Source organism: Chiloscyllium punctatum, chromosome 20 (genome assembly GCF_047496795.1).
Source record: "Chiloscyllium punctatum isolate Juve2018m chromosome 20, sChiPun1.3, whole genome shotgun sequence".
Taxonomy (NCBI): Eukaryota; Metazoa; Chordata; class Chondrichthyes; order Orectolobiformes; family Hemiscylliidae; genus Chiloscyllium; species Chiloscyllium punctatum.
This window is the reverse complement of record NC_092758.1, coordinates 71,407,234-71,548,614: the sequence shown is the minus strand read 5'-3', so window position 1 is coordinate 71,548,614 and position 141,381 is coordinate 71,407,234. Positions and strand designations below refer to the sequence as shown.

Here is a 141,381-nt window from a genome sequence, read left to right as displayed (position 1 = left end):
CCCCACCCCCCGCCCCACACCCTCCCCTCCTCCCGCCCCACACCCTCCCCTCCTCCCGCCCCACCCCCCACCTCACACCTTCCCCTCCTCCCGCCCCACACCCTCCCCTCCTCCCACCCCACCCCCCGCCCCACACCCTCCCCTCCTCCCGCCCCACCCCCCGCCCACACCCTCCCCTCCTCCTGCCCCACACCCTCCCCTCCTCCCGCCCCACCACACACTCTCCCCTCCTTCCGCCCCACCCCCCACTCTCCCCTCCTTCCCCCCCACCCCACACTCTCCCCTCCTTCCCCCCCCTCACCCCACACTCTCCCCTCCTTCCCCCCCACACCCCACACTCTCCCCTCCTTCCCCCCCACCCCACACTCTCCCCTCCTTCCCCCCCCACCCCACACTCTCCCCTCCTTCCCCCCCCACCCCACACTCTCCCCTCCTTCCACCCCCAACCCCACACTCTCCCCTCATTCCCCCCCACCCCACACTCTCCCCTCCTTCCCCCCCACCCCACACTCTCCCCTCCTTGCCCCCCCACAGTCTCCCCTCCTCCCGCCCCACCCACACTCTCCCCTCCTTCCGCCCCACCCCCCACTCTCCCCTCCTCGTGCCCCACCCCCCACTCTCCCCTCCTCGTGCCCGACCCCCCCACTCTCCCCTCCTCCCGCCCCACCCCCCACTCTCCCCTCCTCCCGCCCCACCCCCCACTCACCCCTCCTCCCGCTCCACCCCCCACTCTCCCCTCCTCCTACCCCACCCCCCGCCCCACACCCTCCACTCCTCCCGCCCCACACCCTCCCCTCCTCCCGCCCCACCCCCCACCCCACACCTTCCCCTCCTCCCGCCCCACCCCCCGCCCCACACCCTCCCCTCCTCCCGCCCCACCCCTTCCCCTCCTCCTGCCCCACCACCCGCCCCACACCCTCCCCTCCTCCCGCCCCACTCCCCGCCCCACACCCTCCCCTCCTCCCGCCCCACACCCTCCCCTCCTCCCGCCCCACCCCCCTCCCCTCCTCCCGCCCCACCCCCCGCCCCACACCCTCCCCTCCTCCAGCCCCATACCCTCCCCTCCTCCCGCCCCACCCCCCGCCCACACCCTCCCCTCCTCCCGCCCCACACCCTCCCCTCCTCCCGCCCCACCACACACTCTCCCCTCCTTCCGCCCCACCCCCCACTCTCCCCTCCTTCCCCCCCCCCACCCCACACTCTCCCCTCCTTCCCCCCCCCCCACCCCACACTCCCCTCCTTCCCCCCCACCCCACACTCTCCCCTCCTTCCCCCCCACCCCACACTCTCCCCTCCTTCCCCCCCACCCCACACTCTCCCCTCCTTCCCCCCCACCCCACACTCTCCCCTCCTTCCCCCCCACCCCACACTCTCCCCTCCCTTCCCCCCCCCACCCCACACTCTCCCCTCCTTCCCCCCCCACCCCACACTCTCCCCTCCTTCCACCCCCAACCCCACACTCTCCCCTCATTCCCCCCCCACCCCACACTCTCCCCTCCTTCCCCCCCACCCCACACTCTCCCCTCCTTCCCCCCCCACCCCACACTCTCCCCTCCTTCCCCCCCACCCCACACTCTCCCCTCCTTCCCCCCCCACCCCACACTCTCCCCTCCTTCCCCCCACACCCCACACTCTCCCCTCCTTCCCCCCCCACCCCACTCTCTCCCCTCCTTCCCCCCCCACCCCACACTCTCCCCTCCTTCCCCCCACCCCACACTCTCCCCTCCTTCCCCCCCCACCCCACATTCTCCCCTCCTTCCCCCCACCCCACACTCTCCTTTTCTTTCCCCCCTACACTCTCCCAGCTTCCCCCCTACACTCTCCCCGCCTTTCCCCCCACACTCTCCCCTCCTTCCCCTCACCCTCCCCTCCTTCCCCACACTCTCCCCTCCTTCCCCGCCACCCACACTCTCCCCTCCTTCCCCACACTCTCCCCTCCTTCCCCTCTCCCCTCCTTCCCCCTCTCCCTCCCCTCCTTCCCCCCACACTCTCCCCTCCTTTCCCCCCACCCCACACTCTCCCCTCCTTCCCACCCCACCCCACACTCTTCCCTCCATCCGCCCCACCCGCCGCCACACTCTCCCCTCCTTCCGCCCTACCCCCCACCACACACACTCCTTCCCCCCCACCCACACTATCCCCTCACCCCTGCCCACACTCTCCCCTCACCCCCGCCCACACTCTCCCCTCACCCCCGACTCTCGCCTCACCCCGCATTCTCTCCTTCCCCCCCACACCCTCCCCTCCTTCCCCCCTCACACACTCGTCCCTCCTTCCCACCTCACACCCTCGTCCCTCCTTCCCCCCTCACACACTCGCCCTTCATTCCCCCAACACACTCTCCCCTCCTTCCCCCAACGCACTCTCCCCTCCTTCCCCCCAACACACTCTCCCCTCCTTCCCCCAACGCACTCTCCCCTCCTCCCCCCCAACACACTCTCCCCTCCTCCCCTCCAACACACTCTACCCCCCTTACCCCACCACACATTCTCCCCTTCTCCGCACTCAGCCCCCACCACACACCCTCCCCTCCTCCGCCCTCAACCCCCACCACACACCCTCCCCTCCTCCGCCTCAACCCCCATCACACACCCTCCCCTCCTCCGCCCTCAACCCCCATCACACACCCTCCCCTCCTCCGCCCTCACCCCCACACACATCTCCCCTCCTTCCCCGATCCCCCACACTCTCCCCTCCTTTCCCCCCCCACCCCACACTCTCCCCTCCTTCCGCCCCACCCACCACACACTCTCCCCTCCTTCCGCCCCACCCCCCACCACACACTCTCCCCTCCTTCCGCCCAACCCCCCCACCACACACTCTCCCCTCCTTCCGCCCCACCCCACACCACACACACTCCCCTCCTTCCGCCCCACCCCCCCACCCCACACTCTCCCCTCCTTCACCCCCACCCCACACTCTCCCCTCCCCTCCCACCCTACACTCTCCCCTCCTTCCCCCCCCCACCCCACACCCTCCCCTCCTTCCACTCACCCCACACTCTCCCTTTCTTTCCCCCTACACTCTCCCCAGCTTCCCCCCCTACACTCTCCCCACCTTTCCCCCCACACTCTCCCCACCTTTCCCCCCACACTCTCCCCTCCTTCCCCACACTCTCCCCTCCTTCCCCCTCACCCTCCCCTCCTCCCCCCCACCCACACTCTCCCCTCCTTCCCCCTCACCCTCCCCTCCTTCCCCCAACCCACACCCTCCCTCCCTCCCTCCCTCCCCCCACCCACACTCTTCCCTCCCCCTCACCCACACTCTCCCCTCACCCCCGACTCTCGTCTCCCCCCCACACTCTCGCCTCACCCCGCTTTCACTCCTTCCGCCCCACACTCTCCCCTCCTTCCCCCCTCACACACACTCGTCCCTCCTTCCCCCGCTCACACACTCGCCCTTCCTTCCCCCAACACACTCTCCCCTCCTTCCCCCCAACAGACTCTCCCCTCCTTCCCCCCAACACACTCTCCTCTCCTCCCCCCCAACGTACTCTACCCCCCTTACCCTGCCACACATTCTCCCCTCCTCAGCACTCACCCCCCACCACACTCACCCCCCACCACACACTCTCCCCTCCTTCCCCCCACACCCCACACTCTCCCTCCTTCCCCCCACATCCCACACTCTCCCCTCCTTCACCCCCCACCCCACACTCTCCCCTCCTTCACCCCCCCCACCCCACACTCTCCCCTCCTTCACCCCCCCACCCCACACTCTCCCCTCCTTCACCCCCCCACCCCACACTCTCCCCTCCTTCACCCCCCACCCCACACTCTCCCCTCCTTCACCCCCCCACCCCACACTCTCCCCTCCTTCACCCCCCCACCCCACACTCTCCCCTCCTTCACCCCCCCACCCCACACTCTCCCCTCCTTCACCCCCCCCCCACCCCACACTCTCCCCTCCTTCCCCACCCACCCCACACTCTCCCCTCCTTCCCCCCCACCCCACACTCTCCCCTCCTTCCCCCCCCACCCCACATTCTCCCCTCCTTCCCCCCCACCCCACACTCTCACCTCCTTCCCCCCCCACCCCACATTCTCCCCTCCTTCCCCCCCACCCCACACTCTCCTTTTCTTTCCCCCCTACACTCTCCCCCAGCTTCCCCCCTACACTCTCCCCTCCTTCCCCCTCACTCTCCCCTCCTTCCCCACACTCTCCCCTCCTTCCCCCCCACCCACACTCTCCCCTCCTTCCCCACACTCTCCCCTCCTTCCCCCTCTCCCTCCCCTCCTTCCCCCCCACACTCTCCCCTCCTTTCCCCCCACCCCACACTCTCCCCTCCTTCCCACCCCACCCCACTCTTCCCTCCATCCGCCCCACCCGCCGCCACACTCTCCCCTCCCTCCGTTCTACCCCCACCACACACACACTCCTTCCCCCCCTCCCACACTATCCCCTCACCCCTGCCCACACTCTCCCCTCACCCCCGCCCACACTCTCCCCTCACCCCCGACTCTCGCCTCACCCCGCATTCTCTCCTTCCCCCCCACACCCTCCCCTCCTTCCCCCCTCACACACTCGTCCCTCCTTCCCACCTCACACCCTCGTCCCTCCTTCCCCCTCACACACTCGCCCTTCATTCCCCCAACACTCTCCCCTCCTTCCCCCCAACACACTCTCCCCTCCTTCCCCCCAACACACTCTCCCCTCCCTTCCCCCAACGCACTCTCCCCTCCTCCCCCCCAACACACTCTCCCCTCCTCCCCCCCAACACACTCTATCCCCCTTACCCCACCACATATTCTCCCCTCCTCCGCACTCAGCCCCCACCACACACCCTCCCCTCCTCCGCCCTCAACCCCCACCACACACCCTCCCCTCCTCCGCCTCAACCCCCACCACACACCCTCCCCTCCTCCGCCTCAACCCCCACCACACACCCTCCCCCTCCTCCGCCCTCAACCCCCACCACACACCCTCCCCTCCTCCGCCCTCAACCCCCACCACACACCCTCCCCTCCTCCGCCCTCAACCCCCACCACACACCCTCCCCTCCTCCGCCTCAACCCCCACCACACACCCTCCCCTCCTCCGCCCTCACCCCCACACACATCTCCCCTCCTTCCCCGATCCCCCACACTCTCCCCTCCTTTCCCCCCCCACTACACACTCTCCCCTCCTTCCGCCCCACCCCCCACCATACACTCTCCCCTCCTTCCGCCCCACACCCACCACACACTCTCCCCTCCTTCCGCCCCACCCCCCACCATACACTCTCCCCTCTTTCCGCCCCCACCCCCCACCACACACTCTCCCCTCCTTCCGCCCCACCCCCCCACCCACACTCTCCCCTCCCCTCCCACCCTACACTCTCCCCTCCTTCCCCCCCCACCCCACACCCTCCCCTCCTTCCCCTCACCCCACACTCTCCCTTTCTTTCCCCCCTACACTCTCCCCAGCTTCCCCCCCTACACTCTCCCCGCCTTTCCCCCCACACTCTCCCCTGCTTTCCCCCACACTCTCCCCTCCTTCCCCACACTCTCCCCTCCTTCCCCCCTCACCCTCCCCTCCTCCCCCCCACCCACACTCTCCCCTCCTTCCCCCTCACCCTCCCCTCCTTCCCCCAACCCACACCCTCCCTCCCTCCCTCCCCCCACCCACACTCTGCCCTCCCCCTCACCCACACTCTCCCCTCAACCCCGACTCTCGTCTCCCCCCCACACTCTCGCCTCACCCCGCTTTCACTCCTTCCCCCCCCACACTCTCCCCCTCCTTCCCCCCTCACACACTCGTCCCTCCTTCACCCCCCACCCCACACTCTCCCCTCCTTCACCCCCCCACCCCACACTCTCCCCTCCTTCACCCCCCCGCCCCACACTCTCCCCTCCTTCACCCCCCCCGCCCCACACTCTCCCCTCCTTCACACCCCCCGCCCCACACTCTCCCCTCCTTCACCCCCCCGCCCCACACTCTCCCCTCCTTCACCCCCCCCACCCCACACTCTCCCCTCCTTCACCCCCCCACCCCCACACTCACCCCTCCTTCACCCCCCCACCCCACACTCTCCCCTCCTCACCCCCCCACCCCACACTCTCCCCTCCCACACCCCGCACCCCCACACTATCCCCTCCCACCCCCCCACCCACACTCTCCCCTCCCTCCCCCCCACCCCACACTCTCCCCTCCTTCACCCCCACCCTCACTCTCCCCTCACCCCCACCCTCACTCTCCCCTCCCCTCCACACCCACACCCACACCTCCCCCTCCACCCCACACCCACACTCTCCCCTCCACCCCACACCCACACTCTCCCCTCCACCCCACACCCACACTCTCCCCTCCACCCAACACTCTCCCCTCCTTCCCCCCGACACTCTCCCCTCCTTCCCCCCCATCCCACACTCTCCCCTCCTTCCCCCCCACCCCACACTCTCCCCTCCTTCCCCCCCCAACCCCACACTCTCCCCTCCTTCCCCCCCCACCCCACACTCTCCCCCTCCCACCCCCCGCACCCCACACTATCCCCTCCCACCCCCCCACCCCACACTCTCCCCTCCCTCCCCCCCACCCCACACTCTCCCCCTCCCTCCCCCCCACCCCACACTCTCCCCCTCCCTCCCCCCCCACCCCACACTCTCCCCTCCTTCACCCCTACCCTCACTCTCCCCTCACCCCCACCCTCACTCTCCCCTCCCCTCCACCCCACACCCACACTCTCCCCTCCACCCCACACCCACACTCTCCCCTCCACCCCACACCCACACTCTCCCCTCCACCCCACACCCACACTCTCCCCTCCACCCCACACCCACACTCTCCCCTCCACACAACACTCTCCCCTCCACCCAACACGCTCCCCTCCTTCCCCCCCGACACTCTCCCCTCCTTCCCCCCCATCCCACACTCTCCCCTCCTTCCCCCCCACCCCATACTCTCCCCTCCTTCCCCCCCCACCCCACACTCTCCCCTCCTCCCCCCCCACCCCACACTCTCCCCTCCTTCCCCCCCCCACCCCACACTCTCCCCTCCTTCCCCCCCCCACCCCACACTCTCCCCTCCTTCCCCCCACCACACACTCTCCCCTCCTTCCCCACACTCTCCCCTCTTTCACCCCTTCCCCACACTCTCCCCTCCTTCACCCCCCCACCCCACACTCTCCCCTCCCACCCCCCCGCACCCCACACAATCCCCTCCCACCCCCCACCCCACACTCTCCCCTCCTCCCACCCACCCCACACTCTCCCCTCCTTCACCCCCACCCTCACTCTCCCCTCACCCCCACCCTCACTCTCCCCTCCCCTCCACCCCACACCCCACACTCTCCCCTCCACCCCACACCCACACTCTCCCCTCCACCCCACACCCACACTCTCCCCCTCCACCCCACACCCACACTCTCCCCTCCACCCAACACTCTCCCCTCCACCCAACACGCTCCCCTCCTTCACCCCCGACACTCTCCCCTCCTTCCCCCCCATCCCACACTCTCCCCTCCTTCCCCCCCACCCTACACTCTCCCCTCCTTCCCCCCCCACCCCACACTCTCCCCTCCTTCCCCCCCCCACCCCACACTCTCCCCTCCTTCCCCCCCCACCCCACACTCTCCCCTCCTTCCCCCCCCACCCCACACTCTCCCCTCCTTCCCCCCCCCCCCCCCCCCCCCCACCCCACACTCTCCCCTCCTTCCCCCCCCCACCCCACACTCTCCCTCCTTCCCCCCCCCCACTCCACACTCTCCCCTCCTTCCCCCCACCCCACACTCTCCCCTCCTTCCCCACACTCTCCCCTCCTTCACCCCTTCCCCACACTCTCCCCTCCTTCACCCAACCCCACACTCTCCCCTCTCCCCCCCCCCACCCACACTCTTCCCTCTCACCCACCCACACTCTTCCCTCTCCCCCATTCTTCCCTCTCCCCCACCCACACTCTTCCCTCTCCCCCACCCACTCTCCCCTCCCCCAACATTCTCTCTGTCCCCCCCCACACTCTCCCCTCCTTCCCCCCACCCCACACTCTCCCCTCCTCTGCCCTCAACCCCCACCACACACTCTCCCCTCCTTAGCCTCACCCCCCCGCACACACACTCTCCCCTCCTTAGCCTCACCCCCACCACACACTCCCCACTCCTTCCGTCCCCCACCCCCACCACACACTCTCCCCTCCTTCCGCCCCCACCCCCACACTCTCCCCTCCTCCGCCCTCACCCCCACACACTCTCCCCTCCTTCCCCCTCCCCCACACTCTCCCCTCCTTCCCCGCCCCCACACTCTCCCCTCCTTCCCCCGCCCCCACACTCTCCCCTCCTTCCCCCCCACCCCACACTCTCCCCTCCTTCCCCTGCCACACATTCTCCCCTCCTTCGCACTCAGCCCCCACCACACTCTCCCCTCCTTCCGCCCCCACCCCCACCACACACTCTCACCTCCTCTGCCCTCAACCCCCAACATACACACTCCCCTCCTTAGCCTCACCCCCCCCGCACCACACACTCTCCCCGCCTTCCGCCCCCACCCCCACCACACACTGTCCCCTCCTCTGCCCTCAACCCCCACCACACACTCTCCCCTCCTTAGCCTCACCCCCCCGCACCACACACTCTCCCCTCCTTCCGCCCCCACCCCCACCACACACTCTCCCCTCCTTCCGCTCCCACCCCCACCACACACTCTCCCCTCCTTCCTCTGCCACACATTCTCCCCTCCTTCGCACTCAGCCCCCACCACACTTACCCCCCACCACGCACTCTCCCCTCCTCCGCCATCAACCCCCCACCACGCACTCTCCCCTCCTCCGCCCTCAACCCCCACCACGCACTCTCCCCTCCTCCGCCCTCAACACCCACCACACACTCTCCCCTCCTTCCGCTCCCACCCCCACCACACACTCTCCCCTCCTCCGCCCTCAACCCCCACCACACACTCTCCCCTCCTCCGCCCTCAAACCCCACCACACACTCTCCCCTCCTTGGCCTCACCCTCCCCCCACCACACACTCTCCCCATCTTCCGCCCCACACCCCCACCACACACTCTCCCCATCTTCCGCCCCACCCCCACCACACACTCTCACCTCCTTCCGCCCCACACTCTCCCCTCCTTCCCCCCCACCCACACACTCTCCCCTCCTTTCCCCCCCACACCCCACACTCTCCCCTCCTTCCCCCCACACCCCACACTCCCCTCCTTCACTCCCCCACACCACACTCTCCCCCTCCCACCCCACACTCTCCCCTCCTTCCCCCCCACCCCACACTCTCCCCCCCTTTCCCCCCCACCCCACACTCTCCCCTCCTTCCCCCCCACCCCACACTCTCCCCTCCTTCCCCCCCCACCCCACACTCTCCCCTCCTTCCCCCCCCCCACCCCACACTCTCCCCTCCTTCCCCCCCACCCCACACTCTCCCCTCCTTCCCCCCCCACCCACACTCTCCCCTCCTTCCCTCCCACCCCACACTCTCCCCTCCTTCCCTCCCACCCCACACTCTCCCCTCCTTCCCCCCCCACCCCACACTCTCCCCTCCTTCCCCCCCCCACCCCACACTCTCCCCTCCTTCCCCCCCCACCCACACTCTCCCCTCCTTCCCCCCCACCCCACACTCTCCCCTCCTTCCCCCCCACCCCACACTCTCCCCTCCTTCCCCCCCCACCCCACACTCTCCCCTCCTTCCCCCCCACCCCACACTCTCCCCTCCTTCCCCCCCACCCCACACTCTCCCCTCCTTCCCCCCCCACCCCACACTCTCCCCTCCTTCCCCCCCACCCCACACTCTCCCCTCCTTCCCCCCCACCCCACACTCTCCCCTCCTTCCCCCCCCACCCCACACTCCTCCCCTCCTTCCCCCCCCACCCCACACTCTCCCCTCCTTCCCCCCCACCCCACACTCTCCCCTCCTTCCCCCCCACCCCACACTCTCCCCTCCTTCCCCCCCACCCCACACTCTCCCCTCCTTCCCCCCACCCCACACTCTCCCCTCCCACCCCCCCACCCCACACTCTCCCCCCCCACCCCCACTCTCCCTCACCCCACACCCACACTCTTCCCCTCCACCCCACACCCACACTCTCCCCTCCACCCCACACCCTCCCTTCCACCCCACACCCACACTCTCCCCCTCCACCCCACACCTACACTCTCCCCTCCACCCCAAACCCACACTCTCCCCTCCACCCAACACTCTCCCCTCCACCCCACACGCTCCCCTCCTTCCCCCCCGACACTCTCCCCTCCTTCCCCCCCCATCCCACACTCTCCCCTCCTTCCCCCCCACCCCACACTCTCCCCTCCTTCCCCACACTCTCCCCTCCTTCACCCCAACCCCACACTCTCCCCTCCCCCCCACCCACACTCTTCCCTCTCCCCCACCCACACTTTCCCCCCCCCCCACACTCTCCCCTCCCTCCCAACTCTCGCCTCCCCCACACACTATCGCCTCCCCCAACATTCTCTCTGTCCCCCCCCACACTTTCCCCTCCTTCCCCCCTCACACACACGCCCTTCCTTCCCCCCAACACACTCTCCTGTCCTCCCCCCCACTTACTCTACCCCCTTACCCCGCCACACATTCTCCCCTCCTTCGCACTCAGCCCCCACCACACTCACCCCCCACCACACACTCTCCCCACCTTAGCCTCACCCCCCCGCACCACACACTCTCCCCTCCTTCCGCCCCCACCCCCACCACACACTCTCCCCTCCTTCCGCCCCCACCCCCACCACACACACTCTCCCCTCCTTCCGCCCCCACCCCCACCCCACACTCTCCCCTCCTCCGCCCTCAACCCCCACCACACACTCTCCGCTCCTCCGCCCCCACCCCCACCACACACTCTCCCCTCCTCCGCCCTCCCCCCACACTCTCCCCTCCTCCGCCCCCACCCCACACACTCCCCTCCTTCCCCTGCCACACATTCTCCCCTCCTTCACACTCAGCCCCCACCACACTTACCCCCCACCACGCACCTCTCCCCTCCTCCGCCCTCAACCCCCGCCACGCACTCTCCCCTCCTCCGCCCTCAACCCCCGCCACGCACTCTCCCCTCCTCCGCCCTCAGCCCCCGCCACGCTCTCTCCCCTCCTCCGCCCTCAGCCCCCGCCACGCACCCTCCCCCCCCAAACTCTCCCCTCCTTCCCCGCCCCCACACTCTCCCCTCCTTCCCCCCACCCCACACTCTCCCCTCCTTCCCCCCCAGACTCTTCCCTCCTTTGCCCCCACCCCACACTCTCCCCTCCTTTGCCCCCACCCCACACTCTCCCCTCCTTCCCCCCCCACACTCTCCCCTCCTTCCCCCCCCCACCCCACACTCTCCCCTCCTTACCCCCCCCACCCCACACTCTCCCCTCCTTCCCCCCCCAGACTCTCCCCTCCTTTACCCCCTCCCCACTCTCTCCCCTCCTTCCCCACTCTCTCCCCTCCTTCCTCCCTACCCTCCCCTCCTTCACCCCAACCCCACACTCTCCCATCCCCCCCACCCACACTCTCCCCTCCCCACCCACACTCTCCCCTCCCTCCCACCCACATTCTCCCCCTCCCCCCCCACCCACATTCTCCCCTCCCCCCCAATTATCGCCTCCCCCCACACTCTCCCCTCCACACTCTTCCCCTCCTTCCCCCCTCACACACTCGCCCCTCCTTCCCCCTCACACACTCGCCCCTCCTTCCCCCCTCACACACTCACCCCTCCTTCCCCCTCACACACTCACCCCTCCTTCCCCCCTCACACACTCGCCCCTCCTTCCCCCCTCACACACTCGCCCCTCCTTCCCCCCTCACACACTCGCCCCTCCTTCCCCCCTCACACACTCGCCCCTCCTTCCCCCCTCACACACTCGCCCCTCCTTCCCCCTTCACACACTCGCCCCTCCTTCCCCCCTCACACACTCGCCCCTCCTTCCCCCCCTCACACACTCGCCCCTCCTTCCCCCCTCACACACTCGCCCCCTCCTTCCCCCCCTCACACTCGCCCCCTCCTTCCCCCCACACACTCGCCCCCTCCTTCCCAACACACTCTCCCCCTCCTCCCCCCCAACTTACTCTACCCCCTTACCCTGCCACACATTCTCCCCTCCTCTGCCCTCACCCCCACCACACACTCTCCCCTCCTTCCACCCCACCCCCCACCACACACACTTCCCTCTTTCCTCCCCACCCCCCCACCACACACACTCCCCTCCTTCCTCCCCAACCCCCACCATACACACTCCCCTCCTTCCGCCCCACCCCCCAACACACACTCTCCCCTCCTTCCGCTCCACCCCCACCACACACTCTCCCCTCCTCCGCCCTCAACCCCCACCACACACTCTTCCCTCCTCCGCCCTCACCCCCACACACTCTCCCCTCTTTCCCCGCCTCACACACCCTCCCCTCCTTCCCCCCACCAGTCTCCCGTCCTTCCTCTCTACCTCTTTCACTCGCACACATGCACACACTCTCTCCTTCTCTGTCATTCTCACACCAGCTTGCGTGCACTCACTCTGTCTCTCACACAATTGAGTGTGCACTCTCTCAGACTGTCACATAAATGTCCCCGCACACTCTTTGTCTTCCTGTCACACACACGTGTGGATACACTCTCTCCCTCTGTATGTCACACACACACTCTCACGTACTCTCTCTCTGTGTTATGACACAGGGTAAACCTCCCAGCTAATTTAAACCAGCCAAACAGAAAAGATTCAGCCCGAGCTGTAATCTGTTAAAATTCGAGAAGCAAAGAACTATCCCAAAAGTCACTATTTAAAGTACAACAAAGTTAAGAACTTTATTCTTTAAGTCTAACAGAGAACATTAACTAACAACTACAACTCCTTTCTCTTAAACCTACCTTTTACAATATTGGTCTGTTCAAAATCCCGATTACAACTGACAGAAAAAAATCACGTTTCAAGTCCAGTCAGCTTTACTGAATGTCCTCTGTAGATTCTCTCTCCAAGTTGGTTTCGATAGTTTTTTCTCTGCAAACTCCTTCTCCAGACAGGTACCTCTCAGAGAGTTCTTAGTAGCAGCCAACATCTGTTGGTCCATTGGCAGTTCTCTTTATCGCTCTGGCTAACTGTTCAAAATGTCTGATATTTATACCCCAAAACATTGGATTGTTTCATTGGCTTTAATATTATCAAAATACTAAATTCATACTTGATTGCAGTTTGGTATCGTGCGGCATAATTTAATCTGATTGGCCAAATTTGAATTTGTTTTTATCTCATGGCAACCCATTTACTCTAGCTGTTTCAACCAAATGTTATATTGTTACCTTGTTCCGGACTCTCTGTGCCGCTCTAAGTCCTTTCTAGCTTTTCAACTATCTTAAACATACAGTACGCCTACATCTTCGTAACTCTATGTCACACACAGGCACGCGCACACCCTCTCCCTCTCTATGTTACACACAGGTGTGGGCATACATTCTGTCTATGTTACACACAGGTGTGTGTGCACTCTTTCCCTCTCTATGTCACACACGCGCATGTACACAATCTCCCTCTATGTCACACACAGGTGCGTGCATACTCTTTCCCGCTCTGTCACACAAGCATGCGCACTCTTTCCCTCTCTGCCCCATACACACACAAATGCACTCTCTCCCTCTCCTTGTCACACACACACGTGTGTGCACACTCCCTCTCTGACATTCTCACAGTCACACCTGCACTCCCTCCCTTTGTTACACACATGCATGTATTTTCTTCCTCTCTTTGTCGGTCATAAACGGGAGTCTGTCACATATGCACGTGTACACCCGCTCCCTTTCTCTATCATCTCACATTTGCGCAAGCACTCTCTCCCTACATGAAACACACATGAGTGTGCCAACTGGCCCTCTCTCTCTCACACACATGAACACGCACTCTCTCCCTTTCTGTCACAGAAGCACACACTCACTCCCTCTCTGTCACATACATGCATGCACACTCTGCCTCTCTGCGCACATTCTGTCACACATACATGGGCACAATCTCTCCCTCTCTGTCACTCTCACACGTGAGCACTCTCCTTTTCTCGGTCATTCTCACACAAATGCGTGCATTCTCTCCCGGTCACATGTGCATGTGCACTCTCTCCCTCTCTCTGTCACACACGCTTGTGCATTCTCTCTCTCTCTCTGTCATACACATGCATGTGCACACTTTCCATCTCTCTGTTACACACATGCATGCGCACCCTCTTCCTCATTTTTACATTCATGCCCACATTCTCTCCCTCTCTCTGTCACACAAATGTGTGCATACTCTCGCCCCCTCTGTCAATCTCTCACACGTGCTCACACTCTCCCTCTGTCAGATATGTGCACACACTCTCTGACTCTCTTTCACATACGTGCACATACCCTCTCACTGTCACAGATATGTGCACACACACTTTTCCTCTCTGTAACACACAAGCGGGCACACGGTCTTCCTCTCTCTATAACTCTCACATGCGTGTGCACGGTCTCTCGCTGTGCCACACACAGGCATGTACACTCTCTCCTTCTCTGTGTCACAAATGCTCATGCATTCTGTGAGCATAAAAGGTATAGTAAGTTTGCTGATGACACCAAAATTGGAGGTGTAGTGGACAGTGAAGAAGGTTACCTCAGATTAAAACGGGATCTTGATCAGATGGGCCAATGGGCTGAAAATTGGCAGATGGAATTTAATTTAGATAAATGTGAGGTGCTGCATTTTGGGAAGGCAAATCTCAGCAGGATTTATACACTTAATGGTAAGGTCCTTGGAGTGTTGCTGAACAAAGAGACCTTGGAGTGCAGGTTCATAGCTCCTTGAAAATGGAGTTGCAAGGAGATAGGAGAGTGAAGAAGGCGTATGGTATGCTTTCCTTTATTAGTCAGAGTATTGAGTACAGGAGTTGGGAGGTCGTGTTGCAACTGTATAGGACATTGGTTAGGCTATTGTTAGAATATTGTGTGCAATTCTGGTCTCCTTCCTATCGGAAGGATGTCGTGAAACTTGAAAGAGTTCAGAAAAGATTTACAAGGATGTTGCCAGGATTGGAGGATTTGAGGTACAAGGCTGAATAGGCTGGGGCTATTTTCCCTGGAATGTCAGAGGCTGAGGGGTGACCTTGTAGAGGTTTACAAAATTATGAGGGGCATGGATAGGGTAAATAGACAAGGTCTTTTCCCTGGGGTGGGAGAGTCCAGAACCAGAGGGCATATGTTTAGGGTGAGAGGGGAAAGATATAAAAGAGACCTAAGGGGCAACTTTTTCACGCAGAGGGTGGTACGTGTATGGAATGAGCTGCCTGAGGAAGTGGTGGAGGCTGGTACAATTGTAGCATTTAAAAGGCATCTGAATGGGTATGTGAATAGCAAGGGTTTGGAGGGATATGGGCCAGGTGCTGGCAGGTGGGACTAGATTGGGTTGGGATATCTGGTCGGCATGGACAAGTTGGACCGAAAAGTCTGTTTCCATGCTGTACATCTCAGTGACTCTTCCTCTCTCTATCACACACTCGCATGCACACTCTCTGCTGTCACACACATGCTCAAACTGTCCCTCTCTCTATCACAGACATGTGCACACACTTTCTCACTATCACATATATGCACGCATGCGCTCTCTCCCTCTTTGTCACACACACGTGCACGCACTCTCTCATTCTCTCTGTCACATGTCTGTGCACTCTCTCCCTCTATTGCACTCTCAGATGGATGCAATCTCTCCCCCTCTCTATTGCTCTCACACAGGTATGCACACTCTCCCCTCTGTCACTCTCACAGAGGCACGCATGCACTCTCTCCATCTGTCACTCTCACACAAATGTGCACGCACTCTCTCCATTTTTGTCACGCGCACGTACACTTGCTCCCTCTCCATGTCTCTCACACACATACACTCTCTCCCTCTATCATACACTCACATTCACGTGAGCACTCTCATACCTCTGTCACACACAAGTGCATGCACACGCACTCTCTCCTTCTGTCACACAGACACATGTGCGCACACTCTGCCTCCCTGTTACATACACATGCGTGCACAGTCTCTCCCTTTCTGTCACACAAGCACACACTCTCTCCCTCTCTGTCACACATGCATGCACTCTCTTCCTCTCTCTGGTACTCTTAACATAGGTGCGCACTCTCCCTTTCTGTAACGCTCACACATGTGCGTGCATTCTCGCCCCCTCTATCACACACAGGCATGTACACTCTCTCCCTCTCTTTATCACTTACACACATGTTCACTCTCCCTCTCTGTCACAGACATGTGCACACACTCCCTCCCCCTCTCTTTTACATACATGCACACATGCACTCTCTCACTCTGTCAGACATGTGCACGCTCTCCCTTTCTCAGTCACACACAAGCACGCATGCACACTCCCTGTCACACACATGTGCATGCACTTTGTCACATATGCACCTGCATTCTCTCTGTCTGTCACACATGTGCATTGTGTCACACACACGTGCATGCACTCTCTCCCTCTGTCACACTCACACAGGCGTGCACACTCTCAGTCTCTCTGTCACAGACACATGCGTACTCTTCCCCCTCAGCCTCACACACATGCATGCATTCTCTCCATCTCTTTGTCACTCACACACATGCTTAAACTCTCCTTCTGTCACAGACAAGGTACACACACTCTCCCTGTTACACACAAACACACGCATGCTCTTCCTCTGTCACATACATATTCACGCACTCTCCCTCTATCACTTTCACACACGCGTGCAGTCTCCCTTTCTGTCTCACACATACTTGCACACTCTCTCTATCTCTATCACTCTCACCTTCTGTCACTCTCAGACAAGTGCCCACTTGCTCTCTCTGTCACTCTCACAGAGTTGGGAGTGCATTCTCTCCCTCTCTCTGTCACAAACACACGCACACACTAACTCCATTTCAATCCCACAAAGAACAAAGAAAATTTACAGCCCAGGAAAAGCCCTTCAGCCGTCCAAGCCTGAGTCGATCCAAATGTACTGTCTAAACTTGGTTGGTCAATTCCTAAGCATCTGTATCCCTCTGCTCCCCACCTACTCATGCATCTGTCCAGACGCATCTTAAATGAATCTACCTTGCCTGCCTCTACCACCTCTACTGGCAATGCATTCCAAATGCCCACCACCCTCTGTGTGAAGTACTTGCCGCATGTATCCCCCTTAACTTTCCACCTCTCACCTTGAAAGTGTGTCCTCTCGTTACTGAATCCTTCACCCTGGGAAAAAGCTTGCCTCCATCCACCCTGTCTCTATCCTTCATGATTTTGTAAACCTCACATCAGGTCCCCACTCAATTTCGTTTTTTCTAATGAAAACAAACCTAATCTGCTCAACCTCCCTTCATAGCTAGCACCTTCCATACCAGGCAACATCCTTCTCTGCACCCTCTCCAAAGTGTCCACATCCTTTTGGTAATGTGGCGACCAGAACTGTACACAGTATTCTAAATGCAGACGAACCAATGTCTTGCACAATTTTAACATGCCTTGCCAGCTCTTCTACTCAATACCCCCTCCAGTGAAGGTAAGCATACTTTCTGCCTTCTTGACCACTCTATCCACCTGTGCAGCAACCTTCAGGGCACAATGGACCCGCACTCCCAGCCCTCTCTGCCCATCAACTTTTCCCAAGGCTCTACCATTCATTGTATAATTCGCTCTAGAATTAGTCTTGCCTAAATGCATCACCTCACATTTGTCTGGATTGAACTCCATCTGCCACTTTTTTCCGCCCAACTCTCCAGTCTATCTATATCCTCCTGTATTCTCTGACAGCCCCTTATGCTTTCTGCTACTCCACCAATCTTCGTGTCATCTGCAAACATGCTGATCATACCAACAGTGCCCTCTTCCAGATCATTTATATATATCACAAACAACAGTGGCCCCAACACTGACCACTGTGGAACACCACTGGTCACCTTTCTCCATTTCGAGAAACTCCCTTCAACTCCTACTCTTTGTCTCCTGTTGCTCAACTAGTTCTTTCTCCACCGAGATAGAACACCCTGCACACCATGTGACTTCACCTTCTTCATTAATCTACCATGGGGAGCCTTATCAAACGCCTTACTGAAGTCCATATATATGACATCAACAGCCCTTCCTTCATCTATCAACTTGGTCACTTGCTCGAAGAACTCTATTCAGTCGATAAGGCACGATCTCCCCAAAACAAAACCATGTTGCCTATCACTGATAAGCCCATTCTTTGCTAAATATAAATAGATCCTATCCCTCCATACATTCCCCATCAACTTTCCCCCACCGACGTCGCACTGGTCTGTAGTTACCGGGGGGGGGGGGGGTCCACTGTGAGAGTGACAGTGATTGGGGATTACTGTGAGACTGATGGGGGGTCACTGTGAGAGTTATGGGGTCACTGTGAGAGTGACAGTGATTGGGGGGGGGGGGGAGTCACTGTGAGAATGATGTAGGGGTCACAGTGCCAGTGATGGGGGATCATTGTGGAAAAAAAAGGGCAGCACGGTGGCATAGTGGTTAGCACTGCTGCCTCACAGCGCCAGAGACCCAGGTTCAATTCCCGCCTCAGGCGACCGTCTGTGTAGAGCTTGGCCATTCTCCCCGTGTATGCGGGGTTTCCTCCGGGTGCTCCGGTTTCCTCCCACCGTCCAAAAATGTGCAGATTAGGTGAATTGGCCATGCTAAATTGCCCGCAGTGTTAGGTGAAGGGGTAAATGTAGGGGTCTGGGTCTGGGTGGGTTGCGCTTCGGCGGGTCGGTGTGAACTTGTTTGGCTGAAGGACCTGTTTCCACACTGTAAGTAATCTAATCTACCCTTCTTGTACAGGGGGACAACATGAGCAACCTTCCAGTCAGTCGACACATCACCACAAAGATATCTGTCAGGGCCCCAGCTACTTCCTCGCACTCTGTCACATGCACAATGTCTCTATCATACGTGTGTTCACTCTGTCCCACGTGCGCAATCATATGCACTCTGCCACGTGTGCTGTCACATACACATGCTCTGTCATGCACGTGCATGTGTTGTCACCCACAAGCGCACTCTCACGCTGTCACACACAGTCTGTCACATGAGCACACTCTTTTCACATGCACTCTTTGTCAAATGCACATGCACTCCAGCATGCGCACACAAACTGTCACTCGCGCACTGTCACAGGCACGTGCTCTGTCAGATGTACCGTGTCTCACAGGCACACACTCTGTGTCACGTGCGCTCAGTGTCTCTGTCACACAGACGTGCATTCTGTCACATGCATGGGCACTGTTAAGTGCATGCATGCTTTCTATCACAGGTACACGCTCTGACTCACGCACGTACAATCTCTGTCACATGTGCACACTGTTGCACACCCACATGCTGTCACACGGCCATGCATGCTCTCTCTATCACTCACCTGGTGTCACGCACGCGCATAGTCACGTGCAGCGCACTCTGTAGTACACACATGCACTCTATCACACGTGTGCACATGCAGTGTCTCGTGCACTGTGTCACGCTCACGCACAGGGTTTAGATCAGAGTGGTGCTGGAAAAGCACAGCAGGTTTCGGGCAAAAGCCCAGAGTGCACATTCTGTCATATGCACTCTCCCTGTTACTCGCTCGCGCTCTGATTCTCCCGCTCCTCGGATGCTGCCTGCCCTGCTGTGCTTTTCCAGCACCGCACTGATCGAGAGCCCGATCTCACTGTCACGCGCCCATGCACTCTCATTCTGTCACACGCGCGCGCGCACTGTCATGTGCACGATCAGCCATACACGTAAACGCACCGTCATGCATATGCACACTCTGTCACACGCGCGCTCCCTCTCTCACCCGCCCAAACACTTTCCGCGCGTCCTCTGTGTCACGTGTTCCTCCTGCCGCCCGGGACACGTGATGTCACAGAGCGATGACGCGCAGTGGCGCGGTGACGTGTTTCCGGTTTGCCTGTTGGCTGCCTGAAGCCGGAGCGATCTTGAGGAGAGGGAGAGGGTGCGGATTGAGGGCTTGGACACATTGCAGGGCAGAGACCACTGAACAGTACGGTATTGCGGCCTTACCACGGACACAACAAAGTAAAGAGCCGGCTTAACGGCAGAGTGAGTGTGGAGTTGGGAATCCGACATCACAGACTCAAAAGGCCGTTAGCCTGACGGCTACATCCGGGAGATGTATGGTCAGCGCACGGCCTGATGGGAGAGGGGCAAAGGGGGCGGGGCCTGGACAATATGGGGCGGGGTCTGCATTGAGGTGATTGGAGCGTGATGTTTGGATGGTGCGGAACCTGATTGTGTGGGGCAGGAGCAGGTTATGCAGCACCTCGGAGGGTGGAGGGGTGATTGGATGCTGGGTCACGGGGCAGGCCCAGAGGGCTGTAGGAGGCGGGGACTGGGCCATGCTAAATAAGGGCGGGGTCATGGCTTAGCGCATCCCCAGGACAAAGGAGGCGGGGGGTTGGTGTGTGGGGTCAGGCCGTAGAGCGAGCTCCGGGCAAATGCGGTACTCTTCCGGTAATAGGAGACTGTGTCTAAATGGTGGGGGCTGTACTAGGACAGTATGGCCGTGGTCTGGATGGGGAAGAGCCATGGATGTTTGGGTGGGACTAGGGTAATCGGTCGGGTATCAAGAATTTGGGCGAGGCTAGGGTAATAGGTAGTTTCCCTCAGGGCATCGCCAGATGATCCCTCTTGGTGGGGTGCGGGGTTAAGTGGGACTGGGTCTTCAATGTTTGTCCGAAGGGATAGCGTCAGATAGGACTTGATGTTGCCTGGGAAAGTGAACTGGCTGTTATTTGGTGAGGTTCAGTTTGGCTAGGGGTAGGTGTAATGTGTTGGGCCTGAAGAGCTTTCAAAATCAGGCCTGGGCTTTGGCTGGTGTGGTGAAAGTATGGGACCAGTGGTGGACTACTGTGTCTTATCGCCAGATCCAAAGGAAGAAGGGGGGTGGACTGTGTTTAAAACCACACAACTCCTGGAGTCCATAGAACTCCCTTTCATAGCTGGTGTTTGCCTTGCCCCTTCTTTGCCCTCTGATGTTAGTGCTCCATTGTTGCAAAATTTGTTTTTGATCTGTGCTGAGGTGATAGCCCTGACATGATAGTGAAGTGCTTGTGTGTGTATTTGGAGGGTGGTGGTTTGATCTGGCTGTTAATTGACAGCTCTCACCCTGCTCCATTCAGTTGATTTAAGTGAAAAATGAGCTTGAGCTGATGGGATTTCTTTACAGGTTGGTTGCTGCTTTTGTCTTGGAGTGATTATTCCTGTGGCTGGGTGCTCCTTGCTCTTGTTCAAGGGGTAAGTGAATATATTGGGAACAACTCCATTGATTCAGTGAATACCTTTTTGAAGGATTGAAGTAGGGAGAAGGTCTTAAGCCTTGAGCATGTGATAGTGTCTGATTTTGTCTGATCTGGAGACATCTGACTTCCAGCAAAATCCTTACATACATTCCTCAAACTCATTGCATGGAGTAGTTGGCTGCCAAGACTGGATGCACTATTTCAGCCCTGCTTCCCTGGCTTTTCCCACTGTTCAATGGAGGCTGATTGATAAAGACATTAACCAGTGGGAGAAGTATCAAAAACCAGTGTACTTTTCAGATTGACTGACTTCTTTTCTGGCTGGATTAGTGGTGCTGGAAAAGCACAGCAGTTCAGCCAGCATCCGAGGAGCAGTAAAATTGACCTTTTGGGCCAAAGCTCTTCATCAGGAATACAGGCAGAGAGCCTGAAGGGTGGAGAGATAAGTGAGAGGAGGGTGGGGAGAAAGTAGCATAGAGCACAATAGGTGAGTGGGGGAGGGGATGAAGGTGATAGGTCAAGGAGGAGAGTGGAGTGGATAGGTGGAAAAGAAGATAAGCAGGTAGGACAAGTCATGGGAACGGTGCTGAGCTGGAAGCTTGGAACTGGGGTGAGGTGGTGGAAGGGGAAATGAGGAAACTGTTGAAGTCCACATTGATGCCCTGGGGTTGAAGTGTTCCGAGGCGGAAGGTGAGGCGTTCTTCCTCCAGGCGTTGGGTGGTGAGGGAGCAGCGGTGGAGGAGGCCCAGGATCTCCATGTCCTCAGCGGAGTGGGAGTTGAAATGTTGGGCCACAGGGTGGTGTGGTTGATGTTTCCTAAACCGCTCTGCTAGGAGGCGTTCAGTCTCCCCAATGTAGAGGAGACCGCATCGGGAGCAACAGATACAATAAATGATATTGGTGGATGTGCAGGTAAAACTTTGGATGTGGAAAGCTCCTTTCGGGCCATGGATGGAAGTGGAGGAGGTGTGGGTGCAGGTTTTGCAATTCCTGCGGTGGCAGGGGAAGGTGCCAGGACATGAGGGTGGGTTGTAGGGGGGCGTGGACCTGACCAGGTAGTCACGGAGGGAACGGTCTTTGCGGAAGGCGGAAAGGGGTGGGGAGGGAAATATATCCCTGGTGGTGGGGTCTGTTTGGAGGTGGTGGAAATGTTGGCGGATGATTTGGTTTATGCGAAGGTTGGTAGAATGGAAGGTGAGCACCAGGGGCGTTCTGTCCTTGTTACGGTTGGAGGGGGTGGGGTCTGAGGGCGGAGGTGCGGGATGTGGACAAGATGCGTTGGAGGGCATCTTTAACCACGTGGGAAGGGAAATTGCGGTCTCGAAAGAAGGAGGCCATCTGGTGTGTTCTGTGGTGGAACTGGTCCTCCTGCGAACAGATACAGCGGAAGCAAAGGAATTAGGAATAGGGGATGGCATTTTTGCAGGAGGTAGGGTGGGAAGAGGTGTAATCCAGGTAGCTGTGGGAGTTGGTGGTTTGTAAAAAAAAAGGTTTGGACTGCTCTACCTAGCCAACAAAGAGACAGGCATAGCTGGGGCCCATATGGGTGCCTATGGCTACCCGTTTAGTCTGCAGGAAGTGGGAGGATTCAAAGGAGAAATTAAGGGTGAGGACCAGTTCGGCCAAATGAATGTGTGTCGATGGAAGGGTACTGTTGAGGACGTCGGGAGAGGAAGAAATGGAGGCCCTGGTCCTGGCGGATGGAGGTGTAGAAGGACTGGATATCCATGATGAAGATGAGGCATTGGGGGCCGGGGAAACGGAAGTCTTGGAGGAGTTGGAGGGCATGGGTGGTGTCTCGAACATATGTGGGGAGTTCCTGGACTAGGGGGGGATAGGACAGTGTCGAGGTAGGTAGAAATGAGTTCATTAGGGCTGGAGCATTCTGAGACAATGGGTCGGCCAGGGTGGTCAGGCTTGTGGATCTTGGGAAGGAGGTAGTCCGGGAACCCTGCACTGCTCGGTTCTATGAGGGTGGGAGATCTCCTGAGGTGATGAGGTTCTGTATGGTCTGGGAGATGATGGTTTGGTGATGGAGGGTGGGGTCATGGTTGAGGGTGCGATAGGAAGCGGTGTCCTCGAGTTGGCGTCTGGCATCAGCGGTGTAGAGGTCACTGCGCCCCCTTTATCTGCTGGCTTGATGGTGAGGTCGGGATTGCGCGTTGAGAGTGAGAGGTTGGAGTGGGCTAGACAGGTTGAGGCAGCTAAATGCCATCCTGTATTTCCAATTCCTCCGCCTGCACCGTATCTGTTCCCAGGAGGACCAGTTCCACCACAGAACACACCAGATGGCCGCCTTCTTTAGAGACCGCAATTTCCCTTCCCACGTGGTTAAAGATGCCCTCCCACACATCTCGTCCGCATCCCACACCTCCACCCTCAGACTCCAACCGTAACAAGGACAGAACGCCCCTGCCTATCTTCTTTTCCACTTATCCACTCCACCCTCCTCCCTGACCAATCACCTTCATCCCCTCCCCCACTCACCTATTGTGCTCTATGCTACTTTTTTCCCACCCCCACCCTCCTCTCATTTATCTCTCCACCCTTCAGGCACTCTGTATTCCTGATGAAGGGCTTTTGCCCGAACCGTCGATTTTACTGACTGAACTGCTGTGCTTTTCCAGCACCGCTAATCCAGAATCTGGTTTCCAGCATCTGCATTCATTGTTTTACGTTCTTTTCTGGCTATCATTACTGGATAATAATCATTGTTTGGAGAAGTATGGCTGTTTACAAGGCCTTTCAATGTGAATAAGTTTAAATGTCTTATAAAATTTGGTTGATGGAATTTGGTTAAAAAAAGTGTTGGCAATACTGTATTCAGGTCAGGCAGTGACTGTGGAGAGCAAGTCAGTATTTTTAATTGGATGATCTTTCACCAGATCGTTTTTTCTTTCTTTGTTTACCTCTCTGGTCCCCCCACATCTTCTCCCACCCCCAACATCTCTCCAGATGGTGCCTTGTCTGGCTTCATAGTCTAGCACTTAGTATTTTTATTTAAGATTTGTGGCATGTGTAGTATTTTGATTTTTGTTCCATGGAATCCTTCAAATTTATTGCTTTGAAACATATCACACTGCTGAACAGCTTTTGCAACACCTGGCTATCTGTCTGATGTTAAGTCCAAATTGTTGTACCCGAGGGTACTGTGTGAAATGCCTTCTTACAATGGACCTTGTGGAGTCTCTACCAAATGTAGAACTGTGTAAGCACTTTCCCTCAGTTCTAGGTGGGGAAGGAAGCGTGAGGGGGAGAAAGATCACACGTGTCATGTTCTTTGTTTCCCTTCTCTTACTCAGTAGCCTCCTGTGCAGCACCTTGTCAAAGGTCTTCTTGAAGTCCAGCTAGATAATGTCCATTGGCTCACCGTCCAACTTGCTTAGTACTTCCTCAAAGAATTCTTGCAGATTTGTCAGGCATGGCTTCCCCTTGATGAAAACATGCTGACTTTGAAACCATGCTGACGTTGCTCTATTTTACCATACACTTCACAGTATTCAGAATTCGCATTCTTCACAGTGGATTCCAGGATCTCGTCCATGACTGATGTTAGGCTAATTGGTCTGTAATTTTCCATCTTTTGTCTTATTGCCTCTTTTTAAACTCCGGTGTAATGTTTGTGACTTCCCAGTCCTCTGGGACTCTTCCCTGATTTTAACAATTCCTGAAAGATCACTACGAATGCCTCCACTATCTCTTCAACTGTCTCCTTGGAACTCTAGGGTGTAGTCCATCTGGTCCAGGTGATTTCTCCACCTTCAGGACATTTAGTTTCTCTAGCGCCTTCTCCTTGGTGATGGCCACTATACCCAGCTCTGCCCCTTCGCTCTCTTGAATTTTTGGATATAACTTGTGTCTTCCACTGTGAAAACTGATGCAAACTAGTTATTCAGTTCCTCGGCCATTTCCTTGTTCCCCAGTACGATCTCTCCAGGGTCATTTTCCAGCGGCCCAGTGTCCACTTTTGCTTCGCTTTTGCCCTTTTTATATATAGAACAGGACAGTACGGAACCCGCCCTTTGGCCCTTGATGTTGTGCTGACCTGTGAACTATTCTCAACTCATCCCCTTACACTATCCCATCATCATCCATGTACGTTTCCAAGTTTAAATCTCCCGAATGTGGCTGAATTAACTACATTGGCAGGTAGGGCATTCCACACCCTTACCACTCTGAGTAAAGAACCTGCCTCTGACATCTCTTTTATCACCCCTCAATTTGTAGTTATGTCCCCTCATACAAGCTAACACCATCATTCACTGTCTACCCTATCTAATCCTCTGATCATCTTGTATGTCTCTATCAAATCCCCCCTGAGCTGCTGCCTTGGAATGAGAACAGACCCAAGTCTCTCAGCCTTTTCTCATAAGACCTTCCCTCCAAACCAGGCAACACCCTGGTAAATCTCCTCTGCACCTTTTCCAATGCTTCCATATCCTTCCTGAAATATGGCGATCAGAACTGTACACAATATTCCATGCGCAGCCTCATAGCGTTTCGTATAGTTGCAGCATAATATTGTGGCTCTGGAACTCAATCCCTCTACCAATGAAACCTAACACACTGGATGCTTTCTTAACAGCATTATCAACCTGGATGTCCACTTTCAGGGATCCATGTACATGGACTCCAAGGTCCCTCTGCACGTCCACACTACCAAGAATCTTTCCATTGACTCACTACTCTGCCTTCCTGTTATTCTTCCCAAAGTGCACCACCTCACATTTGGCTGCATTGAACTCCATTTGCCACCTCTCAGCCCAATTCTGCAGTTTATCCAAGTCCTCTTGTAACACTCTTCCACTGTCTGCAAACTTACTAATCCATCCACCTATGCCTGCAACTAAGTCATTAATAAAAATAACAAACAGCAGTGGCCCCAAAACAGATCCTTCTGGCACACCACTAGTAACCAGATTCCAGGCTGAATATTTTCCACCAACCACCACTTGCTGCCTCCTTTCAGAAAGCCAGTTTCTAATCCAAACTGCTAAATCACCGTCCATTCCATGCCTCAGCATTTTCTCCAACAGCCTACCATGTGGAACCTTATCAAAGGCTTTACTGAAGTCCATGTATACAACGTCAACTGCCCTACCCCCATCTACATGCTTGGTAACTTCAAAAAAAACTCAAGGTTTGTGAGACATGACCTGTCCTTGATGAAATCATGTTGGCCATCTGAAATCAAGTTGTTGCTTGTTAGATGCTTATAAATCTTATCTCTTATAATCCTTTCCAAAACCTTTCCTACAACAGAAGTAAGGCTCACTGGTCTATAATTACCTGTGTCATCTCTACTGCCCTTCTTGAACAAAGGCATGACATTTGCAATCCTCTAGTCCTCTGGTACTAAACCTATAGACAATGACGACTCAAACATCAAAGCCAAAGGCTCTGCCATCTCCTCCCTAGTTTCCCAGAAAATCCTTGGATAAATCCCATCTGGCCCAGGGGACTTGTCTACTTTCACTCCTTCTAGAATTGATAAAACCTGTTCATAACTAACCTCAATCATTTCTAGTCTAATATCTTGTACCTTATTCTTCTCTACAATATTCTCCTTTTCCTGAGTGAAAACCAATGAGATGTTCATTTAGCATGTCCGATCTCCACAGGGTACACACTCAACTTCCCACTTCTGTCTTTGACTGGCCCATTCTTACCCTAGTCATCCTTTTATTCCTCACATACTTATAGAAAGCTTTAGAGTTCTCCTTTATTCTATTTGCTAAAGACTGCTTGTGTCTTCTTTGTTTTTAACTCTCTATAAATCCTTCCTAGCTGTTCTGTAACACTCCATCGTCTCATCTGAACCATCTTGTCTCATCATTTAACATGAGATGCAATTCCCTTACCTTATCACCACCTCCCTGCCTGACAGGACATACCTATCAAGGACATGCAATATCTGTTCCTTAAAACAGCTCCACATTTCCATTGTCTGAATCCCCTGCATTTTGCTCCCCATTCTATGCATCCTAATTCTTGCCAAATCGCATGGTAATTGCCATTGCCCCATAGGTAACTCTTGAGCTGTGGCATGCACTTATCCCTTTCCATCGTTAAACTAAACGTACCTTAATAATGGTCACTCTCTTCAAAGTGCTCACCTACAACTAAATCAAACACCTGGCCTGGTTCTTTACTAAGTACCAGATCCAGTGTGGCCTCCCCTCTTGTTGGCCTTTTGACATACTGTGTCAGGAAACCCTCCTGTACACATTGGACAAAAACTGATCCATCCGATGTACTAGAGTTATAGCATTTCCAGTCAATGTTGGGGAAGTTAAAGTCCCCTGTAATGACCACCCTGTTCCTTTCACTCCTACTCAGAATAATTTTGCCAATCCTCTCTTCCACCTCCCTGGAACTCTGCGGAGGCCTATAAAAACCTCCAAGCAGTGTGACCTCTCCTCTCCTGTTTCTAACCTCAGCCCACACTACCTCAGTAGATGAGTTCTCGCCAAAAGTTCTTTCAGCCACTGTTATACTATCCGTGACTAACAAGGCCACCTCCCCCACCCCCCTTTTTTTTTACCGCCTTGCCAGTTCTTAATGAAAGTTCTAAATCCTGGGAACTGCAACATCCATACCTCACCCTGCTCTATCCATGTCTTTGAAATGGCCACAACATCGAAGTCCTGATCAGCTCTGGTCCCGAAGTGCAGGCCCCAAACCCACAAGATACGTTTTTATAATCACTTACCTTCCCAGACTGCTCTCCCTTCGTTCATGCACAGCTCCAATTTTGAAGTGCAGGCCCTAAAACCGCAAGCTAATCTTTCACCTTTCCTGGCTGGTCCTGAAGTGCTAGAGGGGCTCAAATAGCTGGGACAACTCACCTTAAACGGGGTATTTGGGCAATGTAAAGTTCTGAGAGTTAATATGGCAGGCAGATAAGCAGCCAGATGTTCTGTCATGACGTGGGAAGTAACATATTGGTATGGATAGGTGATGGAAAACAGAAAATGGGAAGAAAAGGATGATTTTTGGATTGGCAGGTTGTGAAGTCTGTACCTTTGCCATCAGTGCTGAGGCTGCAATATTTACAATTTATATAAATGACATGGTTGAAAGGATCAAAGATATGGCTGTTAAATTTGTTGTCACAAAAATAGATAGGAAAATGAGTCTTCAAGAGGAAGTAGAGAGCCTGCAAAGGGATAGATGTAGGTTGAGAGAGTGGAGGGAAAAATGGCAGAGAGTCCATTTTGACAGGAAGAATAGCAAAGCATATTTAAATAGATTGCAAAACCTGAGGTAATGAGGGATTTGAATGTTCTGATGTATGAGTCACAACATCGGTGCGCAGGTTACAGCAAATGTTAAGAAAGGCAATTGGAATATCTGCCCATGGGATGTGGGTGTTGGTGACAGGCCAGAAATATTGGCCCAATCTCTAGTTGAGAGCGAAGGTGCTGGTGAGCTGCTTTCTTAGACCCTGTGCTGTAGGTACGCCCATAATGCAGTTAGGAAGGGAGTTCCAGGATTTTGACCTAATGACATTAAAGGAACAGCAATATATTTCCAAATCAAATTGTGATGACATGGCAGGGAACTTGCAGGTGGTGTTCCAATGTGTCTACTGCCCCTGTCCCCCTCAATGGGATAGTCATGTGTTTGAAAAGTGTTATTGAACTGTTTTTGAGATTTTCTGCAGTGAATCTGTAGATGATACTGCTGCAAGTAAATGTCAGTGGTGGAGGGAGTACATATTTGTGGATGTGTTGACATTGTAAAGCGAATGGAATCAGGTCTACAGAAATAGGCTCATTGTGTCTGTACTGGTCAAAACAAGTGCATAAGAATTCTAATCCCATTTTCTGGTACTTGGCCTATAGCCTTGTTGGCATTAAGTGTACATCTAAATACTTCAGATAGCACATGAAAATTGCTACATCTGTCCATGGCAGAGATGAGGCCACACCTGGGGTAGTATACAGTATTGATCATCTCATTTTAGGAAGGTTGTAAGAGTACCTGAAGAGTCAGGCTTCATTCAGAAAAAAAATTGTTTAACCTGATTAAATGAAATTCTTTCTAATTTACAATCTGTTGCTGATTTAGGAAGGGGAATTGAAAAATTGCTAATCTGAGATTGCGGCATCCATGAACAGGAAGATTCTAGCATTCACTACAGAGTTAACAGGAGTAGATTTGAAATCTTCGCACCTGTGCTGGGAACATTTGAATAATACCCCTTGAAAAGACTGCATCTTGGCAGGAAAGAAACTTTTAAAAACAGATGCATAGAACAATGGAGAAGCCTTTTAAACTAGGAAGAAAGTAGGGTTAAATGAAAATTGAGTGAGGAGAGCTGATCAAAACAGAGGTAAATGTAGGGAGAAGAGTTCTACAGAAAAGTTGGCCTGGAGAAGAGGAATGACCAAGCAACCAGTTAATTGCATGGAAAAGTTACTAAGGAATACAGTACCAATAAAAGAGTAGCTTTGTAGATGCATATACTATGTAGTATCATTGTTATTAATACACAAGTTGTTTGCCTGTTGATTTCACAATGGTTGTCTTGTAGGGAGCCATTCCCATTTCCCCAATTAATTGCCAAAACGCTTCGAGTTTATGTTTGAGTGCCCATACAATTTATTTGAAAATCATTCTTCGTCTCTCATGTTTTACTCTTGTAAGTTACCAATGCCAGTATCATTTCCATTTGCTGCTCAAAACAGTTTGTCCCCATATGTCTTGCTTAGGATCTGTGTCTACTGTCCTTGTACCATCAAGTCATCTTTCTTTAAATCTAAAATTTAATTGTATACACCTCCTATAAAATCTCGTCTCAGCTGCCTTTGCTTCAATGACCTTCCCTCTGTCATAAGGTAAGAATTGGGGCTGTTTGGTGCTCAACATTGCACAATTATCAGCATTCGCTACTCCTCAGAATCTGAAACAGTCCATTTTTAAATACAAGAAGATTTGGTCAATATCCAAGCTTGGAAAAGTAACTTTTGTCCTCCAATGCCAGGCAGTGACCAATAGGAGACAACTTAACCACTGTCTCTTGACACTCAATGGCATTACCATGACTGAATCCCCTTATGTCAACATCCTGGGGGGGTTACTATTGACCAGAAGCTCAACTGCATTCGCTATATAAATGCAGTGGCTACAGCAGCAGGTCAGAGGCTAGGAATACTGCAGCAAGTGATTCACCTACTGAATCCCAGAGGCCTGACCAGCATCTACATGGTACAATTCAGCAGTGTGATTGAAATATTCCCCACTTGTTTAGATGTAGCTCAACATTCAACAAGCTTGACACCATCCAGGAAAAAACAGTCTGCTTGATTGACACTACCCCTGCAAGCAATTTTTCCCTCCACCACTGTTGCTGGGGAGTAGCAGTGTGTATGAACTACTTGGTGTACTGCAAAAATTCACTATGCCGTTAGACAGCACCTTCCAAACCCAAGACCACTTCCATCTAGAAGAACATGGACAGCTGATATATAGGAAAGCGACCACCTCCAAATTCCCCTCCAAGCCACTCGCCATTTGACTTGGAATTATCATGTCACATGGTCCGCGCCTTGGAAGTCCCTCCCTAAATGCATTGTGGGTCAGTCTACATCAAATGGATTGCAGTGGTTCAAGAAGGCAGCTCACCACTACCTTATCAAGGGCAACTGGAAATGGGGCAATAAATGTCCATGTCCCACAAGAGAGTTTCTTAAAAAAAAACAAGTGCAGTACCTTCCATCAAACCTTGAAGCAAACCCCTCATACTTCAAAGGATTCCCTCCTGTAGCTTTGTCAAGGACTGTCACGTCCATCCTTAAATATCTGTTCAGACAACATCACCGCATGGTGTGTTACATCTTTCTATTACTTCATCAAAAGAAAAATCCGATTAGTCAAGCAGGATCTGCCTTTCTCAAATCTGTGCTGGCTTTCCTTCATTAATGTAATTCTCTCCTATTGTCTGATTATCTTTCCGCTGACTATGGTTCCAATATCTTACATTGAATTAAATTACTTAGCCTGTCAAGGTAGTACAGCTACCTTAGACGGGTTACATTTGTCTCGATCCAATCTTCCATCACCTTCCTTGGTAAAGATTGAAAGATTACAGCAAACTCTTCTGTTATCTTTATCAGCACTTGCTATTCACTCTGAGCATTGTCAGTTTTTTCAGTTCATCGTGTCTTCTCAATTTTCATCCCAACCATTCCCTCAATCAGCTCTGCTTCTTGTCAGTTTGAGGACGACGTCAACTCAGGATGGCAAGTTTTTGCCTTGGATCTTCTGTGACTGAACAGGCCCATGGATAGGACATCTCACCAGGTCTCGCATGCAAGACAGTTGCAATCATATCACTAGGAAGCAGCTTCAGAATTCTGAGACAAGAAATGGATGCTTTCCATCTTGCACTCGTCAAGGAAGGTACAAGAAAGCCAACTTAGAAAAGAAACAACAATTTATTCAGCATGAGAGGATAGTGCTGATTAGTGGACATAGCGATGAAACAAAAGTTGTTCACTTGCGATATTTAACTCAGTTCAAACCAGGCAAGTCAATTCTGATTTGTCACAGTGTTACCATGGGGATACAACAGGAATTTGGCTGTCTCCATAGCTCTCTCCTCGGTGAAAAAGTTGCAATCTGGATAAACAACAAGGTTCTGTGTGTATGTTTCTATTCTTTGCTGTTCCCATGTGTCCAGTCCTTATGTCAATTGATATCTTTCAGCGTATGGTCATTCCCAGCAATTTACAATGTTGAGTGCATGTTTGAGAGTGGTATACACCCTGAAGATCCCTATATTTCCTGCCTCTTCCTGATGATCACCTATCTCTTAGTCTGAACTCTCACTGCCTTTTGGGTGAAAGTGGGTACTGCAGATGTTGGAGATTAGAGTCAAAGTTAGAACAGTGCTGGAAAAGCACAGCAGGTCAGGCAGTATCCGAGGAGCAGGAAAATCGACGTTTCAGGCAAAAGCCTTTTGGGTGGGCATCCTCCTCTGATGTAAAACGCAAGGAATTCTCACTCTGCCTGATGCTGCATGACAATTCCAGCTGCCCCGCAAGCTTGGGCACCCTGACCTTGAGCTGTAGCATGACAGGCACTTTGTACACATGTTCTTCAAGACCCCAGAAACATATAAAAGCTACAGCCTGGAAAGAGGGTATGTAGGTTATCAATTATGCTGGCTGAGGAACAAAACTGCCCATTCTCATTCCATTTCCCAACATCTGGTGTGCTGCTTAATCCAGGTTTCTTTAAATTGGGTTGAGGGTTTCCACCTCACCCACCCAATTAGACAACAAGTTCCAGGCATCCACTGACCTCTGAGTGAAAAAAACGTTTATTCAAGCCCCCTCTAACCCTCTGACCAGATAGCTTAAATGTGAACAACTGGTGATTGACCTCTCTGTACTGAGCAACAGATCCTACCTGGCAACTCTACCTATGCCTGCCCTTATTTAAATACCTTAAACCACCTCCTGTTCACTGTCTCTCGCAGGCGCTGTCCCCTCCCCTCCCCCCCTCCCCGCCTGCCACCAATTCACTGCTCTTGTTAGCCTGATTGAAGAGTTTAAATTTGGCACTCCTCCTTATAATAAAATAAAAGGAAATATAGACTGCAAACAATTATTCCCTTGTTTTCCTGGGGCTTCACATTTTGAATGTTTGTTTTCTTTTTTAAACATGGTGAGTCTGCCCTGATGTCCACCTCCTCGCTCTCTTGACATCCTCATTTGCCTGGCTCCCCATCCTCTGACAGCTTCAACTCCCTCAGCCCCTCTCCCTCTGACAGCCTAATATACCCAGTTCCATATCTTCTGACACCTCCCCTCCTGCAGCTCCTCATCCTCTGACAGCCCCAATCCCCACCACCTCATCCAGTAACCTTAATTGTTCCTGCTTCCCATCCTTTGAACATCTCCCTCACACTGCTTCCCCCACCCCGTTCTTCAATCTGAGCTTCAAGTTGCTCATCACCTGAACCACTCCACCTTCCACTGACCATCTGCATCCCAAACTGCTGCTCTGCTCAAACTCTACATCCTGCCAATCCTCCCTTTTGTTTCTCCTCCCGGTGTTGGCTGTGCTTCATTGCTGCTTTTGACCTTTTACTCCCTTCTCCCTCATGTTCATCAGCCACTTCCTGGAAATGAGTTCCATCCTTATCATTTCATGGAAAGAGGTTTCTCCCAAATTTGATGTTTGATTTCTGTGGTCTTGTATTGATTGATTGTAGTTTTGTTCATCCTCTCAATTGGGAACTGTCTCTGGTCGACTCTCTCAAACCCTTTAATTATTTTATTGACTTTAGTAAATCTTCCTGATCCATGAAATTCAACCAATCGCAGGGGAAAGAAATAAACTGCCTCAACCAGCCAAAATGAACGGTCAGATTAATGAGAGATAAATATACGAGGAGGTGCTATTGATGTTATCAATATTCTGTTGTTAATTTGTTGGCTACCTCTCAATTCAAACTCTTGTTGGGGAGTGTAAAATTTCAAATTTTATTGTGTTTTAGTTTTCCTTGTATCTTTTTTTTTTTGTCCATTCCAGCCGATCGTTCCCTTTATTTCTTTTTTGTTGATTTGATATTACATTTGCACACTCTGGTCTTTATCTTGTTCTCGGTGCTCTGTATTACATAACACTTCAATGTGATAACTGATTACTGCATAACTGTTGAAAATTCTTAATTGAGGGAAAAGTACTTCTCTAAGATTACATATAATTTGGCCAAAGTGGACTGGGAGCAGATATTTAAGGTAAATATGTCACAGAACAGTGGCATGCATTCAAGAAGAGAAGGGATTAGGACAGCTAAAGGGGAATATGAGAGGCTACTGGCAAGCACAAAAGAGAATCCAGACTTGTTTTACAGGTGTTTGAAGGGTTACAAGATAGTGGGGGGAAAAGAATACAGCCCATTAAGACCACCCTGGTAATTCGTGCATGGAATTCAAAATGAATACTTTGTGTTGGTGTTCACCAGTGAGAGGGATGAAATGCATGTAGTGGTCAGAGGGAAGGTGTGTGAACAGTTAAAGAAATTAGCATAGATAGAAAGTTTTCAGCGGAAAACTACGTAAATCTCAGCTGGGTAAAAAGTTTCCTAGGTTGTTGAGGCAAGTGAAAAAATAGCAGGTCTGCTTGTAAAAATGTTCTATTCCACTCTGGCAGCAGGAGAGGTGCCTAAAGTTTGGAGAACGAAGAGGTCATAGTCGTACAGTACAGGTATAGACCCTTGACTCCAACCAATCCATGCCGAACATAATGCCAAACTAAACGAATCCAATCTGCCTGCACCTGGCCCATATCCCTCAATCTTTCAGAATCATGTACTGATCCAAATGGCTTTTTAACGTTGTAACTTTACCCATATCCACTAGCTCCTCAGGGAGTTCATTCCATATGCGAATCACTCTCTTTTTAAAAAAAGGTCTTCATGTTTTTTTTTAAATCTCTCTTCTCTCGCATTAAAGATATGCCCACTAGTCTTCAAATCCCCCATCCTAGGGAAAAGGCAGCTACCATTAACTCTATCAGTACCACTCATTGTTTTATAAATTTCTATTAGGTTACCTCTCAACCTCCTACACTACAGTGAATTAAGTCCCAGCCTATCCAGCTTTTCTTTGTAACTTAAGCCTTCCATACTCTGCAACATCCTGGGAATTCTCTCTGGAACCCTCGCCAGTTTCATAACTTTCCTTTAACTGGGCGACCAGAACTGGACACAGTTTTCCAGATGAGGCCTCATCAGTTTTCTGTACAACCTCAACATGACTTCCCTCTATTCAAAGGGTTGAGGAATGAGGGCAAGAGTGTCAAACTGCTTTTTAATTGCTCTGTCTATAGAATTATGTACCTGCACCCCTAGGTCCCCCTTCTACAAAGCTACCCAAGGCCCTACCGTAATTGTATAATCCCAACCCTTGTTTTTATGCCCAAATGAAATACGATGCACTTATCCAGATTGAATTGCATCTGCTATTTTTCAGCCCATTGACCTGTTTAATCAAGATTCCTTGATAATCTTAGCAAATCTTCTTTCCTGTCTACTATGCCACCAATTTTATCCACAAACTTATTAACCATGCCTTCTATATTCTCCACCAAATCAGCTATATAAATGACAAACACAAGAGGACCCAGTGCCAATCCCTGTGGAACACCACTGGTCACAGGCCTCCAGTTTGAAAAGCAATCCTCCTCCTCCACCCTGTTGTCTTCTGATAAGCTAATTATCGGAAGCTCACCCTGAATCCCATGTGACCTAACTTTACTAGTTAGTTTACGAAGCAGAACCTTGTCAAAGGCTTTACTAAAATCCAAATAAACAGCATCTATTATTCTGCCATCATCAATGTTTTTGGTAACTTCAAAAAAAAGCTCAGTCAAGTTTGTGAGTGAAGTTTTGTGCGAGGAAAATCTATGCTGACGATCCCTAATCAATTTTTGCCCATCTAAATGTCTGTTAATTCTACCTTTTATAATCACTTTCAACACTTCGCCCACAACCAAAGTCAGCCTCCACAGGTTTATAGTTTCCCGGTGTCTCCTTACAATCTTTCTTAAAAGTACAATATTGGCCACCTTCCAGTTATCTGGCTCCTCACCCGTAGATATGGATGATGCAAGTTTTTTTTGTAAGCGGTCTCTCAATTTCTTCTCTTACTTCCCATGATGTTCCCATTAGATCAGGTCCTGGGGATTTATACACCTTTTTATATTCTCTAAGACTTCCCAAACTTTCTCTTCTGTAATGTGAACTGTTTTTTAAAACGTCAAAGTTTATTTTTGTGCATTTTCTATATTCCATTTCTTTTCCCATAGTTAAAAAACTGACATGAAATATTCATTTACTATCTGTCAACACAAAGATGACCTTCTTGATCTTTGAGAGGCCCTACATTCTCTGTAGTAACCAGATATGTAAATGAGGCCAGTGCTTTTGATAAAGTCTCCCTGGACTTCATGAAGGTTTTTCATAAGGACTCACATTGGAGACTGAGCATAGGTAGGAGCCCCTGGCATCCAAAGAAATTGGCAATTTGATCCATAATTGACTGAGTAGCAGGAAACAGATGTAAAGAATGATGGTTGAGGGGTGTTTTTTCTGAATGGAGGTCTTTGCCCCATGGGGTCACACAGGGCCAGTGTTGCGGCCCATGCTCTTTGTGATTTATATGGATGAATGATTTAGACTTGAATGCAAGAGGATTTGCAAATGATACAAAAATTGGTGGGGTAATAAATAGTGAGGAGGATAGCCTTATATTACAGGAGAATATAGACAGGCTGGTCAGGTAGTCTGATCAGTCTGGAGAAGTGAGATGATGCATTTGGACAGGTCAAACAAAGAAAGGGAAATCATGAGTGACAGGACCTTGGAAAGCACTGAAGGTCAGAGGGACTTTGTGCATGTACATCAGTACTTTAGGATATCATCAGTACTGATTGATGAGAGATATGGTGTAATTGCCTTGATTAGTTGAGATACAGAGTTCCTGGGCAAGCAGGTGATGCCAGAACTGTATATAATCTCGGTAGGGCCACAACTAGAATATTGTATGCAATTCTGGAATTCGCGTTATAGGATGGGATGTGAGAATATTGTACAGACTGCAGAAGAGATTTACCAGGATGTTGCCTGAGCTGGAGAGTTTCAATATTGGAGAGATTAGGTACACTGGGATCGTTTTTCTTAGAGCACAGAGGATTGAGGGTGTCTTGATTGAGATGCAAAGAATTATAAGGGGCATAGATAGGGTAGAAAATGTGTTGCTGGAAAAGCGCAGCAGGTCAGGCAGCATCCAAAGAGCAGGAGAATCGATGTTTCGGGCGTGAGCCCTTCTTCATGCCAAAACGTCGATTCTCCTGCTCCTTGGATACTGCCTGACCTGCGCTTTTCCAGCAACACATTTTCAGCTCTGATCTCCAGCATTTGCAGTCCTCACTTTCTCCGCATAGATAGGGTAGACAGGAAGAAACCTTTCCCCTCGATAGAAGGTTCAATGACATGGGGCATAAATTGAAATTAGGAGCAGAAGGTTTAGAGATATGAGGAAAACCTTTTTCACCCAGAGTGCAAAAGTATTCACTGCCCGTAATGGTGATGGAGGCAGAAACTCTCATAACTTTTAAATAGTGCTTAGATGTGCACTTGTAATGGGAAAGTATACAAGGCTGTTTGCCAGGTGCTGGGAAATGGGATTTGAATAATTAAATCGTCATTTTTAAACAGTGTATGTGATGGGCCCATCATACTGTAAATATCTAAGTGACACGTAGAGATGAACTCCATATGTGTGGAAGTCAGAGGTCAAAGGAATGATTCCATTAGGGCCTGAATTACAAATTCCTAAACTGTCGGACAGGATTGGAAGATTCAATCTGCTAGATCATGGGAATAAGGGTGAATAACTAAAGAAGTGGTCTGGGAAATGTTACTGATTGGGCAAAGAGAAGGAAATTGACCAAGATTTATATTGGACTAAGATTTAAGACTGTATTGAATTCTGTACTTAAACAGGATGTTAGTTGCCTACAGCAGAAGCATTGCTGTAATTTTATTCATTTATAAAATAGATCAGATAGGCCAGGTAAGTGTGAGTGAACACCACATCAGTCTTGGCACTCTACGTATCCAGAATGCTTTATTTTCTCTCCGTGAGCCATTCTCTATTCAAAGCAGTCAATCTCCCTTAACACCAACCAATCCCTGTTAAGGGCACTCTGTATCACTACAAGACTCTCACTACCCAGTTCTGATCCAGGAATGAAGGAGCGTCACTCCGAAAGCTAGTGTGCTTCCAATTAAACCTGTTGGACTATAACTTGGTGTTGTGTGATTTTTAACTTTGTACACCGATGAATCCCTTTCCAGGGCACTCCATCCCTCCCACCAACCAATCCCTATCGAGGGCTATGTGTCTTTTCACACCAACCAATCCCTTTGCAGGATTCACTGTCTCCTCTCACACCACCTCATCTCTATCCAGGGCTCTTGGTCTCCTTTCTTTACAGCAACATTGGAGAAATAGGGATTATTAGAAATGATCAATGGTTGGCTGCTGCCCTCATCAGTTGTATTGTGTAACTGCAGCCACCATATAGAATTGACCTGCTGGGCTCTCAATTGGCCTGTGATTGAGAGTGTGGTACTGGAAATGTTTTAACCTGTTTAGGTTATCTGATACTGCATGCAGCGTTTCCCATCTAAAGGCCTGAGATGGAAGTGGGTTTTAAAATGTTAGTTAGTGACGTAAATACTTCTGATTTCACAGTAATCATTTTCTTCTTGAGGATCAATTGTGTCTAGAATTACACTAAGTTTTTTTTGTTTGATTTTTACTGTTTAAATAGGTTGAAAAAATGAAAGATCCAAGTCAGAGTAATAATTCTCCAAGCATCAACAGTGATGAAGTCGTTCTAAATGGTCACTCGCACGATGAGGACAATCCTTTTGCAGAGTACATGTGGATGGAAAATGAAGAGGAATTCAATAGGCAGGTAAGCACAGAAATTACATCTCTCAACTTTTTTATTCTTTTGCTTTAACTCAGACTTCCACATGTTGCTTTCCAATGGGTCCTGACGCTTCCATAATTGGACCAGGTCTCTTATTGGTAAAAGTTGTTTGGTTCTTTGGTATTACTGAAATAGCATGGCCTAGCTCTAGTGATTATTGCTGATTTTATGTTAGAATTGACATGGATTCTCACGTTAGATAGATACATTCCAACAAATAAGAATTCTAAGGGGCAGACCCACTACTTAGTTAACTAAGACAAAGTATCAAACTCAAAAAACACAACCGTGCAAAGATAGATGACAGATTAGAGGATTTGAAATAATACAAAACACAGCAAAGGATTATGAAAAGATTAATGAGGATGGAAAATTAGAGTTTGAGAGAGTTACCCAAAAATATAAAAGCAGATATAAACAGTTTCTTAAGGCATTTTTAAAAAAGAGTTAATGACGTGATAGAATGTTATGTTTTGTTGTGAGGGTAGTTGAATTTGAAAGGCTGGAGGTTATGCTTTAGATTTACAGGGCATTGGTGCAACTGCATCTGGATTACTGTATATGGTACTGATCACTGTATTTGCGGAAGGGTGTTAACATGTTGGAGGCAACTGATAGAAAGTTTACTGGATTGATAAGCACATTACCTTATAACAAAAGGAAAGACAAGACTGGCTAGGCCTAAGTCCTCTGGAGTTTTGAAGAGTAAGACGTGATTTAATGAAAATATGTAAAATCCTGAGGGAATTTGACCGCCATATATTGAAAGGATGTTTTGTGTTGTGGGAGAATCTAGAGCTAGGGGTCATAGTTGAAAAATACGGGATCACTCATTTAGTTTAAAAGTAAGTGGTTGCCCATTATTACTCAGCTTCATCCAAACTGTTCTATTTCCTGCTCCACTGACCAAGATCACCTCTAACTATTGCCAAACCTGGTTGCAAGTACTATGTTTCCAGCTTTACATAGCTTACTATTCTTCTCGAATGTCCGATATCCCTCAGTATTCAGAACCTAATCCTTGGGAGAAAGTGAGGACTGCTGATGCTGGAGATCAGAGTCGAGAATGTGGTGCTGGAAAAACAAAACAGGTCAGGCAGCACCTGAGGAGCAGGAGAATCGACATTTCGAGCATAAGCTGTTCATCAAGAATGAGGCTTGTGGGTCAAGGGGGCTGAGATAAATGAGAGGGGGAATGGGGCTGTGGGGAGGTAAGGTAGCTGGGATAAAGGTGGGGGGTGACGATGATAGGTCAGAGAGGAGGGTGGAGAGGATAGATGTAAGATAGACAAGTCAAGAGGGCAGTGCTGAGTTGGAAGGTTGGATCTGGGGTAAGGGGTGGTGGGGGGGGGGGGGGAAGAGCGGTGATGAGGAAACTGGTGAAATCCACATTGATCCCATGTGGCTGGAGGGTCACAAGCGGAAGATGAGGTGTTTGTCCTCCAGGTGTTGGGTTGTTAGGATTTGGCAATGGAGGAGACCCAGAACCTGCATGTCCTTGGTGGAGTGGGAGGGTGAGTTAGTGTTCAGCCATGGGGCAGTGGGGAAGTTGTGTGCGTGTGTCCTGAAGATGTTCTCTGAAGTGTTCCACAAGTAGATGTCCTGTCTCCCCAATGTAGAGGAAACCACATCGGGAGCAACGGACACAGTCGATGTCGTGTGGAAGTACGGGTAAATTTGTCGAATATGGAAGGCTCCTTTGGGGCCTTGGAGAGAGGTAAGGGGGGAGGTTTGGATGCAGATTTCACAATTCTTGCGGGGACAGGGGGAGGTGCCAGAAGGGGAGGGTTGGTTGATGGGGAACATGTCCCTGACAAGAGAGTCAGAATGCGGATAGGAATGGGAAGGGAAACATACATATTGGGGAGACAGGAAGCCTACTTGAAGAATGCTCCAGAGAACATTTCTGGGATGCCAGCACCAACCATCCCACCACCCTGTGGTCAAACACTTTACATTCCCCTCCCACTCTCCCAAGGACGTGCGGCCCTGTGCCGCCTCCAACTCCAAACCCTTACCACTCGACGCCTGAAGGAAGAATGCCTCATCTTCCACCTTGGGACCCTCCAACCACATGGGATTAATGTGGATTTCACCAGTTTCCTCATTTCCTCTCCCCCACCTTATCCCAGTTCCAACCTCCCAAGTCTGCACTGCCCTCTTGACCTGGCTTACCTGTCCATCCTCCTTTTTCCCCCCCAATCCACTCCACCCTCCCCTCCAACCTATCCCCTTCACCCCCACCTACCTATTGCATTCCCAGCTACCCTCAGTTTAACAGTTAATTTGAAAACCAACAGCTCCAACAGTACAATTCTCCCTCAGTGCCAAGCCTAGAGCAGGGTAGTGCTCCCTTATTACTGACCTTTTCAGTTGTACTGTGCACCCTCAGTACTGATGAAGTTTGTATTTTCAGAATATGGATAGATTCTTTTTCAGCTAGGAAATCAAGTGTTATGAGAAGTAAATGAGTGTGTGGAATTGGACAGATCTTCATGATCACATCGAATGCTGCAGCAGACTTGATGGGCAGATTGGTCCTTTTCTGTTCCTAGTTCATATATTTGTGCACTCTCATGTAATGCACACTCCACACTGTGTAGATGCAACCTGCTCTCTGTTTAAACACACTCCACACTGCATTTGAACAAAAACTGTGTTGAAACATATGCTGCACACCTTGTTTAAATGGAGTGTGTAGTCTTCCTTTAAACAGCAAGTTGGCTTTGCTATTGTTGACTGCCTGGGAGAAACACTTGAGAAGTTTACAGCAACAGGAATATTAAACTTTGTGTTTTAGAACCATTATGTCCCATGTGGGCTTGTGTTCCTCTGACCCTGATAACCTGACTTAGATTAATTTATCATCTGCTTTTCAATTCGCGTCAACAGTATTGCTTTGATTTGTGCATATTTCACAATGCTTTACTGAGGAATGGTGTTGCTTGCAAGCAATCTGTGTTGGTTAATGTACTTCATGGGAGCACTGGCAAACAAAATGTGATCAGTCTTAAGCTTGGTCAAAGAGGCATCTTAGGAATGGAGAGGGAGCCAGGTGGCTTCAGGAGGGAATTCCAGAGTCTTGGGCCTAAGCAGCCAGGTACACAGATTTTACAAATACTGGTGAATGTTTTAAAATGGGTTACGACCAGCACAGAAGCCAGCTCATTTCATTTATCTTTTTCACCAATAATTAGTTGGGATCACTTATCTACCAATCATGCCCTTCTGAAACAAAAACTGAATTGTGCACAATCAAGCTTTCTGAGTGGAATATGAAGTACAGCTTTGATTCAGAGTGAACTGCATTTTCCAGCAAGCAATAGAATCTTTGTCTTTGGCCCATCCAGATTGTCGAGGAGTTGTGGGAGGAAGAGTTCATCGAGCGCTGCTTCCAGGAGATGTTGCAAGAGGAGGAGGAACATGAGTGGTTTATTCCAGCAAGGGATCTGCCCCAGACCATTGGACAGATCCAGGAGCAACTGAATGGACTTGTCATCAGCAGCAATGGATCAGTGGATGATCTTGTGGTAAGGCGGAGCTCATTATCTCCTGCAAACTACGATACAGGGTGAATGTATGGAAGCTGACTGTGTTGGGTTGGTGTGAGAAGTTGGCTTGTGTAAGAGCAGTGTGCAGAGGGTCAGCATAGGCGATTGTGTCTGTGTATGATCAGTGTGTATAGTGGGAGTGTGAAGGAGGCTGCCTGTATAAGGTCGTGCATATAGGGTGACTGTGGTGGAGGCTATTTGTATAAAGTGGATGTGCAGAGTGTATGTTTGAGGAATGCTTCCTGTGTTTATAGTGCTTATAGGTCAGTGTTTATAGGAGTTGAAAAATGTGGTGCTGGAAAAACACAGCAGGCCAGGCAGCATCCAAGGAGCAGGAGAATCAACGTTTCGGGCATAAGCCCTTCAGGAATGAGGCTGGTGTGCCAGACGGGCTGAGATAAAAGGTAGGGGCGAGGGAATTTGGCGAGGGAGGGGTGCTGGGAATACGATAGGTGGAAGGAGGTGAGGGTGAGGGTGATAGGCCGGAGAGGGGGTGGGGGCGGAGAGGTCGGGAAGGAGATTGCAGGTCAAGAGGGCGGTGCTAAATCCGGGGGTTGGTACAGTGCTTATAGGATAAGTGTAAGGATGAGTGTCTGAATAAGGTATAGAGGGCAAATGTGGTGAAGCTGCCTGTGTAAGATCTGTGTGCAGGTTGAGTATAGGGAGGGTGCCAGTATCTGGTCAGGGTGACTGTGGGTGAGGCTGAGAGCATTAGTGTAGAATCTGTGTGTAGGAGAGTGTACCTATGTAAGGTCACTATGTATATGGTGAATGCCACGTGGTAGCCTGTACAAGGTCAGTGCATGCAGGGTGAGTGTAGGGTCGGTTGCTTTCTAAGGCCAGTGCGAGTGGAGGGGAGGCTGTCTAGTAAGGTACATTTATATAGGGCTGAAAATGTGTTGTTGGAAAAGCGTAGCAGGTCAGGCAGCATCCAAGGAGCAGGAAAATCGACGCTTCGGGCATGAGCCCTTCTTCAGGAAACGCCCAAAACATCGATTCTCCTGCTCCTTGGATGCTGCCTGACCTGCTGCGCTTTTCCAGCAACACATTTTCAGCTCTGATCTCCGGTATCTGCAGTCCTCACTTTCTCCTACGTTTATACAGGGGAAGGGTGAGTGAGAGGGATGCTACCTGTGTATGATCACTTTGTTATGAGACGTGGTAAACCCTCCTGCTTATTTTAACCCAGCAAGCCAGGGAAGATTTATCCCGTGCAGTAATCTGTGAAAATTTGATAGGTCAAGAACTAGTTAAAGTAAAATAAACAACTTTATTTCTTAAAGTAGAACAGAGAATAATTAACCAACAGCTATTTTCAATCCCTTACTCTAACCTATCTGTTACCTTCCCTTTTATAATACTAGTCTGATAAAACTCCCAATTACAATTTGCAGAAAAATTCAAAATTTTAAAACCAGCCAGCGGTCAAATCTTCTGTTTATCTTTGTCAGTAGATTTGCTGCCCAGGTCAGTGTTGAGCTTTTACTCTGCGAACTCCTTCTCTAGACAGGTATCTCTGAGTTCTGACTAGCAGTCCACAACTGCTGTTCCGGTGGCAGTTCTCCCAACTGTTCAATTTTCCCTGCTCTTATACCCCAAAGCATCGGATTGTGTCATTTGGCTTTTCAGATTGTCAATATACTCAATTCAAACTTGATTGGAATTTGGTATTTTTTTCGGGGTATATTTTAAACTGGCCGAATTCAAATCTGTTTTGACTTTTCCAGGTAACCAGCAACCCAATAGCTGAAGCACATGTTACATTGTCTTATTGAGAGCACTTGGTGCTGTCACTGCTAGCTTTTACTTTTCTTAAAGGTATATTGCATCCATATCTTCATAACATTGTGTACAGGGTGAGTATGTGGAAGGTCCCTGTGTACTGGCTAACTATGGGGGAGGTTGTTTATGTAAGGATAGCATGTCGAGGGCGAATGTGGTGAAGCAGGCTGTATAAAGTCTCTGTCAGACCATAGAGCAATATTGAGTCTGCTCTGTCATTTGATCATGGTTCATATGTTTTTAACCTGTCTTCTCGCCATTACCCTTGATCTCTTTACCAATGAAGAGCCTATCCAACTCTGCCTTAAATACACTCAATGACTTGGCCTCCACAGCCTTCTGCGGCAACGAGTTCCACAGATGCACCACCCTTTGGCTGAAGAAATTCCTCCTCCTCTCCATTCTGAACAGTCGTCCCTTCACTCTGAGTCTGTGCCCTCAGGTCCTAATCTCTCCTAATGGAAACATCTCCATGTCCACTCTATCCCGGCCTTTCAGTATTCTAAGTTTCAGTGAGATCTCTCTTTCTTTCTCCTTCTAAACTCCACTGAGTATGGACCCATAGTCCTCAACCGTTGTCATATGACAAGCCCTTCACCCCCAGGATCATTCTTATAAATCACCTTCAAATGCTAGCACATTCTTTCTTCATTGTGGAGCCCAAAGTGCTTTCAATATTCCAAATGCGGCCTAACCAGAGCCTTGTACAGTCTTAGCAATACGCCACTGCTGTTATATTCTAACTCTCTTGAAATGAATGCTAATGTTGTATTTTCCTTCCTAACTGCCAATTTAATCTGCATGTTAACCTTATGAGAATCCTGAAAAAGGATTCCTAAGTCTCTTTGTGCTTCAGATTTCTGAAGCCTTTCTTCATTTAGAAAATAGGCTATGCCTCTATTCTTCCTACCATAGTGCAATACCTCATACTTTCCTGCATTGTATTCCACCAGCTGCCACTTTGCTCACTCCATTATCCATTAATATGTCCTTTTGCAATGTCCCTGCTTCCTCAATATTACCATTCCCTCCATCTATCTTTGTTTTATCTGCATGATGCCCTCTGTTTCTTCATCCATATTGTTAATGTATAATGTGAATAGTTGTGGTTCTAACATAGATCCTTGCGGAACTCGCATAGTCACTGACTTTCGATCCTGGCCACGGAGATAATCCTCTGACTATATAATCCCGGAATACAACTACATGTCTCTCTCTCCTCCCTGTGCTTGAATGGCTCCCCGTATTATAGTTTTATGGTTAGTTTGCTCATCCTCCCTACAGGCTCCCTGCTCTCATCCACACAGGGAGCAAGAATTTCAAACATTTGACAAGCTCAGAGGATGAGTGTATGTCAGGCTACCTGTGTGCTGTCAGTGTGAAGAGGGCATCTGTGGGGGAAGCTTCCTGTGTAAAGTCAGTGTGTAGGGGGCAAGCTGGGTCTTTGGGGAATTGTTTGCATGAGCTCAGCTTGTAAAGGAATAGTGTGCGGAAGACTGTCTGTGAGTTCACTGTGTACGGGGTCACTGTAGTGGAGGCTGTCTGTTAATATCAGTTTGTACAGGGTGACTATGGGGGTGGTTATCTGTACAAGGCCAATGTGTAGAGGATGAGTGCACATATACGTGTCTTTGTAATGTCATTGTGTAGAGGGAGAAATGTAGGGAAAACTGATTTGTAAGGTCAGTACATGGTGAGTTAAAGGGAGGTTGCCTGTGTAAGGTCAGTCTGTACAGGACAACTGAGGAAGGCTGCCTGTGTAATCTCCGTACATACAGGATGAGAGGAGGTGAGGTGTCTGTGTAATATCAGTTTGTAGAGGGTGAGTGTAGTGAAGCCTCTCAAAGATCAGCAAGGCAGCCTTTGTGTGGAGCCCCAGAAAATGGGCGAGATACTAAATGAATATTTTGCATCAGTATTTACTGTGGAAAAGTATATGGAAGATATCCTTTTGGGAGCACGGTGGCACAGTGGTTAGCACTGCTGCCTCATAGTGCCAGAGACCCGGGTTCAATTCCCACCTGAGGCGACTCTCTGTGTGGAGTTCGCACATTCTCCCCGTTTCCTCCCACCGTCCAAAAATGTGCAGGTTCGGTGAATTGGCCATGCTAAATTGCCCTTAGTGTTAGATGAAGGGGTAAATTTAGGGGAATGGGTCTGGGTGGGTTACGCTTCTACGGGTCGGTGTGGACTTGTTGGGCCGAAGGGCCTGTTTCCACACTGTAAGTAATCTAAAAAAATGTAGACTATAGGGAAATAGTTGGTGACATCTTGCAAAATGTCCAGATTACAGAGGAGGAAGTGCTGGATGTCTTGAAACGGTTAAAGGTGGATAGATCCCCAGGACCTGATCAGGTGTACCTGAGAACTCTGTGGGAAGCTAGAGAAGTGATTGCTGGGCCTCTTGCTGAGATATTTGTATCGTCGATAGTCACAGGTGAGGTGTGGGAAGACTGGAGGTTGGCAAACGTGGTGCCACTGTTTAAGAGGGCGGTAAAGACAAGCAAGGGAACTATAGACCGGTGAGCCTGACCTCAGTGGTGGGCAAGTTGTTGGAGGGAATCCTGAGGGACAAGGATGTACATGTATTTGGAAAGGCAAGGCCTGATTAGGGAAAGTCAACATGGCTTTGTGCATGGGAAATCATGTCTCTCAAATTTGATTGAGTTTTTTGAAGTAACAAAGAAGATTGATGACGACAGAGCAGTAGATGTGACCTATATGGACTTCAGTAAGGAGTTCGACGAGGTTCCCCATGGGAGACTGATTAACAAGGTTAGATCTCATGGAATAAAGGAAGAACTAACTATTTGGATACAGAACTGGCTCAAAGGTGGTGGTGGAGGGTTGTTTTTCAGACTGGAGGCCTGTGACCAGTGGAGTGCCACAAGGATCGGTGCTGGGTCCTCTACTTTTTGTCATTTACATAAATGATTTGGATGTGAGCATAAGAGGTACAGTTAGTAAGTTTGCAGATGACACCAAAATTGGAGGTGTAGTGGACAGCGAAGAGGGTTACCTCAGATTACAACAGGATCTGAACCAGATGGGCCAATGGGCTGAGAAGTGGCAGATGGAGTTTAATTCAGATAAATGTGAGGTGCTGCATTTTGGGAAAGCAAATCTTAGCAGGACTTATCCACTTAATGGTAAGGTCCCAGAGTGTTGCTAAACAAAGAGACCTTGGAGTGCAGGTTCATAGCTCCTTGAAAGTGGAGTCGTAGGTAGATAGGATAGTGCAGAAGGCTTTTGGTATGCTTTCCTTTATTGGTCAGAGTATTGAATGCAGGAGTTGGGAGGTCATGTTGCGGCTGTACAGGACATTGGTTAGGCCACTGTTGGAATATTGCGTGCAATTCTGGTCTCCTTCCTATTGGAAAGATGTTGTGAAACTTGAAAGGGTTCAGAAAAGATTTACAAGGATGTTATCAGGGTTGGAGGATCTGAGCTACAGGGAGAGGCTGAACAGGCTGGGGCTGTTTTCCCTGGAGCATCGGAGGCTGAGGGGTGACCTTATAGGGGTTTACAAAATTGAGGAGCGTGGATAGGATAATTAGACAAAGCCGTTTCCCTGGGATTGGGGAGTCCAGAACTAGAGGGTATAGGTTTAGGGTGAGAGGGGAAAGATATAAAAGAGACCTAAGGGGCAACTTTTTCACACAGAGGGTGGTACAGGTGTGGAATGAGCTGCCAGAGGATGTGGTGGAGGCTGGTACAATTGCAACATTTAAGAGTCATTTGGATGGGTGTATGAATAGGAAGGGTTTGGAAGGATATGGGCTGGGTGCTGCCAGGTGGGACGAGATTGGGTTGGGATATCTGGTTGGTGTGGACAGGTTGGACTGAAGGGTCTGTTTCCATGTTGTACATCTCTATGCTCCCCTCAATTCACTGCTGTTCGTGTACATGTCTAGCAGTCACTTAAATGTCCCTAATGACCCTGCTTCCACCACCATCGCTGGTACCGCATTCCATGCATTCACAATTCTGTGTAAAGGACCTACCTCTGACGTCTCCCCTATACCTTCCTCCAAACACCTTAAAACTATGACCCCTCGTACCAGTCAGTCCTGCCCTGGGGAAAAGTCCCTGACTATCGATTCTATCCATGTGCTGTCATTACCTTGTATACCTCGATCAGGTCACCTCTGTTCCTCCTTTTCTCCAGAGAGAAAAGTCCAAGCTTAGTCGTAAGATGAGCCTTCCAGTCCAGGCAGCTTCCTGGTAAACCTTCTTTTGTACCATCTCCAATGCCTCTGTATCTTTCCTGTAATAGGGCGGCCAGAACTGGACACTAGTCCAAGTGTGGTCTCACTAGGGTTTTATAGAGCTGCAGCAAAACCTTGCGGCTCTTAAACTCGATCCCCCTGTTAATGAAAGCCAAAACATCATATGCTGTCTTAGCAATCCTCTCCACTTGGGTGGCAACTTTGACAGATCTATGCACTTGAACACTAATATCCTGTTGTTCCTCCACACTGCCAGGAATCCTGTCTTTAATCCTATACTCACTATTCAATTTCAACCATCCAAAATGCACCACTTCACATTTATCCAGATTGAACTCCATCTGCCATTTCTCAGCTCAGCTCTGCATCCTGTTTATGTCGCTGTGCAGCCTGCAATAGCCCTCGATACTATCAACTGCACATCCAACCTTTGTGTCATCTGAAAAATTACTAACCCACGCCTCAACCTCCTCATCAAAGTCATTTATAAAAACTACAAAGAGCAGAGACCCAAGAACAGGGTCCTGTGGGACACCACTCACCACTGACATCCAGGCAGAATACTTTCTATCTACAACCAATCTCTGCCCTCTGTAAGCCAACCAATTCTGAATCCAGACAGCCAAATCTCCCTGTATCCCATACTTCCTGAATTTATGAATGAGCCTATCACTGGGAACCTTGTCAAAAGCCATGCTGAAGTCCATATACACCACATCCATTGCTTGGCCTTCATCATTCTGTCTTGTCACCTCCTCAAAGAACTCATTAAGATCTGTAAGGCGAAATCTGCACCTCACACAGACAGCATTGCTGACTGGTTTTAATACTCTGCTTTTCCAAATAGTCATAAATCCTATCCCTCCGAATTCTTTCCACAGACTTAAGACTATTAGTCTATAATTGCCAGGGGTTTCACTATTTCCCTTCTTGAAAAGAGGAACAACGTTCATCTCCCTCCAATCGTCTGGTACGACTCTCGTGGAGAGTGAGGAAGCTTAGCAACCTCCTTTCTCTCTTCCAGGTGCAACTTAGGATAAATCTGGTCTGGCCCTGGGGACTTAACAATCTTAATGTTTTCCAAAATTTCCAGCATATCAACTTTAGCAATTTTGATCTGGCCAAGCCTGTTTCCCAGCTGCTCAAAGTTCTCATTCACAACAAAGTCCCTTTCCTTAATGAAAACCAAAGCAAAAAACTCATTTAGGGCTTCCCCTATCTGCTCAGATTCCACGCACAAGTTCCCTCCGCTATCCCTGATCAGCCCTGATCATTCTCTTATTCCTCACTTATGAGTAAAATACCTTTGGGTTCTCCCTAATCCTTCCCACCAAGCCTTTTTCATGCCTCCTCCTGGCTGACCTCCGTCCATTTGAGCTCCTTTCTAGTAAGCCTGTAATCCTGTAAAAATGCTAGATCCTTGTTTTCTCCACCTTACGTAAGCTGCCTTCTTCCTTTTGACAAGAAGCTCCTCTGTTCTCATAATTCAAGGCTCCTTAATCTTGCCCCATCTTGCCTGTCTCCAAGGACCAAGTTTATGCATCACACTCAACAACTCCTTAAACAGTTTCCAAATGTCTGTTGTGCCCTTTCTGTGGAAGAATTGCTCCCAATCTGTACTTTCCAACTCCTGTCTGATAGCATCATATTTACCTTTTCCCCAATTAAATACCTTCCCATAGTGACTGCTCCTTTCCCTCTTCATAGCTATGGTAAATGTGAGGCAATTATGGTCACTGTCACCAAAGTTTTCTGCCACATTGAGATCTGACACCTGTCCTGGCTCATTGCCAAGCACCAAATCCAAAATGGCTATTCCTCTCATCTGCCTGTCTACATACTGAGTAAGGAAACCCTCCTGAACACACTGACAAAAATGGCTCCATCCAAACCATCTGCATTAAGGAGGTTCCAGTCAATATTGGGGAAAGTTGAAGTCATCCATAACAACAACCCTGCTACATGCATTTTTCCAGAATCTGCCTGCCTATGAATTCTTCAACCTCCCGACTGCTATTTGGGGATTTTCTACAGAACCCCTATGAGGTGGTTGCTCCTTTGCTGTTTCTAACTTCCACCCATACTGACTCAGTAAACAAACCTTCCTCAACAACCTTAGGTTGTGTGTTTGGGGGACTGTGGGATCCTGTGTTAGGCCAATGTGTACAAGATGCGTACGTCTGGGTGTCTGTGTAGTAATGTCACTGTGTACAAGATGATTGTAGGGGAGGCTTCCTGTGTAAGATCAGTGAGAGAGGGAGGCTCCTTTTTTCAGGGTAGTTAGTTCAGGGTGTATGTACAAAGAACAGCACAGGAAACTGGCCCTTAGGTCCACCTAGACTGTGCTGACAGATGAAGCTTTTCTAAACTAATACCCTTTACCTCAAATCTCTGCCTATTCATGTATCTGTCAAGGTGCCTCTTAAACCTTGCTATTGGGTCTGTCTCCTCCTCCACCTCAGGCAGTGCATTGCAGGTATTTAGCACCCTCTTTTTAAAAAAAAACAAAACTGCTCTCATATCCTTTAAACTTGTCCCCTTTTACCTTCAAGTTATGTCCCCTAGTAATTGACATTTCTTACCTGGGAAAAAGATACCGACTATCCAATCTATACATGCCTTTCATAATTTTAAAAACTTCTATCAGGTTGCCCTTCGCTCTTTCATGTTCAAATGAAAACATGATGTGGAGGTGCCAGTGGACTGGGTGGACAAATTTAAACATCTCACAACGCCAGGTTATAGTCCAACAGGTTCATTTGGGAATGTTAGCTTTCAGACTGATGATCTTTAGTCAGGTAGCTAGTGGGCGGGATCATAGTGCACAGAAATTGTCCTGTTATCCTGCCCCACTAGCTACCTGATGATGGAACAGCACTCCGAAAGCTAGTACTTCCAATAAACCCGTTGCACTATAACCTGGCATTGTGTGATTTTTTTTTTTAATGGTGTCCAAGTGAGAACAGTATGTCCAATCACTCCTTATAGCTGATCCTGTCTGAACCAGGCAACAGCCTGGTCAATTGTTTCTGTACCCTGTCAAATGCCTCCACGTCCTTCTGATAGTGGCGACCAGGACTGTACATAATATTCCAAATGAAGTTTGGTTGCCGAACTGAAGTTTTATACAGCTACAACATGTTTTTCCAGTTTTTATACTGTTGAAGGCAAGCATGCCATGTGCCTCCTTGACCACCTTATCCACTTATATTGCCACTTTCAGGGAACTATGGACCTGAATGTTGATGCCACAAAGGGTTCTGTCATTTACTGTATACTTCCATCCTGCATTAGATCTCCCAAAATGTATCTTCTCACATTTTGTCTTATTTTGTCAGGCAGATTAAAGTCCATCTGCCATATTTCTGCCTGAGTCTGCACCCTATCTATATCCCTGTGTATCCTCTGGCAATCCTCCTCCTTAACTGCGTCTTCCCACCATCCCCCCCCCCCCCCCCCCCCCCCCCCCTCAAAACTTTGTGCCATCTGCAGACTCACTAATCAATCCATCTACATTCTACTCCGAACCCTATATATTACAAACAGCAGAATCCCAGCACTGATACCTGTGGAACACCACTGATCACAGATCTCCAGACTGAAAACCACCCTCCCATGTCTTCTATGACTAAGCCAGTTTTATATCCATCTTAGCTCACTGTGGATCGCATGTTACTTCACCTTTTGTATGTTATGAGGGACCTTGTAAAAGGACTTGCCAAAGTCCAGATAGTCCGTATAGACCTCCCTGCCCTGATCAATCCTCTTTGTCACTTTCTTAAGAAACTTAATCAAGTGTGTGAGAAACGTCCTTCCCTGCACAAAGCCATGCCACTTATTACTAATAAATCCATATTTTTTCCAAATTTGAGTAAATCCTATTCCTGAGAATCTTCTCCAATAATTTCCCTACCACTGATGTAAGTTGTCTGGCCTGTAATTTCCCAGATTGTTCCTTTGTTTAAGAAAGGCAACAGGGATAATAATTCTCCAGTCAGAGTCTTAGAGCCGTCCAGTACAACTTCTGTCCAACTTGTCCATGCTGATCAGATATCTTAAATTAATCTAGTCCCATTTGCCAGCATTTGGCCCATATCCCTCTAAACCTTTTCCTATTCATGTTCCACCCAGGTGCTTTTTAAATATTGTAATTGTATTAGCCTCCGCCACTACATGTGGCAGCTCATTCCGTACAGGCAAAAAGTTGCCCCTTGGGTTCCTTTCAAATCTTACCCCTCTCAAGTTAAACCTATGTCTTCTAGTTTTGGTCTCTGCCACCCTGGGAAAAGGCCTCAGCTACTCATGCTCCTCATCATTTTAAATACCTCTAAGGCCTTCGATGCCCCAGGGAAAATAGCTGGGACTTATGCTGTGATTAGAGGATACAAAGATTTTGTACAAGGCCCTCTGCCTCCCTCAGCATTCTGTGATAAATCCCATCAGATCCTGGGGACTTGTCTACCTTAGTTCTTTTCAAAACACCCAACAACACTTTTAAAAAAAATTTTGACATGCTCTAAATTTTTAGCATACCCCTCCCAAGACTCTTAATCTACCATGTCCTTCTCCTTTGTGAATATTGATACAAGGTATTTGTTACGGATCTTACTCACATGCTCCATCTCCACGCATAAATCCCTCCTACCCAATCCCAAGCTGCCACTTGATCTTTTATAGGTGTATGTAAAATGCCTTGAGATTTTCCTTAACCATGTTTGCCAAAGAAATTTCATTGCCCCTCAGCAGGTTAGGGAGACAGTGAATGGGTGACCAAAAGACAGAAAAAGAGGAGGAACGCAGCGCAGGTGTCCCCTGCGGTCATCTCTTCCTCCCCCCCCCCCCCAACAGCTATACTGTTTTGGATACTGTTGGGGGAGATGGCTCACCAGGGGAGGGCAGCAGTTGCCAGGATCATGGCACTGTGGCGGGCACTGCTGTTAGAAGGGTGGGAAAAAAAGATTCATAGGGACATAGTCATAGGGGATTCTATTGTAAGGGGAGTAGATAGGCGGTTCTGTGGCCGAAAATGGGACTCCCAGATGGTACGTTGCTTCCCAGGTGCTCGGGTCAGGGATGTCAACGATTGGCTACAGAGCATTCTAAAAGGGGAGGGTGAACAGCTAGATGTCTTGGTGCATATAGGCACAAATGATATAAGTAGAAAACGAAATTAGGTCCTGAAAGATGAATTCAGGGAGCTAGGAGAGAAGTTAAAGAGAAGAACCTCCAAAGGTAGTGATCTCGGGATTACTACCAGTGCCACGTGCTTGCCAGCGTAGAAATGAAAAAATAGGCAGGATGAACACGTGGCATTAGAGATGGTGTAGGAGGGAGGGGGTTCAGATTTGTTGGACATTGGGACCAGATCTGGGGAAGGTGGGACTATTACAAAATGGATAGTCTACGTCTGAACCAGACTGGAACCAATGTCTTTGGGGGAGTTTTTTGCTACTGCTGTTGGGGAGGTTTTAAAACTAATGTGGCAGGGGGCTGGGAACCAGAAGAGAAAACAAGTAGGCAGCGAGGTGGAGACTGTAAGAATTATGAAGATAACATTAATAAAGGGAAGAGTAGGCAGAGAGCAGGTGAGCGCAAAACAACTGGTGGCCTGAAATGCATCAACTTTAATGCAAGGGGTATAGTGTGTAAGGCACATGAACTGAGGGCTTGGTTTGGTGCCTGGGGGTATGACGTTATTGCAATCAGAGAGACTTGGTTGAAGGAAGGACATGATGATTGTCAACTAAATGTTCCAGGAAATAGACACTTCAGACAAGACAGGGAGGAAAATAAAAGGGGGGGTGGAGTTGCATTGCTGGTTAGGGACGATATCACAGCTGTGCTAAATGAGCACGCTATGGAGATCTTGGATAGTAAGGCATTATGGGTGGAGCTGAGAAATAAGAAGGGTGCAGTTACATTGTTGGGGGCTGTATTACAGGCCTCCCAACAGGGAGCGTGAGGTAGAAGAACAAATAGGTAAATAGATTATGGAAAGATGTAGAGGCAATAGGGTAGTGGTGATGGGAGATTTTAATTTTCCCAACATTGACTGGGATACACTTAGCGTCAGAGGTCTGGATGGGGTAGAATTTGTAAGAAGTGTCCAGGAGAGTTTTCTAGAGCAGTATGTCAATAGTCCGACGAGGGAAGGGGCCATATTGGACCTGGTACTGGGGAACGAGCCAGGACCGGTGGTAGAAGTTGCAGTTGGGGATTTCTTTGGGAACAGTGACCACAATTCTGTAAGTTTTTAGAATACTCGTAGATAAAGAGCGTGGTTCTAAGGGGAGAGTACTAAACTGGGCCAAGGCCTATTATATCAAAATTAGGCAGGAGCTCGGAAATGTGGATTGGACACAGTTATTTGAAGGTAAGTCCACATTTGAGATGTGGGAGGCTTTCAAAGATCGAGCAGGATAGGCATGTCCCATTGAAGGCCAAGGATATGAAGGGCAAGATTCGTGAACTGTGGATGACAGGAAAAATTGTACAACTAGCCAAGAGGAAAAGGGAAGCGTACAGAAGGTCTAGGCAGCTAAGAACAGAATGGGCCCTGGAGGAATATTGGAAGAGCAGGAAAAGTCTTAAATGAGGAATCAAGTGGGTTAAAAGGAGTCATGAAATAGCTTTAGGGAGCAGAATTAAGAAGAATTCCAAAGCATTTTATTCTTATATAAGCTGCAAGCGGGTAACTAGAGAAAGGATTGGTCTACTAAAAGATAATGAAGGAAGGCTGTGTGTCAAACCTGAGCGAATGGGTGAGATTTTGAATGATTACTTTGCATCAGTGCTCACTGAGGAGAGGAGCGTGATGAATGTTGAGATCAGAGATAGAAGTTTGATTAGTCTGAATCATGTTGACATAAGTAGGGAAGATGAGTTGAATAGGCCAGAGGTTATTAAAATGGACGAATCCTCAGGACTGGATGGGATCTATCCCAGGTTGCTGAGGGAGGCAAGAGAGGAAATAGCTGGGGCCCTGACAGATGTTTTTGTAGCATCCTTAAATACAGGTGGTGTGCTGGCTGACTGGAAGGTTGCTCATGTCCCCCTGTACAAGAAAGGTAGTAGGAATATTCTGGGTAACTACAGACCAGTGAGCCTGATGGTGGTGGGAAAGTTGCTGGAGAGGGTACTGAGGATAGGATCTATTTATATTTAGAAAAGAATGGGCTTAACAGTGATAGGCAACATGGCTTTGAGCGAGGGACATCGTGCCTTACCAACTTAGTAGAGTTCTTCGAGGAAGTGACCAAGTTGATAGATGAAGGAAGGGCTGTTGATGTCATATACATGGACTTTAGTAAGGCGTTTGATAAGGTTCCCCATGGTAGTCTAATGGAGAAAGTGAAATCACATGGTGTGCAGGGTGTTCTAGCTAGGTGGATAAAGAACTGGTTGAGCAACAGGAGACAGAGTAGTAGTTGAAGGGAGTTTCTCGAAATGGAGAAAGGTGACCAGTGGTGTTCCACAGGGGTCAGTGTTGGGCCACTGTTGTTTGTAGTATACATAAATGATCTGGAAGAGGGCACTGTTGGTATGATCAGCATGTTTGCAGATGACACGAAGATTGGTGGAGTAGCAGAAAGCATCAGGGGCTGTCAGAGAATACAGGACGATATAGATAGACTGGAGAGTTGGGCGGAAAAGTGGCAGATGGTTTTCGATCCAGACAAATGTGAATGATGCATTTAGGCAAGTCTAATTCTCGAGCGAATTATACAATGAACGGAAGAGCCTTGGGAAAGGTTGATGGACAGAGATCTGGGAGTTCAGGTCCATTGTACCTTGAGGTTTGCTGCACAGGTGGATAGAGTGGTCAAGAAGGCAGAAAGTATGCTTGCCTTCACTGGAGGGGGTATTGAGTATGAGCCAGCAAGTCATGTTAATTGTGCAAGACATTGGTTCGGCTGCATTTAGAATACTGTATACAGTTCTGGTCATCATATTGCTAAAAGGATGTGGACGCTTTGGAGAGGGTGCAGAAAAAGTTTACCTGGTATGGAAGGTGCTAGCTATGAAGAGAGGTTGAGTAGGTTAGGTTTATTTTCATTAGAAAAAAAGGATTTTGAGGGGGGGACCTGATTTGAGGTTTACAAAATCATGAAGGGTATAGACAGGGTGGATAGAGTCGAGCTTTTTCCCAGGGTGAAGGATTCAGTAACGAGAGGTGATGCTTTCAAGGTGAGGGGTGGAAAGTTTAAGGGGGATACACGCGGCAAGTACTTCACACAGAGGGTAATGGGTGTCTGGAACATGTTGCCAGCAGAGGTGGTAGAGGCAGGCACGGTAGATTCATTGAAGATGCGTCTGGACAGATGGGGCGCAGAGGGATACAGATGCTTAGGAATTGACCGACCGGTTTAGACGGTAGATTTGGATCAGCTCAGGCTTGGAGGGCCGAAGGGCCTGTTCCTGGGCTGTAAATTATCTTTGTTCTTCTTTTCAGCCCTCTGAATTCTTTGTTTCATGTTCTTTCCTGTATCTGTATATTCTTTGAGATGTCTTCATTTTCCTAAGCCTTATGTATGCATCTTTTTCCTTTTTGACGAAGTTCTCATTTTCTCTTGTTATTCAATCTTGCCATCCTTATCTATCATCTTCTCAGGAAAATATAATCATTGTCATACAATCATACAGCATGGCAACAGCCTTCGGTCCAAACAGTCCATGCTGACCATAATGCCAAACTAAACTAATCCCATCTGCCTGCGCTTGGCCCATATCCCTCCAAACATTTCTTATTCATGTACTTATCCAAATGACCTTTACATTTACTTGCATCCGCCACTTCCTCTGGAAGTTCATTCCACACAGGAACCACGATGCAAACAAATTGCACTTTGTATCTTTCTAAACTTTTTCTCCTCTCAGCTTAAAAACATGCCACCTAGTCTTGAAATCCAAAACACATGTTGGCCCTGAACTCCAATCAACTGACCTTAACAAGATTCCTACATGATAGATGTGGATTTATCCTCAAGCAGCCACTCCAATCTATATTCCCCAGTTTTTGCCAAATAATGTGGTAATTAGCCTTCACTGTGTATGTGGCAAGTAGGCGAGGCTGTCTCTAAGGTTACTGTGGTACAGGGCAAGTGTGGTGGAGTCTGCGTGCGTATGATACGCAGTGTAGAGGTGGGTGCTTGTACAAGGTTAGTGTGTGTAAGGTGAGTTTACGGGCAGGTGTCTAAACAAGACCAGCATGTAAAGGGCAAGTGTATGGGTGAGTGCCTGTACAATGTCGGTGCATAGGTGGCAAGAATGGGAAAGGCTGCACCTTACTATGGAATGAAGATGACCTTTCCTGTACACACACATATCAGAAAGCCACACATGGCCAGCATGTGCTTACATTACAAATGCAGCTTCACCCCACACTTGCAGATGAGCACTGAACTTCCATGGCCACCCTTATTCAGGGCAGCTTACCCCAGAGTCACACTTTCCACACTGAAGTCACAATATCAGCCTTTCCCACTCTTGTTGTCTACGCACTGACATTGTACAGGCACTCACCCATACACTTGCCCTTTACATGCGGGTCTTGTTGAGACACCTGCCTTTCAACTCACCTTACACACACTGACCTTGTACAAGCACCCACCTCTACACTGCGTATCATACGCATGCAGACTCCACCACACTCGCTCTGTACACCGTAACCTTAGCGATAGCCTTGTCTACTCGCCACATACACAGTGAAGGCTAATTACCATGTTATTTGGCAAAAACTGGGGAATATAGATTGGAGTGGCTGCTTGAGGATAAATCCACATCTATCATGTGCGATAACTGGGATGGAGTGAGACCAGAGGCTGGGACACAGCATGGGGTGTAAAGGTAGGGAGTGTGTATGTAGGACAGATGCATTTGTAGATATAACTGCGGGTGGGGAGGCTTGGGATTATCGGGGTTTTGCGGCAAGTGCTGTTTCTAGATGGGTGCCCTCCTTTTATGCATGATACAAATTCAGGCTTCTCTGATTTCATTATCACTCAGCATCTAGTGACACAACTTTTGAGAGATTGAGGAGCAGCAGACGATGGGCATGAGCAAATGAGAGGCAGAATGTAGGGTCAGCAGGACATCAACCACTCAAACATTCAGAAGTCACCGAACCTTTGCCTGTACATTGTACTTCCTCCCTCCAACAATACCTCTACCCCTGCCCTTTCACTGACACACTTCATCCATCCTTGGCACACTACTCCTTTCCCATCCTCCTCTCTTTACCTTTGGTCTTTCATCCTTCCCCCTCAATTACCTGCTCCCTATTCCCTACTCCCCTGCCCCCAACATCAAATCTCTTTCTTCACACTCCCCTGAACCTATCTTCCCACCACCTGCTTCCTGCTCTCTTCTCTCAGCTCCCCCATCTCCACCAATACATCCCCATTCCTCGCCTTTCTTCCTCTACACATTCCTCACCCTGTAAGCTTCCCCCCCCACCCTCCAACATGCAACAAACTGCATCTTCCGCACCATCAACCAATGTTCCTTATTTCCTCATCTTGTCTCCCCTTCTCACCCTGGCCCTTCCCACGTTACCCTTGTCCTCCTCCCACTGCCTCCTTCTCCCTGACTTCTCTCCCAACCATCTCCCCTGACCTGCTCTGCCCCTACACCTCTCCCCTCTCCCAGCCACCCCTCTGCCATGGGTCCCCTCTCCCCTATCTCCCCATCCCATTTTCCCTGACTTCTCCACCACCTGCCCATTTCCCACCAATTCCCCTGCACCATCCCCACCACACCCCATGAAGCAGTACCTACCACCATTTTCTCAGTCCCTTTCCCCATCTTCCCTTTTCCCATCTCTCCCTGCCCATTTCCCTATTTCCACCCATCTTCACCTAGATGGAGCCATTCGTCTTGACCAATGACTATCCCTGTTGTTGCAGTCTGTGGGCTTTGTTGATGAAACACTTCGCTGGGATTGAGGATAGGGCAGTTGCATACTTACACACAATTCAAACATCTGCAGTCTTTGACAGTTAACGTTCAGAAGGTGAGGATTTTTATTAGCAAATGGGATTGTGATCCAGAGCCAAGATGGTGACGTGAAGTTGAGATGTGAATCAGGCATGACCATGTTGAATGGTGCAACTGCTTTGGCCTTATGTTATCAGGTTTGTGATGAAATATAAGTGTGCTGATCACGTTTTGCTGCATTTGAGTGCAAGTGATTGACTTTTTTTTTCTCCCCAGAGCAAGAGTAACTTGAACCCCAATGCGAAGGAGTTTGTTCCTGGGATGAAGTACTGAAGATGATTCCAGAGGCCTGTGTTGGTGGATGTAGCACAATCTCCACACTGTGACGCCAGTATTAGAGGAACCAGTAGTAGAAGCTCCCTTCTCTATCACTGTGTTACACTCGTGCATTGCCAAAGTTTTCACTTAGTGTTGCATGCTAAATAAATGTACTGAGACTGTTATTATTCAATAACTTGCTTCTAGTCGTTGACTGAAAAAAACAGGAAGCTTAGAAGTGCCACGGGGAGGGAAGAGCAGCCAGCATGGACTGGGGATGCTGTCCTAACACTGCCTAGCTGACTGCCACTTCCTTGACTTATGTTGCCAAATAACTGGTGAAATGGATAGTTGCCAGTGGCTGTGAGGACCTGAGCTTGCTGGTTCTCTGTTCACTCCCTTGTTCTTAGCCCTTGGCCAGGATTGTTCTCGCAGCTTGTTTTAAACTCTGACTTGGTAACCAGTGTGAGCACTCTTGTCTACAGTTAGCTTGAAGGCTGGGAGAATGGTCTAGTCAGGGAAATATGAGGTCTCTTGTCAGAGATTAATAGTAGGTATTATGTATACCCTTGGCAAAGCTGGACACTTAATTCAACAAAGTTCTGACAATCTGGACTTTTGAGGGTTTTCATGAACTGGGTCTTACTGGGAGAAGTTGCTAGTGCTTCTACTTTAAGCTAATACACTACTGAAGATCTTTTCAGTCTCACCAGTTTGTAATAAGCATAGCTTCTGTAGGTACAGTTATGTTCAGAATGTTTCCCCTGGTTTGTGTTGCTGAGAAAGTTCATGTCAATCCATCAGAGACATGGCAATGGGCATTCATTAAGACAGTGAAACCCAACTCAGTGCAATTGATCAGGAAATTTCACCTGTCCCAATCAATCCCAGAATTTGTCACATGGTGCAGGTTATGCTCTCACTCAGTCCCTGTCAAATGACAAGATTCCCTGTCCACTGGTATAATGCATGTGCTGCTGTTTTAAGACAGTAGTGTAGAGAGAGGAGTTTGTCAATTTCAGTTAAGATCATTGTGTAGAGAAAGCATTGGCTCAATGTTGGCTAAGATTGTAGTGTGGAGATGGACACGGTTTTAGTGTGGGTAACAATCTTGGTGTAGAGGTTAAAGGATGTCAGCACAAGTGAAGATCACAGTTTAGTGATTGCAGGCTATGGTACTGGTTAAGGTCAGTGTAGAGGGAAGGCTGTCTGTACTCACTCATTTGGCAATGTAGAGTCATTGTGATGCTGTTTAAGATGGCACTATAGTGTAGATTCACACAAGAATTAAAGTTATAGCAGTGGGCATGAGAATGTATGTTGCTCGTGTGGCTGTCATTTGTCAGTCCATTATTGAGCAGGGAAGATTCAACCATTTTGCTGTTGGGCACATCATAAGACCTTGACTGTGTGTTTATTGGTGTATTGTTGTCTAGTTGCTAATAAGATGCAGGATGAAAGGCCACTTGTTGAATGAAACAGTTATTGTGGATTATTATCTTTTCCTTTCCTGTTCTCTCTGGGTGTGTGAATGGGAATTGATTAAATGTGTATCTGCAATGTAGAAAGATGTTACAACAGGGTTGGCATTTAAAAAGACAGTGATACACTTCTCTTTTTGAATCTAGTGGCACATGTTTTGTGAATTCCAGAAGTGAGTTTTGATTAGCTAATAGTTTGGCAGCTCTCAAGCGCATTGAGATGAGAGTAACAGACAACAATACATGGATGTCAGTGGGGTCTGAAATGTGTGATCTTGGCTAACTCAAATGGACTACCAAAATCCAATGTGTTCAACCTTCAGCCTAACAATTGAGTGGCACTTTTGGCAGTTGTACTATTTAATATCCCGATATTTGCAGAAACACTTTGCAATTAAATGAGCAAGTAAGCAGAAAGTAGGAGCACAATGGCACGTTTGTAGAAATTTGTTGGTTGATTTTCTCTTTTTGAGTATGTCTCTTTTGACAAAATAGAGAGTGTTAATTTTTGAAAATTTTAAGTAACTGGAACGCACTGTCCAAAAAACACCCAGTTACACATTTTCACCAAATGTTGTGTAATGTATATGTCAGACATCCTTTCAACAACAATAACCTTGCAAAACCCCTATTGAAGCCATTCTGCCTCTAGCACAAGTGTATCACTCTGGATTGCAGTTTCAAACCTTGAAACTATTTTCAAGAAATTGTTGATTTATCAATTAATAATGCATTTATTGTACATGTGAATACTGGCAGCTGATGGCCACAAGTTTAGTGGGGATCAAAATTTTTGTGGACAACAGAGAATTTGCTGTGCAGCGAGAGCAGAGGTTGGTATTGGTTAAAATTGTGGCGCAGGGAGAGAAGGCTATCAGTGCTGATTAAAATTGGGGTAAAGACAGTGCAAGTTGGTGCTGGTTAAGATTGTGGGACAGAGTAGGATGTTGGTGCTAATTAAAATTGTGATGCAGAGAGAGCAGGGTGTCAGCATTGGTTAAGATTGTGGTGTAGAGAGTGAACTGGATGTGGTCCTGGTACTACTGTTCAGTACTAAAATATATTTGTTCAAAGTAAATTCAGATTAATCATAGTTCCAGAGGACCATATCACTCTGCTCTCATTAGAGAAGATGAATGGTGATGATTTAACCTGAGGCCCAACTGCATGGTTGGGACCTTTATGGTAACCTCAGCTAATGTGGGAATTGAACCCACGCTGACCTCAGCTGGCTGGATTGCTGGTATGATGCTAATAGCGAGTTCAATTTCTGCATGACCACTGGTTACTGCCTTTTCAGTTTTGTCCCTTGGCTGAGGTGTGGTGCCCTTCAGGTTAAACACTGCCAGTCGTTTCCCTCTAAAGTAAGAGAGCAGCCCTATGTTTCTCTGGGACGAGGGAATTTACTTTTGCTTACATTTATTCAGTAATTGGCTTGACTCTTTTCCCCCCCCCCCCCCCCCCCCCCTAAAGTGACTCCATTTGAGAATAATACTGCATTATGAACTAACTAGGGATGTCCATAAGTGATGAATTGTGCTGTACAAATGCATTTATTTAGGAGACAGATGTTTGAGATTCTCTTAACTCTTTTTTTTTGACTTGTAAGAAAAAAGGCAGTGAGGACTTGCGTGAACTGAGAGTTGGTTCCAGGACTGAAAGTGTTGCTGTCTAACTCAGTGAGGGAACAGGAAGTTTAGGTGCTTATTGAGTTGTGAGAATCTGCAACACGATAGCTTTCTCCACTGTTGTAATAGTCGACCATCTAAAAAGTTATGGTCAGCTTAGGTCAGAAATATTGTGCTTGGGTAAACAGTTCGGCTTTAAGTAATGTCTCCCCTTTCTCATGGCACAGTAAGTATGAACACCTGGGAGAAATGAGTAATGAAATTGTGGAGATGGACAGACAGTAAGGTAAACAACACCAACCCACTGGAAGAGAGGGCGTTTTGGGCATCTTCAGTTATGAACTTGGTAGTTTCACTGCCAATTTGTGTTGAATGTGAAGAGTGTTTAAATTGAAAAAAAATGTAAAAAATATATTTTTCCAAAAATATTTAAAAAAAATAAATAAACTTGAAATGAAATGTGGCTGGAATTTTTACTTTGTTTTGGTCTTTTCAGTATCAGTCTGTTTTCACTAATCATAGTCATAGAGATGTACGACACAGAAATAGACCCTTCAGTTCAACTTGTCCATGCCAACCAGATATCCCAACCCAATCTAGCCCCCCTTGCCAGCACCCGGCCTGTATCCTTCCAAACCCTTCCTATTCATATACCCATCCAGATGCCTTTTCAATACTGCAATTGTACTAGCCTCCACCACTTCCTCTGGCAGCTCATTCCATACACATACCACCCTCTGTGGAAAAAGTTGCCCTTTGGGTCTTTTTAAAATCTTCCCCACTCACCCTAAACCTATGCCCTCTAGTACTGGACTCCCCCACCCCATGGAAAACACTTTGTCTATTTATCCTATCCATGCCTCACATGATTTTATAAACCCCCAAAAGGTCACCTCTCAGCTCCAGGGAAAACAACCCCAGCCTATCCAACCTCTCCCTATAGCTCAAATCCTCCAACCCTGGCAACATCCTTGTAAAACTTTTCTGAACCCTTTCAAGTTTCACAACATCCTTCCGATAGGAAGGAGACTAGAATTGCATGCAATATTCCAAGTGGCATAACCAATGTCCTGACCTCCCAATTCCTGTACTCAATACTTTGACCAATAAAGGACAGCATACCAAACGCTGCCTTCACTATCCTATTCACCTGCGACTCCACTTTCAAGGAGTTATAAACCTGCACTCCAAGGTTACTGCCTAAGACCTTACCATTAAGTGTGTAAGTCCTGCTAAGACTTGCTTTCCCAAAATGCAATACCTCACATTTATCTAAATTAAAATCCATCTGCCACTTCTCAGCCCATTGGCCCATCTGATCAAGATCCAGTTGTAATCTGAGGTAATCACCTTTACTGTCCACTGGTTCACTCAGATCAAAGTCAGATTTATCCTGACAGGGAATTTCCTAATTCTCATTCTAGTGTTTCAACAGCAGACGGTCAAGATTGTGGCAGGAACAGGGTTTGGTTCAGTGTGTGAAAATATCCAGACATACAAGGGTCAGAAGTGGGTCAGGGTCTGCACAAAGTACTCTGCTTATTCAAGCAGGGGCAGTTTCTGAACTCAGCAGGGGTAGGGGAGAGAAGGGTTACTATTTAGCTCAAGAGGGTTGACATGCAATGGCAGGATCTGGGCACAGCAGCATGAGGGAAATGACCTGTATAAAAGGTTGTGCACAGCATTGCCCAAAGCTGGAGGATGGCAGAGTCCAGGTACAGGGACCATACGATTAGATTTATTAGATTAGATTTCCTACAGTGCAGAAACAGGCCCTTCTGAAGAGTAGCCCACCCAGACCCATTTGCCTACTCCCTACTAAAGCACCTAACGCTATGGGCAATTTAGCATAGCCAATTCACTTGACCTGCACACCTTTGGATTGTGGAAGGAAACTGGAGCACCCAGAGGAAACCCACGCAGGCACAGGGATTTTTGACTTGACAAAGGCCTTTCGACTGCAAGTTATGAGAAACTGGCAGATTCTGCTGAAGTATGAATATCCTCCAACATCCGTCACTATGCTTTGCCTGCTTCAGGCTATACTAGCACTGGATCCAAACACACCCCTCTTAGAGTTGTAGAGATGTACAGCATGGAAACAGACCCTTCAGTCCAACCTGTCCACGCCAACCAGACATCCCAACCTAATCTAGTCCCAGCTGCTAGCACCTGGCCCATATTCCTCCAAACCCTTCCGATTCATATACCCATCCAAATGCCTCTTAAATATTGCAATTGTACCAGCCTCCACCACATCCTCTGGCAGCTCATTCCATACACGTACCACCCTCTGCGTGAAAATGTTGCCCCTTAGGTCTCTTTTATATCTTTCCCCTCTCACCCTAAAACCTCTAGTTCTGGACTCCCCGATTCAGGGAAAAGACTTTTGTCTATTTATCATATCCATCCCCTCATAATTTTGTAAACCTCTATAAAGTCACCCCTCAGCCTCTGACGCTCCAGGGAAAACAGCCCCAGCCTGTTCAGCCTCTCTCTATAGCTCAAATTCTCCAACCCTGGCAACATCCTTGTAAATCTTTTCTGAACCCTTTCAAGTTTCACAACATCTTTCCGATAGGAAGGAGACCAGAATTGCACGCAATATTCCAAAAGTGGCCTAACCAATATCCTGTACAGCCACAACCTGACCTCCCAAATCCTGTACTCAATACTCTGACCAATAAAGGAAAGCATACCAAATGCCTCCTTCACTATTCTATCTACCTGCGACTCCACTTTCAAGGAGCTATGAACCTGTACTCCAAGGTCTCTTTGTTCAGCAATACTCCCTGGGACCTTACCATTAAGTGGATAAGTCCTGCTAAGATTTGCTTTCCCAAAATGCAGCACCTCACATTTATCTGAATTAAACTCCATCTGCCACTTCTCAGCCCATTGGCCCATCTGGTCCAGATCCTGTTGTAATCTGATGTAACCCTCTTCGCTGTCCACTACACCTCCAATTATTGGAACAGAATTAGCTCATTTGGCTCATTGCATGTATTCTGCTATTTGATCATGACAGAACCTCATTTCTCCTGCTTTTATCCCCCTATAATCCTTAATCACCTTAACAATCAAGAATCTATTTATCTCTGTCTGAAATCTACTCAATGACTTGGCCTCCATAGCTCTTTGTGGTAGTGAGTGTGGGCACAGTAGAGTCAAAGGGAAGATCAGGAATCATGCACATCATTGTAAAGGGAGGTTAGTGAGAACTTCAGTTATGTGCAAATCAGGTTCAGGAAGATATTGGGGTGGGAGAGGTTCAGAGTAAGATCAAAGTGCAGCCCAGGACTAACAGTGTGTTCAGGATTGGGTGAGGGTCTTGTGGCGGATCGGGGTTCTATCTTGGAGCTAAGCCTCAGGCCGACTGGAGGCAGGGTGGGAGGTGAAGTCAGAGCTCTGAGGAACAGAGGGTGCCCCTGGGGGGCTAACTCACAGGCCAATGATAGGTTCAGAGGGAGTGGAGATTCAAGAGGGATCAGGGGTTGTGACTTGGATCTGACCCTTAGGCCAGTGAGACATTTGGGAGGGTGTGGATGGTGAAGTGCCAAGGAGAGATTCAGGATTTGGAGGGGGTGAGGTGCTATAGGTCAGGGTTCAGGAGGGATGGGGAGTGAGGTGCGATGGAAAACGCAGGATTCGGGGGGTGGCGGTGAGGTGCGAGTTGCCGTGGGGAAGGTCAGAGTTTGGGGAGGGGGGCAGGATTCGGAGGTGAGAGGGGAGGTGCCATGAAGAAAATGAACGTTCGTCTGGGGAGGTGAGTGGGATACACTCTGTCTGTGAGGTCATATCCGGTCCGCGTGATGCAGTTTCCGGCGAGCTGATGGGGCGGTTGAGAGGGTCTCGAGCTCCGCAGGTTAGTCATTCACCACCGAATAATATCTAATTAAATCTGCAACTGCCACATAGTGTGATCTATTAGTAACTACCTAATAGTGTATACTATCAGTAACTACGGAGTAATGTGACGTTATATTAGTAACTTGCAAATATTATATCATAAACTATCAAGTGCTATAAGTGTTATATGAATAACTATCAAGTAAGGTTATATTTCCCCATTAACTCTAATATTGTAATATTCCTCCAGTAAATACGATGTCAAGTCATAGAGATGTACAGTACAGAAACAGACTCTTTGGTCCAACTCGTCCATGCTGACCAGGTGTATTGCATTTGCCAGCACCTGGCCCATATCCCTCTAAACCCTTCCTGTTCATATACCCATCCAGATGCCTCCTAAATGCTGTAATTGTATGAGTCTCCACCACCTCTCTGGCAACTCATTCCATACAGGCACCATCCTCTGCATGAAAAAGTTGCCCCTTAGGTCTCTTATCTCCTTCCCCTCTCACCCTGAACCTCTAGTTCTGGACTCCCTGCCCAAGGGAAAAGACCTTAGCACTTCACCTTATCCATGCTCCTCGATAAGATCACCCCTCAGCCCCTGACACTCTGTGGAAAACAGCCCCAGCTTCCCTGTAGCTCAAACCCTCCAATCCTGGCAATATCCGAGTAAATCTTTTCTGAACCCTCTCAAGTTTTGCATTGTCCTTCTTTACGCAGACAGACCAGAATTGAATGCAGTATTCTGAAAGTGGCTAACCAATGTCCTGTACAGCTGCAACATGACCTTTCAACTCCTACGCTCAATGCACTGACCAAATGTCTCCTTCACTATTCTGTCTACTTGCAACTCTACTTTCAAGGAACTGTGAACCTGCACTGTGTTCAGCAAGGCTCGCAAGGACCATTAAGTGTTTAAGTCCTGCCTTGATTTGTCTTTCCAAAGTGCAGCACCTCACATTTATCTAAATTAAGCTCCATCTGTCACTCGTTGGCCCATCTGATTAAAATCCTGTTTTACTCTGAGGTAATCTTGGCTGTTGACTTCTAAATATGTAATATTTGACCAGTAACTACAAAATAATGTAATATTCCACCAATATCCATTCTATAATATAATAATCTCCCTTTAACTATCACACTGATTATCCTGTTGTATAACGCATAACAGTTGAGAGTTCATACTGTGGAATTCCTTTCCCAAACCTTCGTACTTCAGAAATCAGGAGAGCAAAAAGGGACATGAAATAGCTTTGGCAAATAGGGTTATGGAGAATCCAAAGAGATTCTACGAATACTTAGAAGGGAAAAATAATAAATTAAGAGAGAATAGGGACGCTTAAAGATCAGGAATAAAGGCAGTGAGCCTGAAGCGTGGAGAGATAAGCTAGAGGAGGGTGGGGGTGGGGAGAAAGTAGCATAGAGTACAATGGGTGAGTGGGGGAGGGGATGAAGGTGATAGGTCAGGGAGGAGAGGGTGGAGTGAATAGGTGGAAAAGGACATAGGCAGGTAGGACAAGTCATGGGGACAGTTACTGAGCTGGAAGTTTCGAACTAGGGTGAGGTGGGGGAAGGGGAAATGAGGATACTGTTGAAGTCCACATTGATGCCCTGGGGTTGAAGTGTTCCGAGGCAGAAGATGAGGCGTTCTTCCTCCAGGCATCTAGTGGTGAGGGAGCGGCGGTGAAAGAGGCCCAGGACCTCCATGTCCTCGGCAGAGTGGGAGGGGGAGTTGAAATGTTGGGCCACGGGGCGGTGTGGTTGATTGGTGCGGGTGTCCCGGAGACGTTCCCTAAAGTGCTCTGCTAGGAGGCGCCCAGTCTCCCCAATGTAGAGGAGACCGCATCGGGAGCAACGGATACAATAAATGATATTAGTGGATGTGCAAGTAAAACTTTGATGGATGCGGAAGGCTCCTTTAGGGCCTTGGATAGAGGTGAGGGAGGAGGTGTGGGCACAGGTTTTACAGTTCCTGCGGTGGCAGGGGAAAGTGCCAGGATTGGAGGGTGGGTTGTTTGGGGGCATGGACCTGACCAGGTAGTCGCGGAGGGAACGGTCTTTGCGGAAGGCGGAAAGGGGTGGGGAGGGAAATATATCCCTGGTGGTGGGGTCTGTTTGGAGTTGGCGGAAATGTCGGCGGATGATTTGGTTTATGCGAAGGTTGGTAGGGTGGAAGGTGAACACCAGGGGCTGTCCTTGTTACGGTTGGAGGGGTGGGGTCTGAGGGCGGAGGTGCGGGATGTAGACGAGATGCGTTGGAGGGCATCTTTAACTACGTGGGAAGGGAAATTGTGGTCTCTAAAGAAGGAGGCCATCTGGTGTGTTCTTTGGTGGAACTGGTCCTCCTGGAAGCAGATCCGGCGGAGGCGGAGGAATTGGGAATACGGGATGGCATTTTTGCAAGAGGTAGGGTGGGAAGAGGTATAATCCAGGTAGCTGTGGGAGTCGGTGGGTTTGTAAAAAAAAAAAGTCAGTGACGACCGACTTGATTTCCTCATTTCCCCTTCCCCCCACCCCCACCTCACCCTAGTTCTACACTTCCAGCTCAGTAACTGTCCCCATGACTTGTCTGGACTTGTCCTACCTGCCTATCTCCTTTTCCACCTATCCACTCCACCCTCTCCTCACCTTCATCCTCTCCCCCACTCACCCATTGTACTCTATGCTACTTTCTCCCCACCCCCACCCTCCTCTAGCTTATCTCTCCATGCTTCAGGCTCACTGCCTTTATTCCTGATGAAGGGCTTTTGCCCGAAAAGTCGATTTCGAAGCTACTTGGATGCTGCCTGAACTGCTGTGCTCTTCCAGCACCACTAATCCAGAATCTGGTTTCCAGCATCTGCAGTCATTGTTTTTAACTCTTAAAGATCAACAAGGCTATCTATGTGTGGAACTGAAAATGTGTTGCTGGAAAAGCGCAGCAGGTCAGGCAGCATCCAAGGAACAGGAGAATCGACGTTTCGGGCATAAGCCCTTCAGGAATGAGGAAAGTGTGTCCAGCAGGCTAAGATAAAAGGTAGGGAGGAGGGACTTGAGGGAGGGGTGTTGGAAATGCGATAGCTGGAAGGAGGTCAAGGTGAGGGTGATAGGCCGGAGTGGGGTGGGGGCGGAGAGGTCAGGAAGAAGATTGCAGGTTAGGAAGGCGGTGCTGAGTTCGAGGGATTTAACTGAGACAAGGTGGGGGGGGAGGGGAAATGAGGAAACTGGAGAAATCCGAGTTCATCCCTTGTGGTTAGAGGGTTCCTAGGCGGAAGATGAGGCGCTCTTCCTCCAACTGTCGTGTTGCTAAGGTCTGGCGATGGAGGAGTCCAAGGACCTGCATGTCCTTGATGGAGTGGGAGGGGGAGTTGAAGTGTTGGGCTACGGGGTGGTTGGGTTGGTTGGTCTGGGTGTGCCAGAGGTGTTCTCTGAAACGTTCCGCAAGTAGGCGGCCTGTCTCCCCAATATAGAGGAGGCCACATCGAGTGCAGCGGATGCAATAGATAATGTGTGTGGAGGTGCAGGTGAATTTGTGGCGGATATGGAAGTATCCCTTGGGGCCTTGGAGGGAAGTAAGGGGGGAGGTGTGGGCGCAAGTTTTGCATTTCTTGCGGTTGCAAGGGTAGGTGCCGGGAGTGGAGTTTGGGTTGGTGGGGGGTGTGGACCTAACGAGGGAGTCACGGAGGGAGTGGTCTTTTCGGAACGCTGATAGGGGAGGGAAGGGAAATATATCCCTGGTGGTGGGGTCCGTTTGGAGGTGGTGGAAATGACGGCAGATGATATGCTGTACATGGAGGTTGGTGGGGTGGTAGGTGAGGACCAGTGGGGTTCTGTCCTGATGGCGGTTGGACGGGCGGGAAGTGGCGGAGATGCGGTGGAGAGCATCGTCGATCACGTCTGGGGGGAAATTGCGGTCTTTGAAGAAGGAGGTCATCTGGGTTGTTCGGTATTGGAACTGGTCCTCCTGGGAGCAGATGCAGCGGAGATGAAGGAATTGGGAATATGGGATGGTGTTTTTACAGGGGGCAGGGTGGGAGGAGGTGTAGTCTAGGTAACTGTGGGAATCGGTCGGTTTATATAAATGTCCGTGTTGATTCAGTCGCCAGAGATAGAAATGGAAAGGTCTGGGAAGGGGAGGGAGGAGCGTCTCTTCCACTTCCCGCTCCTCCGCTCTTGAGCCCCGCCCCTCCAACCGCCACCAGGACAGAACCCCATTGGTCCTCACCTACCACCCCACCTGCGCTTTTCCAGCAGCACATTTTCAGCTCTGATCTCCAGCATCTGCAGTCCCCCCTTTCTCCTATCTATGTTTGGAACCACAGAAGATGGGTAAGGTACTAAACAAGTATTTCCTTTCAGTGGAGAAGGACGTGGAAGCTAGAGGACTTGGAGAAATAAATAGTGAAGTCTTGAAAAATGTCCATATTACAGAGGAGGTGGTTCTGGATGCCTTAAAATGCAGAAAGGTGGATAAATACCTGGGACCTGCTCAGGTGTATCCTAGAATTTTGTGGGAAGCTAGGGAAATTATTGCTGGGCCGCTTGCTGAGATATTTGTATCATTGATAGCCATTAGTAAGGTGCCAGAAGACTGGAGGTTGGCTCATGTAGTGCTATTGTTTAAGAAAGGTGTCTGGCATCTGCATCTCGTTGGGTTCTGGGGCACAAATGTGAGATTCCGGTTCCAGTTCCTTCAGGATCTCCTTGGTGCCCTTTAGCATCTTTCTAGGGGCATGTCCCCAGGGCTGGAGGGGCTAACCATGGAGTTCTTCAGGGCTTTCTGGAACATCCTTGGAGAGCAATTGTGAGAGTCATGAAGGAATGCATCGCAACTGGAGAAGGCAGTGGCCTAGTGATATTACTGCTGGACAGTTAATTTAAAGTCTGTTCTGGGAAGCTGGGTTCGAATCCTGCCAAAGCAGGTGGTGGAACTTGAATTCAATAAATATCTGGAATTAAGAGTCTAATGTTGACCATGAAACCATTGTCAATTGTTGGGGCAAAACACATCTGGTTCACTAATGTCCTTATCTGGTCTGGCATACATGTGACTTCAGACCACAAAGCAATGCGGTTGACTCTTAACTGCCCTCTGAGTGGTTAGAGATGGTCAAAAAATGCTGGCCTAACTAGTGGCGCCCTCATCCACTGAATGAAAAATAATGGAGAGATGCCCCTTTCTTGATGCAGGGCCAACATTGCTCTTTTGCCTAAGAAGAGGAATCTTAGTTTGTTTAAGAATTGGTGTCCAGTCTCCCCCCTCAGTGTGGAGTATAAAATGTTTGCCAGGTCAGTTTGCACTCCAGATCTGTCCTGCGCCATCCTAGGCCGGAGCACCCATGACAACACCCATCTGATCTGGGACGTGATCCATTATTCCTAGAGAGCTGGCAATTTCAATCAAATCGGGGGCTCAAAGCACTCCATCGATTTGTTTTAAGGTTACAAGATTGATGATTTTAAAAAGGACATAATGTTGTACAATTTCAATGTTAAAAACAAAATCTTCCCCATTACGTAACCCACAAAACACATTGAATTGAGATCCTGATTCATACAAGGCAAAACAGCTACTTAAAAGGATTTTCCGAACCAGTATTTTAGCAAACCAACATTTTTTAAACATCAAACACTCTCAGCATGGCACAATTTACATTGAAACGCTCCTCCTTCAACCCAAGTACGAGTACAACCTTAATTTCAGTGTTTCTCGCCTTTGTTTCATTTTTTCATCCTCTCACTGAAACCACATTTCTAAAGAGAGTAAGCCCTCGCAGTGGACCACATGGTGCTGCAATCCAAGCCACACACTTCCTCCAGGACAAACACTTGCAGAGCCTCATATTTCGCCACTAGGGGATTTTAACCCTTTCTCACTTTACTCCTCAAGGGGGCTTGAACCTCACTTAAACACAGAAAGCTCAAACTCTAAATAAACACAGAAAACTCAATTTCTAATTAAACACAAAAAGCTTGAACCTGAATTAAACACCGAAAACTTGAAGCTCGCTTAAACACAAAGCTCAAAACTCGAACCTCAAACATAAAAGGCTCGAACAGCACAGTGCAGAGAATTTGAGCCTCCAGTCAACCCACCCAGAAGACCCAAACCCTAGTACCGTGCAGAGGACTTGAACCTCAGTCACCACCACCCCACCAATGCAGCACAGAGGACTTGAACCTTGGCCTGCCAATGCGCTTGCCAAACTGTCTCTCTCAACTGAGCTAACTACTGTTCAAGGAATCCATAGAATAGTTAGCGTTGAATGAGGTGACCGTCTCCGGCACGCAAGAATATCAAGAGGGACCAAGGTTTAAAATCTTCCCTTGTGGGCCCATCCATCTCGAGACACCAATGTTCTGGGCGACCGCTGACACTGTCTGATCGTAGCTATCCATTTAGATCCTGCCGACTTTTCTTTTCACAAAACCCAGAACTTAACTTTCCCTGCTTGCTTATACCCTGTACACATTTTCACAGAGAGCCCTGATTACAGAGCTGACCAGCCTGGGCCGCGCTGGATGGCAGAAGAGCAGGCTGGATTAGGCCAGTACAGTTGATTGCAAGGGCTTCAGTCCACCTCTGGTTCAGGACCAACGTGCCTGATAGACAAGGCACTCGGCCTTAATACCTTGCGTGTGCCTGAAGCGACACAGGCAGACTGAGGGCTTCTGGATGAACTGATCCCTATTTGTCTGGAACTCGACTTTGGCCCCACGCTGCGGATTCTCCCTTGTCACCTGGTGCCCCACAATCTGAACCGTCTCAGGGATATCCTCCCAGTGCCCTTTTTGAATGGCGCGGAGGCGTTAAATGTACGGTTGATGCAGTGCATACTCCACAACCGCACCTTCACCTGCCACCCAGATATACTGTGGTGTGACATTTTGCCCTCTGGTAGCAAAGGGCCCCAGGGGAAGCCCTCTCTCACTTTGGAGATCTTGGTTGGAGAGTGCTGCCTGTGGTGGTCCTTAGCAACTGGTGACCAAGCAAATTTACTGTGTGCCAGACCATTGCTGGTTTCTGTGAATCTGAGGATGTACATCAAGTGTGTTGGTCTGCAGGCCCTTCTTAAGTTTTTGAAGGGGCAGCTGTTAAAGGTTTGTTTGCACTTCAGCCCACACTCCTGATGTATAGGCACCCAGTACGGAGAAGGGTGGACAAGACGACATGCCTTAGAACATAGAACATTAAGGTGCAGTACAGGCCGTTCAGGTTGCACCGACCTGTGATATTACTCTGCCCATCTAACCTACACCATTCCTTATTATCCACATCTATGTCCAATGCCCTTAATGATGGTGAGTCCTTTACTGTTGCAGGCCGACCATTCCACTCCCCTACTATTCTGAGTAAAGAAACTACCCCGATATCTGTTCTAAATCTGTCACCTTCTCATGATTCTCATGCCAAGAGGGCCATTAACAGGTTCAAGTAGTAGTCTCATTGTTCCTGACTGTCTCTCCCTATTTCACGGTTATTGCTGTCCCTGGGGAAAGGGAGCACGCGGTGCTCACTGGCAGGTCTCAACCGCTGGCGTAACAGGAGTTGGAGTGCTTTATCAACCTATATAATATTCTGATTTAGTTAATCGTTTGTGTTTAGCCTTTTGAGTTTGTGTTTAGACAATAAACAATAGGTGCAGGAGTAGGCCATTCTGCCCTTTGAGCCTGCATCACCATTCAATATGATCATGGCTGATCATCCTTAATCAGTGTCCTGTTCCTGCTTTATCTCCATAACCCTTGATTCCACAATCCTTGAGAGCTCTATCCAACTCTTTCTTAAATGAATCTGGGCCTCCACTGCCCTCTGGGGCAGAGCATTCCACACAGCCAACACTCTCTGGGTGAAGACGCTTCTCCTCATCTCTGTCCTAAATGGTCTACCCCGTATTTTTAAGCTGTGTCCTCTGGTTCGGAACTCACCCATCAGCGGAAACATGTTTCCTGCCTCCAGAGTGTCCAATCCTTTAATAATCTTATGTCTCAATCAGATCCCCTCTCAGTCTTCTAAATTGAAGGGTATACAAGCCCAGTCGCTCCAGTCTTTCAGTGTAAGGTAATCCCGCCATTCCAGGAATTGACCTCGTGAACCTACGCTGCACTCCCTTAATAGCCAAAATTTCTTTCCTCAAATTTGGAGACCAGAACTGCACACAGTACTCCAGGTGTGGTCTCACCAGGGCCCTGTACAGCTGCAGAGGAACCTCTTTGCTTCTATACTCAATCCCTCTTGTTATGAAGGCTAGCATGCTATTAGCCTTCTTCACTACCTGATGTACCTGCATGCTTACCTTCATTGACTGGTGTACAAGAACACCCAGATCTCTTTGTACTGCCCCTTTACCTAAATTGATTCCATTTCGGTAGTAATCTGCCTTCCTGTTCTTGCCACCAAAGTGGATAACCATACATTTATCCACATTAAACTGCAATTTGTTTTCAGTTTGGTGCCCTGGGAAGAGGGCTATTTTATTTTCCCATTGTTTCTGTTTTGGACCCCTTAGAAGAGCCAAGGGGCTTAGCCCGTACTGTCCCTGTCTCAGATGTGCTTGGTGGGGATCAGTGAGGGGAGTTTTATTTTCAGTTGAAATAAGCAGTGAAACTTCCTCTGGATTTTAAACCAATTTGTCTCTATCCCAGGAGTGTTCGATAGGGACGGAGGGGGGAGTGTTTATTTATTTAGTTGTTTATTTGTTTTCTTGATTTTGCTTGACTTTACTTATTCTTTAGCTCCTTTTGGTCCCTTCCTAAAAGAGGTTTGGTCAGGATAGAGTCAGAGTGTGGTGCTGGAAAACCACATCAGGTCAGGCAGCATCTGAGGAGCAGGAGAATCGACGTTTCGAGCATAATCCCTTCATCAGGAATGTGGCTTGTGGCCCAAGGGGGCTGAGAGACAAATGGGAGGGTGGTGGGTGGGGCGGGGCGGGGCGGAGCGGAAGGTAGCTGAAAATATAGGTAGATAATGGTGGGGAGAAGGTGATACGTCAGAGAAGAGGGGGAGCAGATGGGGGCGGTGGGGAGAAGGAAGATGGATAGATAGGACAGTTCAAGAGGGTGGTGCTGAGTTGGAAGTTTGTATCTGGGATAAAGTGAGGGGGAGGGGAAATGAGGAAATTGGTGAAATCCACAATGAGCCCATGTGGTCGAAGGGTTCCAAGGCAGCAGATGAGGTGTTCTTCCACCAAGTGTCAGATGGTTAGGATTTGGCGGTGGAGAAAGACCAGCACTTGCATGTTCTTGGTGGAGTGGGAGGGGTGTTAGTGATCGGCCATAGGGTGGTGGGGATGTTTTGTGTGTGTGTGTGTGTGTGTGTGTGTGTGTGTGTGTGTGTGTGTGTGTGTGTGTCAGAGATGTTCTCTGAAACATTCTGCAAGTTGGCGTCCTGTCTCCCCAATGTAGTGGAGACCACATTGGAGCAACGGACACAGGTGACGTGTGTCGAAGTACAGGTAAATCTTTGTGGAACGTGTGAGGACAAAGTAAAGGGAAAGCCATTTCTTTGATTGGTAGTTGATTTTTATTTTTCCCGAGTGAATTAGAATTTCTTTTTTGCTTAACAATGTCAAGGCAGCTTTATTTTCTGTTTTGAAAGAGCAGAGTGAGCTTTGCTCTGTGTTTCACCCAGTGCTGTCCCTGTCGCGGGAGTGTCTGTTGGGGGGAATCTTCGATTTTTTTATATTTGCACTTATTGTTTAAAAGAGTGGAGGCTTGTTTTTCGGACTGAAGGTCTGTGACTAGCAGTGTGCTACAAGGATCAGTGCTGAATCCACTGCTTTTTTATATTTATGTAAATGATTCAGGTGTGAATATAGGTGGAATGGTTAGTAAATTTGCAAATGACACTAAAATTAATGAAGGTTATTTCTGAGTAAAATGGGATCTTGATCAGATGGGCCAATAGGCTGAGGAGTGGCCAATGGAGTTTAATTTTGATAAATGTGAGGTGCTGCATTTTGGTGTGGCAAACCAGGGCAGGACTTGTATGGTTAATGGTACTGTCCTGGGGAGTGTTGCTGAACAAAAAGACCTTGGGGTGCAGGTTCATAGTTCCTTGAAAATTAAGTCTCAGGTTGACAGGGTAGTGAAGAAGGTGTTCAATGTGCTTGCCTTTATTGGTCAGAGCATTGAGTATAGGAGTTGGGTGGTCATGTGTCGATTCAGGACATTGATTTGGCCACTTTTGGAATATTGCATTGAATTCTGGTCTCCTTGCTATAGGAAGGATGTTGTTAAACTTCAACGGGTTCAGAAATATTACAAGGATGTTGCCGGGGTTGGAGGGTTTGAGCTGAATAGGCTGGGGTTATTTTCCTTAGAGCATCGGAGACTGAGGTTATATATAATCTTATGGCAATTATATAACCTTTTAAAGAGGTTTATAAAACCATGAGAGTCACGGATAGGGTGGGGAGTCCAAAACTTAGAGGACATAGGTTTAAGGTGAGAGGGGATAGATTTAAAAGGGATATAAGGGGCAACATTTTCACACAAAAGGTGGTGTGTGCATGGAATGAGCTCCAAGTGGTGGAAGCTGGCACAATTACAACATTCAAAAGGCATCTGGATGGGAAGCATTTAGAGGGACTTAGGTCAAATGCTGGCAAATGGAACCAGATTTAGGATATCTGGTTGGCATGGACGAGTTGGACCAAAGGATCTATTTCTGTGCCATACAAATCTGACTCTATAAGAAGGGAGGCAGTGGCATTGTGGTTTTGTCATGAACTGGTAAATTGTATCCCAAACCTAATTTAGATCTCACCTTGATGAATTTGTGTTCATTGAAACAAAATCTGGAATCTAAAGAGCACCTAGTTTAATGGTCATGATTTGGAGATGCCGGTGTTGGACTGGTGTGAACAAAGTTAAAAATCCCACAACACTAGGTTATAGTTCAACAGGTTTAATTGGAAGCACACTAGCTTTCGGAGCTGAAGGAGCAGGGCTCCGAAAGTTAGTGTGCTTCCAATTAAACCTGTTGAACTATAACCTAGTGTTGTGGGGTTTTTAACTTAGTTTAATGGTGACCTTGTAATTATTGCTGATGGTCAAAAAAATACTCATTCAGTAATGACCTCCTATGGAAGGAAATTAGCTGTCCTCACTTGGTCTGACAGTTGGAATATACCTCAGGGAAATCGGAAGGGCAAAAAGGGGATGCAGGATAATTTTGGCAAATACAGTTAAGGAGAATTCAAAGAAATTTTACAAGTAGTTTAAAAGCAAAAGAGTTACTCGAGACAGAATAGGGCCCCTTAAAGATCAATGAGGCCATCTATGTGTGGAACTGCAGGGGATGGATGAGGCATTAAACAAATATTTTGCATCAAAATAGATTGTGGAGAAGAACATGGAAGCTAGGGAACTTGGAGAAATAAATAATGATGTCTTGAAAAGTGTTCATATTACAGAAAAGAAGGTACTGAATATCTTAAAGTGCATAAAGGTAGATAAATCCCCAGGACCTGATCAGGTGTATCTCAGAACTTTGTGGGAAACTAGGGAAGAGATTTTTGTGATCCTTGCTGAGATATCTGTATCATCGACAACCATGGGTGAGGTGTGGGAAGATTGGAGGGTGGCTAATATGGTGCCATTATTTAAGAAAGGTGGTAAGAAAAAGCCAGGGAACTGTTGACTAGTGAGCCAGACATCCGTGCTGGGTAAACTGTTGGATGGGCTTCTGAAGGATAGAATTTACATGTAATTGGAAAGGCAGAGACTCATTATGGATAGTCAACATGGCTTTGTGTGTGGGAAATCTTGTCATATTAACTTGACTGAGTTTTTTGAAGAGGTGACAAAGAAGATTGAAGAAGGCTGAGGAGTGGACGTTGTCTATATGGACTTCAGTGAGGTGTTTAACAAGGTATACGAAAGGATACTCCTCTCTCATATCGGGGATGGAGAGTGCTGCATGCAGCAATCCAATGCAACAGGTGACAAGGAACTTTACTTGATGCCAGACCACGTGCATGTTCTGTGGCCTGGAGGAGACCATGTTTCACATTTATGTTTAGTATGTCCATTTGCAGCCCCTTTTTAGTTTGTTAAAGTGGGAGTGCCCGAGTTCGACTGGGATGGACAAGGTTAAAAATCACACAACACCAGGACATTTTATAAATTGCTACTTTCGAAATAAAGCCGGTCTGACTCTAGGTTGGAATACAGACAGACTCTAACCTCCCCTTATAATGCAGTGCCAGAACTGAGGTGTCACTTTTTAAAATAAAAGCTGAAGTTATCTCGGGAATGTGACTTAAAAGAAGTTCTGGGATTTACATATTAATGAATTGAAACCTGCAGCCCATTCTAAGTTATTAAAGACTTGACAGCAATCCAGGTTTGTTCAATACATTGCATCAGTTGTATGACAAATTGATCTTTTACTATAAATTCTGTGTCCTGTGATCCTGCCCCACCAGCTACCTGATGAAGGAGCAGCATTCCGAAAGCTTGTACTTACAAATAAACCTGTTTGACTGTAACCTGGTTTTGTGTGATTTCTAACCTAGATTTTTGAAGGAGCTGCTGTTAAAATAAAACACTCCATTCTATGGGCATTCTGTGTGAGGAGGGGTGGTCAAGTCTACAGGCCTTCTCATGGCTTGACTTGAAGATGACCACTAACGTGTTTGACAGCGAGCCGAGGGTGGGCTCATCATTTTTAATTGTCTACCCTTTTGCGATTACATCCACACTTGTATCCCTGGAGAGGGAGCACATGGAGCTCACTGGCATGGTCGAGATTTTTCAAGCCTTGTGGGCACAGCAGGGACTGGAGTACATTGTCAACCTGGATAATGATTTTCTGATTTAGTTAAATTCTTCAGAGGTACATGTTTCCATTTTGCCTTTTGAATTTGTTTGTTTTCAGCATGGTGACCCAGGAAGAGGGCAGTTTTACTTTCCCTTTGTTTTGATTTTGGATCCCTTGGAGAGGCCAAGGGGGCTGTTATTTTAGTTTACTGTCCCTGTCCCAGATGTGCTTGATGAGGAGTGAAATTTTATCTTCAGTTGAAATGAGCAGGGCAAATTCTTGATTTTAAACCACTGTTGTATCTGTCCTGAGACCTTTCAATGGGAATGGAGCAAATGGGATTTTCTGATTAATTTTTCATTTTCTTTGATATTGCTTGAATTTATTTTTACTTGCCCCTTGTCGTCACTGTGCCAAAGAGGTTGGTGTGGACAGAGTCAAGGGAGAGCTACTTTTTGTTTGTTTATTTCTTTTCTTCCCAGACTATTAGGATCTTTATTTTTGTTTAACAAAGTCGAGGAAGCTGTATTTCTGTTTCTGTGTTCCAGCCAGTGCTGTTCCTGTCCCAGGAGTGTCTAATGGGGACAGTGTTGCAGGGGTGGGGGCTGTGCTGCTTGTCTTTCTGTTTATATATTTTGTTTAAAAGAGTAGAGGGTTGTTTATGGCCTCCGGTGTTGTGGAGGATCAATGTTGTGTCCACTGCTCATGGTTAGATGTGAATATAGGAAGTATGGTTAATTAGTTGAGACCAAAATTGATGGTTTAGTGGACAGTGAAGGAGGTGATCTCAGAGTACAAAAATCAACACCAGGTTAAAGTTGAACAGGTTTATATGAAACTGCACGCTTTCAGAGCCCCACTCCTCCTTCACGCAGCCAGTGAGAGAGAATGGAACAGACACAGAATTTATATGTCAAAGATGAAAGGATTGTACAATTTATGCAAATGTATCGAGCAAACCTAGATGACTATTAAGTCTTTAATCAGTTCAAATGGTGATGCAGGTTTCGATTGATTAATATGTAAATCCCAGAAGTTCTTTCAAGTCACAGCCCCGAGATAATTTCAGGTTTTATCAGAATAGAGGTGACCCTTCAGGTCAGACAGTGCATTTTAGTGTGAGGCTATATTTCAAGTCTGTTTGTGTCTCAGCCTGGTTTTATTTTCAAAGTAGGAATTTATAAAGTGCTACACTGACTGACTGCCTACAGATTGTGCTTTTTTGAACAAATAGAATGTATCTGCAAATATAAATCCGCAAATGCAAATTCACCCAAAGACTTGTATGTGTGTGTGTGAGTGTGCACGTGCTCTTGAGAGAAAGTGTATGTGTGTACTTGAGAGGGAATGTTTGTGAGCGTGAGAGCATGCGTGTGAGTGTGTGTGCGAGCGAGTGTGAAGGAGTATATGCCTGTAAGAGAGTCCATGTTTGTGTATGTATGAGTGAGAGTATGTGTGAGAGAGTGTATATAGCGTGGTGAGGTCACCTGTAGTGTGACATGAACTCAAGATCCTAGTTGACGCCATTCTCATGGGTACCGAACATGGCTATCAGCTTCTGTTTGGAAACTCTGCATTGTTATGTGTCCTGAAGTTCGCCTGAGAGGACGTTTACCCAAAGATCTGAGGCTGAATGTCCTCGGCCGCTGAAGTGTTCCCTCACTGGAAGGGAGTATCTCTGTCTTACGATTGTTGCACGGTGTCCATTCATCCATTGTCGTAGCATCTGTTTGGTTTTGCCAATATACCATGTTTTGGGGCAACGTTGGCCAAGTTACATGAGTACCTGCAACCAAGTGCATGTGTCATGGCAACCACTGCAAGACATATCAAAGCATAGACCATTACATGTGGGGACAGCACCCAGTATATGCACAGCAGGTACTCAACCAAAATTGTATATCTTATATGCTGCAGGCAAGGATGTCCAGAGGCACGGTATATTGGCAAAACCAAGCAGACACTATGACAACGGATGAACGGACACCATGCAACAATCACCAGACAGGGATGTGTGGGAACACCTCAGTGGTCTAGTGGGTATATGTCCTCCAAGGCGGACTTCGGACAGGCAGCAACGCAGAGTTGCCGATCCCATATTCGATATCCGTGAGGAGGGCCTCAACTGGCATCTTGGGTTCATGTCACATTATAGATGACTCTACCACACTCTGCATGCGCACACATACACTCTCAAACACACACACACTCACATAGACCCTCCCTCCTCTCATACACACACACTCATACTCTCACAGGCTTATAATCGCTCACACTTGCGCACACGCACTCTTTCTCTCTCTTTCTCTACCCCCCCTTCTCCCCCTCTGTCAAGCACACCCGCACATGCACAAACCACCACCCATATACCTACACACTCTCCCTCACAAATTCTCTCGCTCTCGCTCTCATACACACAAGCACACACACGTACATGTACACAAATTTATGGGGTGAATTTGCAGATTTGTATTTGCAGATCCATTCTATTTTGTTCAAAAAGCACACAATCTGTAGGCAGTCAGTCCATGTGGCATTTTATAAATTCCTACTTTGGAAATAAAGTAGGACACTCCTACACACACACGCACACGCACTCCTGTACATAGACATGTGCGTGCACATGTATGTTTGTGGGGTGAGTTTGTACTTGCAGAGTTACATTGTACTTTGCTCAAAAACTGCATGAACCCATGTAAGACTCTGTTAACTCACTTTTTAGATTAGACTCAGTCTAAACATTATGGCATAGACAGGGAACACAGGGGGCTAATACCTTCAAAATCTTAACATCTTGTCTGGCTGACACCAATTGTTGTAGTTAACCTGAGAATGTAACTTCTAAAAAAGGTTTTGTGATTTACTCATGAAAGAAGTGAAACTATCATGGTCATTCTAACAGACGAGAAACTCAACAAACAATCAAGGTATTTTTCAATGTATAATTTCAGTACATCACACTGTAAACTTTTGCTATAAATTCTGTGTCTTACAGTTGTGTACTTCACAACCACCTGATGAAGGAGCAGCACTCCGAAAGTTAGTGCTCCCAATTAAACCTGTTGGACTATAACCTGGTGTTGTGTGATTTTTAACTTTGTACACCTCAGTCCAACACCAAGCAACTCCAAATCAGTCTGACTCCAGGCTGAGATGCAAACAGACTTGAAACGGAGCCTCACACTAAAACACACTGTCTGACCTGAGGGGTCACCTTTATTTTGATAAAACCAGAAGTTATGTCAGGGCTGTGACTTGAAAGGACTAATTTACATATTAATCAATTGAAACCTGCATCTTCATTCTAACTGATTAAAGACTTAATAGGTTTGGTCAATACATTTACAAAAGTTCTATGACCCTTTTAGCTTTGATGTATAAATTCTGTGTCTGATGTGTTAGTCATAGAGATGTACAGCACAGAAACAGACCCTTCGGTCCAACCTATGCCGACCAGATAGCCCAACCCAATCTAGTCCCACCTGCCAGCACCCGGCCCATATCCCTCAAACCCTTTCTATTCATATACACATCCAGTTGCTTTTTAAATGTTGCAATTGCACTAGCCTCCATCACTTCCTCTGGCAGCTCATTCAATACACATACCACCTCTACATGAAAAAGTTGCCCATTACATCTCTTTTGTATCTTTCCCCTCTCACCCTCAACCTTTGCCCTCTAGTTCTGGACTCCCCAACCCCAGAGAAAAGACTTTGTCTATTTATCCTATCCATTCTCTCTCACTGGCTGCCTGAGGAAGGAGCGGGGGTTCAGAAAGCTTGCAGTTTCAAATAAACCTGTTGGACTGTGACCCGGTGGAGTGTGATTTTTTTTTTACTTTGTCCACTGCAGTCCAACCACCAGCACCTCCACATCTGAGTACAACAGGATTTGATTAGATGGGCCAATCAGCTGAGGATTGGCAGATGGAGTTTGTTAGATAGATGTGAACTATTGCAGTTTTGTATATCAAACCAGGGCAGGACGTGTACAAATAATGGTAGTGTCTGGGCAATATTGATGAACAAAGAGACCTTGGAGTTAAAGTTCCTTGAAGGTGTAGTCACAGATTGACAGTGTAGTGAAGAAGGTGTCTGGCATGCTTGCTTTCATTGGTCAGTGCATTAAGTTTAGGAGTTGGAGTGTCATATTACAGCTGTGCAGGTCATTGGTTAGGCCACTTTTAGAATAGTGCAATCAATTCTGGTCTCCCTGCTATGTCAAAGATGTGAAACTTGAAAGGGTTCAAAGATGATTTCCAAGGGTATTGCTGGGGTTGGAGGGTTTGAGTTATAGGGAGTTTTTTTCCCTCTGGAGCTTGGGAGGCTGAGGGACTGACCTTATAGAGGTTTCTAAAATTGAGGGGCATGGGTAGGATGAATAGCCACAGTTTTTTTCACAGGGTAGGGGAGTCCAAAACTAGAAGGCATAGGTTTACGGTGAGAGGGGAAAGATTTAAAAGGGACCTGGAAGGACCGTATTTTCACGCAGAGTGTGATGCACGTTTGGAATGAGCTGCCAGAAGACATGATGAAAGCGGGTACAATTGCAGCCTTAAAAGGCATGTTCATGAGTACATGTATCAGAAGGGTTTAAGAGGTCAAATGCTAGCAAATGGGACAAAATCAGTTTGGATACATGGTCGGTATGGTTGAGTTGGACCGAAGGGTGATTTTCAATGCTGTATAACTCTGTGACATGTGATTCCAGATATGCAGCAATGTAGTTGACATACAATTGAGATTCAAAGGGCAATTATATCAAAATATCCACAAAACGTAAATCAAAGAATGGAACTTGACAGACTACCTGGCATCACCGAGATGGAAACTACAATGGTCAGCCAACCCAGTTGACTCTGCAAAGTCCTTGTTACCAACTAAAGTTGGGAGAGCTCTCCAACTGACAAGTCAAGTAACAGCCTGAAATAGTCATACTCACAGAATTTTACCTTGTAGAAGTGTGCCAGACAACACTTACACTATTCTTGTTCAGTCCCATTGGGAAGACAGGCCCACCAAAACTCGTGGCACAGTGGTAGACAGTCAGATTGGGTTTGCACCAGGAGTCCTTAACATTAACTTTGGACCCTATGAACTCTCATGGCATCAGGTCAGTTAAAGGTAAGAAAACCTACTGGAGAATCATACTTTATGGAAAAGGCCCTTTGGCACCTCAAATCTGTATTGCCAAAATTACACTGCTACCTACATGAGGCAATATAGCTTTGAATGTTATGACACTTCAAGTGCTCATCCAGGTACGTTTTAAAGAATGAAAGATTTCCCTCCCAGGTAGCATATTCCAGTCTCCCACCATTCCACTATCTCTGGGCGAAAAAGTTTTTCATCAAAGCCCCTGCTTTTCATTTAAAAAATATTCCTCCTGTTATTGACCCTTCTACTAAGGAGCACAGCTGCTTTTTATTCACACTGTCTCCTCATAATCTTAAGATTACACGTCTGTTAGGTCTCCTCCTTATAGCTGAAATGCTCCATCCCAGGTAACAACATCCTGGTTAATTTCCTTTGCACCAGCTCCAGTCAATTGCATCCTTCCTATCAACCAGAATTGAACACAGTATTCCAGCTGTGGCCTAACCAAAGTTCTGTAGAGCTCCAACAAAACTTCCCTGCTCTAGTAATTTGTGTCATGACTGATAAAGGCAAGAAATCCAAATGCTGCCTTAACTACCCTATTATAACAAGTCCTGCTTCCTTCAGGGATCTGTGGATAAGATCTGCAATTTGAGAGGGAGTGGGTACAATCGGAAGTGACAATATTTCAGTTGAATAAAGGGAAATATGGAGCTATGAGGGAGCAACTGGCCAAAGTTCAATGGTGCAATACCTTAACAGGGAAGACCGTGGAGGAACAATGGCGGATATTTCTGTGTATAATGCAGAAGTTGCAGGATCAGTTCATTCCTAAAAGGAAGAAAGATCCCAGGAGGAGACATGGGCAGCCGTGGCTGACGAGGGAAGTAAAGAAACATATAAAGTTAAAAGAGAAAAAGTATAACTTAGGCAAGATAAGTGGGAAAACTGAGGACTGGGAAGCTTTTAAAAAACAACAGAGGACTAGTAAGAAGGAAATATGCAGAGAAAAAATGAGGTACGAAGGTAAACTGGCCAAGAATATAAAGGAGGATAGTAAAAGCTTTTTTAGGTATGTCCAAGGCAAAAAAATGGTTAGGACAAAAATTGGGCCCTTGAAGACAGAAACAGGGGAATATATTACTGGGAACAAAGAAATGGCAGAGGAATTAAATGGGTACTTCAGATCTGTGTTCCCTGGGGAAGACACAAGCAATCTCCCTGAGGTAACAGTGGCTGAAGGACCTGAACTTAAGGGAATTTATATTTGCCAGGATTTGGTGTTGGAGAGACTGTTAGGTCTGAAGGTTGATAAGTCTCCGGGACCTGATGGCCTGCATCCCAGGGTACTGAAGGAGGTGGCTCGGGAAATCGTGGATGCGCTGGTGATTATTTTCCAGAGTTCAATAGAATCGGGGTCGGTTCCTGAGGATTGGAGGGCGGCTAATGTTGTGCCACTTTTTAAGAAGGGTGGGCGGGAGAAAGCAGGAAATTATAGACCAGTTAGTCTGACCTCAGTGGTGGGAAAGATGCTGGAGTCTATTATAAAGGATGAAATTACGGCACATCTGGATAATAGTAACAGGATAGGACAGAGTCAGCATGGATTTATGAAGGGGAAATCATGCTTGACTAATCTTCTTGAATTTTTTGAGGATGTAACTCGGAAGATGGACGAGGGAGATCCAGTGGATGTAGTGTACCTGGACTTTCAGAAAGCTTTTGATAAAGTCCCACACAAGAGGTTAGTGAGTAAAATTAGGGCGCACGGTATTGGGGGCAAAGTACGAGATTGGATAGAGAATTGGTTGGCTAATAGGAAACAAAGGGTAGTGATTAATGGCTCCATTTCGGAATGGCAGGCAGTGACCAGTGGGGTACCGCAGGGATCCGTGCTGGGACCGCAGCTTTTTACAATATATGTAAATGATATAGAAGATGGTATCAGCAATAACATTAGCAAATTTGCTGATAATACAAAGCTGGGTGGTAGGGTGAAATGTGATGAGGATGTTAGGAGATTACAGGGTGACCTGGACAAGTTAGGTGAGTGGGCAGATGCATGGCAGATGCAGTTTAATGTGGATAAATGTCTGGTTATCCACTTTGGTGGCAAGAACAGGAAGGCAGATTACTACCTCAATGGTATCAAATTAGGTAAAGGGGCTGTTCAGAGAGATCTGGGTGTTCTTGTCCACCAGTCAATGAAGGCAAGCATGCAGGTACAGCAGGTCGTGAAGAAGGCTAATAGTATGCTGGCCTTCATAACAAGAGGAATTGAATATAGAAGCAAAGAGGTGCTTCTGCAGCTGTACAGGGCCCTGGTGAGACCACACCTGGAGTACTGTGTACAGTTCTGGTCTCCAAATTTGAGGAAAGACATTCTTGCTATTGAGGGAGTGCAGCGTAGGTTCACGAGGTCAATTCCTGGAATGGCAGGATTGCCTTACACGGAAAGACTGAAGCGACTGGGCTTGTATACCCTTGAGTTTAGAAGACTGAGAGGGGATCTGATTGAAACGTATAGGATTATGAAAGGATTGGACACTCTGGCAGGAGGAAACATATTTCTGCTGATGGGGGAGTGCCGAACCAGAGGACACAACTTAAAAATACGGGGTAGACCATTTAGGACAGAGATGAGGAGAAACTACTTCACCCAGAGAGTGGTGGCTGTGTGGAATGCTCTGCCCCAGAGGGCAGTGGAGGCCCAGTCTCTGGATTCATTTAAGAAAGAATTGGATAGAGCTCTTAAAGATAGTGGAGTCAAGGGTTATGGAGATAAGGCTGGAACAGGATACTGATTGGGAATGATCAGCCATGATCATATTGAATGGCGGTGCAGGCTCGAAGGGCTGAATGGCCTACTCCTGCATCTATTGTCTATTGTCTATCTCTCTGTTCATTTCAGATTCTTAGTGTCTTGCCATTCATTGAGTGCTCCCTTGTTCCTTCTTCCCAAATACATTCCCTCATTTATCAGGGTTAAATTACATTTGCTACTGATTTGCTCAACTGACTAATCCATTTATATATGCCTCCTGTTGTCAATCACCCAGGTAATCTTTGGGGCATCCACATACTTACTTATAAACCCCTGAGAAAAAGAACAGGATAGGAAACAACCCAAGAAAATCCAAATACATAAATAGAAAGCACCAGGCTATACCACCAGCGCTTCATCCAGAAGCTCACTGAAGATGCTACCTAGTATGGTGATGAAACGTCTGAAAACCAACCTTCCAGCTCAGCGAGCAAACCTCCATTCAGACCCCCTACATTCTCATCTACACCATTTATGAATATCACAAACAATAAGCACCCAACACTGATCCACTAGACTCCAGTTAGACAAATAACCATCTACCACAACCATCTGTCTCCTGTCACTAAACCAATTTTGGTTACATCTTGCCATGTTAACCTGAATCCTTTAGGCTTTTTACCTTGTTTATCATTTGTCCAAATTGGACATTGTCAAAGGCCTAATCAGATCAATATAAACTACATCATCTGTCCTATACTCAATCAAATGCTTAGTCACCTTTGAATTATTCCACCAGATTTATTAGGTATGACTTCCCTCAGACAAAGCCATGCTGATTATCCCTGGTCAAGCTCCTTTCTAAATGGAGCTTATATTTCTTTTTCAGTATTTTCTCCAATAGTTTCTCTACCATTGAGATGATTTAAGCATTTGTGTCAGGACCCTTATCATCCACAGCACCTGGAATACAACTCATATGGAGATGCGGATTTGCTCACTTTTAAATCTGCTAAACCTCCTCACTTCTTAATCTGCTTAAGAACCCCACAGTCCATCTTCATGAATTCTGTACTTACATCCTCCTCCTCCTGAGTGAAATCGAGTATGAAGTATTTGTTTAACACTGTGCTGCGGTCTCATTCACAGTTTGTTGCCTTGGTCCTAATATGCTGTACTCTTTGCCCGGTTATTCTCTTCCCCTTGGTATTCATGTAGAATACGTTGTGATTCTTCCTAATCTTACATGCAAGTGTTTTCTCTCTCACTTTCTTTGTTCTCCTAATTGCGTTCTTGAGGTCCCCCTTTGCACTTCCTGTACTCCTGTAGGGCCTCCAATGTTTTACTTCCTTTGTACCATTTATCTCTTTTTTTTTTATTCAGTCCTGAATATTCCTAGAAATAGTCTGGGCTTGTTGCATCTACATCTCACCTGAAAGAGAACATAGAACAGTACAGCACAGGAACGGGCCCTTTGACCTATGATAGTGTGCTGAACACGATGCCAAATTAAACTAATCCCTTCTGCTTGCCCTTGGTCTATATCCTTCCATTCGTTATATATTCATGTGCTTCTCTTAAAGTCCCTTAAACGGCCCTGTCATATTTGCCTCCTTGACCACCCCGTACTCCAGTGTACTCCAGACTCCTACCACTCTCTCTGTAAAGCATGTGCCCCTCCCATCCCCTATGAACTTTGCTCACATCTTAAATGCATCCCCCTTAGTTTTCGACATTTCAATTCTGGGGAAAAGATTCTGACTATCAGCCCTTTTTATGCGTCTCATAATTTTATAGACTTTTACCTTGTCTTCCCTCAGCTTTTGCCGAAAACAACTCCAGTTTCTCTAGCTTCTCCTTAAACCTCATACACTCTAATCCAATGCAGCATCCTGTTAAACCTTTTCTGCACCCTCTCCAAAGCGCCTCATCCATCCTGTAATCTGACAACTAGTTTGGCCCAACCAAAGTCTTATAAAGCTACAATGTGACATCCTGACTCTTGTACTCAGTTCCCTGACCAGTAAAGACAAGCATGCCATATGCCGCCTCTGCCATCCTATCTAATCTACTTGCATGGCCACTTTCAGGGAGCAATGAACTTGAACCCCCAAGATCCCCCTGTACATCAGCGCTGTTCAGGGTCCTGCCATTAATAAAATACTTTTCCTTAACAATCCTTGACAGTCAGGGCATTGAGTGAAGAAGTTGGGACGTTATGTTGCAGTTGTGCAGGACCTTGATGAGTCTGCTCTTGGAGTATTGTGTTCAGTGTTCGTCACCTTGCTTATAGGAAGGATGTTGTTAAACTGCAAAGAGTGCAGAGGAAACTTAGAAGAATGTTGTCAGGACTTAAGGGTCTGAGTCATAGGGAGAGGTTGGACAAGTTTGGACTTTCTCCTTTCAAGTGTGGCGGTGGGGGGGGATCTTTTGAAGTGTATAAGATCGTGAGAAGCATGGATAGGGTGAATGCACTCAGTCTTCCCAGGGTTGGGGAACCGAGGACTAAAGGGAAAAGAATAAAAGAGAACCTGAGGGGCAACTATTTTACACAGGTGGTGGTATGCATTTGGAATGAGTTACCAGCAGAAGTGGTTGAGGTGGGTACGTTAACAACATTTATAAAGTATTTGGACAGGATAGGAAAGCTTTCGAAAGATATGGGCCAAAAGCAGGGAAATGGGGTTAACGTGGATGGGCATCTTGTTCGGTGTGGACCAGTTTGGGCTGAAGAGCCTATGTCTGTGCTGTAGGGCTCTGTTACTCTATTTGATCTGCCAAAGTGCAGCACCTCACAGTTACCCAGATTAAACTCCAGTCTGCTACTTCTCTGTCCATATCTGCAACTGATCTATATCTTTGACAAACTTCTACACTATCCACAACTCCATCGATTTTTTGTATCATCTGCAAACTTACTAACCCACCCATCTACATTTTCATTCAAATCATTCATATATATCACAAACAGCAGAGGTCCCAGTACAGATCCCTGTGGAATACCACTAGTCACAGACCTCCAGACAGAAAAACATCCTTCCATCCAAGTGGCTATGTTAGTCCTGTACTCTCCCCAGATCCTTTTTGAGCTCTGTTCTGCTGTGGATTTACTCTCATGTTGCTCTTCCCATTCTGTTTTGATCTTGCCTTATTTTATAACTGCCTTATTTGCAAACTAATTTTCCATAATAAAATGTACAGTGGTGTGGTCACAGTCGCTGAAGGGCTCCCTCGCTGTCACCTGAAAAGCATCTGACTGGCTTCTTTCCCTAGAATTGGGTCCAGCACCACCCGTCCCTTGTTGCACCATTTACATGTTGATATAAAAAGCGCTACTATATACATTTCAGAAAATTTGCCCCAACTACCTTCTACCAGCTCCACATATCACTCATCTGATGAAACGGTGCTTGTTCATTTGACACCAATTAGGAGAAGCGCTGATAATAGCAAGGGTACAGAATGTAACCTGGGCAGATGGCTTCAGTGTCTCTTACCAAATCATAAAGGGTAAAGCTGTCACAGACCTGGTCCAGGAACAGGTCAGGGAACCAACAGAAGGGAAAGTTTGACTTGACCTTGACCTTGTCCTTACCAATCTGCTACTTGTATCTACCCACGATAGTATTGATACGAATAATTGCTGTACAATCCTTATACTGGAAGATGTTGCAGAAATATCCCATTCAATTCTTAAAGCTTGGAAAGCTCAGCATATTAATACAAAATATAAGATTGAAAAGTTTGCTGTAGCCAGAAGTGTCAAATGGATGAAATGCAGCCTCCTCCAGATGTCCCCAGCATCACAGATGCCAGTCTTCAACCAATTTGCTTCACTCCATGTGATATCAAGAGATGGTTAGGGGCACTGCAAAGGATACTGCAAAGGCTGTGTGTCCTGCCAGCATTCCAGCAATAGGGCTGAAGATATGTGTTCCAGAACTTGCTGCATCCTCGCCAGGTTGTTACATTACAGCTGAAACACTGGCATCTACTTGACCATGGAGAAAATTTTCCAAGTATATCCTGTATGCACAAAACAGGAGGAACACGACCAGCCAATTATCACCCCATCAGTTTACTCTCCATCAACGGTTAAGCTGTGGAAGGTGTCGTCAACAGTGCTTTCAAGCAGCATGTGTCATAGAGGTCTATAGCTCATAAAAAGCCCCTTCAAACCATCAGGTCTGTGCCAGTAAAAAATAACCATACAATGAGTAAAATCCCATTTTTTTTTTCAGTATTTGGCCCTTAGTCTTATATGTCTTGGCAGTGCAAATGTACCTCAATGCTGCTAACATGTTTTGAAGGTTTTACCTTTACCTCTACCACCCTCACAGTCAATGTGTTCCACATTCCCAGTACCCTGAGGGTGAAAAAGCGTTTCCCCACATTTGTTGTAAACCCCCTGCCCTTTACCATAAATCAATGTGCCTTGGTTATTGATCCCTCCACCATGGAGAAAAAATTCTTCCTGTTTACCCTGTCTATGCCTCTCGATTTTATACATCTCACTCCACTCAGTCTCCTCTGCTCCAAGTTAAACAATCCCAGAGTGTTCAATCTCTCTTCATAACTAAAATTTTCCAGCTCAGTTTGATACAGAGTCAACAGTTTGATAAAGTGGTGGCATGATGGCTCAGTAGTTAGCACTGCTGTCTCACAGTGCCGGGGACCCAGGTTCAATTCCACCCTTGGACTACCATTGTGTGGAGTTTGCACATTTTTCCCCGTATTTGCATGGATTTCATCCCGCTGCTTTGATATTCTCCCACAGTCCAAAAATATGCAGAGTAGGTGGGTTGGCTGTGTTAAATTGCCCATAGTATCATGGATGTACAGACTAGGTGGATTAACCATGGGAAATGCAGAGTTACAGGGAGAGGATAGGGAGGTGGATCTGGCTGGGATGCTTTTTGCAGGATCAGTGTGGATTTGATCGGCTGAATGCCCTGCTTCTACACTGTGGGGATTCTATGATTCTAAATTTCAGCACCCTCTCCCGTGTGTTCACCTCCCTTTTATAATATGAACTTTAGAACTCCACTCTGTGGCCTAACTGACTACTTATACAAATCCAGCATAACCTCCCCACTCTTAAAGTACATGGCAACGCTAATAAAAACAAATATGCCATATGCTGCTTTAAAGACTTAATAAATTGTCCTGCTACCTTAAGAGTCTGTTGGACATGCACACCAAGGTGTCTCTGATCCTCGGTGATGCCCATGGACCTACTGTTCATTGTGAATTTCCTAGCTTTATTTTTCCTTCCCAAATGCATCACCTCACACATTGAATTTGATTTACCACTGATCAGCTCATCTGACCAGCCTGTCTACATTCTCCTGTAATGTAAGACTATCCTATTTATCACCCCACCAATTTTTATTTCATCCTTGAACTGACTGATTAACTGTCCTACATGTCTTTTCTGTATACCATAAAAAGCAAGGGCACTAACACTGACCTACTTAGCAATAAGCTGCTCATTGGTGCCCAGTTTGGGTTCTACCAGGTCCACTCAGCACCTAAACTCATTATAGCCTTAGTTCAAACATGGACAAAAGAGTGGAATTCCAGAGCTGAGGTAAGAGTGTCAGCCCTTGATATCAGGCTGCACTTGATTGAGCATGGCATCAAGGAGCCCTTGCAAAATGAGTCATTGGGAAGTAGGCAGAAAGCTCTGGTCTTTGGAGTATTAACTAGTAATATGACTAGTTATATTTGTGAATTAATGAGGAAAAAAAAGAATAAAAAGTTGGTCCATACAATCTACCTCTTTGATCAAATCTTTGGTCATCTGACCTAATGTCGTCTTTTAAATGTTGATCAGTTTTCAATGCTCATTCGTGGGATTTGATCATCACTGTCAAGGTCAGCATTTATTGTCCATTCTTAGTTGTTTTGATAATGTTGTGGTGAGCTGTATCATTGAACTGTAGCTGTTTGGTGTAGATACTCCACAATGCTGTCACAGTCACACAGTCACTCACTCATTCACGCACACAAGCAAACTCATCCTCACACGCACACCCTTTCTCCTCACAAGATACTGGGTGGGAGTATGTGAACATTTGCAAGGAGGATGCAGGATGAGTTAGGGAGTGCAAGCGTGATACCAGATGTGTGCTCACGAGGATGATACAGGATTTGTGTATTTGCATATGTGTGTGACCAAAATAGAGGGCTTGTGTGTGTGAGGATGATGAAAGGGATTTTAACCTTGAGACACTGAAGGGCAGAGATTCTGTTTTTGCACAATGTCTTTTGCATGTGTGGTCATGCTATGAGAATGACATTAAAGGGGACATATTAAGTCAGATATGATAGGAAAGAAAATGTCGCACAGAGGTTAAGTGAGTAGTTCTTTCAAAGAGATATGAATATTTTATACTGAAAACACTGAATGGATGACCACTCTCAGTTCTCCCAATAACACTGAAGGAATGGTGATACATTTCCAAGTCAAAATGATGAGTGGTTTGGAGGGCCACTGCAGGTGGTGATGTTCCTATGTATCCGCTCCCCTTGGCCTGCTAGATGCTCATGGTCATGGGTTTAGAAGGTACTGTTGAAGGAATGTTGGTGAATTTCTGTCTTGAATCTTGTAGATGGTACACATTGCTGCCAAATGAGCACTGGCGATGATGAGGGACTAAATGAGGGGCCAGGGTGGCACGGTGGCTCAGAGGTTAGCTCTGCTGCCTCACAGTGCCAGGGACCCAGGTTCAATTCCTGCCTCTGGCAACTGTGTGTGTGCAGTTTGCACGTTCTCCCCGTGTCTGTGTGAGTTTCCTCTGTTTGCTCCGGTATCCTCCCACAGTCCAAAGATGTGCAGGTCAGGTGAATTGGTCATACTAAATTGCCCATAGTGTTAGGTGCATTAGTCAGGGGTAAATATAGGGTAAGGGAATGAGTCTGGGTGGGTTACTTTTCGGAGGATTGGTGTGGACTTGTTGGGCCAAATGGCGTGTTTCCATACTGTAGGGAATCTAATCTAATCTAAATGCTTGTGGATGTGGTGCCAATCAAGCAAGCTTTTTTGACCTGGATGGTGTCAAGCTTCTTGAGTATGTTGGACCTGCAGATATGTGAGGAGTAATTCAGCGTATGCCTGATTTGTGCCTGGTAGATGGTGGACAGGCTTTTGGGAGTCAGGAGGTGAGTTAGTCTCTGCAGGATTCTAAGCCTCTGGCCTGCTCCTTGTAGCCACAGTATTTATATAGCTAGTCCAATTCAGTTCTGGATAATAGTTGATGTTGAGAATGGGTATTTAGTAATAGTAATGCCATTGAATGTCAAGGACAATAGTTAAATTCTCACTCGTTAAGAATTGTCATCGGATGGCATTTGTGTGGCACAAGTGTTTTTTTACTTGTGTCTTGTCAGCCCAAGTCTGGATATTAACCAGAGCTTGCTGCTTTTGATGTGGACTATTTCATACTTTATTCAGTGGAGTGCTCTGGTGTATTTGTAGGTGCAAAATAAGTATGATCTGTTATTGAATGAAAAGAGAGAGAGTCTGAAGGTACAGGGAAGATGAAGAGAGATGGGCAGAGGATAGACTTTTCTCATTTCATTCATCTCTTTTTCACAGACATTGACATCACTGCGAGGGAATTTATCCACACGGAAGATTTCACGTAAGTTCCAATTGAGTTGGTCTATCACTCATTGTGTTGATTGATAAAATCCATTGGCATTACACTGGGACAATGTTTCAATGTGCATGAGAGAGAGAGGGTGTGGGAAACTGCGTCAAGAATACAGAGTGGGTGTGTGAGAAATTGATAAGAGTAAATTGGGTATGTTGGTATACAAGGAAGGTGAATGTGTGCAAGGCTGATACAGGGAGGGTGAGTGTGCGCGAGGAGGATACAGGGTGAATGAGTATGCAAGGAGGATATTGGTGTGGGTGAGTGCACAAGCTAGTATACAGGATAGGTGAGAGCATGGGCTGAATTTCACTGTGTGCGTGTGAGAAATTGCAAGGAGGATATTGTGTATGAGCAAGGTTGTATAGGGTGGGTCAAAGAGTGTCTGGTGTAGACGGTGGTTGAGAGTGTGCGAGGAAGATAGTGGGTGGGTGAGGGCAAGCGCAAGAAAGTGTGTGAGCATCTGCAAGGAGGATGCAGGGTGAGTGAGAGAGTGCAAGAATGATATAGGATATATGCATGCAAGGAAGATACAGGTGTGCGTGAGGTGATATAGGAGGTGTGTGTGTATGAGAGCGGTGCATGAATAAAGAAAATGTGCTCAGAAGGAGGAACAGAAGCCTGCGTGCGTGTGAGGATGTTTGCAGCTAAGTGAGACGATAATGGCGGGTGTGTCGGTGACAATGATAGAGAGTGTGAATGTGCATGAGGGAAATTGTGGCTGTGCGCGCATGTGTAAGATGCAGCAGAGGGGGTGCATGTGACAGGACAATAGAGAGGATATGTATATAAGCGGACAATGGGTTGTGTTGTGTGAGAGAGGACAGTAAGGAGTTATGTTTGTGTGAAGATGACGGTGTATTTGAGTGTGTGTGCATGTGTTTGAGGATGATAGGGAGTGTGTGAGGACGAGAAGTGTATATGTGTGTATGAGAGAGAACAAAAGAGGGCGGTATAGGTGTGTGAAAAGGAATGTGTGTGTGTGTGTGTGTCTATATATGAGGCCATTAGAGCTGGTGCGTCTATGAGGGTGATTGAGCATGTGTGCGCCCGTGAAGATGATTAACCTACTGTATTTATGGTATTGATTGCGGGTGTATGTATGGACAGTTAAGGATGGGTGTGTGTGCGTGAGAATGGCTGTGTGTATACGTGTAGACGAGAGGGCTGTGGGTGCGTGGAGAGCATTGAAGGAGTTACTGTGTGAGGACAATAGAGGATTTGTGGGTGTAAGTGTACAAATATGTGCATTTGTGTGGACAATTGAGGGTGGCTGTGTGTATGAGAGAGAGAAGGAATGAGGCTGTGTGCACATGCGTGCATGTGAGAACGCCTGAGGATGGGTGTATGTGCTACAGCTCAAGATGATGTGTGTGTGCACACTCACGAAGACAACAGAGGGTGTGTGTGGTATATGCGAGGACAACTGAGGGTGTGCATGAGCATGTGCGAGGACGTCAGAGGGTGTATGTGTGCGCGCGTGCGCCATGAGCATCAAGGGGTGGGTGGGGGTGTGTGTGAGCGCACAAAGACCAAAGGGGGGTGTGGGGGGAGGTGTGTGTGTGTGTGAGTGTGAGAGAGAGAGAGAGCATGCGAAGACCATCAAGGGTGTGAGAGAGCACGCAAGGACCATCGGGGACAGGGAGCGTGTGTGTGCATGCATGAGAGGGCCATTGAGTGTGTGTGAGAGAGAGTGAGCGAGCATGCGTGCGAGGACCATCGAGAGCACTTGAGGACCAATGGGGGCGGGGAGGGTGGGTGTGTGTACATGCAATTGCGTGACCGAACCATCGAGGGTGGGAGTTGGGTGTGTGTGTGTGCTGACGATCAAGGGTGTGTGTTTGTGCAAGCATGCACAAGGACCATGTGAGAGTGTGCAAAGACCATAGAGGTTATGTATGAGAATGCGCACGAGGACCATCGGGGGGGTGGGGGATGGTGGGGCAGGGGGTGTGGTGGTGGCGGGATGGGTGGGTGGGGATGTGTGTGTGTTCATCAGTAAGAGAGGGCGCGTGTGACAATGATCAAGTGTGTGTGCACACACGAGGACCAATGAGGGTGTGTGAAAGAGCGCATGAAGACCATTGAAGCTGTGTGTGAGAGCGTGCGAGAGGACCATCGGTTGGTGGGGGTGGGGGCGGGGGCGGAGAAGGCGTGTGTTCGTGCATTGGGGGGAGGTGTGCGCACGCATGCAAGCGCACAGACCATGGAGGTGTTTGTGTGCACAAGGACAATCGTGGGTGTGTACATGCGTGGGTATGATCAAGGGTGTGTGTGTACGTGCATGCGTGAGGACAATAGAGGGTGTGTGTGCGCGCAAGGAAATAAAGTGTATGTGTGCACGATTGAGAGTGGGGTCTGTGTGTATACACGTGAGGGCGATTGAGGGTGGGGTGTGGGGGTGTACGTGCGTACACCTGCTTGAGGACGATTGAGGATGTAAACGCACACGTGAGCACAATTGAGGGTGTGTGCACATGCATGTGAGGGTTTGTGTGTGTATGTGTGCGTGCATGAAGATGATCAAGGATGGGTGTGTATGCACGTGAGGACACTCAAGGGTGTCTGCATGTACATGAGGTTGTTTGAGGATGTGTGTGCATGTGAGGACAATAGAGCTGTGTTTGTGCACGCGTGAGGACGGTATAGGGTGTGTGCGCATTCGCATGTGAGAGGACAATTGAGTGTGTATGTGCACGAACACGCAAGGATGATTGAGTGGATGTACTAGCGCATGCATGAGAGGATGATTGAGGGTGTGTGCGCGCGTGAGAGGATGTTAGAGGGTGTGTACGCATGCGTGAGGACGATCGAGGGTGTGTATGTGTTTATACATGCGAGAAGACCATTGAGGGTGGGGGTGTGTGTGGGTGCGTGCGAGGACCATCAAGGATGGGTGTGTGTGTGTGCGCGCGCGCATGCACCATCTAGGGGATGTATGTGCGCGTGCCTACGCGAGGACCATGGAGGGGGGCATGCGTGCCAGCATGCGCGAGGAGAATCAAGGGGGTGTGTTTGTGTGCCTGTGGACGGTCAAGGGTTAGTGTGTGTGCAAGTGTGAGGATGATGGAGGGTGTGTATGCGCGAGGACAATGGAGGGTATGTGTGCGGACATGAACCCAATTGAGGGTGTGTGTGTGCAAGTGTGAAGATGATTGAGGGTGGGGGTGTGTGTACACACGCCAGGACGATTGAGGATGGGGTGTGGCAGTGTGCGCGCTCGAGGATAATCGATGGTGTGTACGCATGCATGAGGACAATCTAAGGCGCGAGAGAACGTTCGAGGGTGTGTGTATATGTGTGCACGTGAGGACGATCAAGGGGTTGTGTATGGCTGCGCATGCGCATGTGAGGACGATAGGAGGGAGCGCGTGCACATGTGAGCATGATAGAGGGTGTACGTGTGTGCGTGCACAAGCTGAGGAAGATAGAGGCTGTATGCATGTGCGCAAGTGGGCAATCGAGGGTGTGTTTGTGTGTGTGTACGTGCGAGCACGATCAAGGGTGTGTGTATGCGCGCATGAGGACGATCGAAGGGGTGTGCATGCAAGAGTGTGAGGTTGATCGAGAGTGTGTGCATGCACGAGGTCGATTGAGGGGAGTATGTATGTGCCCATGCGTGCATGAGGACAATGTGCAAGGGTGTGTGAGTGTGCGCACGCGTGAGGACGACGATTGAGGTTGTGCACGTGCAAGTGTGAGGACGACGATTGAGGATGTGCACACGCGCACGCGTGAAGGCGATCGAGGGTGCGTGTGCGAGCATGTGTGAGCACGAGCGAGGATGTGTGTATGCACGTGAAGATGATTGAGGGTGGGCGTGTGTGTGTACACACACTAGGACGATTGAGGGTATGTGTATGTACACACATGTGAGGCCAATCAAGGGGGTGTGGGCACGCACGTGAGAGGACAAGCGAGGGCGTTTGTGCATGCGTGAGAGCGATCAAGGGTGTGTGTGTGTGCGCATGCATGCATGCAAGCATGAGGATGATCAAAGGTGTGTTGTGCGCACATAAGGACAATCGGGGATGTGAGCATATGCGCATCAGGATGATCAAGGGTGTGTGCGCACGTGCTCATGAGGACATTCTAGGGTGTGTGTGAGTGCATGTGGGCAGAAGGGGAATCGAGGGTGAGTGCGTGTGCAATTTGGTAGAACTGAGGGTGTGTGCACGCATGCATGCATGAGGACGTCTGAAGGTGATGTGCACAAGTGCGCATGAGGGTGAATGACAGTGTGTGCACATGTGAGAGGATGACTGGTGTGTGCGCGTGAAGATGAATGAGGGTGTGCGCACGCAAGTGCGCGAGGATGACCGAGGGTGCGCATGAAGGCGATCAAGGGTGTGTGCATGTGTGCGGGCACGAGGACAATCGAGGGTGTGTGCCCACACCTGCATATGACTGACGCTGCGTGATTGTGCACGATGATGACAGTGTGTGCACACGTGTACGCGTGAGGATGACCGAGGGTGTGCACGTGAGGATGATCGGTGGTGTATGCTTGCACATGAGTACAATCGAGGGTGTGTGCGCACATGCGTGTGTGCTTGGGCGATGGAGGGTCTATGCAGAAGGATGACCAAAGGTATATGCGCACGCATGTGTAATGACAACTGAGATTGTGGACGAGGATGAGAGGGGTATTGGTGTGTGGAGAGGATTGAGGGGTGTGTGTGTGTGTTTGAGAGAGAGAGAGAGAAAAATATAGGGAATGTGTGTATTTGAGAGAGTGTATGTACAACAAAAGGTGTGTATGTTTGTGAGGACCATATGTGTCTTATTGTGGTCAATCCCAAGCTTGTTCATGAAGGTTATACAGAAGTTTATACATTAAGTTGTGAAGGTGCCAGTGTTGGACTGGGGTAACAAATTTAAAAATCACACACCAGGTTATAGTCCAACAGGTTTATTTGAAAGTACAAGCTTTCGGAGCACTGCTCCTTCATCAGGTAACTAATGCGGCAGGATCATAGGACACAGAATTTATAGTAATGCAAATCCACCCCATAGACTTGCGGGTGTGTGTGGGACAGAGGGAGAGAGTGTGTGTGTGTGTGTTTGATTGAGTGGATGCATGAGTGTGATGGAGTATATGCTTGTGAGAGGGTGTATTCTATCACATTCGCGCACGCACTCTATGAACCGTGCGGACACTCTCTCCCTTCTTCCCCACACAGTCACTCCCTACCTCTCACACTGACTCTCTCTGTGTGCGTCTCTCTCTCTCGTTCGCACGCACACAGTCTATGGGATAAATTTGCATTTTCACATTTGTATTTGCAGATACATTCTATTTTGTTCAAAAAGCGCACAATCTGTAGGCAGTCAGTCCATGTGACATTTTATAAGTTCCTACTTTGGTTGTTCCTACTTTGGAAATAGAACCAATCTGACTAAGGTTGGGATACAGACTGACTCTAACCTTGCACCTTCAATACATTGTCTGAGCTGAGATGTCACTCTTTTGTACTGATAAAACCTTAAGTTATCTTGGGACTGTGACTTGAAAGAAGTGCTAAGATTTACACATTAGTCAATCAAAACCTTCATCCCCATTCTAAGTCTTAAACAGCAAACTATATTAAGTTCTTTTTTCCTGAGGTCTGTACACACTTGATGCAACTACAACACACCAATTTCTATGATCAAGCAATGCTTTATTAAGTACAGTGCAATACAAACTTTGGAGAAACCCTGACCATTCTTTGCCATGCTTCCTTTGTACAAAATCTTTACATCACAGTTAGTAATGGCCACAGAACAACTCACAGTCACATGCCACTCAACACACAATGCAGTGACAGCCTCACTCCAGAAACTATGTAATGCAAATCATCCCTTCATGGTCAAATCTGTTGCAAATTGTTTTTTTTGTAATTATAGGGCATTAGTCAAATTCCAACTGTATTGTTCTTACTGATTTCTGAATAGGAGACTAGGAAATGGCTATGCCAATGACTTTGAATGCCAAGAGATGGAAATGTGATTTCCATACACTCTACCTGCAAATCAGAGGCATCCCTCCCTAGCTTCGGGACTTCCAATCTCCTGCAGGTCAGCAGAGCACATTAACGCTTCTAGGTTTGTCTAATACATCGCATCAGTTGTATGACACTTTGATCTTTTTCTATAAATTCTTTGCCCTATGATCCTGCCCACTGGTTACCTGATTAAGGAGCAGCACATCGAATGTTTGTGGTTTCAAATAACCTGGAGTTATATATATTTCAAGTGCTCAGATTCCATGTTAAGTTCAGGCTCTTTACTCCGAATTGCAGAGATGAGAGAGGAGGAACAGCTAGCTCTGGCTTTCATGATGAGTGCGAAAGATGCTGATGAGAAATGTACCGCTGCTCAGGATGAGGAGGAACTGTTCAAGAAAGCCATCAAGGAAAGTCTACAGGTAATGTGATGCTACAGGCATAGCATGGCAGAGGAGGTCCATTTCTGACCAACCTGGATCTGGGGTTTGGATGGTGTGTGTTGCTTTCGATCAGATACTTGGATGGTGTGCATTACTCTGGGTCTGGGGTTTGGACTGTGTGCTGCTCTGGGTCGAGGGTGTGCACATTGTGTATTGCTCTGGGTCTGGGGTGTGTACATTCTGTATTGCTCTGGCTCTGGGTTGTGTACATTCTGTATTGCTCTGGCTCTGGGGTGTGAACATTGAGTATTGCTCTGGGTTGTGGGTGTGGACATTGTGTATTGCTCTGGGTCTGGAATGTGGACATTGCATATTGCTCTGGGTCTGGAATGTGGACATTGCGTATTGTTCTGGATTTGGGGGTGTGAACATTGCGTATTGCTCTGGGTCGTGGACGTGGGCATTGTGTATTGCTCTGGGTTGAGGACGGAGGCACTGTGTATTGCTCTGGGTCGTGGGTGTGTACATTGCGTATTGCTCTGGGTCTGGAATGTGGACATTGCATATTGCTCTGGGTGTGGAATGTGGACATTGCATATTGCTCTGGGTCTGGAATGTGGACATTGCATATTGCTCTGGGTCTGGAGTGTGGATATTGCATATTGCTTTGAGTCTGGGGTGTGGACGTTGCATATTGCTCTGCGTCTGGGGTGTGTACATTGTGTAATGCTCTGAGTCTAGGGTGTGTACATTGTGATTTGTTCTGGGTCTGGGGTGTGGACATTGTATTGCTCTGGGTCGTGGCTGTGGGCATTGTGTATTACTCTGGCTCGGGGGTATGGGCATTGTGCATTGCTTTGAGTTGAGGGTGTGTACATTGCGTCTTGCTCTGGGTTGGGTGTGTGGACATTGTGTATTGTTCTGGCTCTGGGGTGTGGACATGGTATATTGCTCTGGGTCTGGGGTGTGTATGTTGTGTATTAGTCTGGGTCTGGGGCATGGAGATTGTGTATTGACCTGGATCTGGAGTTTGGATGATGTGTATTCGGGGTCAAGGGTTTGCAAGTTGGTTTGTTACTGGGAGTCTGGTTTTGAGCTGTGTTACTCTGTTTATGTGATTTGAATGGTGTATGTGACTGTGGGGTTTGGATTGTGTCTGTTACTCCAATTGTTACTCCAATATGGGGTTTGTATGGTGTCTGTTACTACCTCTGTGGGGTTTGGATGGTGTCTGTTACTCTGTCTATGGGGTTTGGACAATGTTGTGTTACTCTGGGTCTGGGTTTGAACAGTGCTGTGTTACTGTGGGTCTGCAGTTTGGATGGTGATGTGTTGCTCTGTTTTAGATGCACAACCCACTCAGTAAGCATGCTGCTGCTAATTCCTTGTCCCCTGAGAGTCAACATGACCTGGAGCCCTGCACCCCTTGTGGATTGACCGAGTCAGACACGTCTGATGTTGACCTTAGCCCATTGGTGGTTCTGGAAAAGTTGAGTGAAGATATCGTCCGCTGTTCGCAGGAGTCCAGCATTGTCTTGTCTCCAGAGAAAGAGCTGTCTCTCAGCTCCAGGTCCCTTGTGAGGAACCTTCGAGTTGGCAGTAATCATTCTCCTCCTGTAAGTGTCTCACCCTGTCAATGTGTTGACAGCTCTGTACAGCTTACACCCACGAAGGCAGTGAAGAAGCTGAAAAAGGGCACCAGTCAACTGGGTGTACAGAACTGCAGGTCCAGCACACTGTCAGCATCAGACCACTTCAGCAATCCTGAACTAAAACTGGCGGAGAAGCAGGACAAAGTGAATTGCACTGGCTGCCATCAGTCTGTAGTGGAAAACTTTCAGCAGACATTGCCTATCCTAAAGGACAGAAGAGGCAGAGAGCTGCAGTCTTTTGAGCGGCTATGCATACAGAGTGAATGCTCAGGGTCAGTCCCCATAAAGAACCATTCTCTAGAGGGGCACTCAAATGGCCTAAATGGAGTGGTTCATTATTTCTGGGGTATTCCATTTTGCCCAGGCGGTTTGGACCCAGATCAGTACACAAAGGTTATCCTATGCCAGCTGGAGACATATGAGCAATGTCTGAAACGTGCACAAAGCCAGCTTCTGCGGAAATTAGAGTTTGGACCCCCTGTTCTGCCAGCGCCAGTGCCCAGGGAGGGTCAACGGCCAAGAAGGAAACTGCTAGCATCAGAGCAGACCATTGCTGCAGCAAATGTGGACCAAGAGTCTGATGGAGAGAACAAACAGTACAGGGAGCAACAAGAGGAGCAAGGTGCACCAGAACGTTCATCAGATAGCGAGGAATTCACTGAGGAGGCTCAAAGAGATCGTGAGGCAGGAGAAGCGTGGTCAATCGATGGAAATAGTCAACAGAAGGTAATGACATTGCTCTTCATGTTTTACACAGACTTTTTATGTATTTCATATACTGATGCAGCTCTCGTTCATGCAGAGACCCTAGTCTCATGTTTCACACAATAAACCTGCTCTTGTGTTTCATACGTTGACGCTGCTGTCCATGTTACACACACTGACCAACTCGCTGTATTTCACGCTCTGGCTCCACTGTGTTTCACACACCGACCCAGTGTTTAGCACATCTATCCCATGCATGTGTTACTCATGTTGAACCTGCTCTTGTGTTTTGCTCATGAAGCCTGCTATCATGTTTCCCCCGCTGACCCTGCTCGCGTGTTTCCTACAGTGATCCACTTTTCTGTGTTTCGCACGCTGACCCCAGTTGTGTGTTTCGCACACGGATTGAGATTTCGGTGTTTCACACGCTGACCCCGCTTGCTCTTTTACATGCTGACTCCGGTTGCGTGTTTTCTACACTGATCCAAGTTTTTGTGTTTTGCACGTTGACCACACTCCTCATGTAGTTCATGCTGACCGCGCTCTTCGTGTAGCTCACACTGACTGCGCTCACGGTGTAGCTTCCACTGACCACACCTTCCGTGTTGCTCAAATTGACCAGGCTCCCTGTGTCGCTCCCGCTGACCGCGCTGCCCGTGTCGCTCCCGCTGACCGCGCTGCCCGTGTCGCTCCCGCTGACCGCGCTGCCCGTGTCGCTCCCGCTGACCGCGCTGCCCGTGTCGCTCCCGCTGACCGCGCTGCCCGTGTCGCTCCCGCTGACCGCGCTGCCCGTGTCGCTCACAGAGTGACCGCGCTCCCCATGTAGCTCGCACTGAAAAGTCTCCCCGTATAGCTCACAAATTGACCTGATCCCAGTGTTGCACACGCTGACCAGGCTCCCTTTGTAGCTCTGAGTGACCACGCTCCCTATGTTGCTCGCGCTGACCAGGTCCCCCCTTGTAGCTCTCAGAGTGACCGCGCTCTCCGTGTCGCTCAGGCTGACCACGCTCCCCGTGTCGCTCCCGCTGACCACGCTGTCCATGTAGCTCCCGCTGAACGCGCTCTCCTAGTAGCTCACGCTGACCACAATCTCCGTGTCACTTACGCTGACCACGGTTCCCTTGTAGCTCATGCTGACCATGCTCCCCTTGTTGCTCACGCTAAACATGCACTCCGTATCGCTCGCGCTGATCATGCGCGTAGTGTCACTCGCGCTGCCCGCGCTCCCCGTGTCGCTTGCGCTGCCCGCGCTCCCCGTGTCGCTAGCAGACCGACCCCGCTTTCCATGTCACGCGCAGGCAGACTATACTTCCGTGTCACGCGCAGACTGACCACGCTCTCTGTGTCGCTCTTACCGACCACGCTGTCCGTGTCGCGCGCTGACTGACCACGTGCGTGTAGCTCAAGCTGACCGTGGTCCCCATGTCGCTCACACTGAACACGCTGTCCATGTGGCTCACACTGACCGCGCTCCCTGTGTTGCCCCGCTGACCACACTCTCCATGTAGCTCCCACTGACCGCGCTCCCCGAATAGCTCCCGCTGACCACGCTCTCCGTATCGCTTACGCTGACCACGGTCCCCGTGTAGTTCACGCTGACCAGGCTCCCCGTGTAACTCACGATGACCAGGATCTCTGTGTCGCTCCTGCTGACTGCGCTCCCTGTATAGCTCAAGCTGACCATGATCTCCGTGTTGCTCACGCTGAACATGTCGCTGTCACTGACCTCGTTCTCCGTGTAGCTTCCGCCGACCACACTCTCCGTGTAGCTCCCGCTGCCCGCGCTCCCCACGTCGCTCGCGCTCCCCGCGTCGCCCGCTCCGCCCACGCTCCCCGAGTAGCTCCCGCTGCCCGCATCGCTCACAGTGTGACCGCGCTCTCTGTGTAACTCACGCTGACCAGGCTCCCCGTGTAGCTCATAGAGTGACGGCGCTCCCCGTGTAGCTCACACTGACCATGCTCTCCGTGTCTCTCACACTGTCCAGTGTTGCTGGCACAAACCATGCTACCTGTGTTGCGTGCGCAGTGACCAATGCACACTGACCATGCTCCACGTGTTGCACACACGCTCTTCATGTTGAGCGCACAATGACCAATGCTATCCATGTTGCTCACACGAACCAATGCTGTTCATGTTGCACAAACTGACCACGCTCCCCGTGTTGCACGCAGACCGACCCCGCTGTCCGTGTTGCACGCAGGCCAACCCGTCTCTCTGTGTCGCTGTTAGTCAGCACGCTATCCGTGTCACACGCAGGCTGACTACGCTTCGGTGTCGCTCTAACTGAGCACGCTGTCCGTGTCGCGCGCAGACTGACCACGCTCTCTGTGTTGCTCTTACTGACCGCAGTGTCCGTGTCACGCGCAGTCCAACCGCGCTATCCATGTCGCGCGCTGACTGACCACGTGCGTGTAGCTCAAGCTGGCCACGCTCCCCATGTAGCTCAGGCTGAACACGCTGTCCGTGTAGCTCACACTGACCGTGCTCCCGGTGTTGCCCCGCTGACCGCGCTGCCCGAGTGGCTCCTGCTGCCCGCGCTCCCCGTGTCGCGTGCACAGTGACCAATGCACACTGACCATGCTTCACGTGTTGCACACACGCTGTTCATGTTGAGCGCACAATGACCAATGCTATCCATGTTGCTCACACGAACCAACGCTGTTCATGTTGCACAAACTGACCACGCTCCCCGTGTTGCTCACTCTGTCCCTGCTCTCCGTGTCGCACGCAGATTGACCCCGCTATCCGTGTCGCGTGCAGGCTGACTACGCTTCCGTGCCGCTCTAATTGAGCACGCTGTCCATGTCGCTCTTACCGACCGCGCTCTCCGTGTCGCGCGCAGACCGACCGCGCTATCCATGTCGCGCGCTGACTGACCACTTGCGTGTAGCTTAAGCTGACCACGGTCCCCATGTCGCTCCCGCTGACCGCGCTCCCCGAGTCGCTCCCGCTGACCGCGCTCCCCGAGTCGCTCCCGCTGACCGCGCTCCCCGAGTCGCTCCCGCTGACCGCGCTCCCCGAGTCGCTCCCGCTGACCGCGCTCCCCGAGTCGCTCCCGCTGACCGCGCTCCCCGAGTCGCTCCCGCTGACCGCGCTCCCCGAGTCGCTCCCGCTGACCGCGCTCCCCGAGTCGCTCCCGCTGACCGCGCTCCCCGAGTCGCTCCCGCTGACCAGGATCTCCGTGTCGCTCACGCTGACCAGTGTTGTTGGCACAAACCACGCTATCTCTGTTGCGAGCGCAGTGTCCAATGCACACTGACCATACTCCACGTGTTGCACACACGCTGTTCATGTTGAGCGCACAATGACCAATGCTATCCATGTTGCTCACACTAACCAATGCTGTCCATGTTGCACAAACTGACCACGCTCCCCGTGTTGCTCACTCTGTCCCTACTCTCCGTGTCGCACGCCGACCGACCCCACTGTCGGTGTCGCGCGCCGACCGACCCCGCTGTCCGTGTCGCGCGCAGGCCAACCCGTCTCTGTGTCATTGTTACTCAGCACGCTGTCCATGTCACGCGCAGACTGACCGTGATATCCATGTCGCTCCCACTGAGCATGCGCTCTGTGTCACACACAGACTGACCACGCTGTCCGTGTTGCTCACACTGAGCATGCGCTCTGTGACACACGCAGACTGACCATGCTCTCAGTGTCACTCACCGCGAGGACTGACCCCGCTGTCCGTGTGGCACGCAGACTGATCGTGCTGTCCGTGTGGCATGCGAAGTGACCACGGTCTCCCTGTCGCTCACACTGACCATGCTGTACGTGTTGCACGCAGACTGACCCCGCTCTCCGTGTCACACGCAAACTGACCACGCTCTCTGTATGGCGTACAGACTGACCATGCTCTCCATGTCGCACACAGTGACCACACTCTCCGTGTCACGTGCAGACTGACCGCGCTGTCTGTGTTGCACACACTGACCCCACTCCATGTGTCTGTTTGCAGTCTCCAAATTTGTTTATTGAAGAATCTCCGGAGGTGAACGATAAAACGAATAGGTATGGAAATTAATTGCTCATTATGAATCATTTCTCCTATTGCTTAATTTATATGGTGCTGTTTATATTGTGACGGCTTACTTTTGCCAGCTTCAGTTACAGTTCATATATCTACTCTCTCTGCATTCTGAGACTTTAGGGGGATGCTTTTATGAGCCCTGCTCTATTTTTTCCCAGGGTTGGGATGTCACTGGCTACTGTTATGGAGCGGAGTTTGACACCCCCTCTGAGAGCTTATATCCTAAATATCCAAAAGCAGCGCCTCACCTCATAATCTGTGAAACCAATGTTTAAATTAAAGGAATCTCTGGTCTCCACTTTATAAGTAACAAGTAACAATTTATTTATTTAACCCTAACAGTGAACAAGTTAACAGAATTACTAATAATTCCGCCAACTACAAACTATTCCCATACTGATCTAAATTCTACTTGTATGCTCTTCCAATAAAGTCCAGTTAATAAGAAAACTTACTTAAAACTTAGACTCTCAAAGTTCACACAGGATGTATCTTTTGGAATGTTCCACTGTCTCTCCAGCCATAAATGTCTTTCTTCTGCTGATCCTTCTTTCAGGGATGTTTTCTCTGGGAATTCTTCTGCACTGAATGCGTCTCTCCGTTGAATTCTGGTGTCAGGAACATTATCTAAGAGAGCTGCCTACCATTATGAGTAGTTGGTGCTTTTTTAGAGAGCGTGAAGATTTCGGTGAGGGCGAGATGTTTTTCTCAGATGACAGTTTACTCTCCCCCTCCATCCAATTGCCCCCTCTTTTATACCCATGATGACATTTTAATTTATTTTCATTCAGATTAGTTTGAGTTAGTCAAAAGAGAGAGAAGATCTTATTTGCCATTTCTACAATATACAACTGATACAGTAAAAAAAAAACAAGACAGCATTCCTCCAGGGCCAAGGTGTCACATGCATAGCACAAACTACATGGCGGCACAGTGGCTCAGTGGTTGGCACTGCTGCCTCACAGCACCAGAGACCCGGGTTCGATACGTGGGTTTCCTCCGAGTTTGCTCCTACAATCCAAAAGATGTGCAGGTCAGGTGAATTAGCCATGCTAAATTGCCCACAAAGTTAGGTGCATTAGTTAGAAGTAAGTGTAGGGTAGAGGAAAGGGTCTGAGTTGCTTCCTCTTTGGAGGGTCAATGTGGACTTGTTGGGCCGAAGGGCCTGTTTCTACACTGTAGGGAATCAAATCTGCACGATCAAACAAATGGCAGCATAAAGTGCGTGAGAAGTGCAAAAAACACAGGTTGCAGTGTAATAAAAGAATAATAAATAATAGAGATTTTTCTAGCAGTAATTCGAAGTCATGCAAAGAATTTCAGATGGGAAAGAGTCCAATCATACAGTGTTAAGGAGCCTGATGGGTTGGGGGAAGAAACTGTTGCACAATCTGGCCATGAGAGACCGAATACTCCGTTATCTATCAGATTTAAATTTAATTGGGTTTTGGTATCTAGGGCCTGGTTAAATAATTGGCTAATATTCAAGCTGGTTGCCTTAACATCAAAACAAGTCTAAGTTGCCAACACACATCCAGTTGATACACATAGAACAATGCAGCGCAGGACAGGCCCTTTGACCCTCAGTGTTGCGCCAACCTATGAACTATTCTCAACTCATCTCCCTACACTATCCCATCATTATCCATGTACTTATCCAAGGATTATTTAAATCTCCTTAATGTGGCTGAGTTAACTACGTTGGCAGGTAAGGCATTCCACACCCTTACCACTCTCTGAGTAAGGAACCTGCTTCTGACATCTATCTGAAATCTACCACCCCTCAATTTGTAGTTATGTCTCCTCGTACAAGCTGACGTCATTATCCTAGGAAAAAGTCTTTCACTGTCTACACTATCTAATCCTCTGATCATCTTGTATGTCTCTAACAAATCTCCTCTTAGCCTTCTTCTTTCCAATGAGAACAGACCCAAGTCTCTCAGCCTTTCCTCATGAGACCTTCCCTCCAGTCCAGGCAACATCCTGGTAAATCTCCTCTGCACCTTTTTCCAATGTTTCCACATCCTTCCTGAAATTTTGCGACCAAAACCATACACGATGCTCCAAGTTTGGCCGCACTAGCGTTTTGTATAGTTTCAGCATGATATTGCGGCTCCGGAACTCAATCCCTCTACCAATGACACTTAACACACCGTATGCCTTCTTAACAGCACTATCAACATAGGTTAAAACTTTCAGGGATCTATGTACATGGACTCTGTACATCCACACTACCAAGAATCTTTCCATTGACCCAGTGCTCTGCCTTCCTGTTATTCTTCCCAAAGCGCATCACCTCACATTTAGCTGCATTGAACTCCATTTGCCACCTCTCAGCCCAATTCTGCAGCATATCCAAGTCCCCCTGCAACCTGTACCATTCTTCGAAACTATCCACTACTCCACCGACTTTAGTGTCATCTGCAAATTTACTAATCCATCCACCTATGCGTGTGTCTAAGTCATTTATAAAAATGACAAACAGCAGTGGTCCCAAAGCAGATCCTTATGGCACACCGCTAGTAACCGGACTCCAGGCTGAATATTTTCCATCAACCACCACTCGCTGCCTTCTTTCAGAAAGCCAATTTCTAATCCAAACTGCTAAATCACCCTCAATCCTCTGCATTTTCTCCAACAGCCTACCATGTGGAACCTTATCAAAGGCCTTACTGAAGTCCATGTATACCACGTCAAATGCCCTACCCTCACCTACATGCTTGGTCACCTTCTCAAAAGATTCAATGAGGTTTGTGAGACACAATCTGCCCTTGATGAAACCATGTTGACTATCTGAAATCAAATTGTTGCTTGCTAGATTATTATAAATCTTATCGCTTGTAATCCTTTCCAAAACCTTTCCTACAACAGAAGTAAGGCTCACTGGTCTGTAATTGCCTGGGTCATCTCTACTGCCCTTCTTGAACAAGGGCACAACATTTGCAATCCTCCAGTCCTCTAGTACTAAATCTGTAGACAATGATGACTCAAATATCAAAGCCAAAGGCTCTGCTATCTCCTCCCTAGCTTCCCAGAGAATCCTCGGATAAATCCCATCCGGCCCAGGGCACTTGTCTATTTGTGAGGGATATTGGTGTATGAGGAGATTGTAGCATGACGTGATGGTGGGAGATGGTGCTGTGGGATATGGAGGGCTGGAGGCAGTGCTGTATGAGGGGTAGTGGAGACATGCTGCGCGGGTTTTATATTTCTATTTTTATAGGGTGCCTCATGATTTTTCTCTTCGTGTCTTTAACCCATCCTGTTTGTGTTCTCAGCGAGCAAGTGGAGTCTGAGGAAAGCAGAGGTGTGAGTTCCAGTGTGAGTGGTGATGTTCAACCAGAGGATGATGTTATGTTTATTTGTGCAGGTGAGTTCTAAGTATGTTGGTTTAGATGTAAGAAGCTAGTTTTCAGGGTGTGAATTCTCACTGTCTGTGTTTTGCAATATATCTCTTCTGACAACAGGTCATGTTGAACTGAATGCGTTTAGTTACTGTAAGGTGCATGCGATGTAGTTTAAATATCTCAAGCTGACAGGTGACTAACATTAATGGGCCACATGCTGTACCTATGTTGGAAGTATTTGATGTGGGCAGTGTAAAGAGTTTTTTTTCATTTTAAAAGGGTAAAGGGAAGCTTTACTGTCTAGCTGACTCCATGCTGTTCCTGTACTGGGAGTGTTTGTGGGGACAGTACAGAGAGCTTTACAGTCCATTTAAAAGAATAGAGCAAGCTTTACACTGTTGCTGTTGCTGCTAATTGTGAGCTGGAAGATGGAGGCTTGCTTGCTGCTGGTGCTACTGATTGGGCCTGCAGTCTGGAGCCACTATTGCTGCTGCCTGGAGCATCTCCTGCTGTTGACTGAGTTCTAGAGCTTGGGGTCTCTCTTGCTGGGTGGCATGTGCGATTCTGGAGTCTCTCCTGTTGCTGTTGGTGAATCTCCATCTTAAGGTACAATCTGGATTGAGTTGTGAATTGGACATTTTTGACACATGAAGATCACAGCAGCCAGCTGCCTTGATTGGCTGGGGGCTATCTGAGGGCCTGGGAACTGCGAAGCAGTGCTGCCTGAAGAACTGGCAATTGGGAGGCTGTTAATAACTGAAGGACTTCACTGTTTGGAAGAGGAGGTGGAGTGAGATCCTTTGAAAAAATGATAATTCTAGGACATTCACACATCAACACTAGGCCACACCTATGCGGGGGTGACTGCACTCACTCAGCCCCTGTGCTTCCAGGGACCTTGTTGCATATCTTCCTTATCACTAAAAAGCTACACTCATCCCATTATTACAATTAAAGCTTGCCATGGTGGTAGTCACCCCTACCATGGCACTGTGCCCATCGTGTATGGGAAGACTGTTTTCTCCCAGGGGAGCGAGCAGTGGTGCATCTCACCCTGGAGAATAGGCTTAGTATGGGTGCGATGGCCCAGAGGGTTGTTTTATTGAACGTCCCACGTTTCATTCTATTGGAGCTCCAATGGCAGCTTGGAGAGATGAGATCAGGGAGTGGCACTCATACTGCTCTGTCCTCAGGAGGCCTGCCGTTGTTACATTTATTGCTTCCTGGGAAGTGACTACTCTTGGCGCAGGATCATCATTACTATGTTGCCCAAGAAGGAGGGAATTTATTAGCGAACTGATGTCTGGTCTCCCTCTTTAACATGGACTATAAAATTGTTGCCAGGGTGTTTTCTTCTTGCCTTAGCCTTGTGCTGGACCTCATGAATCATCCAGACCAATCCTATGTGGCCCCAGGATGTCACCTGGTCCGGTACATGGTCCTTCGTTCCCAGGGGGCTTGACTGTTGATCAGGAAGAGGCATTTGACACAATGAATCACGATGATCTGCTCAGGACTTTGCAAGCTCTCAGTTTCAGGCTGCACTTTGTCATCCAGATCTGACTTCTGTGCACTGCAGTGGAATGTCTAGTGAAGGTTAACAGGTCCCTGATGGTTCCCTTTGTGCTTTGGGAGAGAAGTACATCAGGCTGCCCATTGGTTATATTCTGTCAGCGTGAAGCCATTCTTGTACCTCTTGTGGAAGCAGCTGTTGGGGCTGGGTCTGGGGATTGTCCTTTTAACATTCACCGATGACCTGCTCATCGTGTTGATCAACCCGACAGGGGATGTGCAAGTGCAGGCCGTCTACTTTGCAGCATGCTTCACGAGCATTAACCGGAGTAAATGTTTGGAACTTCTGGTTGGTCTGTGACAGATGGACCCTCTGCTAAAGGAGTCTAGGTGCTTCTCGTGGTGTTCCACTCCCAATCTCTACCTGGGAGTCAATTTTCACCCTGCCAAGGAATCCTGGTCAGCGAAGTGGACATTAAGCTGATTGTCTAGGTGAAATCAGACATCACTGAGGATGTTGGATAGGAATACTCTGCGTGTTGTCTTTGAGGGTGTGAGTGTTATTCATGAACCAGCCAGTTGCTCCCATCTTGTTGTTACCGGCTGATCACTTTGGTCCCTCGCCCAGGATTTGTCACAAATATTGAGAAAAGTGGGACAAAAAGTAATGCTGGGCTATTGCTGCGGTTCTGAGACTCCGGTTTGGGGAGGGGGTCAGGCACTGGTGTGCTCCCGCACCCAGGAGGTGACTTTCTGCCGTCAGACCCTGGAGCAGTACTTTTATGTCAAGCCTCCTCTAAGGTCGTGTGTCCTGATGGCATGTTTCTTTTATCATTAAGACATGCGGTTTCTGTTTACAGCTTGGTCCTGCCTTCAGACCATCTTCCAGGAATTGCCTGTTTTTCCACTTGAATCTGATCAAAGTTTGGGACTTGGTCAGTTCACGCTGGAATGTTCTCCCTACAGGACTGATAGCTGGAGAAAGGAAGCCGCTGCTCAGGCACAGGTTCCACCATCAGCCTGGTTTCTGCTGGCTGATAGAGGGGAAAGCTCAGGAAACTAGGCTGACCAGAGTCCAACATGTGTTGTATGGTGGGGAAACAAGCTGTGAATGACAAGCAAACCATCCAGAGCCTGATGGGCCAGGTATTCAGCCCCAATGTGTTGTGTGAGTTCGTGGGGACTCAGGAATGCGATGGGTTTCCAAATGAACTGACTCCTATCTGTCTGGAACTTGACCATGGCCCCCATCCAACAGACCCTTCCCTGAGATGCAGCACCCCAGATCTGAGCCATCTCAGGGAAATCTGCCCCATGACCTTTAGAATTGCACCAAGGTGTTTCATGTATGGGAAGCTTCTGCACTGTCCACTTCCTAACCTTTTTCTGCTGCTGAGCATAATGTTTTACACTCTGGTGGTGGAAAAATCCAGAAATCCCTCTTTTCCATTGAGGATCTGGGGTGGAGAGTGCTGCTTACAGCAGCTCCATATAAGTACTCTAATTGCAAGGCAATGCATAGTTTAGGTGACCTGGACAAAACAGTAAAGCACATTTACACTGAATGTTTTCACTTGCAGCCCCTTTGTAATTTCTTGGTGGCTGCTCCTCAAGTTTTGGTTGCACTTCAGTTCCACGCTTATGATATGTGGGCATCCTGTGCTGAGAGGGGTGGACAGTGGAATTCATTGCCACAGAAAGCTGAGGAGGCTAGGTCATTGAGGACATCTAAAACAGAGAAAAGTTCTTGATTGCCATGAGGATCAAAGGTTGCAGGGAGAAAGCAGGAAAATGGAGTTGAAAAGCCTATCAGCCATGATTAATGGATACTTAATGGATCGAATGGATCTAATTTCTGCTCCTATGTCTTATTGCCTTGTAGTCTAAGTGAGACAGCCTTCTTGGGGATCTGCTCCTGGGCCCGGCCATATTGGCAACAAACCAGTTCAGGGCAGTCAATGGTGGAAGGGCTTATTGTTCCAGACTGTCTGCTCCTCTTTCACAGTTACGTCTGTGCTCAGCTATCCATGGAGAGAGCATGCAGTGCTTACTGGTATGATAGAAATCGTCAGAGCCTTGTCGGCGCCACAGAGACTGGGTATTCTTCTATTCCCCTGTCATCCATGGCTCCTGAATCCTGCCATTCCTATCCTTCAGTTTTGCAGGATAACTCCCTCAAATAACTGCTCCTAATCCATGTTCTCCAGTTCCTGTCTACTTTGGCTGTAATTGGCCCTTACCCAATTAAGCACCATGACCCAAGGGCCACTCTTATCCTCATCCATAACTATTCAAAATCTTATGGAGTTATGGTCACTTAAGCCCAAAATGCTGTCCTACTGAAACATCGAACACCTGTCCCAGCTCATTCCCTAATACTAAATCTAGTATGGCCTCCTGTCAGGTTGGATTGTCAATATACTGTCTCAAAAATCCCACCTGAAAACATCTAACAAATTGCGCTCCACCTGAGCCCCTAACTTAAAGGGAGTCTCAGTCAATAAGAGGAAAGTTGAATTCACCCATGACAACTACCCTACTTTTTTCACACCTTTCCAGGTTCTGACTATATATCTGCTCCTCTGTCTCCTGTGGCTGTTCAGGCGTCTATAGAAAACTCCCAACATTGTGATTTCAACCTGCCTATTCCTGAGCTCCACCCATAATGCCTCACTGCATGATCCCTCCAATGTAAGCTCCCTCAACACAGCTGTGATGTGACCCCTAATCAGGAATGCAACTTCCCCCATCCCGTTGTTTCCCTTTCTGTCCCATCTGAAACTGATATCCTGAAATGTTGAGCTGCCAGCCTTGTCCCTCCTTTAACCATGTCTCAATATTGGGAATAACATCATAAATCCATGCAGTAATTCAAGCTCTTAGTTCCTCTGTCTTACCTGTTATACTGCAGACCTCCAGTCACTCTGAACCCTGCAACATTCCTCTGCCTGCTCTTACTCTGCACTCTGCATATCTTTTTTACCCAGTCCCTGCACTTATTGGCCTGTTGTTCCGATTCCCCACTTCAGCCCCACATTCCTGACCAACAGTGCAGGGAGTGGCGAACGTGTCTATAGGCTTTCTTGGGGCCATCATCAAGATGGCCATTAAAAGGTCCAGGCAGGGGATCAAAGAAGCGCTCGTCATTCTGTGTCTGCCCCTCTTTCATGGTTACACCTGCATTTGGGCCTCCCTGGAGAGGGAGCACCTGGTGCTCATCTGCATGGTTGAGGGCTTTCAAGACTGTTGGGTGCCATGGGACCTGGAATGCAGTATCAACCTAGATAATGATATTCTGAATTAGTTCATTGCTTCTGTTTCCGTTTTGCCCTTTAAGTTTGCTTTTGGTTTGGTGCTCTGGGAAGAGGGCTATTTTATTTTCCCTTTGCATTGATTTTGGATCCCTTGGAAGAACCAAGGGAACTGTTAATTTAGTCCCGAACTGTTCCTGTGCCAGGTGTACCTGATGTGGATCAGTGTAAGGGGAATTTTATTTTTTAGTTGAAATGAGCCGGAGAGCTTCCTCTGGATTTTAAACCATTGTCTCTGTCATTGGAAAATTCAGTGAAGGGGGAGCAGAGGGGATTTATTTATCTTTTTTTTGTTCCCTTTGATTTGCTTGAGTTGTATTTTATATTGGCCCCTTGTGGTCCCTGCTCCAAAAGAGGTTGGTGAGGTCGGGGTCAAGGGCGAGTTTATTTTTGTTTGTTTCTTTTATTTTTGGTTATTCCCTAAGTAATAGGGTATTATTTTAATTTAACAAAGTCAAGAAAGCTTTAGTTTCTGTTTTGAAAGAGTAGAGTGTGTCTTACTCTATATTTCACCTGGTGTTGCCCCTACCCCAGGGGTATCTGGTTTTCAGCAGGGTCTTTGTTTTTTCTGTTTATACCCTTTGTTTAAAAGACTGTAGAGTCGGGAGAGCTTTACTTCCATTTCACTTTCAGTTTAAGGGTAGAGAGATTTTCTCAGTATTTAGCTATGTGCTGTCCCTGTCCTGGGAATGTTTCACAGGGACCATCTGAAGGGAGCTTTGAATTTAGTTTAAAAGAGTAGAGGGAGCTTTCTTTTATATCTAACCCTATGCTGGGAGTGTTCGATTGTGACATTGCAAAAGGTGCTTTACCTTCAGTTTAAAAGAGTAGCGGTCACTTCAATTTTAGTTTTAAAAAGTAGAGGAAGCTTTACTGTGAATGTAAGTTTGCTCATTGAACTGGAAGGTTTGTTTTCAGACGTTTCGTCACCATACTAGGAAACATCATCAGTTAGCCTTCGGTGAAGCACTAGTGGTATAGCCCACTTTTTATTTCTGTGTTTAGGTTTCATTGGATATCCTTGGGAAGCTTTGCTGTGTATCTAACACCGTACCGGGACGTACTGCATGGGGACTGTGTTGAGAGAGTTTATTTTCTGTTAAAAGAGTAGAGAGAGCTTTGCCTTCAGTTTGAAAATGTGAACGGAGCTTTGCTGGGTAATTAACACTGTGCTGTCCCTGTCCTGGGAGGTTTCGATGGGGACAGTGTCAAAGAAGTTTTACTTTCAATTTAAAAGAGGCTTCATTCTGTGGAACTTGACGTTAGGTTGGTCAGTATCTCCTGTGTTGTTCCTGATGATGCGGGGTGTCACAATGTGTTTATGTCGGGGACTCTTGCTGAAGTTATAGAATGTTTCCCTGTTATTCCGCAGAGACACAACAGACCTCATCTGAAGATGTGCAGTCAGAGAGCAAGAGCTTGCAGGAACCTGAAATGGCCACAGTGCAGGTTAGTCAGCAGAGAGCTCCAGTGTGGATACTGTGCTTAAAACTGTTGTTGTTTTCCTTTTGTTGTTCATCTTTGTATTTGAGCCCTAGCATTTCTAAGACCACATGAAATAATGAGCTTTTCATCCAAGTTCATAACTCTTAGATCCAGTAAGAATTTCAGATGTGAATAAAAAAGAGCATTTAGGAAGAATATTTTCATCGAGCATGGAGAATGGAGAACTCACTGCCCCTTTGACTGATTGCTAACACAACCCTTCCTCATTTCAGAGAAGGTTTAATGTATAAATGAGGGCGTCAGGCCAAGGGGCAAGGTCACTGGTGGGGGTGGGAATATGTGAAGTTTATAAACCAGACATAGACTAGTTGGGTCATATGGCCTAATCCAAAGATGTGCAGGTTAGGTGAATTGGCCATGCTAAATTGCCCGTAGTGTCAGGTGCAGGGGTAAATGTTGGGGAATGGGTCAGGGTGGGTTGCTCTTTGGAGGGTCAGTGTGGACTTGTTGAGTTGAAGGGCCTGTTTCCACACTGTAGGGAATCTAATCTAATCTAAATGTAAATTGGGTAACCTAACATTGTAATGGCGCGATGGTAAAAAGTGCTCTGTGGTGCCGTTTCTGTGAAAATGTTGCCTCTCTGTTACTTGTTTTGCTGAATATCGCTCATTGTCTCCTCTGCAAACCTGCCAGGACCCTGCAGATGTGGTACTAATCGATGATGATTCTGAGGAACTTTGTCCTGTCATACCTAAGAAAACTTGTGTTGAGTGTCCGCTTTGTGGGCAGCGCTTCCCATTGGAAAAAATTGAGGTGCATGCAGCCGATTGTAATGGGACCAGACACGGAGACTGGCAAGGTACGAACATCTGTGTTTCTGGATGGGGGCAGTTGTTTGCTGGGTGTCCACCAGTTTTCTCTTTAAGCAGTTGCAGTGCTACATAACACCTCTGCGTTACCGTGGGCGGCATGGTAGCTCAGTGGTTAGCACTACTGCCCCACAGGAACCGGGGTTAGCACTGCTGCCAAGGACCCAGGTTCAATTCCAGCCTTGGGTGAATGTCTGTGTGGAGTTTGCACATTCTCCCATGCTTGCGTTTCCCCCGGGTGCTTCAGTTTCCTCCCACAATCCAAAGATGTGCAGATTAGGTGTATTGGCCATGCTAAATTGTCCCATTGTGTTCAGGGATGTGCAGGTTAGATGCATTAGTCAGGGGTAAATGTAAAGTAATTATATTTACTTTACATCCCAGGGATTGGGTCTGGGTGGGTTACTCTTTGGAGGGTCAGCATGGACTTGTTGGGCCGAAGGGCTTTTTCACACTGTAGGGATTCTATGATCTTTTGTAGGGATTCTTTAAGTGCATAGTGGCTCCACCTGCATTGTAGGCATCAACTGTGCAGGAAACATAACACAATATAAAAAAACATGTATGAAAGAACAGATATTAGAAGAGCCAGTTCAGTGTTTATTGTTCATCGCCACTGTGTGGGCTGGGGATGTCTCGACTGTCCCAGTATTCAGTGGGTAGGTGTCTGAACTGTATCCAGTGGTGGAGTTTCTCAACTGTCCCAGCATTTGGTGTGGTGGCTGTCTAGACTGTCCCAACTCTCGGGATAGGGTTGAGACTGCCTTAGCAACTGAGGTGGGGACTGTCTATACTGTCCTAGTGCCCAGGATGTGGTGTGTCCAGACTGCCCTGGTGTCCAGGGTTGGGGCTGCCTAGACTGTCTCAGTGTCTGGTATGGGAGGATGTCTAGACGATCCCATAACCTGGAATTGGGTATTAAATTATCTACTCCTGTTAGCTTCCTGCAGCTGTGGTGGATCATCCTTCACCTGCTGTATTCAAACATTGAGACACTGTTGGAATTTCTCAATAATCTGCACTGCCAGACTACCAAGCATATGCATCCTTCCTAAGCTGCTGTGTCCACAAGTGAACATGTAATTCCTGATGAAGGGCTCTTGCCTGAAATGTCAGTTCTCCTGCACCTCGAATGCTGCCTGACCTGCTGTGCTTTTCCAGCACCACATACTCGACTCTGATCTCCAGCATCTGCAGTACTCACTTTCTTCTAGGTATTCCAGCTAGGTCCATATGAAGTTTTATATAACTGCAACGATGCCCCATCCTTTTGTATTGCAGACTCTGGAGGTGGAGACCAGTGGTTTTAGAGTTTGAAGCTTGATGTTATTTTTGATAGCTACTCAAATCAACTTTGAAGGAATTTAAATATTTGGAACCTTCTACCATGTTCTTGTCTCCTCTACTAACAGTGCGGATCCGCAGCAAACCACGCAGAGCAAGCAAACAGAATGGCACAAATGGATGCAACCCTTCAGTATTCAAACAGTGAGTCCTGGGCCAGCTCACCAAATACTCAGGGAGAGACTATGGGCCAGTGTCACAGTGTAACTGGGAATATCTGCTGTGATGAACCTGTGTAGATGTGTCGGTGCCAGTGCGCATGTGTTTTGTGTGTAGGTGTGTGTCAGTTTATTAGTTGATAGTAGTGTGCAGTTGGCAGTGTCTTTTTGTGTGAGGGTATGCTGATGTATGCCTTGCTATGAGTTTTAGTAAGTGTCATGAGCCTGTGTTCTGAGAACGTCTGTTTTGATTGTGTTGGTTTGGATGTGTCATTGTGTATTGATTGATGTGAATCTGGGAATTGTGACATGTCTCAAGTTCATTGTGACATAAAAGGAGGCCATTTGAAATTTTATACTAGCATTCTGGAGAGCAACCCAGTTAGTTCCATTATTACTCACCTTGAACAATTGAAATTTAAAGAAAGCCAGTATGGAGGAGTTAAAATAGTTCTCAACTAACTTACTGGAATTTTTGTGATGAGGTAACAGAAAGGGTTGATGTGATATACAAGGACTTAGAAAAAGCATTCGATGTAGTGCCATGCAGAGTAAAATTAGAGCTCATGGAATTAAAGCCACAGTAGTAATATGAATACAAAATTGTCTGAATGACAGGAAACCGAGACTAATGGTTAATCGATGTTTTTGAGGCTGCAGGAGTATCAGTAGTGGAGTACTGCAAGAGGCCGAACTGGGAATCTTGTTTTTTTCTGATATATATTAAAGATCCTGGTGTTTGGGGTATGGGGCACACTTGGAAAATGATATGAAACTTAGAGTTGTAAACTGGGAGGAGGACATTCACAAGTTGGGGGAGCAGGCAGACAGGTGGCTGATGAAGTTCAGTGCAGAGAAGTGTGGTAATTTACTTTGGCAAGTTGAACATGGAGTGATGTTATAAAACAAGAAGATACAGGATCAGAAGGGCATTGGTATATAAATGTGCCTAAGTCATTGAAGGTGGCTAGACAGATTGGGAGAGCATTAATGAAATATTGGGGTGTGAGCTTTAGAAACCGGCACAAAGGGCAAAAGCAAGGAAATTAAGATAAACTAGTTCAAAGCACCAGTTCAGGCTCATCTAGAATATTGTGTCCAGTTCTCAAGCGTTACACTTTAGGAAGAAGATGACGACATAGAGAGGATGTGGAAATGATTCACAAGAATGTTCCAGGAATAATGGACTTAAATTTATTGCAGAAGTTGGGAGAGTAAGAGAAGAGAAGCAAGAGGAAATTTGGGAGAGGCATTGAAAATTATTTATGGTCTGGACAGAGTAGGGAGGGACAAACTAATTGTATTGATCGAAGAATTGAGAACCAAGTAAGGCAGTGAAATAACATTGGGTGAATTGTCCTATCAGAAGACCGTCAGGCTAAGTGGCCTCAGTCTATGGCTGATTCTATTCCTTCATCCTATTGAAGTTAGTCTTTTTCTAATTTGGACATTCCACCTTGGATTGTACGTGGCTTTTTACCACCATTAATCTTAGCTGAGTGCTCTCCCTATAAACACTTGGTCCACCTCAATCCATGTCCACTTGGTTGTCCATGTGGATTCCCTATCGTTACAGCTAATATCCTTCCTCACTATTGCATTAATTTCCTCTTTAATAAGCAATGCAATTCTGCCACCTTTTCCTTTTTATCTGTGGTTCCTAAATACCTCCGGATATAGAGTTTCCACCCCTGCAAACATTTCTCTGCAATCCCAACTATATTATGTCTATTTTCATTTGCTTCTATGATTATTGCAAATGCTCCATGCATTGTTTCTTGTCCCATTCTCATTATTTTTCACTGTGGCCCTGTTTGATCCTGGCCTTTGATTTCTCTGCCTATCACCTTTCTTGTTCCTGTTATGTCTTTTGTTCTGCTCCTTGATTCCCCTTTCTCTCGCTCCTTGAACAGGTTCCCATCTCCCTGCTATCCCCCTGCTGTTCAGTGTTGTAGTTTGCCAATCTAATATGAAGACACTCTGTGGTAAGTACATGCATTGTAATCCTATCCATGTTCCTCATTGTCCTCCTTTGTCTACTCCTTTCTAAAATGAAGCTACTCCCTTTGCTATGTTGAAGCATGAGCATTGACAGGACTGTCACCAGCTTGGAGGAGAGGGGGTTAGAGAGGAAGGGCATCACCAGGTCAAGGTGCGGGACTTTCCCTGTGTCTTGTTCTGTATGTCAGTGATTAATTACTAAGATTTTATGATGTTCATATTTGCCCTGTTGATTTTCCCACAGGTAATGGGAGTTGAGTAAATGTGTGGAGTTTAACTGAATCTCATACACTTGCCTCCAATCCAAAGGCCTTGTCCTGATTGACGGACTCTGAATCCTCTATTAATACCGACCAGAGATATACACTACTCAAAGTCCAGCACTGTGAGGGGCCCTGCCTATACAGTCACTGCAGCCTGGAGATTACCACCAAGCACTTCACATTCCAGGACCAAATGCCACATGTAAATAGTCTTTCATTAAAATCTTCACTTATACTACGTCTAAATGTTCATTTTGTACAGTGATAGGCAAATGGGTTACTTAATATCAGTTAACCATTTGAGTTCAGAACATGGCTGGGTCTGCTCGTGGTATGTCTGCAGGCCGCTGTACGGCTGGGTCTGCGCCCAGGCCGCTGTCCGGCCGGGTCTGCGCCCAGGCCGCTGTCCGGCCGGGTCTGCGCCCAGGCCGCTGTCCGGCCGGGTCTGCGCCCAGGCCGCTGTCCGGCCGGGTCTGCGCCCAGGCCGCTGTCCGGCCGGGTCTGCGCCCAGGCCGCTGTCCGGCCGGGTCTGCGCCCAGGCCGCTGTCCGGCCGGGTCTGCGCCCAGGCCGCTGTCCGGCCGGGTCTGCGCCCAGGCCGCTGTCCGGCCGGGTCTGCGCCCAGGCCGCTGTCCGGCCGGGTCTGCGCCCAGGCCGCTGTCCGGCCGGGTCTGCGCCCAGGCCGCTGTCCGGCCGGGTCTGCGCCCAGGCCGCTGTCCGGCCGGGTCTGCGCCCAGGCCGCTGTCCGGCCGGGTCTGCGCCCAGGCCGCTGTCCGGCCGGGTCTGCGCCCAGGCCGCTGTCCGGCCGGGTCTGCGCCCAGGCCGCTGTCCGGCCGGGTCTGCGCCCAGGCCGCTGTCCGGCCGGGTCTGCTCTCAAACTCCATTGAATGCAGATTTACAGGATGAATTCCAAATGAAGACACATAGGCTGAATCCCAGCTTTTCTACCAGACTCTGAACCAATGAAAATTAACATGAATTAACAGACGAATGATACTTTGCACCAATTGGTACACTACATTTAAAGTCGATAAAACAAATATATGCCTTAGATGCGGAAGGGGAATGCCTGTCATTATGTAAGGTGCTAAATAGTTGCACGGTTCTATATTATGCCATTCTTTATTCACACAGGGAAGTTAAAAATCCTAATGTGCGACAGCTTTTACCTGAGATTTGTGGTTACGATTATGTTCTACGTGAATGATATTGTCTGGTTGCTTGTGTCTTGGTATCAGACTGGTTGGTTGGGTCTGTGGGACAGTATCTGGTTGGATGCGTCTCTCTGTGGCCACTGTAGGGTTAGTGGAATCTGTGTGGAGGAGCCTAAATTAAAAACAGAAATTTCTTGACAATAGACAAGGAGCAGGAGTAGGCCATTCTGCCCTTCAAGCCTGCATCACCATTCAATATGATCATGGCTGACCATCCTTAACCAGTATCCTGTTCCTGCCTTATCTCCATAACCCTCGATTCCACAATCCTTGAGAGCTCTATCCAACTCTTTCTTAAATGAATCCAGAGACTGGGCCTCCACTGCACTCTGGGGCAGAGCATTCCACACAGCCACCACTCTCTGGGTGAAGAAGTTTCTCCTTATCTCTGTCCTAAATGGTCTACCCCATACTTTTAAGCTGTGTCCTCTGGTTCGGAACTCACCCATCAGCGGAAACATGTTTCCTGCCTCCAGAGTGTCCAATCCTTTAATAATCTTATATGTCTCAATCAGGTCCCCTCTCAGTCTTCTAAACTAAAGGGTATACAAGCCCAGTCGCTCCAGTCTTTCAGTGTAAGGTAATCCCGCCATTCCAGGAATTGAACTCGTGAACCTATGCTGCACTCCCTCAATAGCCAAAATGTCTTTCCTCAAATTTGGAGACCAGAACTGCACACAGTATTCCAGGTATTAGATTAGATTACTTACAGTGTGGAAACAGGCCCTTCGGCCCAACAAGTCCTCACCGACCCGCCGAAGCACAACCCACCCATACCCCTACATTCACCCCTTACCTAACACTATGGGCAATTTCGCATGGCCAATTCACCTAACCTGCACATCTTTGGACTGTGGGAGGAAACCGGAGCACCCGGAGGAAACCCACGCAGACACGGGGAGAATGTGCAAACTCCACACAGTCAGTCGCCTGAGGCGGGAATTGAACCCGGGTCTCTGGTGCTGTGAGGCAGCAGTGCTAACCACTGTGCCACCGTGCCGCCCGCAATGGTCTCACCAGGGCCCTGTACAGCTGCAGAAGAACCTCTTTGCTTCTATACTCAATCCCTCTTGTTATGAAGGCCAGCATGCTATTAGCCTTCTTCACTACCTGCTGTACCTGCATGCTTACCTTCATTGACTAGTGTACAAGAACACCCAGATCTCTCTGTACTGCCCCTTTACCTAAATTGATTCCATTTAGGTAGTAATCTGCCTTCCTGTTCTTGCCACCATGCAGCTGACCACTCACCTAACTTGTCCAGGTCACCCTGTAACCTCCTAACAACCTCATCACATTTCACCCTGCCACCCAGCTTAGTATCATAGAAAATCAGCAGGTCTGGCAGCCTCTATGGAGAGTAAACACAGTTACTATTTTGAGTTCAAGTGACTGGTTAGTTGGTTCCATAGGTTGGGCCCTGTCTGGTTGGCTGGTTGGTTCTATACATCGGGCACTGTATGGTTGGTTGGGTCTGTGTGTGAGATGCTGTCTGGTTGGTTAGGTCTGTGTGTGGGATGTTGTCTGGTTGGTTGGATCTGTGTGTAGGATGCTGTTTATTTGTTTAGATCTGTGTGTAGGATGCTGTTTAGTTGGTTAGGTCTGTGTGTGGGATGCTGTCAGGTTGGTTAGGTCTGTGTGTGGGATGCTCTCTGGTTGGTTGGGTATGTGTAGGATACTGTCTGGTTGTTTAGGTCTGTGTGTAGGATGCTCTCTTGGGTTTGTGTGGGGGAAGCTGTCAGGTTAGTTGAGTTTGTGTGTAGGATGTTGTCTATTTATTTAGATCTGTGTGTAGGATACTGTTTAGTTGGTTAGGTCTGTGGTTGGTTGTGTCTGTGTAGGGTGCTGTTTAGTTGGTTAGGTCTGTGTGTGGGATGCTGTCTGGTTGGTTGGGTCTGTGTGTAGGATGGTGTTTAGTTGTTTAGATCTGTGTGAAGGATGCTGTTTAGTTGGTTAGGTCTGTGTGTGGGATGCTGTCTGGTTGGTTGGGTCTGTGTGTAGGATAGTGTTTAGTTGTTTAGATCTGTGTGAAGGATGCTGTTTAGTTGGTTAGGTCTGTGTGTGGGATGCTGTGTGGTTGGTTGGGTGTATGTGTAGGATGCTATCTGGTTGTTTAGGTCTGTGTGTAGGATGCTCTCTAGTTGGTTGAGTTTGTGTGTAGGATGCTGTCTGGTTGGGTCTGTGTGTGGGATGCTGTCTAATTGGTTGGGTCGTGTGTTGGATGCTGTCTGGTTTGTAGGGTCTCTGTAGGATGCTGTTTAGTTGGTTGTGTCTGTGTGTAGGATGCTGTGTAGTTGGTTGGGTCTGTGTGTGGGATGCTGTGTAGTTGGTTGGGTCTGTGTGTGAGATGCTGTCTGGTTGGTTGGGTCTGTGTGTGGGATGCTGTCTGGTTGGTTGGGTCTGTGTGTAGGATGCTGTTTCTTTGGTTCGGTCTGTGTGTAGGATGCAGTCTCTGGTTCAGTGAGTGTGTGTAGGATGCTGTCTGGTGGGTTGAATCTGTGTGTCGGATGCTCTCTGGTTGTTTGGGTTTGTGTGTAGGATGCAGTGCTTTTGGTTGGGATGTGTGTGGGATGCTGTCTGGTGGGTTGGGTCTGTGTATAAGAGGCTATCAAGTTGGTTGGATCCATATGTAGGACCCTGTGATTTGTTGAATACATGTTTCAATCAACAGTCTGGGAGGGGTTCTCTGGCTAGGGCAGTTCTTATTGCCTGTCTTGTCTGGGTCTATAAATTACAATCTGGTTGATGGATCAATAAAGTTCCGGTCAGTCCAAAAGGCCAATACGTTAGGTCAAGGGTCAGTACATTATACACTGTTGTGTATCCCTTTGGAATCCTCAATGACTACTGATGTTCTCCCTTGTCAGTAACAGTTGTTCTGACTCTGGTACTTGCAGTGCGCAGGTAATTAAAATCAATCCTCCACATGATGTCCCAAAAGTGAAAGAGTTTTATTTAATCACTAAACTTAATCAACATGTTTCTCTTTATTACTGTGATCTGGAGAAAGAGATTTTCATCAGATTCCTTTAATAAACTCAAAAATAATGTGTTTATTAAAGTTAGAAATCACACAATACCAGGTTATAGTCCAATTTGGAAGCACTAGCTTTAGGAGTGCTGCCTCACTACGTGATGAAGGAGCAGCGCTCCAAGGACTAGTGCTTCCAAATAAACCTGTTGGACTATAACCTGGTATTGTGTGATTTTTATCGTTATCCACCCCAGTCCAACACCAGCACCTCCAATTATTGTTAATTAAACAAATTTACTGTTTAGACAGCTGGCAAAACTGGTTAGCCAGTAAACTATGAATCAGAAAAAAATACTAAATCGCTTTAATTTGCGTACAAACATATTCCTACTCGGACAAGACAACACATTTGGCTGTGTCACAAAGCTGAGGTGTTACTTTTTTGTAAGAATGGAAAGTAAAAGTCTAAACAGGGCAGAATATCAAAGGGAATAGTGATATAAATATGCACTTAGACCTCCCCATGGGGTTAATAATGATATAACATGGCAAACTGAGGATTGGGTAGAGGAATAGAATATGCTGAGTTTCATTCATGTTGTAAAGAGGATGTAAGGGCCCTGCAGAGAGTGTGAAATAGATTAACAAGAGTAATAACAGAAATCCAATTTTATGATGATCAAGAATGAGTAAATTGGTTTGCTGCATTTTTTTTCCAAAAGAGAAAGTTAAAGGAGAACCAATTGCAGTTATTTAAAATTATCAAAGGTTTTGAAATGCGTATGAACTGGTGGACTGAATAGCTTTATTGTGTGCAATGTATCTGTTATTATTACATATAACTCAATTTGTAGATACACCTGGGGTCAGAGTATCTTATTTACAATCCCTAATGTATAGACTGAGTAGTCAGCATTATTAAGCTCTGATCAAGGACACTCATAAAGTAGATAAGAGACCAAGATGAGTAGTTGTCATCTATTCAGTAGATGACAATATTGGTAAATCAGCTCAAAGTTTGTTTCAATAACTAACTGGCCAAGAAGCAGTTGTGATAAGATGAAGAGGTACAGCAGGAATCATCATCTGTTTGAGGGGAGCCATGTCTGAAATCCACACACTCCAATATCTGTCACACACTGAATGGCTGGGAGGTGGGGATGGAGCTAGGGGGTCGGGAGAGGGGTGCAGGAGGCTTGAGAAGACCACCTGCTTTTCGCTGCTTCAGAAACTGCAATGGAGATGTTTCCTGACTGAATGGATGAAGCTTTACCCTTGTTGATCTTTCCATGATCCCTACAAAATTATCTTGTTTAGACAATAGAGCTATTGTCCTAGCTCTGTGTAGCATCTGCTGATTTAAATAACATGCTTTCACTTTCCTCATCTAAGCAATGAAGTAAATGGTACAAAATTGAGGCTCCAGCGCAGGCTCCTGCGGGACTCCATTTATCACATCCTGTCAATCACGTAAGACTCAATTCTGCATGCTCAGTTTTCTCTGCCAGCCAGTGAGTGATCTATCCACAAAAATATTTTTTTGCAATTTTATCCTCTGCAATAACATTTGATGTGGTAGTTTATGAAATACCTTCTGGCAATCCAAATATAGTTTGCACTCTCCTCTATATCCATAGCATGTTAACCCTTCAAAAAATTCCAATAAATTGGTTAAACATGGTTTCTCTTAAACGGCCTTGAGCTTTTCTAAGTGCTGAGCTATAGAATCTTTAATGATCGATTTGATCAAGTATGATAGTGCAGCACTCACTCAGTACTCACCCTCTGACAGTGCAGTGCCCCCTCTGTACTGACGATATTGCAACACTTCCTCAGTATTCAGCCTCTGATGCTACAGCACTCTGTCAGGACTGGCAACACTGTAGCATTCCTTCAGTACTAATACTTTGACAGTGCTGTGCTCCCTCAGTACTAACTTCCTGACAGTCCAGTGCTGCCTCAATACTCAGCTTCTGATAGTTCAGAGTCCCCTCAGTACTAACCCTACAACATTGCAGCACTCCCTGAGTAGTGACCCTCTGTGCGGCACTGACTCAATACTGACCCTCTGACTAATGCAATACTCTCTACGGACTGTACGATATTACAGCACTTTCAGTAGTAACACTCCACCAATGCAGTTTTTTCATATGAAAATTAATAATTGAAAGAGTTGATATCACACAATAAACTCTGTCCTTTGAGGATGTAAAGTCTTTTCCTGGGAGGAGCTACCCAGTTCCAACCCTTGTTCTAGTTTGGTCTCCAATACAGTGCTAAACCTCCATAGTATCTGTATTTAATCTGAAGGAAGCAGTGGAGTAGTGTAATATCACTGAACTATTAATCCAGAGACCCAAGCTAATATTCTGGAGATCAAGGTTCAAATCTCATGATGGTGGATGGTGAAATCTGGAATACAACACTAATGGTGACCATGTCAAATGTTGTAATCACACAACTGGTTCATTTAGGCAAGGAAATCTGCCATTCTTACTGAGTCTAGCCACACATGACTCTGGTCTCTCAGCAATGTGGTTGACTTCCCTCTGCATGATCGGGGATGGGCAAGAAATACTGACCCAGTCAGCGACTCCTGCATTCCATGAATGAATAAAGAAAGGTGTTTCAAAGGACTCTTGAAATGCATATGTGATGTAACTAAATTGTAAGAAAACAAAACCTATCTTCTGCAGACCAATGAACTACTTTTCCTACTTGGTTTGAGGCATTTAGACTAACATCAAAAAGAAGGAAGATATTTCAAATGTTTCGGGTGATACATGACCACCATATTGATGGAGGAGCGGGATGTAAGCCATATATACCATAGGAACTGCAGGTAGACACCACTATCTTTCTATAATGTGTTAATGGCAGTGGTGACCTGAAAAGAATGTTCAAATCTACAAATCTGTTTGAGGAGGGGGAAGAAGAAAAAGGGATCCTATCAAGAAGCTGTGGGTGTATCATTAAATATTCAGCAGCTCCAAATCATGGAGCTGGTCAGCTACTGTGAATGCAGCAGTTAAACAGGCTATAGAAACAGGGCAGGGCTAAGCCTGTTTGTAGGACCTCAACGCAATAATGAAAGATAGTGTAAAGTGTCTTCAGCCTACAAAGAGTCTTAACAGTGCCAAAACAGAAATGTTGTTGACGCCCAAATTCAATCAAGTCCCTTAGAGGTAAAATTCAAATTCAGATATTTAAAAAAAAATTCTAGGCTGAGAAGTTTAAAGCACTTTTTTTTGAGCAAGCAGAATTGTTTAAAAATGTCAGAAAAATCTGCTAAAATAATGTTTGGAAAGCCTCATTCATCAAGAAATCATTAAACCAATAATCAAAATAGCTTAGAGTGAAATGGCAACTGCTACTGAAGAATTTTATTAAAATCCTCATTTTAAAGTTAAAATGACTAATTGTTGAGCAGCTAAAAACATTTGTAAAGACATGAAAACATATCATTAACAATAATGGCATAAACCTGGACCCTCAGAAAACAAAGGGCAGTCGAAGAGTTTCTTATTTCAAAGTCAGTACATAACTAAAGCAAAGTCTTGAAGAATGGTAAAACAGTTACAAAAATGGTTATCCCATTTGTCAAACATCACTGAACACATGAGACACTGCTCAAAAAGTCTTAAGGATTATGTTAGGACGCACATTATGAAGAGGCCTTGCAAAAGATCAGAAGTATGCTGATTTCTGCAGATGTCTTTGCCCACTTTAAAACATCATTACCGACTGTTATTGCTTTGGCTTTGGATGCCTTGGCAACAGGTATTCAAGCAGTTTTTAACTGGAACAATATAGTAGCTGGCATGTGATACATCCCGAGTGTTATCTAATCATGGAATCTCTGCATAGTTGTTGAATAGGAAGCTATTTCAGTTATTTTGGGCCTGAGAGAGATTTTCAGATTTACCCCAGAGTAGCACATTTCTGATTGAGATTAATCATAAATCATTGCTGTCCTGTCAAATGAAAAAGCAAGGTGCATCCATGAACATGCATGTGAGACCAAAGGGAAGGAAAGTTATGGATATCAGCAGCTGCCCGCTCTAAACTCCAAGGGGAAGTGATGGCCTCATGGTACCATTGATAGGCTGTTAATCCAGAGACCCCACACTATATGGAGGTAATGTTCTGGGGCTCTGTGTTCAAATCCTAACATAGCAGATGATGGAATTTGAGTTCAACGAAACAAAAAGTCTGTAATTAAGGGTCTGATGATGACCATGAAACAACTAGTGATTGTTGGAAAAATCCCATCTAGTTTACTAACATCCCTCAAGGAAGAAAACCGCTGTTGCCTGATTTGGCCTAAATATGACTCCAGACCTACAGCAATGTGGTTGACTTTTAACTGCCTTCAGGGCAATTAGGAATGGGTAAGATGAATGAAGCCAGTGGATAAATAATTTGCTAACGAACTCAATTCATACACTCAGGCAGCAAAAATGCCATCAAAAGCAACACAAAGCTTGACCTCATCAGAGTAGAACAGGAAAAAGATCCTGAATGTCTCATTAAACTTCACTGCAGTATGGAAGGCTAACCAGAAAAGCAATCGACAGTGTCTACTGATAAACTCATTATCTCTCCTTCACTTTGAAGCAATATCCTGAACAATGGACATCGTGGACATTGAAATGTAAAGATAGAGCTTAAGTTTCAGTGTGTCCAGGAATCATTTAACAGATAGAAGGTCTAACAACTGATTATCAGACACGTGTTTTTCATAGCCACAGGGAAAAGAGAACTATTGACCCACAACCTTCCCTGTCTAACCATGGGAAGATGTAAAGACTGACCCATTTGTGTTTGAAGATCACCATTATCTGATTATTGTCAACTATTTCTCTCAATGCATCAAAGTAATCATCTTGTAACATTGCAGATGCAGTTGTCATAGTCCGACATGAAGTCTTTGACAGTCGTGGCATCTTAGATGGACAAAGATTAAAAAAAAAAGGAAAGCAGACATCGAGAGGAGTGTCTACAGATCCCTAAACAGTAGCCACAATGTGGGAAAGGCTATAACTCAACAAATAAGAGGAGCATATAATAATTAAGCAATAATTATCATTGAATCCCTATAGTGTGGAAGCAAACCATTCAGCCCATTGAGTCTACACTGATCCTCTGAAAAGCATCCCAACCTCCCCCGCCCCCCCCCCCCCCAACCTTATCTCTCTCACCCTGCATTTCCCCATGGTTAATCCATCTATCTTGAACATCCCTGGACACTATGAGCAATTTAGCATGGTCAGTCCACCAAATGTGCATATTTTTGGACTGTGGGAAGAAACCAGAGCACCTGGAGGAAACCCAGGCAGACATGTCAAGAATGTGCAAATTCCCAACAGTCACCCGAAGCTGGAATCAAGCCGGGTCCCTGGCACTGCTGAGGCTGAGCCACTGCTATCCAATTATGGGTGCCTTTAATCTTTGTGTTGATTTGGTTAATCAAATTGGAACATGTAGCTGCAACCACAAATCCGTCAAGTGCATTAGGGATGGGTGTGCTAGAAGAATATGTCATGGAGCCAACCAAGGAGTAGGCTATCTTGTGTTTGGTAATGGGTATTGAGGGAGGTTTAATAACTGATCTCCCAGAAGTAGTGAGCATGACATGATGAAATTTAATATTCCATTTGAAAGTGAGAAACTTGAGTTAGCTAAAGAGAACTGGGTGAATAGATTAGAAGGAATTAGTGAGCAAGCAGTAGCAGACATTTAAAGTGGTAATTCATAACTTTCAATAAAAATATATCCCATTAAGGAAGGAAGTTTCTAAAAGAGGGTTAACCAGCCATGACTAACCAAGCAAGCTAAAGGAAGTATTAAGTTGAAAGAAAAAGCATGCAAGGAGGCCAAAGTCAGTGATAGCCCTGAAGACTGAGATGAATTGAGTATCCAGTAAAGGAGGAGATGAAAGATAATGAACACAGAAAAAATAAATTACGAGAGAAAACTAGTAAGGAAGATAACATTTGACAATAAAAGCATGTTTGAATATATGAAAAGAAAGAGAGAGGTCAAAGTGAACAGAGGCCTCTTAAGAAATGAATCTGGGAAGACAGTCTGGAGAACATGAAAATAGCAGAGGAGTTAAACATATTTTGGATTAGTCTTTACAGTCGAAGATACTTCAAACATTCTATTAATATTAAAGAATCCAGGGGTGGAATTAATTGCTATCACTGTCACCAAAAAAGATAGTAAGATAGTTAAAAGATAGTTTAAGTAAACTAATGGGGCTAAAGGCAGATAAGCATCCTGGCCCTGATAGCATGCATCCTAGGATCATAATTGTGGTAGCTACAGAAATAGTGCATGCATTGTTGTAATTTTCCAAAAATCGTTGAATTCTGGAGAAGTACCAGAGGATTGGAAAATGACTAATATAACAATCCTATTCAAAGAGGAAGTGAGGCATGAAGCAGTAGGCTGATTAGGCCAATGTCAGTTGTTGGAAAAGTATTGGAATGAAGTAATAGCAGAACATTTGGAAAATCTTAATCTAATCAGGCAGAGTCTACATGACTTCATGAAAGGAAAGTCGTACCCGACTAACGTTAAGAGTTTTCTGAGGAAGTCTCAACCAGAGTGAGTTGAGGAAAACCAGGAGATGTGTAGCATGTTGGACTCCCAGAAGGTTTTTGTTAAGCTACCTCAAAAGGTTAGGTCATAAGATAAGAACCCACAGTAGTGGAGTAGTGTATTGACCTGGATAAAGAATTGGCTAATGGGCTGGAAATGGTGGGTGGAACAAAGGGTTCTTTTTTGGGGGTTTGGTGACTTCTCACCAGTGGGGGTCTACAGGGATCAGTGGGACCATTACTGTTTCCAATATCAATTACTGACAAAGATAGAAAACCTATGTGGGAAAAAGTTGACAGATGTAGTATCATGTGGGAAAATGTAAGATTGTTCATTTTGAAAGGGAAAACAAAAGAACTACTATTTAAATCGAGAAAAACTGCAGAAAGCTGAACCACAAAGAGACTCGGGGGTACTTGTGCACAAAACACAGAAGGATAGCCAACAGGTGCCGTAGGTGATGAGAACGCATAATGGAATGTTGGCTCTTATTTCAAGGGGGTTAAAATATAACAGTAGGGCCATCTTCCAACAATTGCATAAGGTGCTAGTGAGACCACGTCTAGAGTCTTGTGAGCAGTTTTATCCTCTTATTTAAGGAAAGGTATTATTTCATTGAAGAGAGTTCAGGGAAGGTTTACTCAGGTGATTCCTGGTGTGAAGTGATTGTCTTATGCGCAAAGCCCTAAACAGATTGGGATCCAACTTACTGGAGTTTAGAAGAATGAGAGGTGATCTCAGTGAAACGTGCAGGATTTTTAACGAGTTTGACATAGTAAATGCTGAGAGGATATTTCCCCTAATGGTAGAGTCTAGGATCAGAGGACATAGTGTTATGATGTTGAAGGTGTGTACTGTACCTTCAAGAGAGTGAAGGCTGTTTTGGCAGTGAGATTTGCGGACAATTGTCTCAAGAGTGTACTGGAAAATTGAAAACATAATATTTAGCTGTGAAACAAGTGTCTGGGTTTTGGTTGCTATGTTTTCATAACAGTTCAAATTTAACCAATCAGTTTAAATTATGCCCCAGGATATTAAAACTCAATTGAATTTTGAATTTTACTGTTTTGACAACATTTAACTAATGACATGATCCGATGTTTTGAGTATAAGTAACCCAGCATTTTGAGAGAGAGCGCTACCAGTCATTCAGAGTGAGAGAGACTGTCATTCAAAACACTCTCTATCAAAGGTAACTTTTGCATATGAAACATATTTGCAGCAAAAGACCAAAGACAACCCAGAGAGATTACAGCCAGAGGAAGGCAGACACCAATGACGACAGCCACTTTTGAAAATTAAGTTGACATAATTTTAGTAGGGGCTTTTATTGGATCAGTATATTGTTATTGAGTTGGAGCTGGATAATAAACCATTAAGAGAAAGGAAGCTCAGAATTGTAAATAGTTGTTGTTTTAGAGTTAGAGAATAAATTGATATTTTTTTTCTTTAAATAGTGGAATTTGGGAGTTCTCTGTCACTGAAGAGGCGAGGTGAGCTTTTCTGGGTGTTTAATTAGCAGAAGGCTTCGATGCCGTGTCATAACAATAGTGTCAAAAAGAATTGAAGATGAAGAGGAATTTCTTCTCTTAGTGGGGTGAGAACCTTTGAAACTCCTTACCACAAAGGACTGTGGAGGCGGAGTCCTTGTGTATAATTAAGGCTGAGACCAGATAATTCTCGATCAGTAGGGAAAATCAAGGATTATAAGGAAAGGGCAGGAACATTGACATGAAAAATGTTGGATCGGATATGATCCTCTATTTTATGGCAGTGCAGGCTTGGGAGGGGGGGCTGGTGAATGGCCTTCTCCTTTTCCCATTTCTTCTGGCTTTATGTAATTTTATCCAAAAATGGCCCCCAAATTGGCACTGAGACATTTTAGAATGTTGCAATGATTTCGGGGTTCCAACATTCATCCTCGGTTGAATGGAGGAGTGAATGTATTTTGAGTCCAAACAATGAAAAGAAACTGTGCTAAGCTGCAGCTGCATTGCACTTCATCTCACTGTCAGAACAATTAATGTGGAGAAAACAAATCACTCAGCCCCCCAACTTCTAAAAGGGCGTGACTCCACAAATGAGTCTCGTGGATTTACAAAATGCTGACAGGAAGAACAGAAATTTCATTCACAACTACAATATAACAAAATTAAAATGCTGTAAGTCTGAAACAGAAACAAATTGCTGCAGAAACTCAGTAGGTCTGACAGCATTTGTGGAACAGAGTTAATGCTTCAGGACCAGTGACCCTTCCTCAGAACTGACTTCAGAATTGAACTTATTAAATAAATATGGGTTTTTTAAGTCTTCTTTAACTTCTCAGCCTAGATTGTTTTCTTCATGAAAAGTATTTTCATCTTTCCTCTCAAGGGCTTAGTTTGGGTCTGAACAGGATACGTAATTCAGATCTTTTTTCTCTTTTAGCACTGTTGAGACTCTGTAGTCTGTACAAGCTTTACAGTATTTTTCACTCTTTCTAGTTGCTTTAAGTTCCTTCAGACAGGCTTAGCACTGGCATTGTTTCTGCAGCCTGTTAAAATTGTTTTTAAATTGTCTCTTCTAGTACCACACCTTTTGACTTAAAATTGTTTTTAAATCAGCCTGTTCAGAGATATTATGGTAGAGCTCTGAGCAGGGAGGACTTGTATCCAGGGCTCCTTACTCAAATATAAGGATATGACCACTGTGCCACACAAACCCCTTGCAGCTTGTTTAACTGCTGTCTGCTGCATTCACAGTAGCTGACTGGCTCTGTGAGGTGTGGAACTGCTAAATATTTAATGATACACCCAGTTTTTTGAATGGATAGTTTTCTTCCTCAATAACTGTGGCTTTTGTAGGTCTAAAAATTTCCTTAAAAAATCACCAGCATCCATATATTGTACAAGGCAGTGGTGTCCCTTACAGTTTCTGTGGAATATGAGGCTAAATTCACCCCTCCGTCAATATGGCATACATTGTGATCATGGTCCACCTGAACCATCTAAGATGCCTTGGATAGATTCACTACCACTAATCCTTCTTTTAGGTATTTGTGGCAATACCAAGTAGGGAAGGATGTGCAGATGACAGACCTGATTTTGTTAAACAATATAGTTACATCATGCCTATCTTTCTTTATTCATTCATGGCATTTGAGCAACTGGCTGAGCCAGTATTTCTTGCCCATCCCTAAATGAACAAATAGTGAACCCCGCTGCTATGTGGGTGTGGAGTTACATGGGGCAAGACTAGGTAAGGATGGCAGATTTCCTTCCTTAAAGGGTGTTAATGAACTGGGTGGATGATAACAACAATTGACATGGTCACCATTAGCCTAGCTGCAGCTTCTAGATTTTTTATTGAATTCGGGTTTCACCATCTGTGAGATTTGAATCCAAGTCTTTAGTTAGATTACGTACAGTGTGAAAACAGGCCCTTCGGCCCAACAAGTCCACACCGACGTGCAACCCACCCAGACCCATTCCCCTACATGTACCCCTTCACCTAACACTGTGGGCAATTTAGCATGGCCAATTCACCTAACCTGCACGTTTTTTTTTTTGTTTTCGACTATGGGAGGAAACTGCAGCACCCGGAGGAAACCCACACAGGCACGGGGAGAATGTGCAATCTCCACACAGTCACCTGAGGTGGGAATTGAACCTGGGTCTCTGGTGCTGTGAGGCAGCAGTGCTGACCACTGTGCTGCTGGCTGAACATAAGCCTGAGTCTCTGAATTAATAAAGTCAAAGATCACAAGACACCAGGTTGGGCTTTTGCCCGAAACGTCGATTTCGAAGCTACTTGGATGCTGCCTGAACTGCTGTGCTCTTCCAGCACCACTAATCCAGAATCTGGTTTCCAGCATCTGCAGTCATTGTTTTTACCAGGTTATAGTCTAACAGGTTATTTGAAATTATGGGCTGATGAAGTGTCAGCACTCTGAAAGCTTGTGATTTCAAATAAACCTGTTGGATGTCATGTGACTTTTGGTCTTGCTCACCCCAGTCCAACACCAGTGCCTCCAAATCTGGATTAATTCAGTGATATTGCACTACTCCACCATCTCCTTAAGAGTAAATACACAATATTGGAATACACAGATTTAGCACCATATTGGAAACCAACTAGAACTAGAACTCCTTCTTTAGAGACCACAATTTCCCTTCCCACATGGTTAAAGATGCCCACCAACGCATCTCATCCACATCCCGCACCTCCGTCCTCAGACCCCACCCCTCCAACCGTAACAAGGACAGAATCCCCCTGGTACTAACCTTCCACCCTACCAACCTTCGCATAAACCAAATCATCTACCAACATTTCCGCCACCTCCAAACGGACTCCACCACCAGGGATATATTTCCCTCCCCATCTCTTTCCGCCTTCCGCAAAGACCATTCCATCCGTGTCTACCTGGTCAGGTCCACGCCCCCCCTACAACCCTCCCATCCTGGCACCTTCCCCTGCCACCACAGGAATTGCAAAACCTGTGCCCACACCTACTCCCTCACCTCCATCCAAGGCCCTAAAGGAGCCTTCCACATCCACCAAAGTTTTACCTGCACATCCACCAATATCATTTATTGTATCCATTGCTCCCGATGTGGTCTCCGATGTTGGGGAGACTGGACGCCTGCAAGCAGAGCGCTTTAGGGAACATCTCTGGGACACCCGCACCAATCAACCACACCACCCTAAGGCCCAACATTTCAACTCCCCCTCCCACTCTGCCGAGGACCTGGAGGTCCTGTGCCTCCTTCACCGCCGCTCTCTCACTACCCAACGCCTGCAGGAAGAATGCCTCATCTTCCGCCTTGGAACACTTTAACCCCAGCACATCAATGTGGACTTCAACAGTTTCCTCATTTCCCTTTCCCCCACCTCACCTCAGTTCCAAACTTCCAGCTCAGCACTGTCCACATGACTTTCCTACCTGTCTATCTTCTTTTCCACCTATCCACTCCACCCTCTTCTCTGACCTATCACCTTCATCCCACCCCCATCCACCCATTGTACTCTTTGCTACCTTCCCCTACCCTCCTCCCTGACCTATCACCTTCATCCCCTCCCCCACTCACCTATTGTACTCTATGCTACTTTTTCCCAACCCCCACCCTCCTCTCATTTATCTCTCCACCCTTCAGGCACTCTGCCTGTATTCCTGATGAAGGGCTTTTGCCCGAAACGTCGATTTTACTGCTCCTCAGATGTTGCCTGAACTATTGTGCTTTTCCAGCACCACTAATCCAGAATCTGGTTTCCAGCATTTGCAGTCATTGTTTTTACCAGCTAGAACTAGGATTGGAACAGGGTAGCTTCTCCCAGAGAAACAAAACTCTATATTCTCAATGGCAGAGTTTATCTTACAATGTCAGTTCTGAAGAAGGTTCACTGGATACAAAATGTTGGCTCTACTTTCTGTCCACAGATGCTGCCACACTGCTGAGTTTCTCTAGCAATTTCTGTTTTGTTTTGGACCAACTGCAAAAGATATTTTGCTTCAAATCCTTGCCAGGTCTGGAGCAAGGTTACAGTGCAGATTATGGATCTTAAGGATTGTGCAATCATTCAACATATACCAAATCAGCAGTAGTCACATCTCATTAACACCACAGTAAGAATGTTGCTTTGAAACCACAGATGCGTTGCTTTATAAAAGAATGATAAGCATTACTGCTGCAATTGGATGAACGTAATAAACAGAACCAAAAGCCTGAGAAGCCATCATCAACTCAACCGCAAGACCAGGAGAAAGTGAGGACTGCAGATGCTGGAGATCAGATTCAAAAAGTGTGTCGCTGGAAAAGCATAGCTGGTCAGGCAGCATCCAAGGAGCAGTAGAGTTGACATTTCGAGCATAAGCTTTTCATCGGGAATGTCAGTCGACTCTCCTCGGATGCTGCCTGACAAGCTGTGCTTTTCCAGCACCACCCTATTTGACTCAACTACAAGACCAACAACTAAATTAAGTATCCACAAATGACCAAAGAATCAGACCTCCCTGTCCAACATATACTTGATCAGGAAGGAAAGTTGAGTTCCAGATTGGCCACAGTGATAAAGTCAGAGACTTGAATGAACTGGAATCATGGTTAACGTACTTGAATCATTTGAATCAACTGCATTTAAAAAAAAAGTCATGAGCCAGCAAAGAAATTTGGGGAAGGGGAGATGTTACATATGAGAGAGAGTCCCTAAGAGGAGACCCAGTCTAATGCCAGTTTTTACTCTTTGATAAGAGAACCAAAACTCTTCATAATGCTCCAGCTGTGTCTGTTCAGTGTCTTGTGTAGTTTTAGCATATGCATGCACAAAGACTCCCAAATCCCTCTGTGCTGCAGATTCCTGCAGACTTTCTCCATGTAAATAATACTCAGCTCCTCAATTCTTCCCACCAAAATGCATAATCTCACATTTTCCTCACACTACATTCCATTTGCCAAGTTTTTGCTATTCACTTAACCTGGCTATATGGCTCTGCAGATTCCTTATATCATCCTCACCACTTGCCTTCCCACTTATTTTTGTGTCGTCCTCAAACCTAGCTATAGTACATTCACTTCCCTCATCAAAATCATTAATGTGTATTATGAAAGAGTTGTAGCCCCAGCACTGATCCCTGTAGTTCTCCACTGGTCACAGGTTGCTATCCTGAAAATACCCCCTGATCCCAACTCTCTGTCATCTATTAGTTAGCCAATCCTTGACCTACTCTAATATACAAGCCCATGCACAATATGCTCTTATTATGTACAGTACTTTATCAAATGCTCTTTGGAAATCAAAATGTATTCCCCTTTGTCTCCTGAAAGAACTGCAATAAATGTATCAGGCATGATTTACCCTTCACAAAGCCATGATCATGCTTGATCATTTCAATTTTACATGCTGTGTAGTCCTTTGTGTACTTTTTTCTCAGTCACAGATACTTAGCTCCTTTCAAAGTCTCCCTTTTAGCTCAGTTGTAATGTAATTAGCAATTAGGTGGTATGCAATAAATGTAATCTGCTGACTCTCAACATTTGCTCAGAATTTCATGTGGGCATCCCTTCCAAATGGCAGCTATAATTTAGACTAAAACCAATAAAAAGAATTGATGGCAAGGAGTCTGCCCAAGGAATCCCAGATGATTCTAATAGACACAATGACAACAGATACTATGCTGGCAGTACTGGGATTCAATAATATACTGTGCGGTCATCCCTCAGTACTGACCATACAACAGCACAATGCACCCACAGTACTAACTCTTCAATACTGACAGTCTGACAGTGCAGTACTTCCTCACACTGAATCTGATACTGCAGCACTCCCTCAGTACTGACACTCCAACAATACAGCATTCCCTCAGCACTGACATTCCAACTATATGTCACTCCCTCAGTACTGACCCTCCAACAGTGCAGAATTCCCTTAGCACTGTCTCTCCAACAGTGTGACAATCCCTCAGTATTGATCCTTGGGGAGTGCAGCACTCTCTCAACTAGTTGTACATTTTGGAAAAGCAAATCAAAGCAGAACATATGCACTTTATGGTAAGGTCCTAGGGAGTGTTGCTGAACAAAGAGACCTTGGAGTGCAGGTTCATTGCTCCTTGAAAGTAGAGTCGCAGGTAGATGGGATAGTGAAGAAGGTGTTTGGTATGTTTTCCTTTATTGGTCAGAGTATTGAGTACAGGAGTTGGGACATCATGGTACAGAACATTGGTTAGGCACTGCTGGAATATTGTGTGCAATTCTGGTCTCCTTCGTATAGGAAAGATTCTGTGAAACTTGAAAGGATTCAGAAAAGATTTACAAGGCTGTTGCCAGGGTTGGAGGATTTGAGCTATAGGGAGAGGCTGAACAGGCTGGGGCTGTTTTCCCTGGAGCGTCGGTGGCTGAGGGGTGACCTTTTAGTGGTTTATAAAATCATGAGAGGCATTGATAGGATAAATAGCAAAGTCTTTTCCCTGGAGTGGGTGAGTCCAGAATTAGAGCGCATAGGTTTAGAGTGAGATTTAAAAGGGACCTAAAGGACACCTTTTTCAAGCAGAGGGTGGTGCATGGGTGGATTGAGCTGCCAAAGAAAGTGGTGGAGGCTAGTACAATTACAATATTGAAAAGGCATCTGGATAGATATACGAATGGGAATGGTTTAGACAGATATGGGCCAAGTGCTGACAAATGGGGCTAAATTTGGCTGTGATATCTGGTCAGCATGGACAAGTTGCATCAATGTGTTTGTTTCCGTGCTGTATATCCCTATAACTCTATGACCCTCTGAAGTACAGCTTTCCCTCAGTACCAATCCTCTGATAGTGCACCGCACTCTCTGTAATGAACCTCTATACATGCAGCACTCTCTTCATACTGAGCATATGACAGCATAGCACTTGCTTAGCACTGAATGTCTGATAATTCAGCTTTCCCATAGTACTTACTCTGCAAAAGTGTAGAAACCCTCAGTACTGAGCCTCAGGCAGCGCTTCCTCAGTCTTGCCTGCCAACATTTCCTCTGTACTGATATTCCAACAGCTTACCATTTTCCTAGTACTGACAAACTGACACTGCAACATTTCCTCAGTACTGACCCTCTGACAGCGTGGTACACACTCAGTGCTGATCATCTGACAGTACAGTACATTTTCACTACTGATCCTCCAACACTACAGTGCTTCCTCAGCACTGATCCCCTGACAGAACCACACTTCTGCAGCATTGACCATCCAACAGTGCCACACTCCCTTAGTATTGATCCTCTGATAGAGCAGCAGTTCCTTATTACTGACCTCTTCACAGTGCAGCACTCCCTCAGTATTGATACTCTGACTGTGCAGTGCACCCTCAGTATTTTGCCCCTAACAGAGTAGCACTCCCTC

At 47.5% G+C, this 141,381-nt stretch overlaps 2 protein-coding genes across 13 annotated transcripts; both read left to right on the top strand.

The window, feature by feature from the left end:
• The first annotated feature begins 19,784 nt into the window (after positions 1 to 19,784).
• On the top strand, positions 19,785 to 63,073 carry LOC140492192 (polyadenylate-binding protein-interacting protein 2-like). 5 transcript variants are annotated; one of them, XM_072591062.1, is made up of 5 exons: positions 19,796 to 19,909; positions 21,095 to 21,162; positions 38,526 to 38,672; positions 42,041 to 42,220; positions 59,464 to 63,073. In XM_072591062.1, exons 3-5 carry the CDS (start codon positions 38,535 to 38,537, stop codon positions 59,518 to 59,520), a joined length of 375 nt encoding a protein of 124 aa, XP_072447163.1. In that variant the 5' UTR covers positions 19,796 to 19,909; positions 21,095 to 21,162; positions 38,526 to 38,534; the 3' UTR covers positions 59,521 to 63,073. The 5 variants fall into 5 exon arrangements, with proteins under 5 accessions (XP_072447161.1, XP_072447160.1, XP_072447163.1 ...); XM_072591061.1 differs by having other exon boundaries at positions 19,799 to 19,968; XM_072591060.1 differs by lacking the exon at positions 21,095 to 21,162 and having other exon boundaries at positions 19,785 to 19,909.
• A 3,356-nt stretch (positions 63,074 to 66,429) lies between these two features.
• Positions 66,430 to 121,976, top strand: uimc1 (ubiquitin interaction motif containing 1). 8 transcript variants are annotated; one of them, XM_072591053.1, is made up of 12 exons: positions 66,430 to 66,479; positions 78,250 to 78,323; positions 94,675 to 94,720; positions 101,017 to 101,141; positions 102,449 to 103,480; positions 107,419 to 107,471; positions 110,769 to 110,860; positions 117,033 to 117,109; positions 117,800 to 117,965; positions 119,388 to 119,463; positions 121,391 to 121,462; positions 121,723 to 121,976. In XM_072591053.1, exons 2-11 carry the CDS (start codon positions 78,297 to 78,299, stop codon positions 121,443 to 121,445), a joined length of 1,749 nt encoding a protein of 582 aa, XP_072447154.1. In that variant the 5' UTR covers positions 66,430 to 66,479; positions 78,250 to 78,296; the 3' UTR covers positions 121,446 to 121,462; positions 121,723 to 121,976. The 8 variants fall into 8 exon arrangements, with proteins under 8 accessions (XP_072447154.1, XP_072447151.1, XP_072447156.1 ...); XM_072591050.1 differs by having other exon boundaries at positions 66,432 to 66,479; positions 78,250 to 78,393; XM_072591055.1 differs by lacking the exon at positions 121,391 to 121,462 and having other exon boundaries at positions 66,432 to 66,479; positions 78,250 to 78,393.
• The last annotated feature ends 19,405 nt before the right edge of the window (positions 121,977 to 141,381 follow it).

Coding starts and splice junctions, on each gene's coding strand:
- LOC140492192 (XM_072591060.1), top strand. CDS start 38,535: ATGAAAGATCCAAGTCAGAGTAATAATTCTCCAAGCATCAACAGTGAT. Junction 38,673..42,040: donor AAGAGGAATTCAATAGGCAG/GTAAGCACAGAA, acceptor TGGCCCATCCAG/ATTGTCGAGGAGTTGTGGGA. Junction 42,221..59,463: donor GATCAGTGGATGATCTTGTG/GTAAGGCGGAGC, acceptor TTTTCTCCCCAG/AGCAAGAGTAACTTGAACCC.
- uimc1 (XM_072591050.1), top strand. CDS start 78,358: ATGGAGAGTGCTGCATGCAGCAATCCAATGCAACAG. Junction 103,481..107,418: donor ATGGAAATAGTCAACAGAAG/GTAATGACATTG, acceptor GTCTGTTTGCAG/TCTCCAAATTTGTTTATTGA. Junction 117,110..117,799: donor CTGAAATGGCCACAGTGCAG/GTTAGTCAGCAG, acceptor CAAACCTGCCAG/GACCCTGCAGATGTGGTACT.